The sequence below is a fragment of the Triticum urartu genome, chromosome 2A, assembly GCF_056163025.1.
Source record: "Triticum urartu cultivar PI428250 chromosome 2A, HENAU_Tu73, whole genome shotgun sequence".
Classification (NCBI taxonomy): Eukaryota; Viridiplantae; Streptophyta; class Magnoliopsida; order Poales; family Poaceae; genus Triticum; species Triticum urartu.
The window spans coordinates 42870106-43001514 of NC_141874.1; the positions used below are offsets into that span (position 1 = coordinate 42870106).

The window sequence follows — 131409 nt, forward strand, 5'->3', positions numbered from 1 at the left end:
ATAGCCGGTTTTTTCCAGCGCACGGCTTATCTAGCGCGTCTGTTGAAGATGCTCATGCCTATATGCAATTATATCATATATGAATATGTCATAAACACTGCAATTAGATCATACGCAACAGTAGTTTGTTCACCACACTATGTTTTTTGGAGAGATGACTAATTTAGTTATGGATCTTGACCTTTATTCCTCAAATCATAACCTTTGTTCTTTTCCTATTCTTTTTTCTTTGTTTTTCCACTGGTTTTCTTTATTTCTTTCTCGTTTTTACTAGTTTTCTTCTTAAAAAATTTCTTAATTTTCCTTATGTTTTCTCTACTTTTCTGTTTTGTTTCTTTGTCGGTCTTCATTGGTTTTTTTCCTAACACAAGTCTACTTTTCCAGTACACAATCTACAATTTTTTATACACGTGAAACTTTTTTTATACAGGATTTACATTTTTATTTTAATACATGTTTTGAGCACTCTTTTGAATACATGGTCAAGATTTTTTTTTGAAGTACACAAGTCCATATTTTTCATATACATCATTAACAATTTTTCAAATAGATGATCTAAAAAATCAAATATACCTTTTTATGGCAATTTCCTTTTCCATACACGTTCTACATTTTTTTGTATACATGTAAACATTTCTAAACATATATTTAATTTTTTTAAATAAATGGTTAATAGGTTTTCAAACATATTTTTTTGATGTCAACTGTTTCCATACACATTGTACATTTTTCTTACACATGTGGAACAACTTTTATATACACGGTTAACATTTTCAAATGCATGATTAACACTTTTCTAAATATATATACTTTCGATGTCAACTTGTTTCAATACATCTTGTACATTTTTACACCAGAAGCATTTAATTAAGATTTAATATTTTTGTAATACGTGATTAACATTTTTTCATATGTATTTGGATGTCTACTTTTTTTCCCTAGATGTTGTACCTTTCTCATATACATTGCAGTCATTTTTTAACACGTTTACCACTTTCAAATGAATGATTAATATTTTTTCAAACGCATGTTTTTGAACATTGTTGTTCAAATATTTGTTAAACATTTTTTCCAAATACCTCTTGAAACATTTTTTAAATGCTATCAACAGTTTTTTAATGTTGCACCAACATTTTTTAACGATGCACAAACATTTTTTCAAACTTGAGATTATTCTTCAATGTATGTTTTTTAGTTTTTTTAATATATAAAGATAAGAAGAAAAATCGAGGAGTGAACTAAGTAAGCGAACAAACGAAAACCAAAATGAATGGACGGTGCCACTTGGCCAACCCATTACTACATCGCTTTATGTGAGCGAGGCTATGTCTCACTAGAAGCGAGATATCACTACAACATGACCCCCCGTATAGCAACGCATTTTTCCGTATCTAAAAGTCCATATGCGTTGCTTGTGACTTTACCAACGGTTTGGGATGCGTAGCCTTATCCATTGTTGCTAGCACATAATGCAACGCTTATATCGCCGTTGGTAAAAGGACCGTTGCAAGACTACAACAGATAAAATGGACTTCTACAACACTTATATATGTTGGTGCTCAATGTACTGGACTCAAAATTCCATTGCTTCTACGGAGAATTTCCATTGCTTCTACGGAGAGTTTCCAATGCTTCATGTGTTGGTACATATATAATGTGGATAATATTATTGTATCTATAAATAATTGCCAACAATTAAATTAATGCTCCACATAATGGTAGTAATAATTATGAGAAAAAAAGAATATGCTCAAGACAGGAAGAAATCATATATTAGATAAAACTGTTGGATTACAATAGTGTATATTACAGGAGGAACATCATCCAAATGTGATGCATAATCTAACTATTTTCTTGACACCGAAACTTAAACCGAAAGCATCCATCAACTTCCCTACAACTTTAAGAAGATAACTGAACCTAGGAACAACATCCAGGAGGAACATCATCCCTACTACTTAACTAAAACTGAAAGAATCCATCATCATCATCATCATCATCATCATCATGAACCAGAACATCAACATCCTCACTGCAATATACTTGCCATGCACCCATATACTCATCCATTTATCTTTTGAATCTACAAGCAAGAAAACAAAATGAATTGTTAACACACAATGCATTAACATGATGCAAGTAGTAATAGAGTCAAGGTATGAGTCACGTACAAAGGTTGAAGGCCATGCAATCTTCGTTTTTTCTGCATTACCGAGAGTATTGCAGTTTTTGCGACTCTATACCAAATTTTCAGTTTTCACAAGTGCCATATCGACATGAACTTCCCATAATTCATTTCTAATTTCAGCACCATGAAGTTTAAATTTAGGATCACAACTTACAATTGTAGCAAGATCTACGTTGATGTTATGGTTTTTCAGGCTCTTCAAGAATACTTTAGTTCCTGCCTGATAGAGAAAACCAAAGTAGGGGAATAATTGGCAGAATCATGCTCACCACCAATGAAAAAACAGGGGAACATATGAAATGAATTTGAGCACTCTTAATGTAGTTCACTTGCACCCAACCAACTCAACAAACCACCTTGAGCACTATTATAGGCTGCATTAGCACGTTTTGTTATTTTTTGGGTCTGGACAACACACTGATAGCAAAAAAGAAGTATAAAGAAATCAACAAGCTAGCACTACAGTTTGAACACAAATTTGTATATGATTATGAAAATATGCCAGCTTGTTTGTAGTAGAAGTTTTCTCCCTGACGTGCACTAACATTCTAAGCAAAGTTTCTTTATTCTGAACAACATTTTGATGCCAAGATGACCATTAGATACATAAACATTAGAGCACTATATTTTGAACATTTTGTATATGGTAATGGAAATATACCTTGTGTGTAGCAGAATTTATTTGGAAGGTTCCAAATATGTTTCAACTTCCTCTTCTTACAGTCTTTTGTTTCTGCATTTTCAATTGAATATATAGAACCATGAATTATATATTTTATACGATGATGAATAAGCATATATTGAATCAGAAAGGAATGAGCAACAAACTTATCATCTTCATTTTCATCCGCACTAGGATCATCACAATCTGTGAAGCCTTCTTCACCATTAGTAGTTATTTCTTAGACATCAGATGATTCATTTATAGCCTCCACTGACGTAAGGACCAAAACAAGCCGAAAAATGGGGTCCATTTGATCCAGGACACCTATCTTGTTTCTGACAAAATCCAAGACACCTATCTCTCCCTGCCATGTTAACCATAACAGAGGTAACCGAACAGGTAGACCAACAACCTCCACATGTTGAAAAAATACGAACAACATCCAATATAGAGGTTTGAGTAAAAAACAATGATTTTTATTCCTTGGGGTTCGATTATTTCACAACTCAGGAAGTTGCACACGTTATATTTCTCCTTATTGGTTTTGCCTCCTTTTCACACATTATGTGGCTGCAGTGCAAATTACAGGCAAAGATGTGGCACATACAACATCTCAGGAACCGAAGCATGAGCTTGCCTTCGCAATCAGCGATTCTTGCTTCACGGATCATGCCTACCCGAGCAATCTGGACAGTCCACATGGAACCCAATCCCTAGACATCCACCAACTTTTAAAGATCTCCACATCATTGATTTCGCCGAGGAAGAAATTGCCTAAACAAAATATCGGTCTATTACACCAAGCTGAGAACAGCGACATGGAAAAGCGAGTTATTCTGCTTACCTCCTCTGCTCAGTCAATGAATAATCAATATTGGCTATTATAGTTGCTTCATCATGCTCCATTGTCGCAATCACCTCACCAAAAGTAGAAATAAAATGCCAACAGTTAAGTGTGAGATAACCATCCCCATAACTGAAATAGAATTTACAGAATGTGTATATGTAACAGCGAAGCTGAAGGCAAAATCACTAGGAGTAACATACTACTACTTGTGTTAATCCTGGACTCCGGACCACAAAAGATCCGGAGGTCGCTGCAAACTACAGAATAATTGCCATCCTAAAACATGTAATCAACTCACCGGTCCAACAAGATTGGAATGTCCACAAGCAACATAACTTGAATTGGTATCTCGAGCTAGAGCACAAATTGCAACAAGAAGCTGACAGAATAATGATTATTAGTTTGTTACTATCTGAAAGTGAAAATGTGACTTTCTGTACAGGAAAATGGAGGGCAGCACAGCAGTATTCCTCATACCAGGTTGTCAGCAGCCCTGCATCATAAAGATATATTGAGAACATAAGCAGGGATGATATAATGCAAAATAAATAGGAAAGATGCTTCAAATAGTACTTATAGAGAAAATTTGATAGAAGCGTTGATCTCTTCATTGGATTCATATGTTCGATTTACTCATTGCAAAAGTTACCATTGTTTTATTACTAAGATATCTTGATTCTTATGTCCGTCAGAGATTACCCCTTCCCATGGATCCTATCCAAATTGTTATGTTTGGCGTCTCTCCTGGATTGAATAGTAATTTTCAAATCTCCATGTGCTATATATTGTAGTTTCCAAAACAACCTATATTGTATTTTGCATACTTTATTTACACTTTTGATCCTATTCCTTCCTTCTAATGTCCAAGTGTCGTCTTCCACCATCCTAGAGAGAGCCTGCACCGGTGTTGTCTGTTTGTTCTCGAAAACAAATCGCGAGGAGGTAACTGCGCAAAAAAATCAGAAAAAGAAATCTCTCTGTATATCGATTGGTGGGTGAAAAAACAGATGAGAACCAATACAGAGGGCATGAATTGCAACAATGAGATGAGATAAGGAGCAGCGCACTAACTTCATGAACTCGCAGGATTGTTTGCCACCACGCACCAGACGGATCTGGAGAATCTGGCAGCGATATTTGCCTGGCGAGAGATGTGAACTGATTAAGAGAACAGATCGGTGGAGTAGGGAGCAAGTGAGGATGAATTGTGTGAGAGTGGGTTGGGAACTAACCTTGATCAGCTCGGGGTGATGCCTTGGCCACCGGCCGCCGGGCATGCGATGAGTCCATTAGGAGACGAGGAAGGGAACCGCGCTGATATGGGGGAGGTTTCCGATTTTATTTGCGCAGTTACCTCATCACGATCTGTTTGACTGATGTTAGTCTCGGTCTTGGATTCCTATGACAGGTGGGGCCTTGGTAATGTAGCGCGTGTATTATTATTTTTTTGTTTGCTATTGGCGGGAGAGAATGGAGGGAAAAGTAAAAATTGGTGTGAACCAAAAATAAATAAATTACGAGGGTGTCTAACAATTTGAAGCCAAACAAATTATAAATTTTCTTATCATCTAGCCCGTGATGGGCACTCGTACATATATTTGTGCCAAGTAGAACGTGTTTCTTCTATGTTTGTACAAACCAAGTGCAATATGGGTGAATTAAAAAATGAATACTAATACTCAAACAATCGAAAAAGTTAATCCAAAAACAAAAAATTCCTAGCTTGCATGTTACGACCTACATGTACAATTGTCGTCCAAAATCACTAGTTGCCGTCCATCATATCCAAGATCATTAGTTGTCCCCCATAGGCAACCACGGCGTCCAGATTGGGCGCCGCCTGAGGAGTCCCCTTTACCGGCACATAACCATCGTGTTCGCTAAGGTGAGGGCAGCGAGGTTGGCTGCACAATAACAGTCACACATCGCGGCAATTCCATCAAGGAGGAGTTGCCGCTTGCGAACGCGAAGGCGAGCGGCCACCTCCTCCACTACCTCAGTGGCCGCAACGGCGCCAACTCCTTATCGCGGGCCATCGTGTCGGCTGAGGAGAGGGAGGCGAGGCAGGCAACGCGGTAGGAGTGGTGCAACACGATAAGTCCGTCAAGAAGGAGGTGTCGTCGGCGATTGCGAAGGCGCACGAGCATATCCTCCACTACCTCGGTGGCCATTGCGGGGCCAACTCCTTTTCACGGTCCATCGTGTCTCCTAAGGAGAGGGCGACGAGGCAGGCTGCATGGTAGGAGTGGCACACCGCGACAAGTCCGTCAAGGAGGAGGTGTCGCCGGCGATCGCAAAGGCATGCAGCCATATCCTCCACTAACTCGGTGGCTGCAGCGGGGCTGACTTCTTGTCACGGGCCATCATGTTGGCTGAGGAGAAGGCGTTGAAGTGGGCGCGCGGTAGGAGTGCCGCAACACAGCAAGTCCGCCAAGGAGGAGGTGTCGACGGTGATTGCAAAGGTGTATGATCACCTCCTCCACTACCTCAGTGGTCGCGGCAGCGTCGACTCCTCTTCGCGGTCCATCGTGCTAGCAGAGGAGAGGGAGGTGAGGCAGGCAGCACAGCAGGAGTGGCGCGACGCTGCAATTCCGTCAAGGAGGAGGTGCTGCCGGCAATCGCGAAGGCACACAACCATGTCCTCCACTACCATGGGGTCGAGGCAACGCCGACTCCTCGTCGCGGGGCATCGTGTCGGATGAGGAGAAAGCATCCAAGCAAGAGGCGCGACAACAGTGGTGCAATGCGGCAATTCCTTCAAGGAGGATGCACCACCGGTGATCGCGAAGACGAGCGTTCACCTCCACTACCTCGGTGGCCATGGCGGTGCCGATTCCTCGTCGTGGGCTATCATGTCGGCATAGGAGAGGGCTGAGGCAGGCGGCATGATAGGAGTGGTGCAACGCGGCAAGTCCATCAGGTAGGCATCGTGTCAGCTGAGGAAAGGGCGGCGAGGCACTCGGTAAGGAGTGGTGCATGAGAAGCGGAGCGGCTCCTCCGCGAGCACCAGGCCGCGGCCGGAAAGGGTTGTCGTGCCCGGGCACCCTTCCGCTGCTGGAAGGACTACTCCAACGACAACGGTGTGGCCTGTCTGGGCGGGCATGCATACAAGGACACCTCCGCTATAAGTTAGCCTAGTTTTTTTTAAGTTTTTAGTTAAACGGACAAATGTCATCCGTTTTATGTAAATTATATACATACTTTAGTGAATTCCATCGTGTTTGGTTAAATTCATCCGGTTCATTCTAATTTGTTTTGAATGGATGGAAATACTGTTGGACAGCCGACTACCACATAACTATTTGTGGGCCAATGGAAGAAGATACTCCCTCCGGTCCTTTTTACTCTGCATATAATATTTGTTTGAATTCAAATTTCATAAAGTCTGACCAACTTTATAGAAAAAATAACAACATTCACATTACAAAATTAATACAATTAGATGCGTCATGAATTTAGTCTTCCTATTGTATAACTTTAGTATTATAGATCTTGATATATTTTTTCATATAAAATGGTCAAACTTTATGAAGTTCGACTTGAGACCATTTTTATATGCACTGTAAAAAGGACCGAAGGGGGTATTTACAAAAACTTTGAAATGTACCTGCTCATACTTTATATATAAATATGATTATCGAATTTTTCTCAAATTTTATGATGAGTTCCCAAAACGTAGTAATTTTTAGTTTTCAAAATAAATAAATTGTAAGACAATTGTCTTCAGTTCAAAATTGCAGCATATGTAGGAGGTGAAGAAGAGCAGTAGCAGCGATCTGCAGTATGAGAGCGTGGAGAGGAGCAGCAGAGAGGAAGACTAGGAGCCGAATAGCAGCGGCGGAGGACTTCGCTGGGGATCAAATAGCGCGGCTGTCCTTGTCTGATGGAATTTTTGTATAAAAAGTATGAGCAGGTACATTTCAAAGTTTTTGTAAAGGAGTGATACAATTTGTGCCTTAGTGAAGAAGGGGGCGGAGAATGTGTAGCAAACAGAACAACCAACACCAATTTGGAATCAAGTGTTGACACTTTACGATAGTCACACGTAGAAATCTTCTTATCCGAGTTATTACATGGACATAAAACAAAAGATAGCAAATAACACTAATGAATTCGTCACTTAAACTAGGCTCCACAATTTCAGATCGGTGACTTTTTCATTATCCATCGAACCTGCATGTAGAAGCAATAGAGTAGTAAGTTTCATGTGCGAACTTTATACACCAGATTGTACACCATTTCCTAACAATGGTAAACTTGACATCCAACATCACAGAATGATAGTAAATTTGTGAACACATAGTATAGCTAGGTAAAATCTGTAAACACATAGTACATCACAAGCAGTAAATAGTATAACTAGCTGTCACGTCTTGTACGGCAGTAGCTAGCAAGTTCATATAGTCCAATTCAATTGTTGATCGATTGAATTTTCATCATGATACAACACCGGCAGCAGCTGCCAAAGTTCAGCTAGTCCCAAACACCTAGAACCATATCATACAACCTGAATTCTTTGATCTGACCGTTCATTAAAGCAAAAATATTCTAAACATATGCCATACAAGTATACACAAAAATATTCTTTGATCTGTATACACTCTTGTACATTTGCTTTATAAGAATATAATCTTTGCCTTGTTCTTATTATCGATGTGCTCCATTCCTGGACACAAATCTGTTATTACCTTAGAAGAGTCTTGTACATACATGTTCATATTTATGTTGCAAATTAGCGTCCTTGTTCTGAGTATGCTCACTTGTGTTGTCTTACTCCCATATATACATGGACTCTATACTAAAAATATACTCCAACTTAAATGTTATTAGTTTAGCAGTGGATATGATAATAAGGGATCACATTTAGAAACAGAAGGGAGGAGGAGTACTAGGACTTTGTAGACTTTTTCTTAGGTCAACCAACTTTTTAGTCATCATGATTGACTGAATTACTTACCCTTTTCCTTGTGCAAATCCATGTCACATTTTTAGTGACTTGTAGCCGATAATAAATGTTACAAAAAAATCGCCAACGTTTGTGATTGCAGGTACACAAGGATAGACTCAAGCTGGGGGAGGTCACACCGTTGAGTGAGATACTATTATGTGTTGGTCATGGTGCACTCACATTAAAAAAAATGTTTCTTTGAATATTTACAATCCCAAAACTCTTTAGTATTTCTGAAACTTCAACTATAATATCTAACCTTGCTTACACTATATTCCCTGAATATTTGTATCAAATATTCCCTGTAAAAACTGAATTCAGAGATGAATGTTTACTCAATGCAATGCTTACACTCCATTCCCTGAATATTTCAAGCATTCCCTGTACAAACTGAATTCATTGATGAATGTTTACTTAGTGCAACATTTAAACTGTATTCCTGTACAGATTTTGTTCAATCCCCGACCAACCGAACAACAATGAAGTGGACAGCGATTAGGAGGGATAGGGGATAAATCCCAACAAGAATTAAAGTGACAGACATAGGTTTCACTCAAACCACACGGTGATCAATTCCCTGTGGGGAACAAATCCCAAACAACTAAACACAGCCCAGGTGGCACAGTATATCTCTGAAATTGAAACAAGCCTGAAGCTCCTCTCTCTCATATGATTTGATCGCAAAAACAGGGGAATGGATCCATCTCTCCTATCTGACAGTCCATCCCCTTCATTATCTACCAAATCACATCCCACGGCCATGTCTCGAGGTGGCCACAAATAAGGTCAGTGGATGAGAGGAGACGGGAAGGAGGAAGGGAGGGAGGGTTACCTCGGAGGCCAGTCTCGCCCGTACACGGTGAGGGAGAAGAAGGGCGGCCGGAGGAGCGGCGCGCCGCCGGCGGGCAGGCTGGATGGGCAGCCAGAGGAGCAGGGGACGATAGCAGACGACTTGCAACTTTCCTACCGCGGCCTTGCCGCTTCTAAATTCTTCGCTGCCCACAAAGCCGGCGCTCCCTTGTTCGTCGTCGCCTTCCCGCCGCCCCCCTGTCCGTCCACCTTCCAGCCTTTCCTCTCAGCGGGAGGAGATTGGATGATTGATTTGTGTCGTACAAGACCTAGATCGATCCGGACTTGAAGGCGAATATCAATCTGGATCGGAGAATAAAAGTGGTGGACTTCGCACGATTTGGTTTTGCTTGGACGGTTAAACAGATTTTCGCGCCACATATCCGTAAAAAAAAGTTTTTCGCGCCACACAATGGGTTACAACGTGTCTACTCAATTTCTTTTTGTGCTGAATTATTTTTTTATTTTAAAATTTGTATATTTGTAGTCTTATAATAGATATAATTTGCAACCAATACATAGCAACAAATAAGATCTTTTGCACCACGACAGGGTCATGAGCCGCAAGCCTGCAACGCATATGCTACACCGCTTATATGTGTATCTACTGGTAATTTTGCAACAAATATTTAAAACGATGGAGAATATGTGTTGCTCTATAGGGGGTATCCTTGTAGTGTATAGTCACTTCCGTCGTCTGGCTCGCGGCTACGACAAATGCAGCACCACCTTCCATGCGCAAGGGCATAGGTTCTTTGGCCATCCTCACCGCCTGGTGCCTTTGGAGGCACCGCAACACGGTCATCTTAGAGAAGTTAAACCCCTCCTCTGCTCGTTGCGTCTCTCTGCCGCGCCTCTTAGCGCACGTAGTGTGAGATTCAGCAATTCTTTGTAATTCTCCACCCCCCTATCAATGAAATGATACGCATCCAATGCATATCCATGAAAAAATAGTCACTCCCGAGCCAAAGGACCTATCGGCCTTGAATTATATGCGCCAGATCAATGTCCTGATGGCTAACGCCACCCCATTCCCGTCGTGATATATGCCCCTCACCCCTCTCTCTTTCAAATGATCTATTCACACGACACTTCATTATGCCATACATTATGTCAACTTAACCCATAATCATAAAAATAAGTTTCCTATAGAAGAAGAGCCACATTAATATCAACTAGCGGTTCCACCCGCGCATTTGCGCGGCTAGATATGTAATATTTAATATTTAATATTTATGTATTTTAGACTACCATATGTTGTCATTTGAGTATTTATTTTCCTCATAGTGAAAGCAACATATACGGTATACATTAAAAGTTGATTGGTTGTGAGCCACTAATTTTTTTCCAGCAACAATGGACCTTACTTTATTTGATGGTAATTACAAATGGAAAATTTAATATGATAATTTTGAAAAGAATGACACATTTTCATTGTATTGATGTATGTAGTAAGTGCTACCTTGGCGTAGTTACATTGTTTAAATACATGCACAATTTTCTTCTCTTCTTTGCTCATCTCCAAGCCTCTTTGACCATGAATCTATAATATTCTCCTAGAATGTGATGTTTCACCGATAATCGCCACTATGGAACAACTGTGGTTATAGTCTCATGTCACTTGGTTTCCTTCGGTTTGTCCAATTTTTTTTGCCTTCAATCAGTGCAACAACCCTGATTTTATGATCTTACTTTGTTTGTTTCTCCAAACCCCAACTCTTATGTCACTGAGGTAGGTGTGGGGTGACTATGGTTTTGTTACATTATAGCGAGGAGGAATTTGCTAGTACCCTAGTCTTATTTTTTAAATTTGTTGATTGATATCATACTTTGCGTACCACTACTATGTCCTTTGTTTCAAGAATATATAACTACATGCAAGAGATATTGCTCCGTTATGTGCAAACCAAATGTATTGATTATGTGTGATCTATGCATTTTATTTTGACCGGCCTTTTTCCATCATAAGCACTGCTGGCCTTTTAGCTTTTCTACCCTAGGATTTTGTGTTGACACTTTTTTCCCTATGATTTCATGTTGCTGGTTTTCACAGCATTTTCTAGCTCATATTTGTCTGATGTTATGTATTGCGATAGCACAAGTGGCTCTCACTATGTATGTGGTCTACGATTATGTTGTTTGTAACCTTTGACTCGGCCAAGGGCCGTCGGGTATTCATGCATCATCACCATACTTATACTGGACATCCTTCCCTCTTCAACCCTCAAATCATTTGACCTATTTCTTGCGCGGTGTCCTACCTATATGTCCAATTCTTACAGCCTCTAGCAAAACATATAGATTTACCCAGTTAAAGGTCGCCAAGTAGAAACAATTAAGGGATGGAAAATGTTCTTCTATAATTCAAAAAAAATGATATGCAAGGTGTACATATTCATGCTTGAGGCACATGTAAATTTATATCAACATATTTTTTTTGTACCTGAAAAAATTAAATGCTCCAGAAAACAACCTTGTGATCATAAAAATTAATTTTAAATCATCAAAAATGGTTTTTAAATCATCGCACAAATCTCATCAAATTTTCAATGAAAATATACACATACACAAACGACAAATAATATTCATGACTAAAAAAGCTAAAAGTGTTGAAACAACTTTTTTTACCTGGGAGCTGGTCCACTTGTTTTTTTTCGAGAATGAATGGTCCACTTGTTTGACACTTTTGCACTATAAATACTCAGAAGAGAAGGTTAATCGGGTCTGCGCTGCACATACATGGTTCTTGCGGCAATAGTACTACGGAGTTGCGTCTGAGAGCTTTCCGCCTTCCATCTCAACACGCATGCTCCCACTTGGATGCAACCACTTCAACTGGTACTCACAGTCACGATGCGCGTACGCTACCAGCTGCTCGTCCAGCTCCATCATCCGCCGACGCATCTACAAACCACACCAGTTTCTGTTCGCCGCGGCGGACAGCAGCTGCAGCGGCGCCGCTGCCGGCGGATGGCCCTTCCTTGCCAAGCCGTAGCCTCCTGAGGGAGCACTTATCGGGAAGAGGATGCTTCTCGGACGCGGATGGCGTTGTTGTCTCCAATGGGATGGCGAGCGTGCTTCGCCGAGTTAGGGCCGAGGCATGAACTTTTTACCATCAGCGATGATAACCGTGATGTGATTCAAATTCAAAGTAAAGTCAGGTGCAATACCTTCCGGCCTTGTCGCATGCATGTACGTGTGTACAATGGAAACCTTATGCTCCTTCTATTCTTTCTATTACACATCCCTTGGAAGTAGATTATTCGCAAATAAAAAAAATAGTCCAAAGCTAGTTCAGTTTGAATTGTGTATGGTTGAGTGTCCGCTGAAATTAATCCGTATGCTTTTAAGTTTGTACGTGTGTCTTTGCCTAATGTACAGCGCTGCACGTGCATGCTTGTTTGGCTTGTATATGCGTATTGCCGGAGGAAACCAATCGTACATATATGTCCTTGCCTAATCTTTGTTACTCGTGCAATAGTATAAATTTAGTCCTTGCCTAATCCCCGCAAAGAAAAGTCCTGGCCTAATCTTCACCGTTGATTCATCTTATTTATTAGAGTGCCAAATCACCACCGTTAGTTTTCTATTGTTTTAAGTATATAATAGATAGATAGATAGATAGATAGATAGCATCGGCAGATTGCAGCAAATGTGACATCTCTTGTGGGAAATCCAGAGAGATATCACACCAAGAGAAAGTACCAGAAACACTCCCAACAAAGGAATTTGCAGAATTTTGTTCTTCACCCTGCAACCACCAACACAATGACTGAAAACTTTGATCACCAGCTTCGTCGGAGCGTGCGCCAGAGAGAGGAAGAAACAACCTCCACTGCGCCAATATCCAAGCGAAAGCCATAGCAGCAAAGCTGGATTGTAAGGCTCTGAACAACTGCCGCCGCGAACATCGCTACACTTATTGTTGTGGATTGTCGGCCGAAGCAAATCGCACACCCCTCTTGGACCGCGGCTCTTAAGTCCCGTGACGCCCGGATAATTAAGCTACAGTAATTCTCTGCTAACGATGCCACATCACTTCGATTACTGTTGCTAATCTTGCATTAATTCAAAATCGATTCAAATTCGAATTTAAAATCAAGCAAACAATAAAAGCTTTCAAATATTAAAACTAAAGTGTTCGGAGTGAACCAAATATTGCATAGGTAATTATGGTGGAGAAACCCCACTTTATAAAATGTTTAAATACTCTAAAATAAATAAAACTTAGCAAGAACAATTATTTAAATACTTCTAAAATAATAAACAATTTCAAACTAAATTGTTTTAGGTACCAAATTAATCGTAAATTAATCGTGGCAGTGGAATATTTATTATACTATTTTTGATACAACTTTTGTATTGTATAAATACTAAAGTTTAATAAAACAGAAAGGAAAATAAATAAAAAGAAAGAGAGAAGCAAAACAAAATAAAGAGGAACCCCCCTCCCTCATTGGGCTTCGACCCCGTAGGCCCAGCAAGCCACCGGCCCAACCGCCTCCCACTTCCCATATCCCCCCACCGAACCAAACCCTAGCCCACTCACCACGTCGCTCTCTCTCTCTCGTTCCCTACGGTCCCCCTCTCTCGCTAGATCTGGATCGAGACGCTGCGCCCGCCATCCCCGACGCGCCCCGTCGCTCATCGCCGCTGCACCTCGCCGCCTCGTCACGCCGGAACGTCGCCACGCCGTCCTCCTCCCCAAGTCGCTCCCCGCGCCTCACTGCCCCGTCCCTACTCCCCGCCGTGAGCATCCTCTCTTCCCCTCTATGTCGCCGGGGCCGTTCCCCCGCCGCGCCCAGCGCGTGCGTGGCTGCGCTCCCGCGCGCCCTTGGTCCGCGCCCGGGCTGCCCGCCGCCGTAGACCCGCCCCGCCGTGCGCGCCCGCTGTCCTGCGCCACCCCTGCTCCTGGCTGTGCCAAGCGCGTGCGCCCGCACATCGCTCTGCTGCTGCTTGCTGCTCGCCCGCAGCCTGCCGTGCGCTCCCACAACTCTGGCTCCCGCTCACCCCCGCTGCTCTGCCAGTCCTGACGTCGCCTAGCGCCACAGCTCCGCGCCCGCGGACCCCTTCCCCTGCTTGCCCCAGCTCCGGCGCGGCTCTACCCGCGCCACCACGCCGCGCCCGGCTGCCCCCGCTCGACGCGCACGCTCTTGCTTGCGCGCATAGCCGCGCGCCCGCGGCCACGCCCCTTGCGGCTGCTCCTCTGGCGCCGCTCGCCCGCGAGCATCCCCTGTCGTCCGCTCACGCACGGCACGCGTTGCCCTGCGCACAGCGCCGCCGCGCTCCGCCTCCCCATGCTGGCCGCTCGTCGCGGCCTGCATCGCCGCGCCCGCACCGGTCACTGCCATCCCGGGGCTCCGCCCCGTTTCGCCAGCGCCCGACCCGCTAGGCCCCTGTGCCTATGACAAACGGGAGCCACGCCCCTGAGAACGAAAAAACAAACAAAAACTATAATTTGTATAAAAATGAATAATAATAAAAATTAATTAATTAATTAAAGAATTAATTAACTTAATTAATCTTGATTAATTAAACTAATTAATCATAATTAGATTAACCTAATTAATCTGTTAATTAAACCAATTAATTAAGTTAATTAGTTATCAGTCAATGACATGTGGGCCCCCTGTCCAGTTTGACCAGTCAAACTGTCGACTGCGTTGACCCAGTCTATGATAGGTGGGCCCTGTTTGACCCTGTTGACCAATCAACAGTTGACTGGTCAAATGCTGACTGGACCCCCCCTTGACCCCACCTGCCAGCCACACATACATTCTGTTGGGTACAATTCTATGTACCCATAGCAATTTAAGATTTAATTTTCAAATTAAAACAATTTAGAAGATGATTTAAAACTTCTAAAATTAATATATATAAATGGTAGCTCGGATGAAAAAACTTTGTACATGAAAGTTGCTTAGAACGACGTGACAAATTCGAATGCGCAGCCCGTTCGTCCGCCACGCATCCCTAGCATAGTGAACATGCAACTTTCCCCCTCCGGTTCGTCTGTCCGAAAACGCGAAACACCGGGGATATTTTCCCGGATGTTTCCCCCCTTCACCGGTACCACCTCTTACCGTGTTAGGCACCCCTAGCACCGCTACTTGTCATGTCATGCATCGTTATGCATATGTTTGCTTAATATTTATTGTTTCTTCCCCCTCTTCTCTCGCTAGACACCGAGACCGACGCCGCTGCTACCTAGTACGACTACGGTGTTGACGACCCCTCTCTCTTGCCAAAGCAACCAGGCAAGCCCCCCTGATCACTAGATATCACCTATTCTTCTCTATACTTATTGCATTAGAGTAGTGTAGCATGTTACTGCTTTTGTTAATCCTATCCTAATGCATAGCATGTCATTGTTGCTACAGTTGTTGATACCTTTACCTGCTATCCTAATGTCTAGTATAGGATGTTAGTGTTCCATCAGTGGCCCTACACTCTTGTCCGTCTGCCATGCTATACTACTGGGCCGTGATCACTTTGGGAGGTGATCACGGGTATATACTATATACTTTATATACATGACACAGGTGGTGACTAAAGTCGGGTCAGCTCGTTGAGTACCCGCAAGTGATTCTGATGAGGGGGCTGGAAGGACAGGTGGCTCCATCCCGGTAGAGGTGGGCCTGGGTTCCTGACGACCCCCGACTGTTACTTTGTGGCGGAGCGACAGGGCAGGTTGAGACCACCTAGGAGAGAGGTGGGCCTGGCCCTGGTCGGTGTTCACGGTTATTTCAAGATAACACGTTTAACGAGATCTTGGTATTTGATCTAAGTCTGGCTGTCGGTGTCAAAACCGGCAGATCTCGGGTAGGGGGTCCCGAACTGTGCGTCTAGGCCGGATGGTAACAGGAGGCAAGGGACACGAAGTTTTACCCAGGTTCCGGCCCTCTTGATGGAGGTAAAACCCTACGTCCTGCTTGATTGATATTGATGATATGGGTGTTACAAGAGTAGATCTACCACGAGATCAGAGAGGCTAAACCCTAGAAGCTAGCCTACGGTATGATTGTATGTTGTGATTGTTGTCCTATGGACTAAAACCCTTCGGTTTATATAGACATCGGAGAGGGTTAGGGTTACACAAGGTCGGTTACAAAGGATGAGATATCCATATACGTATTGCCTAGCTTGCCTTCCACGCCAAGTAGAGTCTCATCCGAATACGAGACGAAGCCTTCAATCTTGTATCTTCATAGTCTAACAGTCCGGCCAATGGAGATAGTCCGGCTGTCCGGAGACCCCCTAATCCAGGACTCTCATAGTAGCCCCTGATCCAGGCTTCAATGACGATGAGTCCGGCGCGCAGTTGTCTTCGGCATTGCAAGGCGGGTTCCTTCTCCGAATACATCACAGAAGAATTTGAATACGAGGATAGTGTTCGACCCTGCAAAATAAGTTCCACATTCCTCCGCAGAGAGAATAATTTTTCTGCAGATCTAATTTGCTGGCTTGTTTTGGCAACATGACGTTACGTCATGGCCCGGTGATTATTCGAACCGTTTCTCTTAACCAGCTCCACACATAACGCGAGGCGGTTTCTTGACACGTCTTGCCGAAGCGGAGATCGTGTTCCCCTAATTACGGGATTCTCATTAATGCGGTTCATGGGTAACCCAACCGTGTCTAGGACTCCTAGATTATAGGTAAGTCCTAAACGGCTACGGAGAGGACGCTTAATATTCACCCTCTTTATAAGGGGACAAGGTTTTTGCTTTTTCCCTCCCGTGCTCAATCAAACCCTTCCCCCGCCTAGAGTTCTAACACACAAAGCCCAGGTCAGGTGCTCCGGATCTTCAACCATGTCCGGATCCAGCCTTCAAGGCCGATGGACGCCCTCCTCCGTTACGGAAGAGGACATTAAGAAGTTGAGGGAGGCCAGATATCTGACCGCCGAGGTTTCGCATCGGCTGCCTGCTCGAGGGCAGGTCGTCCCTACTCCCAAACCCAGCGAGAACGTTGTGTTCGTCTCCCACTTCCTCCGAGGTCTAGGCCTTACTCTAGATCCTTTCGCCAGGGGCTTGATGTTCTATTACGGGTTAGATTTCCACGATCTAGCCCCGGACTCCTTTCTCCACATCACGACATTTATTGTCGTATGTGAGGCCTTCCTCCGCGTTACCCCTCACTTTGGCCTGTGGCTCAAGACTTTTGAAGTAAAGCCGAAGATGATCGAGGGGCAACAAGCAGCGTGCGGAGGTGCATCAATAGGCAAGATGGCAGGAGTTCCATGGCCGAGAAGTTCCTTTCCAGAGATGCCCGAATTATGGCAACGGGAGTGGTTTTATGTCACGGCTCCCAGAAGTACCAAGTGAGCGGCTGCCCCCGCTTTCCGCTCGGGCCCCCCACCACAACTGATGTCATGGATTAGCAGGGGTCTGAGCTGGGGTCCAGCCAAGGACGTGCCTATACTGCAAAGCCGCATCCGAGATCTCTTCGAGGGTGATTTCAATTTGGTTGGGGTAATACAAGTTATGCTAGTTCGCCAAGTCCAGCCTTGCAAACGCCGGCCCCTGCGTTTGTGGGAGTTCAACCCAGAGGGACCACGTGTCATTCAAAATTTCCTCGGCCTGACGCACGAGGAGATGTACAAGTCATTCTTCGGACCTCAAGTGGAATGTCCGGATATCACCGAGGACGTGGGCCTGAGCAGTAACCGCGTCGTCGAACAAGTAAGAAATCCTCTAGCCGAACACACTGTCTTTTATTCGAGGTTATTTTTGAGAGTTTGCCTTTTGACCAGGACTGGCTAACGAAGGAGAAGATGATTCGGTGTTTGGCCCCCCTCCCTGAGGGTTTGGAAAATCCGGTATTGGAGAAGATGCTCGAGGTCGCATCTCGCCCGGAGCCCTTGAAGGAAGATACCGAGGGGGATAATACAGGCGAACGCGGGCCCCCATCGCTACCCGCTCCGACCGAGGGAACGAGCATCTCCACGAAGGAGGACGATCGGGGGAGGAAAAGGACTGCTTCCGAGGATTCGAAAGCCGAGGCCTCTAAATGGGAGAAGAAGTCTCCCCTAGAGGGTCCTGCCTCGGGGGGTGCTTTTGCCGCACAAAGTCCGCGAGGGGATCAGCCCTCCAACGAGTCGTAAGTGATCCAAAATATTTTAATAATAAGAGTATGCTATCTTTTTCCTCTAAGAAAACAACCACCACATATATCTTGCAGTTCGGGCCTCAGCCCCTCTCAAATGAGTTCGTCTTCGGGGGATCTTCTTCCGGAGATGATGGAGAGCGAAACGCCTCCCCCGCACTCCTCCACTCCAGAAGCGGGCGACCCCGAAGTGTCGTCGCGGAGGGCCTCTCCGGATCCGGTGAGGCCAGAAGATAGTCCCATAGACCCCAAAAGTCCCCAGTGTCCGTCTCCCGAAGAGAGCATACGAAAGAGTCCGGCACCGCCTGGTGTGCGGTCAGACATTTTGAGGGGGTTGGTGGGGCGAGCGGCCATCTCAGAAGAGCACGGTCTGTTGATGGGTACGGTGATGGAGAGAATCTCGTCCGCTGAAAGCGGATGACATAAAGCCTTTATGAGTCTACTGACAGGCTTTGAGGTATGTGAGATAATGTGTGATAGTACTGCACATGTTAGATGTGCCCTGTGTAGATACTAGCCCCTGAGACTCTGGTTGTCGTCGAGAACGGCGGCGGACAGAGGATCGTATTCCCAGGAAATAACCAGACTGCCTCTATGTGCAGGTGGTGGAAGCTCCGGTGGCTAGCCGGACTAATGAGTTTGCCTAATTAAAACGACAACTGAATGCGGCAGACGCCGACATCGAGCTTGTTAACAAGAGGCTTGACGAGACACAGGGTAAGTGTTATCATCCGATGAACGCCACATAGTAAGAGCAGCATAATGCCAGTATCTTTAATATGTTGTGACTGCAGATGGAGCTGCCACCGTGGAAGCCTTGCGGGCGGAACTTGCCCGAGCCAAGGAACAAGCAAGGATTAGTAATGCGGCTACTTTGAAGGCAGCCAAAGAGTTGAAAGCCGAGAAGGCCGCACATTGCGGGAGCCAGGAGAAGATGGCCAAGATGGCCGTAGAATTAAAGACACTGCCGACCGTTGTCGGGTCCTTGAGGAAGAAAATCGAGCAAAGGCAACGGACCTTGAGAAGGTCGCGGCGGCAGACAAAGACACCCGTTCTGCTATGAGAGCGAAGAAGGAGGAGCTGCGGAAGCCGGAGATACTGTGGCTGGGAAACCCTTCATGTTACAGAGGAAGTTGGGAGATCCATGGTATGCCCCTCTGGATCGGCTGTGGAGCTCGGCAGATGCGTATATGGATTTGGCGGCGAGCGCTGCCGATGCGGCCAAGTACTTCCAAGGTCAGACACATCGTGAAGTGAACAAGCTGTTCTGGACGCAATTCCACGTTCCAGAGCGTCCGCTTTCATTAACTGACCAGCTAGCCGAATGGGCCGAACTGAATAGGTTGTCCGGACTTGCCATGAGATCTGTTGTGGATCAGCTATGGCCGGAAGGGCCTAAGTCGAACAACTATTTCAGCTTAGTGCAGCAGTTCCTTGATGCGGTGCCGCACATTAATGCGATGAAGAGGTCGGCGTGCATAGAAGGCTCGCGGATGGCCCTTGCCTGTGTTAAAGCATACTGGGTGGAGATGGACGCTACCACTGTTGCGGCGCAAGGTTCGGCCATAGGCCGTGTGGCTGCCGAACACTATTTCGAGGAAGTTCTCGAGGGTGCTCGTTTGATAGAGGCCCAGTGCTCGAAAAATATTATGTTTGAGTGATATGTATTCTCATTGTAAACATAATGCTTTTATGAAGTTTTTATAAGGCTATGTTTATACTTTTGCCTGAAAGTAGTATGATGCCTCCTGTGCGGCCGTTTATGTATACATGTGTATAACTTGAAAGATTGCAGCCGTCGGCTTCAACCCCCACGCATATAATGCGGAGGTGCTCGCAAAACACGCGTGTTCACACTTAACCCAACGTCTTGGTCCTGATAAGGAGGTGATAGCGCAGCGAGCGAGGCAACCGGACTATAATGCTTGAACACTTTCACTTAGCCATAGGAGTTTGACAGTGGGGCTACTAGATAGCCCCTGGTGGCTCCGCACTCTCCTGATCGCGGGGTGCGTATATGCCTGGCCGGAAAACGGCCCTTCATTAAGGCGGAGGAATTCTAACATTCCGATAGGTCATCGAGTGGTTGACCAGTCTCACGCTATATCATGACAGTCAGTTTTCGGCTTTCTCTACTGAGGCGCTCGTCCGGATGAACCAGGGCACAATCGCAGTAGTTCTCCTGGTGCTACCTTAGCCGGTAAAGCGGAACGTAAGGCACCAAAACACAGGAGCCGGGCAAACCCAACATTTGACCAAAGACAATGATTCGGAGCTGATGCATATAAGGCTGAACTCGCGACGCCGAACACTCCCGAAGGTATTCGGTCTTTATGGTATAAACCGGGCCGAAATAGTGCCACTTGTAAGAAGCCCCTTGTGTCCAGGTACGTGCATTATTCTGACGTGGCCACATGCCAAGACATCAGCATCCTTCTCAACTGTGCTGAGAATTCGGTGGATATGTATCAACAAGAGACAGTAAAAAAAGGTTTACGAGGGTCTTAATCTAAAAAGAATCCTTGGAGCGGGTCCCTGCTGCACGTCTACGCCTGTGTCTCCATTGTGCCGTATCCTGGACGGGTGTAGCACGATGATTATCTGTAAAAGAGAGGAGCTTAGGTAAAAAAGCTGTCGTGCAAAAAGATAGTTTGTAAATAAACCATGTATAATTCAAGGTGGGTAAGAATTGCCACTTGTCTGCGCACGTTGAGCCCCTTGTATTTGTAATAGGGGTGTGATCATTGATCCGGTATAAATTGCATATAGCTACACCGGACTCGTCTAACCGTGTCCGAGGTCGTGACGACCTGCTAAATGTTTTAGTTGGTGAGGCCGTTTTTAGCACGCTCTTCGGCACGCAGAAATCGGTTAATATTTCCGTTCACTTTAATGATGCCACGTGGACCGGGCATCTTGAGTGTGAGGGAAGCGTAGTGTGGTATTGCATTAAAGCGAGCGAAAGCTTCGCGTCCGAGTAGTGCTTGATAGCCACTTTGGAACGGAGCGATGTGGAAGGTTAGATGTTCGCTACGGAAGTTATCGGGGAAGCCGAATATAACTTTTAGTAGCAGGGAGCCCGTGCAACGAGCCCCTGGGCCTGGCGTTACTCCTTTAAAGGTAATATTGCTATGGCGAATTTTTGTTGGGTCTATCCCCATTTCGCGGATTGTATCCTGGTATATCAGATTTAGACTGCTGCCACCATCCATCAGGACTCGTGCGAAGCGGTATTCGTCAATTATTGGGTCTAATACCAGGGCAACCCATCCTGCACGCCGGATACTTGCTGAGTAATCACGACGGTCGAAAGTGATCTGTTGAGACGACCAGTGGCAGGAATCCGCGGTGATAGGCCTTCGGGCGTATTTTTCTAGGAGTGCCGTTTTGTTTCTTCCATTGATCACGCGCAACACGTTTACTGTTTTGACTTCTGGTGGAAATTTCTTTTGTTCCCCAGCGTCTCCCTCAAGAGGCTCATCCTCATCTTTGTTTGGTGTATCCTCCCCCTTGTGCATGGCGTTGAGCTTGCCGGACTGCTTGAAGACCCAACATTCTCTGTGGGTATGATTAGCTAGTTTGCCAGGGGTGCTGTGGACCTGACATATTTGGTCCAGAATTTTATTTAGGCTGGACAGTTCGTCTCTAGCGCCTTTAGAGGGCGGCTTCTGACCTGGCCGAGAGCTTTTGAATCCGGCGTTTACTGCCGTGTTCTTCGTGCCGTCTCCTTTGTTCTGGCGTTTGTTATTGTTGTTGCGTCATGATTTCCTGTTTCCATCTCTAACTTCGGATGTACTGGGGTCGCTGGTGTTGCATCTAGCTAGCCAGCTGTCCTCACCCGCGCAAAAGCGGGTCATGAGGCTTGTTAATGCTACCATCGTTCTCAGCTTTTCTTGGCCGAGGTGTCGGGCAAGCCATTCATCACGGACGCTGTGCTTAAAAGCTGTCAAGGCTTCGGCGTCCGGACAGTCGACAATTTGGTTCTTTTTAGTAAGAAACATGTTCGAAAGCTTTCGGGCTGTCTCTCCATGCTGTTGAGTTATATGACTCAAATCATCCGCGTCCGGAAGTCGGACATAAGTCCCTTGAAAGTTTGCCCGAAAAGCGTCTTCGAGCTCTGCCCAACTTCCAATGGAGTTTTCGGGGAGGCCTTTGAGCCAGTGACGGGCTGGCCCATTGAGTTTGAGTGGTAAGTACTTGATGGCGTGGAGATCATCTCCTCGAGCCATATGGATGTGGAGGATATAGTCCTCGATCCAGACCCTAGGGTCTGTTGTTCCGTCGTATGCCTCTATGTTTACAGGCTTGAATCCCTCTGGAAATTCATGATCCAGCACCTCATCGGTGAAACATAGGGGGTGTGCGGCACCCCTGTATCTGGGTGTACCACGTTGTTTGGATGTTATATCGTATGCTGGGGCGTGCTTGTGTGGTCCATGGATGGATCTGGTTGCGCTATCCTTTTGGTGCAAGCCCCCGCGTGAATCGCGTATTGTCTTGTGAGTGGCATTGTTTGCCGCTCTATGTTGGCCGTGAGGTCGTCTATCCGGCCAGGTGGCTGTTTTGATATTTGGTTGTGAGGGGTCTGAGGCCTCCTCATCGAATTCAGGTAGCAACTTCCGCTTTGGGTAGCTCTTGGTGGGGCGATTGTCGCCGTACTTCGCTGCTGTGTTGAGTACTTTACTCCATCTGATTTAGAGTGTGTCCTGCGCAGCCTTGAGCCTTTGCTTCTGCTTTTTTAGACTCCTCGCGGTGGCAACAAGCCTTTGACGGGCATTCTGCTGCTCCGGGTGCCTGTTCGGCGTTGTGTCATCCGGACTATTATCTTTGACAGAATTGGTTTGTTCGGTTTGATTCTCCGTATTGCCGTGGTCCGGCAGTGGTTCACCCTGATCCAACGCTGGGTCTGTGTGGTCGTTATTTCTGGCGAGGCGGGATTTGGGGCGGCACTTGCACCGCCGCTTTGACTGCTTCTCGAGGGAACAAGCCTTTGGTGCGTCCTTCCGTTCCTCGTTGTCGTCTTCTTTTGTTGTGTCCACCATGTATACGTCATATGATGAAGTGGACATCCAGCGCCCTATGGGCGGTGGTTCACCTTCGCCTCCTGCATTGTTGTCCATACCGTCGATGTCTGCGGAGTCGAAGTCGAGCATGTCGGTTAAATCATCGATAGTGGCTACAAAGTGGGTGGTGGGTGGGCGTCGAATTTCTTCGTCGTCCGCATCCCAATCCTGTTGGCCATAATCCGGCCAGGGCTCTCCTGACAAAGAGAGAGAGACCTTAGTGAATTCAGAACGTCGCCGAAGGGCGAGTGCTGAAAGATATCCACGGCGGTGAATTCCATGATCGGCGCCCACTCGGATTCGATTGGCAGGGGCGCGGATGGTTCGTGGTCCGGAAGAGAGTCCGGCACCTTGGAGTCATGGGCTGTGCGGAGATTTATGCTGGTATTCGGCTCGATCGCCGTTGAGACTGCAACCCCTGAGGCAGTGTCTAACCACACGTCCTCGATTGGCGCAGTTGGCTTCGAACTAAGGGTCGGAGCTGATGCGGGCACGGCTTCTGGGGTACTATTCGGTGGCAGAGCTAGGTCATACCTATCACGACAGTGCGGCGCGCCCGGCTGTGGCTCGAATCCGTCGAAGATCAAGTCCCCACGAATGTTGGCCGTGTAATTCAAACTTCCAAATCTGACCTGATGGCCAGGGGTATAGTTTTCAATCTGCTCCAGATGGCCAAGCGAATTAGCCCGCAGTGCAAAGCCGCCGAATATGAAGATCTGTCCGGGGAGAAAATTCTCACCCTGGACCGCATCGCTATCGATGAAAGTAGGAGCCATCAAGCCTAACGGCGATGACACAGAGGAACTCTCAATGAAAGCACCAATGTCGGTGTCAAAACCGGCGGATCTCGGGTAGGGAGTCCCGAACTGTGCGTCTAGGCCGGATGGTAACAGGAGGCAAGGGACACGAAGTTTTACCCAGGTTCAGGCCCTCTTGATGGAGGTAAAACCCTACGTCCTGCTTGATTGATATTGATGATATGGGTGTTAAAAGAGTAGATCTACCACGAGATCAGAGATTCTAAACCCTAGAAGCTAGCCTACGGTATGATTGTATGTTGTGATTGTTGTCCTACGGACTAAAATCCTTCGGTTTATATAGACACCAGAGAGGGTTAGAGTTACACAAGGTCGGTTACAAAGGAGGAGATATCCATATACGTATTGCCTTGCTTGCCTTCCACGCCAAGTAGAGTCTCATCCGGACACGAGACGAAGTCTTCAATCTTGTATCTTCATAGTCTAACAGTTCGGCCAATGGAGATAGTCCGGCTGTTCGGAGACCCCCTAATCCAGGACTCTCACACTGGCCCCTAGCCTATACGCACTAACCATCTACGGGGGGGCGATTATGGGCACTCGACGTCATGGTATCAGCCGAAGCCTTTGTGACGTCAGCGACTGAGCGGCGCGCGCCGGATTGGACTGGAACGCCTGCTAGGCTAGGTCTGCTTACGGTCGCCCTCGCAATGTGCAAGTGTGCAATGGGCGATGGGTGTCGTGGTTCTAACCCTGACAGTGGTGTAGGGGGGTGAGTATGGAGAGGCGAGATCCTAGCTATTGGGAAGTTGTTACACGCGAGGTTTATGAGTTCAGGCCCTTCTCGGAGGAAGTAATAGCCCTACGTCTCGGAGCCCGGAGGCGGTCGACTGGATTATGCGTGTATAGATTACAGGGGTGCGAACCCTTCCTACTGAGGAGGGGGGTGGCTTATATAGAGTTCGCCGGCCCCCTCCTGCCCTCAGTAATGCAGGGTTTAAAGTACATTTAAGATTGGGCGTTACTGGTAACGCCTCTAATAAAGTGCTATAATGACCATGAAGACTACTTAACGGCTGACCGTTTGCCTATAGAGCGACTGCTGATCTCCTGGCGGTCGAGTGATAGCTTCTTGGTCGAGTGTCTTGAGCCCGTCGAGTGGGACGCCTTCAAGTCGATTGAAAGGTGATTTCTCCCAGGGGTGTCCTAGAGTAGGACTCTTGGGTCAGGCCCGTGTCCCTACCCTAGGTACATGTCTTCATCATTAGCCCCCGAATGGATCGAGGTTAGAGTGGGGAAAGAGTTGGAGATCTTTCCGACTGGTTCTTCGGGCTACGTGAGCGCCTCATTTCGGGACAATCGTCACGGATGACGTTGCCAACCTTTTTCAGTCGCCTTGATCCATTCCAGGCCTTCCGTCAAGTGAATTTCTTTGTTTGTGCCATACCGAGTGCCGGCGCGATCGGGGTCTTCTGTTTTTTAGCAAGTTGTTCTGCGGCCCGCGGATGTCGCGGGATTTGGATTTTGGGAAGCGCGCGGGACGGGAGCGGCCACAGTAATCGGAAGCGATAAAGCGGAAGTTCCTCGATCTCCGCGTCGCCTTTTTCGCAACGTACTGCGCGCGCGTCTGTTGCGGGATTTGACTGGATGGCCTGGGCCTACCGGCCAGCCACTCGGGAGCGGCCCCTTATAAGTTGCCGGCTCGGGGTTTCTAAGCCGTGCGCTCTCTTCTGCTTCCTTCTTTCTTTCTTCCTCTCTTCCTTCGTCAGCCCTTCTGCGACCCTCGGCCGTACCCTAGCGCCGCGAGCCCGTGCGAGATCTCCCCAGCGACAATGGTGAAGGGCAAGACCACTGCTTTGGAGCGCGCGAAGAAGGCGGCGGCGGCGGGGAAGGGGAAGAAGTCTTCGCGAGGTGGATCTTCGTCCCGGACCACCCTGCCCAAGGGTTGGATTCAGGGTGATTGGATGCCATCGGTGCTCCGTCAGGAAGACCTCGACGACATGGTCGAGGGAGGAGCCATTCCCCACGAGGCCGCGCGTCTCCTGGGGAGGGAGATCGAGCCGCAACCCCGCGACGGTGAGTGCGTGCTCCTCGCCACCCACATCGACCGAGGGTTTTCTCTGCCTCCCCATCCGTTCTTCCGGAGTTTCTTGAATTTCTTCGGGGCGCAGCTCCATCACTTTACCCCCAATTCCATAGTCTACCTTGCCGCGTTCATTTCCATGTGCGAGGCTTTCCTGGGTTGCCGTCCGCATTGGGGGCTTTTCAAGCATATTTCACTTGCCGCTCTCAGTCGGTGAAGAAGGCCAAGTCGAGTGACGAGAAGACGCAAGTTATCCAGTTGTGCGGTGGTCTGGCGATCCAGACGAGGGGGAAGAGCTGTTTCCCCTCTATCACCTTCCCAGAGTCGGTCCGCGGCTGGCAGTCGACCTGGTTCTACTGCCAGGACCAGGCGACCCCAGGGCAGTCGACCGGTCTTCCTCCTTTTTCACTCGACCGAGCCGGTCTTCCCCCAAGGGCCGACCGAGGAAGGCGAGGGGAGCGAAGGCGAGAGCGGGGACGACCAGGTCGAGTGGGAGTCCGACGGTGAGGGAGAGGAGGGCGACGACATCTTCTCCAGTGAAGAGGAGGAGGAAGCTGAACCCTCCCGCCCGGAGGGACGATCCAAGCTCGCCCACGATCCAGCGCAGGAACGTGGCAAGGCGACCGCTCCTGTCGGGCAGTCGTCGAAACGCCCTCGGACTTTTTCTCCTCCGCCGACCGGGAAGACTCCCAAGCACCCACGAACGGCGCCATCTAAGCCGCCCAAGGCGTTGCCCAAGATGAAGATAGCTGTTCCCACCATTTCGGGGTAACGACAACACTTGCTTTCCTTTGTCGACTGTGGACGGATCCTTGGTCGATTCCCTGGGCCAACTGACTAATCTTTTCTGATTTGTAGTGGAGCAACTTCTGAGGTCTCTGCCAGGAACGACGACCAAGAGATGGAGGACGCTGTCACCTCCAACCCTGGTACGATCACTGCCGTCCTGCTTACGAGTCGACTGAAGTGTTGGTCGATTGAATGTTGTCCTTGCAGCTCCTCCTCATGTTATCGACCTCCCGGACGACGACGACGACGCACCATTGAGGGTGAAGAGGAAGAAGAAGGTGTTGGCTGGCAAGACTCCGTAAACCACTCCCGCGCCTGAGGCTGCAGTTCGGGATGATGGCGAACCCACTCGGGCTTCCGTGACCTTCGCTGTTCCTTTGACGAGTGTGCAGCCTTCAGCGTCGACTGCAGATCCGTCTTCGCTTTTTGCTGCGTACCCCGTCCCTGAGGACCAAGCGGCTGCTGCGAAGGAGGCTGTACGCCAGGCTGGAGTCATGATGGAACAGGTAAAAGTGGCTCGGGAGGCTTGCCAGGCGGCTTACGACGCAAGCTCGGCTCTTCAGAGCAATGTCCAGGTCAGTCGACTTCAACACTTGGTCTGTTTTGGTATGTCCTTTGAAGATTCTCTTTCCCGAAGGTCTTTAAGTTTGTACACCCACTGGGTGTGTGTGTGTGTGTGTTTTGACGAGTGGGGGCACGCTAAGTGCACCCACTGGGTGTAGTCCCCGAGACTACGGTCGGCTGCTGGCAGTCGGCTGTAGTCTTTAAATTGAGTCATAGTTGAATTTCTTCGCTCTGTCTGATCGGGCTATGTCGAATGGAACGGTATCCCGTCGACTGCGGGCAGTCGACGGCTTTCTCTCTCTTCTTTTTTTACTGGGTGACTTCGGGGGTCGGTCGGGTGGCCTTCGACTCGACTTCGGGGGTCGGTCGGGTGGGATAGGAACCGGTGGGGGCACGCTAAGTGCACCCACTGGGTGTAGTCCCCGAGACTATGGTGGACTGCTGGCAGTCGACCGTAGTCTTAGTGTTTACTGCCTTTGTTGCTTTTTCCTTTTTACTGAAATTGTAACTCCTCCTGTCTGGCTTCAGAAATCTTGTGACCTTGGAACCCACTTGGCTGACTTGGAGAAGCAGCAAATTCAAATGAAACTTGATCTGGAGCTGGCCAGGACAGAACTGCAGACAGTCAGAGATGGCGCCGCAGGTAAGACGCTTTTGTCAACTGGTTAGTATTTCTTCGCTTTCTCCGACTCAATCATCGTTTTTGCAGAAACACTGAAAGAAGCTCTGGCGAAGAAGGATCAGGACTTGGCTGCTGCCCGCAAGGAGGCTGAAGACAAGACCGCTCTGGCCGCACAGAAGCTATCTTCGGTCGACCACTTAGAACAAGAAAATACCAAGCTCAAGACTGCTCTGAATGAAGCCAACAGGGAGTGTTCACGTTGGAAGAGGGAGAACCTCACTCTGAGCGAGAAGCTGGAAGGCCTCGCTCGCGGGAGAAACGACTTGGAGAGCTACTTGGGGGACCTCGCGAAGAAGTTGTACCTTAAGCTTGAAGGTGCGCATTCAGTTCCGACTGGTTTTTGGGTCGACTCATTCTGTGAAAATTGTCTTATCCTTGAATCTTGTATGCAGAGTTTTGCCAGAATTTTGAAGAGGAGACCAGTCGAGTGGAGCCGAGCTTGGACCCTGTTAACTCTCTCGTGAAGGACGAGGCCGCAATGAACGTGCTCCGTCTGGAGTCTCGTGTTGACAGCGTCGTGGATTACTTGGCTAGACTGAAGGTTGCCATGACGCGGATCGACCCGACGCTTTGGCCAGAATCTACGCTCCAGAATGATCTCGAGTCTCTGATGACTCGACTCAATGGAATCTCTGACCGAGTGCAGGAGTGGAAGAAGTCTTCAGCTCGGTGTGGCGCTCACGTGGCTCTGTCCCTGGTCCGCGTCCACTTTAAGGAGGTGCGGGAGGAGAAGTTGGCCACCATCCAAGTCGCCAACACGAGGAAGCACAGTTTCCAGGACTTCATGGAGACATTCATTGCTGCTGCTACCCGCATCGCGGATGGGATTGACTTGGATGAATTTGTCGCTCCTGCCAGTCCTCCTCCTCCTGAGGAATGAAAAAACTTGCCTCGGGATGCCGAGTGTATTTTGTAATCCATCAAACTGCCTTAAATTCGCCTCGGAATGCCGAGTGGAAGTGTAACAGTTTAAACTCTGCCGAGCTGTGGGCTCGAGTACTTTGATCTGAGGTCTCTCGGATCTTTTAGGCTTTATTTGAACTTGATTTGTCGTTGAATCTCTTTGTGGATGACCCGTCGAGTGGGAGGTTTGCTCTCCACTTGGTAGGATTTTTAAACTTAGGCGAGTGCTGACCGCAGCTAAGTCTCTTCGTAGGAGAGCTTAGGCGAGTGCTGGACTGCAGCTAAGCCTCCGAGTGGGAGGTTTGCTCTCCACTCGGTAGGATTTTTTAAACTTAGGCGAGTGCTGACCGCAGCTAAGTCTCTTCGTAGGAGAGCTTAGGCGAGTGCTGGACTGCAGCTAAGCCTCCGAGTGGGAGGTTTGCTCTCCACTCGGTAGGATTTTTTAAACTTAGGCGAGTGCTGACCGCAGCTAAGTCTCTGCGTAGGGGAACTTAGGCGAGTGCTGAACTGCAGCTAAGCCCCCGAGTGGGAGGTTTGCTCTCCACTCGGTAGGATTTTTTAAACTTAGGCGAGTGCTGACCGCAGCTAAGTCTCTTCGTAGGAGAGCTTAGGCGAGTGCTGAACTGCAGCTAAGCCCCCGAGTGGGAGGTTTGCTCTCCACTCGGTAGGATTTTTTAAACTTAGGCGAGTGCTGACCACAGCTAAGTCTCTTCGTAAGAGAGCTTAGGCGAGTGCTGAACTGCAGCTAAGCCCCCGAGTGGGAGGTTTGCTCTCCACTCGGTAGGATTTTTTAAACTTAGGCGAGTGCTGACCGCGGCTAAGTCTTTGCGTAGGAGAACTTAGGCGAGTGCTGACCGCGGCTAAGTTTTTGCGTAGGAGAACTTAGGCGAGTGCTGAACTGCAGCTAAGCCCCCGAGTGGGAGGTTTTCTCTCCACTCGGTAGGATTTTTTAAACTTAGGCGAGTGCTGACCGCAGCTAAGTCTCTTCATAGGAGAGCTTAGGCGAGTGCTGGACTGCAGCTAAGCCCCCGAGTGGGAGGTTTGCTCTCCACTCGGTAGGATTTTTTAAACTTAGGCGAGTGCTGACCGCAGCTAAGTCTCTTCGTAGGAGAGCTTAGGCGAGTGCTGGACTGCAGCTAAGCCTCCGAGTGGGAGGTTTGCTCTCCACTCGGTAGGATTTTTTAAACTTAGGCGAGTGCTGACCGCAGCTAAGTCTCTTCGTAGGAGAGCTTAGGCGAGTGCTGGACTGCAGCTAAGCCTCCGAGTGGGAGGTTTGCTCTCCACTCGGTAGGATTTTTAAAACTTAGGCAAGTGCTGACCGCAGCTAAGTCTCTTTGTAGGAGAGCTTAGGCGAGTGCTGGACTGCAGCTAAGCCCCCGAGTGGGAGGTTTGCTCTCCACTCGGTAGGATTTTTTAAACTTAGGCGAAACGGGTTCGCGGCTAAGTCGCCCACTGGGGGTTCTCGTATGTAAACAGGAACACTCTTGACTTTGATAAAAAGGAACTGCGGGAGTTTCTCTTATTACATCTTTATGGGAAGGAACTTAAGTGTAAAAGGGGCGGAGTAGTTCCGCATTCCAAGCTCGCGGCTCGTCGATCTGGCGATCAACATTGTAGAGATGATACGCTCCGTTGTGGAGGACTCTGGTGATGATGAAGGGGCCTTCCCAAGTAGGAGCAAGCTTGTGTGGTTTCTGTTGATCCACTTGGAGGACCAAATCTCCTTCTTGGAAAGCTCGACCCTTCACATGCCGGGCGTGGAATCGACGCAAGTCTTGCTGATAAATGGTCGATCTGATCATGGACATCTCCCTCTCTTCTTCGAGGAGGTCGACTGCGTCTTGCCGGGCCTGTTCTGCTTCGCCTTCGGTGTAAAGCTCGACTCGGGGCGCGTTGTGAAGAAGATCACTTGGCAGAACCGCTTCGGCTCCATAAACCAGAAAGAATGGAGTTCTTCCAGTCGACCGGTTGGGGGTGGTCCTCAATCCCACAGGACTGACGGAAGCTCGTCGACCCAAGCACCTGCCGCGTGCTTGAGATCACGCATCAGCCGAGGTTTCAGTCCTTTAAGAATCAGACCATTTGCTCTCTCAGCTTGCCCATTCGACTGAGGATGCGTGACCGACGCATAGTCGACTCGTGTGCCTTGAGCGGCGCAAAAAGCTCTGAACTGGTCCGAATCGAAGTTTGACCCATTGTCGGTGATGATGCTATGAAGGACTCCATATCTGAATGTTAGTCCTTTGACGAAACTGATAGCAGTGCCAGCATCGAGGTTCTTGATAGGCTTGGCTTCGATCCATTTGGTGAACTTGTCGACTGCCACAAGCACATGCGTGAACCCACTCCTGCCTGTTCTCAGTGGACCGACCATGTCCAGTCCCCAGACAGCGAATGGCCAGACGAGAGGAATGGTCTTCAGGGCCGATGCAGGCTTGTGTGACATGTTGGAGTAGAACTGGCATCCTCCGCACTTGTCGACTATCTCTTTTGCCATCTCATTTGCTCTAGGCCAGAAGAATCCCGCTCGGTATGCTTTAGCCACAATGGTCCGAGAGGACGCATGGTGGCCGCAGGTTCCCGAGTGGACATCATCAAGGATTATCCGACCTTCTTCTGGTGTAATGCACTTCTGACCGATTCCAGTCGCGCTTTCTCTATACAACTGCCCCTTTATGACCGTGAAGGCCTTAGATCGGCGGACGATCTGTCGAGCCTCTCCCTCGTCTTCTGGGAGTTCTTTCCTTAGGATATATGCGATGTATGGTATCGTCCAGTCGGGAGTGACGGCCAAGACTTCCATGATCAGGTCGACCACAGCAGGAACTTCGACTTCAGTCGGATCTGTGGCACTTTTCGGTTGTGGGGCTTCTTCTGTGAAAGGATCTTCCTGGACTGATGGCGAGCGGATGTGCTCCAAAAACACATTGCTGGGAATGGCTTCTCGCTTGGAGCCTATCTTTGCCAGGTCATCAGCTGCTTGGTTTTTCAGTCGGGGGATGTGATGAAGCTCTAACCCCTCGAATTTCTTTTCTAGCTTTCTCACTGCATTGCAATAACCAGTCATAGCTGGACTTCTGACGTCCCACTCCTTCATCACCTGATTAACCACCAAATCTGAGTCGCCATAGACCATGAGGCGATGGACGCCGAGTGAAATGGCCATGCGCAACCCATACAAAAGTGCTTCATACTCTGCTTCATTGTTGGAGGAATCGAAGTGAATCTGGAGAACATATCTGAGCTTATCTCCTCGGGGGGAGACTAGAACTACCCCAGCACCAGAACCATTCAACATCTTAGATCCGTCGAAAAACATGGTCCAATGCTCCGAGTGAACTTGAGTCGGAAGTTGCTGTTCAATCCACTCGGCGATGAAATCTGCGATTGCTTGGGACTTGATAGCCTTCTTTGCTTCAAACTTGATATCTAGGGGAAGGAGTTCAATCACCCACTTGGCCACTCGACCAGTTGCATCTCTGTTATGCAGAATCTCTGATAGTGGGGCGTCGCTGACGGCTGTAATGGAATGGTCAGAGAAGTAGTGTGCAACCTTCTTCGTGGTCATGTAAATCCCATATACAAGCTTCTGATAGTGAGGGTATCTTTGTTTTGAAGGGGTCAAAACTTCAGACAGATAATAGACTGGGCGCTGAACTCTGAAGGTCTTTCCTTCTTCTTCCCGCTCGACCGTGAGTACTGTACTAACAACTTGTCCTGTGGCCGCAATGTACAGCAGCAGAGGCTCTTTGCTGATTGGGGCAGCAAGCACCGGCTGGGTGGAGAGCAGAGCTTTGAGTTCTGCAAACGCTGCGTCAGCTTCTGGAGTCCACTCGAACTTGTCAGACTTCTTCATCAGTCGGTAGAGAGGCAATGCCTTCTCACCGAGACGAGAAATGAATCGACTTAAAGCGGCCAGGCAGCCTGTAAGCTTTTGGACATCGTGCACGCGTACAGGACGCTTCATCCGGAGTATGGTGCCAATCTTCTCAGGATTGGCGTCGATCCCTCGTTCGGAAATGAGAAAACCGAGTAACTTTCCGCCTGGAACTCCAAATGTGCATTTTGATGGATTGAGCTTGATATCATACCTCCTGAGGTTGGCAAAAGTTTCGGCAAGGTCAGCTCGCAGGTCGGAACCTTTCCGTGACTTGACCACAATATCATCCATGTATGCCTCCACATTCCGACTGATTTGAGTGAGTAAACACTTCTGGATCATTCTCATGAACGTGGCTCCGGCGTTCTTGAGGCCGAACGGCATGGTGACATAACAGAAGCATCCGAATGGGGTGATGAAAGCTGTTTTGATTTCGTCGGGTCCATACAGACGGATCTGATGGTACCCGGAATAAGCTGACGCTGAAGATGGTCCTCCTCGCCAATGGCTTGCTTCTTCTGGACGGCGGACCGCCGAAGATGTTCCTTCACAGGCTTGAATTTTGGGTCGACCCGTAGACGGTGCTCAGCCAGCCCCCTAGAAACTCCAGGCATGTCGGAGGGTTTCCATGCGAAGATGTCCCAGTTCTCACGGAGGAGCTGGATGAGCGCTTCCTCCTATTTGGAGTCAAGCGTCGTTGAGATGTGAGTCGGGGCAGCATCGGGGTCGGTCGGGTGAACGTCGATTGTTTTCGTTTCACCGGACGACTGAAAAGTTGATTCTGAAGCAGGCTTCTTGGCTCGTAGCAACTCGCTTGGGTCGGCAGTCTTTTGGTACTCTTGCAACTCGACCACTGCCATCTGAGCATCTGCAATCTTTGAGCCCTTCTGAAAGCACTCTTCCGCCTTTTTCCGATTGCCCGTGACAGTGATCACACCTTTGGGGCCAGGCATCTTCAGTTTGAGGTACACGTAACATGGCCGGGCCATGAAGCGTGCGTAAGCTGGCCTGCCCAAAATGGCGTGATAAGCACTTCGGAAGTCCATGACCTCGAATGTCAACTTTTCCTTGCGGTAATTCTTTGAATCACCAAAAACCACATCAAGAGCGATCTGGCCGAGTGATTGGGCTTTCTTCCCCGGAATGACTCCATGGAAACTCATGTTACTGGTGCTGAGTCTGGACATCGGAATGCCCATTCCTTTCAATGTTTCAGCATATAGTATGTTCAGGCCACTGCCTCCATCCATCAGGACTTTAGTCAGTCGGGTGCCTTCAACAATTGGGTCGACCACCAAAGCTTGCCTCCCAGGGGTGGCAATGTGCGTTGGGTGATCAGACTGGTCGAATGTGATGGCAGTCTGGGACCACTTCAGGTAACTGGGTGTTGCCGGGGCAACCATGTTCACCTCTCGGTTAATGACTTTCAGTCGACTTTTGCTTTCGACATCGGCAAAAATCATCAGGGTGGAATTGACTTGGGGGTATCCATCGTCACTGTCTTCCTTATCCTCGATTCTGTCCGACTCTTTTTCCTTGTCCTTGGACTGTTTTCCTTGGAACTGCTGGATCAGGAGCCGGCACTGTCGAGTGGTATGCTTTGGGTAAATGAAATTGCCCTCTTCATCCTTCTTGGTGTGGATGTGACATGGCAGATCCAAAACATCGTTTCCATCTTGATCCTTGACTTTTTTGGGCTTCCAGGTGCCCTTGGGTTTTCCCTTGAAGTTTCCCTGGGCTACGGCCAGGGCCTCCCCAGGAGCGGCTGGCTCGGCCTTCCGCTTCTGCTTCCGACTGGAATTGCCTCCAGTTTCCTGGGCGACTGCTTTCTGCTTGCCACTCCGGAGTCGATCTTCGTCTTCTCCGTTAGCATACTTGGTGGCAATCTCCATCATCCGATTCAGAGACATCTCTCCAGTTCGACCGAACTTCAGATTCAACTCTCTGTATTTAACACCTTCCTTGAAGGCACAAACCGCTTGATGGTCCGGCACGTTCTCAACCGAGTGATGCAGTGTGATCCACCTCTGGATGTATTCCCTCAGAGTTTCATTCGGCTTCTGCACGCAAGACCGCAGCTCGGTTAGGCCTGCAGGTCGCTTGCATGTTCCTTCAAAGGTTGTGACAAACACTCGGGAGAGGTCCTCCCAAGTGTAAATGCTGCTGGGTGCCAACTGATTTAGCCATGCTCTGGCCGAGCCCTCTAACATGAGAGGCAAATGCTTCATGGCCACCTCGTCATTGCCGCCACCAATCTGTACAGCCACTCGGTAATCTTCGAGCCAGGTGTCAGGCTTAGATTCCCCGGTGAACTTGCTGATTCCAGTTTCCAACCTGAAATTGGGAGGTATCACTGCGGCTCTGATGGCTCGACTGAAACACTCTGGCCCTGAAGCACGTACTCTGCTGCTGGCAGGCGCATCTCTGTTGTGGCCTTCTCGATGAGCTCTGTTCCTGTCAACCAAACCTTGAACGAGGATGGATCTCGCATCAAAGCCTGGGTCTCTGGGGTCGACTGGAATCCTCTGTCCAACACTATGAGGGCGTCTATAATCTTGCCGTCGAGGCGCATACGACCCACTCCTCGGGGGAGGGGTTGGCACTCGACGTCGATCATCGCGGTCGAATCGGTGATCATACTGCTCATTCCTCCTGTACTGATCATGTTGGCCACTACGTCCCTCACGCCTCGGGGGCGATCTCGGGCTGTGAGCTGACTCGACTGTATCTGTTGCGACAGACCGACCGTGGATCCTATTCCGCGACTGAGAGACAGCGGAATTCTGGTCTCCCGCCGCCCGGAGCAATGCTCTGATCTGTAACAAGCCCCTGCCAGCCTCCGACTGGGAGGGCTGAATCGATTCTGCTATACGGGCCACGGCGGCCAGATTCTGAACTGGGGTTCGATATACCTGCGTCGGTGGGAAGAGCTGGCGTCGACTAGACTCGGGAGCCCGCTGACGCGCTCGCTCGTCGAGTGCTCGCTGGAGATTCTCCAGTCGAGTGCGCTCGGCCAAGTTGGCCAAACGCGCCTCCTCCAAGGCCCGGGCCTCGGGGGTCTCTCCGACGATAGGAGCGCGGAGCGCGTCCATGTTCCGGCGGCGAGGCTCCTCTCGCTGCAATGACGTGAGAGGTTCGGGGAGATATTCGTCGTGGGGATGCGACGGATCGCCACCACCCGCGCCTCCGTCAGTGCGAGGGAAACCAGGGGGACTGTGTGTCCCATCGACCGCCAGAACCTCAGCCGCTGGATCGCCGTTGTCGCACTCGGATGCGGTCTCCACGGAGCCAGTCGACAGATCGAACAGGCCGTAGAGGGATTCGACGGGCTCGATGGCCGCGACTTGCGAGGCTGCCGATTGGCGGGCCACGGCGTGCCTCACCCACCGCTGAAGTCTTGACCGACCGGAGCGCTTGTGCTGGTGGGAGACAGGGCGGGGAGACGATACGGGGGCCGACCCATATTGGGTCGACGGTTGCCGCAGGAGGACGCCGCGAACGCATGCGCGGAAATGCGTCGCACCGCGGGCGGGGAGCGCGTCGATGTCGAGCGGTGCCTCCTGAAGCCAGGCGGAGTCGTCGACGATGAAGGTAAGCGTGCCGAGACGGATCTCGGAGCTCCCCACCAAAACTCCGCAAGAAACCATGATCAAAGGGATCGGAAAAGATCGCAACTTCTCCAACTAAGCGCTAAGATTCTGGCCCCACGGTGGGCGCCAACTGTCGTGGTTCTAACCCTGACAGTGATGTAGGGGGGTGAGTATGGAGAGGCGAGATCCTAGCTATTGGGAAGTTGTTACACGCGAGGTTTACGAGTTCAGGCCCTTCTCGGAGGAAGTAATAGCCCTACGTCTCGGAGCCCGGAGGCGGTCGACTGGATTATGCGTGTATAGATTACAGGGGTGCGAACCCTTCCTACTGAGGAGGGGGGTGGCTTATATAGAGTTCGCCGGCCCCCTCCTGCCCTCACTAATGCAGGGTTTAAAGTACATTTATGATTGGGCGTTACTGGTAACGCCTCTAATAAAGTGCTATAATGACCATGAAGACTACTTAACGGCTGACCGTTTGCCTATAGAGCGACTGCTGATCTCCTGGCGGTCGAGTGATAGCTTCTTGGTCGAGTGTCTTGAGCCCGTCGAGTGGGACGCCTTCAAGTCGATTGAAAGGTGATTTCTCCCAGGGGTGTCCTAGAGTAGGACTCTTGGGTCAGGCCCGTGTCCCTACCCTAGGTACATGTCTTCATCAATGGGCCCAGACCCCTGCGCCATAGGATTTAGACCGGCGTGCTGACCTCTCGGTTGTGTCTAGGTAGGGTTGCGACGTGTTGATCTTCCGAGGCCGGGCATGACCCAGGAAAGTGTGTCCGGACAAAGGGGATCGAGCGTGTTGGGAAATGTGGTGCACCCCTGCAGGGAAGTTAATCTATTCGAATAGCTGTGATCTTCGGTAACAGGACGACTTGGAGTTGTACCTTGACCTTATGACAACCAGAACCGGATACTTAATAAAACACACCCTTCCAAGTGCCAGATACAACCGGTGATCGCTCTCTCACAGGGCGACAAAGGGATGATCATCGGTTAGGATTATGCTATGCGATGCTACTTGGTGAACTTACCATCTACTCTCTTCTCCTGCTGCAAGATGGAGGTTACCAAAAGCGTAGTCTTCGATAGGACTAGCTATCCCCCTCTTATTCCGACATTCTGCAGTTCAGTCCACATAAGATACCCTTATTCCATTTGATACCAATGCATACATATGTAGTGTAGCTCCTTGCTTGCGAGTACTTTGGATGAGTACTCACGGTTGCTTTGTTCCTTCTTTTCCTCCTTTCTATACCTGATTGCTACGACCAGGCGTTGGAGCCCAGGAGCCGGACGCCACCGTCGATGACGACTACTACTACTCGAGAGGTGCCTACTACTACGTGCAGCCCGTTGATGACGACTAGGAGTAGTTTAGGAGGATCCCAGGCAGGAGGCCTGCGCCTCTTTTGATCTGTATCCCAGTTTGTGCTAGCCATCTTATGGCAACTTGTTTAACTTATGTTTGTACTCAGATATTGTTGCTTTCGCTGACTTGTCTATGATCGAGCTCTTGTATTCGAGCCCTCGAGGCCCCTGGCTTGTAATATGATGCTTGTATGACTTATTTTATTTGTAGAGTTGTGTTGTGATATCTTCCCGTGAATCCCTGATCTTGATCGTACACGTTTGCGTGTATGATTAGTGTACGATTGAATCGGGGGCGTCACAAGTCCTTAGCAATAGCACCGCCGAGAGGCTCCAAAAGTATCAACCATTTCTCGGTTGATACCGGTGCCGCAACGCCAGCTACTTCCAACACAAAAACTTCCGGCTCCACAATGGTGATGGAGGAAGAACCACCCACATGACGTGGACATAGCTGAAGAAACAAGACTCCCGGCAAGACCTTCACTGTCGGCTTGAAGACCTCACCTGTACACAAATCTGTAGATCCTCGACGCCGACTCACCCGGCAGAGTAATGACCTAGACAATGGAGAGAAGGAACCGGGGCTACCCCACCCTGCCCCATGGTAAAGAACAGAACTGAACACCGTCAAACTTGCATATCCTGGCCTGATCTTCTCAAGCAAAACGTCCATGGCGTTCAACCCTACTACCCTAGCCGTTAGTTAGGCCAACTCCACCGCGCGACCTATCCTGTCCGGCCCCGTCCGTTTGGGGTAAAACGGACAAACGAGGCGGCTCAACACGCGGGAGCAAACAGACTTTTGTCCGTTTTGTGTCCGCTTTCAAACCATCCGCGGCCCAAGTTTGCGCCACTTTTGGGTGAAACGGACACCACGCGGACGCGCGGGTCGTCTGCGCGTGTCCTCCCCTGGCCCGCCCGTCGGTGGCACAGGGTGGGCATTTTTCTATCCGCCTCCTCCCTCCCTCCGGCCGCACCCCGTCCACTCTTCCCCACTCTTCCCCATGCTGCCGTCGTCGCCGCTGATGCCATTGCAGCCGTGCAGTTCAGACGCGAGCTCGTCCATCCCCTTCCCCTCGGCGCCGCCGAGCTACCCAACCACGGCCACCTGGTGTGCGCACCCGCCGGACGGATTTGGGGCAGATCCGGTCGGTCTTGAGCTTGGCCGGGCCGCGCCATGGACTGGCTGGGCACCTCGCTGGAAGTCCCTGGCAGGGCCGCAAGGCCACATCCAGGCAGTGGCTCCTCCTCTAGCCACTCGGATCTGCACCGTCGGTGGTCCGCCGGCAGATACACGAATGGCGGTCGGCCGGGCTCGGTGCTTGCCCAAAAGCTCGCCGGCGCACCGTTGCCACTCATTAAGTGCGACCACTGCCCAAGGATGGTCGTGCGCCGTGTGTCTACAACGCCGTAACATCCCAGATGGGTGTTCATCAAGTGCTTAAACGACGGTGTATGTGCTTTTTTTAGCTTCGGTCTGTGCTGTAGTGTCAGGACCCCGATTCCAAGCCACATCAATCTAGCCGGTAACACCTCATATCACTTTGCGGCCTCACGCACGGTATCCCACGGGTGTCGCCTTACCGTGGCCCGGGACCGTTTGCGCCTTTTGGCTCATGTATATGATAGTGTCGCTAGCATCCATATGACAGAGAACCCGGGCCGACATGGCTAGTCGTGAACCCAAAGTGGCACAGACCTATGGAGACAGGCATACATGAATCACATCGAGCATGTCGGTCATCAGCGAGTGATTCCGGGCTGTAGCACTGGGCTAACAGGACTCCGGGGAACCCGGGCTGTAGCAGGCTAGGCAGGACTCCGGATGTCACCGCGTGACATTTCCCTAAAGGGACAGACATAGGAACGACGTGAAACACATGCCGGCCAGTCAAGTGTCCTGAGCAGTAGTGCTGGGCTAGCAGGACTCCGGTGAACCGGGCTGTAGCGGACTACTATGGCTCGAGGAACACTAGACTACATTTCCCCATAAGAAAGGCTGCCAAGGATAAACAACTAGATTGTCGGATCCCACTCATACCAAGCATTTCAATCATACACACAATATGCCCGATATGAGTACATACAACATGGCATCACAACAAAACTCTACAACTCAAGTACTTTATTTAAAGGCTCCAGAGAGCCATACATAACAAGTTCATACAGATAGGGGTCACAAGACCCGACACTCAAGTCATACAATCATACAAGCACATGCGGAAGCAACTAGTCTGAGTACAGACACTAGAAAGAAAGAAGGCTTGTCGAAGCCTGTCTATCTACATAGGGCCCTCCATGGCCAGGATCACCACCTGGGTGGCTAGTCACTCGTCGACGTCAAGGTCTACGTAGAACCCATCGGAGGGGGCGGTGTTGTCGTCTGAAAACAGTAATTAAGCAAACATGAGTACAAAGGTACTCAGCAAGTCTTACATCAGAACCTAATATACATGCTCATTCTCAAGAAGGTGGTGGGTTTATTGCAGCAAGCCAGCTTTGACTCTTGGCTAAGCTATCCTACGCTACTCCACTAGTAAAATAGTTTTCGCACACGAGTCCACTACTCACCAACACAATACTCCACCGGGGATCCTCTCTCGTCATCCTACGAGAGGGCCATCCTCGGTACTCACACTTATCTTGAGTCTTTTAGTAGTATCCATTAACTTGTCTATGAACTGTATAGGCAACCAAGTAGTCCTTTACCGCGGACGGGGCTATTCGAATAGATGATGTTAACCCTGTAGGGGTACACTTCTTCATACACGCTTTCACCACTTACCGCCGTTTACACGACATGTACTCGGCAACCTTCAAGCGGAAGCCCAGCGAGGGTGTCGGCCACGGCCTACCTAAACACTTAAGTCTCTGGTCCAGGTGTATCGCCTATCCAGGTTCCATCCGCAAGGAGTCCGGCCGAGGTTTCCACATACGGCCCCGAACGATGTGAACAGGGTTCCCGAGACACCAAACGGGTGACTCGGTACACCGTGCCACGGTGTATCTACCGCAACATAGCCCACCCCTAGGGTCAACGCTACACATGGCCGCCAACACATAACCTACAAACACCAGAAACTATTTGCAACTCCTGGACAGAGTACTAAGGTATTTAAGAAGCCGAGAGGGTCCATTGGTTTCGGGCCCAATGTACGGTAGTAACTGCATCTTAAATCACACATACAGATCTCAATTCTTATGGACGGTCTCAATGAAACAACCCACCATGTACTCCTACATGGCCTCTCATCGATACCTTTACCAAAACATGTTCAACACATCCCTCATATTACCGACATAATCATATCACTCTAGCCCATCACCCAGATGAACCAGACCTGACACAACTCTAAGCATAGCAGGCATAGCAAGGTAGGAATCACATACATGGCTCAATCAACTCCTACACATGCTAGTGGGTTTCATCTAGTTACTGTGGCAATGACAGGTCATGCAGAGGATAAGGGTTCAACTACCATAGCACACAGCAGTTTGAATCGCGTTGTCTTAATGCAGTAAACAAGAGCAGAAGCGGGAACATGGGTTTGTATCGGAATGATCAATGGTTTGATTGCCTGTTGTAGTGGTAGTAGGGTACTGCCCTTCAGACGGATACTCGGGGTTATCCTCGGAGGCAGAACCTACCACGAAAGACACACCGAAGCATAATCAACACATGGCAATATGCAACAATAAGATGCATGCTATGACATGGCAAGATGAAAGTGTCTTGGCCTAATGCAAGCTAAAACAGAAGGGGATGAAGTCATTTGAATCAAAGATTCAAATATTAGCTCATTAAACATGGCCTTATTAGAGCATCACCTTATTCTGCTTAAACAACAATGTTAACTTGTTTTGTCATGCATGAAACCATTACAGGTGGATAGATTGAATTTTTCTGATCATTTTTCATATATAAATCTTTGCATTTGGAGCTATGGTTGATTTTCTATGATTTTTAGAAGTTTTGACTATTTTCTAGAATTTCCTATTAAAGAATAAATCCAGTAATTGAATTAATGCGCCAGCATGACATAGATGTGACATCAGCGGGTCAACTGCGTCGGCCAGGTTAAACCTGACTGGTGGGCCCTCTCTGTCAGTGTCACAACTAGTTAACAGAATTAGATTAACACTAATTAGCTGTCAGTGGGGCCTGGGCCCACATGTCAGTGACTGAACTAATTAAACTTAGTTAAAACTAATCCTAAACTAATTAGCAGACCGGCCCCACCTGTCATAGACTCAGGGGGGGTCTACCTGGGCCCACACAGGGGTCAACCTAAGTCAAACTCGCCGGCGTTTAGCCACCGGCGAGGCCAGACGCGGCGAAGGGCTGCGGGTTTCGTGCTCCGGCAACCAAAATGACGGCGGAGAGCATCTACGCATAGCTGGGAGCAAACCGCATCGAGTGGTGGCAGTGGGTGGAGCTAGGGTGGCCGGAAACATCGCCGGCGACGACCTTGGCCGCCGCCGGAGTTCGGGCGAGGCCGAAACCAAGGCTGCGGGGCACGGCGAGGCGCCTGGAATGGTGCTACGGGCTCCTGGGAGCGCGTGGAAGATGAAGGCGTGCTCGGATTCGAGCTTACGCGCCTGTGGCCATGGCGGCGACATGGCCGGCGGAGCCGAGCTCTCGGCCTCGATGGCAGAGGGGGTTGGAGGACACGGACGAGCGCGGGGAGAGGGGCGGAAGAAAGATGGGCTCACAGCGGTTGCAGAACGCGTCTCAGCGGGCTCGCGGGAGGTCAGACATCGTCGGGGCGTTGCCGGCAATCTCGGCGGACCGAGGAAGAAGAAGGCGTCGGGGAGGTGCTTGGAGGCGTCCGGCGTCGCATGAGTCGACGAGGAGGTCGAGGACGGCAGCGCGGAGCTAATGGGCTTGTCGGAGAGGTGAGGGGGTGGCTCTGGTGATGACTACGGCGAACGGTGGCGAGGATCGCGCTCAGCCATCGCGGGAGAGGGTGAGGGAGACGAGGGGGAGAGTGAGGAAGGGAGAGAGGGGGGCGTGGGGGTCAGCGTGGCACCCCTAGACGCCTCCAGGGCGTCGGCAGAAGCAGGAGGTGGCCGGCGTGTGGCCGCGGGCGCCGGCCACGCGCTCCTCGTCCTCCTGGCGGGAGGAGGAGGACGACTGGCAAGGCCAGTCGGCTGGGCCGAGCCAGGTGGGCTGGGCCAGCACAGGTGAGGCCCAGGTGGGTTTCCCTCTCTCTTTTTCTTATTTGTTTCTGATTTCTATTTTTTTCTGCAACTGTTGGGCTTTATTAAAAATACTAAAACGTTTCCAAAAATCCTGAAAATAATTGTGGGCTCTGTTTAGAATATTTCCAACAGCGAACATTTATTTCCAGAATTATTTGAGCATTTAAATTATTTTATAGCATTTAAATGCCCAAAATCAAATACTTATGATTTAATTCAATGACCTTCTGTTGACCTAGAAAATTGTGCACCAATTTTGCCAGAGGTTCCAACCCAAGACAAAGAGAGTGAACTTTTTAGAAGGGCATTTCATGTTCATTGAAAATAATTTTAGTAAACCCTAGTTGTTTCCAGGGGGGTGTTGGGGGTCCTGTCATCCCCATTTCAAACTTAAAAGGAAATTAAACATGATGCACACTCTAATGCTTGAACTAGCTAGGGTGTGACAACTCACCCCCCACTCAAAAGAATCTCGTCCCGAGATTTAGGATCCTCCGGAAAGAAGGTGGGGTACTCGAGTCGAAGACGATCCTCCCTTTCCCAAGTGGCCCCTTTCTCGGAATGGTGTGACCATTGAACCTTGCAAAACTTGATATTACGACGTCGAGTGTACGCTCGGCTTGATCAAGGATACGAACGGGATATTCCCGATATGAGAGGTTATCTTGTAGATCAAGCGTTTCGTGGTCCACTCCACGGATAGGATCCGCGAAGCAACGCCTGAGTTGAGAAACGTGGAAGACATCGTGAACTCTGGAAAGATGCGAAGGTAGTTCCAATTGGTAGGCAACTTCTCCCCGTTTGGCAAGAATGCGAAAGGGTCCAATGTAACAAGGAGCCAATTTGCCTTTGATACCGAAACGATGGGTTCCCTTTAACGGAGTAACCCGAAGGTAAGCCTTCTCGCCGACTTCATAAGTCATAGGCTTATGTTTGTGATCATATTGACTCTTTTGACGAGATTGGGCTATTTTCAATTTCTCACGAATAACGCGAACCTGTTCTTCTGCTTCCTGAATCATATCCGGGCCAAAGAGTTGTATTTCCCCGGTGTCTGACCAGTTAAGAGGCGTTCGACATTTTCGTCCATAGAGAACTTAGAAAGGAGCCTTGCCCAAGCTGGCTTGATAACTATTGTTATAAGCAAACTCCGCGAATGGAATGCAATTCTCCCAACCCATTCCGAACGAGATGACAGAGGCTCGGAGCATCTCTTCCAGAATTTGATTGACTCGTTCTACTTGACCACTTGACTGAGGATGGAAGGCGGTGCTAAAGGAGAGATGAGTCCCCATAGCATTTTGGAAACTTTCCCAAAATCGAGAGGTGAAGAGACTCCCACGGTCTGAGTTAATTTCCAATGGAACACCATGAAGAGACACTATTCGGGAGATGTATAAATCGGCTAGCTGGCTAGCGGTGATACTCTCATGAACAGGTAGAAAGTGGGCTACTTTGGAAAGACGGTCGATCACGACGAAGATGGCATTATTCCCTCTCTTGGTCCTGGGAAACCCAGTGATGAAATCCATACTGATTTTGTCCCATTTCCACTCAGGAATAGCCAAAGGTTGAAGGGTGCCAGCAGGCTGTTGATGCTCTGTTTTAACACGACGACAAACGTCGCAATTAGCAATGTATTGAGTGATTTCTCTCTTCATCCTAGTCCACCAAAACCTCTGGCGTAGGTCTTGATGCATTTTAGTACTACCGGGGTGAATGGTGAGAGGGGATTCATGAGCTTCCTTAAGTATCAGTCGCCTCAGGTTTCGTGCCTTTGGAACCACTAGGCGATTTCCAAAGTATACGACACCTTGATCATCAATGGAGAAACAATTCGCGACTCCTTTCTTAATGTTTCTCTTAATACGGGAGATTCCCGGATCTACCTTCTGTGCCTTGATGATCTGATCCGTAAGGGTAGGTTTCGCCACCAGGGTGGATAGGAATCCTCGAGGAACAATGTGAAGATTTAGCTTACGAAATTCCTCATGGAGAAGTGGTTGACTTTGTTGTAACATCAGGTTGTTACAATAGGATTTATGACTTAGTGCATCAGCCATGACATTGGCTTTGCCCGGGGTGTAAGTTATTCCTAAGTCGTAATCCGAGATCAACTCGACCCAATGTCTTTGCCTGAGATTCAAATCTGGTTGGGTGAAAATATATTTCAAAATTTGGTGATCGGTGAAGATCTCGCAACGATTACCGAGGGGTAATGTCGCCAGGTTTTGAGTGCATGGACTACAGCTGCAAGCTCTAGATCATGTGTGGGATAATTTTCCTCATGTGGGTGTAATTGCCATGAAGCATAGGCAATTACCTGACGATCTTGCATGAGTATGCAACCTAGTCCTTGTCGCGAGGCGTCGCAATAGATAATAAAGTCCTTGGAGAAATCTGGTGGTACCAGTACGGGAGCAGATGTCAGGCGTCTTTTCAGTTCCTGAAAACTGAACTCGCACTGTAGAGTCCACTCGAACTTTTTATCTTTCTTGAGGAGTTCAGTTAGAGGTTTAGCAACCTTGGAGAAATTCTCGACGAAGCGGCGGCAATAGCTCGCTAAGCCAAGGAAGCTCCGAACTTGCTTGACCGTCTCAGGTGGAGTCCAATCAAGGATGGCTTGAACTCGCTCGGGATTGACAGCAATACCCTTACCAGAGATTACATGGCCTAGATAGGTCACTTCTGGCAACCAAAATTCACACTTGGAGAATGTGGCATAAAGGCGATGCTCTCGAAGTTTCATCAATACCAGCTTTAGATGTTTGGCATGTTCCTCTTCATTCTTGGAGTAGATGAGTATGTCATCGAGGTATACTACGACAAATTTATCCAAATACTCCATGAAGACCAAGTTCATTAACCGGGAGAAGGTATTTGGGGCATTGGTTAAACCGAAGGACATAACGGTGTACTCGTATTGGCCATAACAAGTAACAAAGGCCGTTTTGGGAATGTCCACGTTTCTGATTTTGATTTGATGGTAGCCCAACCTCAAATCCATCTTGGAAAAGACTGAGGATCCAGCGAGTTGATCATACAGATCGTTGATCCTGGGAAGCGGATACTTGTTCTTGATGGTGACCAGGTTGACAGGTCGGTAATCTACAACCATTCGATCCGTTCCATCCTTCTTCTTGACGAAGAGGACGGGGCAAGCCCAAGGAGAGGAACTAGGACGGATGAAACCCTTTTTCAAGGACTCATCGAGTTAGTTCTTAAGCTCGGCTAGTTCTAAGGGTGCCATCTTGTAGGGTCTTCTAGAAATTGGAACGGTTCTTGGAACAAGGTCTATCACAAACTCAACATCCCTGTCAGGTGGAACACCTGGCAGTTCTTCTGGAAAGACATCTGGAAAGTCTCGGACTACCGGAACATCCTCAAGGTCTGGAAGGGGGTTGGCATTTAGGGAGTAAAGCTGGCTCTTGGCCACTCGAGTTAAGACATTGACTGTCTTGCCCGATGGGTGAGTAAGTTGAACGGTTCTAGTGGCACAATCAATCTTAGCATAATGAGCTGACATCCAGTCCATACCCAAAATGATGTTTATGTCCGAGGACTTGAGAGCTATTAAGGAAGCAAGGAAGACAAGTCTATCGACAAGAATTTCGGTCCCATGGCTTACTCTAGAAGTTTGCCATTTGGAACCCGGAGTTTGAATTACCATGGAAGTGGGCATGTCACAGAATGTCGTGTTATGCAATCGAGCATAGTTCTCGGATATGAATGAATGAGATGCTCCAGTATCGAAAAGAACAGATACCGGATGGCAGTTAACAAGGAGCGTACCAAGGACGACGTTAGGATCCTCATGAGCCTCCTCGGCTGAAACATAGTTGACATGGCCACGGGCAGTGGTGGCCGGCTTGGCGTAGAATGTCTTTCCCGCGGGCTTACCACGGCCAACGGACTTTCCAGTTTGATTAGGGTTGTTCTGGGGACACTCTCGACTATAGTGACCCGGCTCTCCACACTTGAAGCATGTCACCACATTGGGGCGTGGAGCAGCATTAGCAGCGGGGCCACCATAGGGCTTGGGCGGTGCAAATTGCTGGTTGGGACGAGGTGCCTCAAAGGATGGCCTCGGGATGAACCTGGGTGGCAGTGCCGTGCTTGGGATCCACACCCGGCGCTTCTGAGCTCCAGAGCCGGATGAAGAGCCAAAATCATGGGAGTGCTTGCGTGAAGCATCATAATCAGTCTGGCCTGTCTCAGCACTGATGGCTTTGTTGACCAACTTCTGAAAGGAGGTGCACTCGTGCAGACGAAGATCGCGGCGAAGCTCAGGGCTAAGTCCCTTGCGGAACCTTGCCTGCTTCTTAGCGTCAGTAGATACCTCTTCAGGGGCATAACGTGCCAGATTCCCAAATTCACGACTATATGCATCCACAGTCAGTCTTCCTTGGGTGAAATTGCAGAACTCCTCCCTCTTGCGATCCATGAGACCTTCCGGAATGTGATGTTCACGGAAAGCTTCACTGAATTCAGCCCAAGTAGTAATTTGGCCGACCGGGCGCATAGCTTCGAAGTTTTCCCACCAGAGGCTAGCAGGGCCTTCGAGGTGATAGGCAGCATAAGTAACATTGTCGGCTTCGGCTACGTTAGCAGAACGTAGCTTGTGGGTAATGTTGCGAAGCCAGTCATCCGCGTCGAGGGGCTCGACGGAATGGTTAAACTTTGGTGGGTACAGCTTGATAAAGTCATTGATTGACACCAAGTCATTTCGCTGATGGCGTGCAGTGTTCTGCTCAATCCGCCCTAGCAGGCGGTTAGTCCCACGCTTGTTTCTTTCCGCCTCCAGCATCACTTCGGCCAGAGAAGGCGGGTGAGGCAGATTTTCACCCCTAGCTGCACTGGCTTCCCCCTGCTCCGAGGCAGCAGGGTTGCTACGGGTGTTGACCATCCTAGGAGATAACAAGACAACGGTTTAGATAAGGATGGCTCAAACTTAGCAAGGAAGTGCAGAATGTAATGGATAACATGTAATGTAGAGATGTCCATCCGTATGTCATGGTAATATAAAACTGCCATATATATACCAACGGTCATACACATCATACATAGTTTAGTACAAGCCCAGGCTACAGTACAACTATGATGAAAGACGTTACATCTCATCGGAGGCATTCCAAGCTCCTATACATTATTTGTCTACACCTCCGGAATTGATTACACACAAAGTCACATTCCACAAGTCACGCAGGACAGTGGAGATACAACTACTACAATACTAGTGATACTACTACTAACTCAGACAGCTCCGTAGTAGTCCTCATAGAAGTCACCTCCATAGCCTGGAAGTTCAACGTGATCATCCAGGAACAGACGGTCCTGAGGAGCCTGTGGACCATAGGGGCTAGGATGAGGTCTTGGACCAACAAACGGTGGCCTGCGGGGACCACGGGGTGGGGTGATGCCTCCCACATCACGCCAATCCACCATGTCTGGCAGAGCAGATCTCACAGGATACAGATCCCTTGTATCCATACATCCAGGTTGCACCGCAGGTGCAAACCGAGTCAATGTGGCCCAATGATCAGCACGGGTATTGAAAAGCTCCAGCCTCAAGGCCCGATTCTCTCGGTCCTTATCTTCGAGCATCTCGGCAGTGGTACGAGTTAATGAGTCCTCCTGAGTGGAGTCAGCATAGATAGCCTGAAGATACCCTTGCGCTCCCGGAAGTGAAGCTGGCATGTAACTGAAGTCGGTGTTCCGAAGCAAGCCAGTCCGGACTCGCATGATGGTCATCATGGAATAGGCAGCATCCTGGACAGCCATCTCAACAGTAACCTCAAGTCCATAGGAACAGTGAAGGGGCTCGGTAGATCCAGGATAAGAAGGAAATATCCTGACAGTGCAGAAATATTGGCTTTGATTAAAGTCTCGGAATTGCTCTTCGACGGTGTATTCGGGATACCAACGGTAACCCGTCTCGATCATTACCCGGACTAACATAGCAGTATGACCGGGCACGTCGAGGCACCGGGTCAGGCGAACCACTTGGTTTTGAGCATGGTTGGCCATCTGAAAGCACAACCACAATGCAAAGTCATTAGAATTTCTAGGGAAAATTGGACAGCATAACAGCTGTAAATGCTCAAAAAAAGATTTGAGACATCCACAACAGTTTGCAATACCACTCAACAACATCATATCAAGGTTCTGATCGAATTAGCAACATACTAAAAATAGTAGAAACTGAACTAGGACTTGTAACAACAATCCTATAAGCTACTACGGACTAGTAACACGTGAACCTGATAGAAGAAGAGAGCCTAGTCCTTAACCCACGTTGAATGAGAAGAGAATGACTCAGAGCAGAGGGCATAAGGTAAAGGAGTAAAAGAGCCTTATGTTCCCTCCCACAATCAATTCCCCTACATATAACTAAAGCATTTCTAGACTCGACATCGACCAGTTTGGCTCAACGAACCAACAGGCAGTCCGGCTCTGATGCCAATGCTTTCAGGACCCCGATTCCAAGCCACATCGATCTAGCCGGTAACACCTCATATCACTTTGCGGCCTCACGCACAGTATCCCACGGGTGTCGCCTTACCGTGGCCCGGGACCGTTTGCGCCTTTTGGCTCACGTATATGATAGTGTCGCTAGCATCCATATGACAGAGAACCCGGGCCGACATGGCTAGTCATGAACCCAAAGCGGCACAGACCTATGGAGACAGGCATACATGAATCACATCGAGCATGTCGGTCATCAGCGAGTGATTCCGGGCTGTAGCACTGGGCTAACAGGACTCCGGGGAACCCGGGCTGTAGCAGGCTAGGCGGGACTCCGGATGTCACCACGTGACATTTCCCTGAAGGGACAGACATAGGAACGACGTGAAACACATGTCGGCCAGTCAAGTGTCCTGAGCAGTAGTGCTGGGCTAGCAGGACTCCGGTGAACCGGGCTGTAGCGGACTACTATGGCTCGAGGAACACTAGACTACATTTCCCCATAAGAAAGGCTGCCAAGGATAAACAACTAGATTGTCGGATCCCACTCATACCAAGCATTTCAATCATACACACAATATGCCCGATATGAGTACATACAACATGGCATCACAACAAAACTCTACAACTCAAGTACTTTATTTAAAGGCTCCAGAGAGCCATACATAACAAGTTCATACAGATAGGGGTCACAAGACCCGACACTCAAGTCATACAATCATACAAGCACATGCAGAAGCAACTAGTCTGAGTACAGACACTAGAAAGAAAGAAGGCTTCTCGAAGCCTGTCTATCTACATAGGGCCCTCCATGGCCAGGATCACCACCTGGGTGGCTAGTCACTCGTCGACGTCAAGGTCTACGTAGAACCCATCGGAGGGGGCGGTGTTGTCGTCTGAAAACAGTAATTAAGCAAACATGAGTACAAAGGTACTCAGCAAGTCTTACATCAGAACCTAATATACATGCTCATTCTCAAGAAGGTGGTGGGGTTATTGCAGCAAGCCAGCTTTGACTCTTGGCTAAGCTATCCTACGCTACTCCACTAGTAAAATAGTTTTCGCACACGAGTCCACTACTCACCAACACAATACTCCACCGGGGATCCTCTCTCGTCATCCTACGAGAGGGCCATCCTCGGTACTCACACTTATCTTGAGTCTTTTAGTAGTATACATTAACTTGTCTATGAACTGTATAGGCAACCAAGTAGTCCTTTACCGCGGACGCGGCTATTCGAATAGATGATGTTAACCCTGTAGGGGTACACTTCTTCATACACGCTTTCACCACTTACCGCCGTTTACACGACATGTACTCGGCAACCTTCAAGCGGAAGCCCAGCGAGGGTGTCGGCCACGGCCTACCTAAACACTTAAGTCTCTGGTCCAGGTGTATCGCCTATCCAGGTTCCATCCGCAGGGAGTCCGGCCGAGGTTTCCACATACGGCCCCGAACGATGTGAACAGGGTTCCCGAGACACCAAACGGATGACTCGGTACACCATGCCACGGTGAATCTACCGCAACATAGCCCACCCCTAGGGTCAACGCTACGCATGGCCGCCAACACATAACCTACAAACACCAGAAACTATTTGCAACTCCTGGACAGAGTACTAAGGTATTTAAGAAGTCGAGAGGGTCCATTGGTTTCGGGCCCAATGTACGATAGTAACTGCATCTTAAATCACACATACAGATCTCAGTTCTTATGGACGGTCTCAATGAAACAACCCACCATGTACTCCTACATGGCCTCTCATCGATACCTTTACCAAAACATGTTCAACACATCGCTCATATTACCGACATAATCATATCACTCTAGCCCATCACCCAGATGAACCAGACCTGACACAACTCTAAGCATAGCAGGCATAGCAAGGTAGGAATCACATACATGGCTCAATCAACTCCTACACATGCTAGTGGGTTTCATCTAGTTACTGTGGCAATGACAGGTCATGCAGAGGATAAGGGTTCAACTACCGTAGCACACAGCAGTTTGAATCGCGTTGTCTTAATGCAGTAAACAAGAGCAGAAGCGGGAACATGGGTTTGTATCGGAATGATCAATGGGTTGCTTGCCTGTTGTAGTGGTAGTAGGGTACTGCCCTTCAGACGGATACTCGGGGTTATCCTCGGAGGCAGAACCTACCACGAAAGACACACCGAAGCATAATCAACACATGGCAATATGCAACAATAAGATGCATGCTATGACATGGCAAGATGAAAGTGTCTTGGCCTAATGCAAGCTAAAACAGAAGGGGATGAAGTCATTTGAATCAAAGATTCAAATATTAGCTCATTAAACATGGCCTTATTAGAGCATCACCTTATTCTGCTTAAACAGCAAGGTTAACTTGTTTTATCATGCATGAAACCATTACAGATGGATAGATTGAATTTTTCTGATCATTTTTCATATATAAATCTTTGCAATTGGAGCTATGGTTGATTTTCTATGATTTTTAGAAGTTTTGACTATTTTCTGGAATTTCCTCTTAAAGAATAAATCCAGTAATTGAATTAATGCGTCAGCATGACATAGATGTGACGTTAGCGGGTCAACTGGGTCGGCCAGGTCAAACCTGACTGGTGGGCCCTCTCTGTCAGTGTCACAACTAGTTAACAGAATTAGATTAACACTAATTAGCTGTCAGTGGGGCCTGGGCCCACATGTCAGTGACTGAACTAATTAAACTTAGTTAAAACTAATCCTAAACTAATTAGCAGACCGGCCCCACCTGTCATAGACTCCGGGGGGTCTACCTGGGCCTACACAGGGGTCAAACTGAGTCAAACTCGCCGGCGTTTAGCCGCCGGCGAGGCCAGACGCGGCGGAGGGCTGCGGGTTTCGTGCTCTGGCAACCAAAACGACGGCGGAGAGCATCTATGCATAGCTGGGAGCAAACCGCATCGAGTGGTGGCAGTGGGTGGAGCTAGGGTGGCCGGAAACATCGCCGGCGACGACCTTGGCGGTCGCCGGAGTTCGGGCGAGGCCGAAACCAAGGCTACGGGGCACGGCGAGGCGCGTGGAATGGTGCTACGGGCTCCTGGGAGCGCGTGGAAGATGAAGGCGTGCTCGGATTCGAGCTTACGCGCCTGTGGCCACGGCGGCGACATGGTCGGCGGAGCCGAGCTCTCGGCCTCGATGGCAGAGGGGGTTGGAGGACACGGACAAGCGCGGGGAGAGGGGCAGAAGAAAGATGGGCTCACAGCGGTTGCAGAACGCGTCTCAGCGGGCTCGGGGGAGATCGGACATCGTCGGGGCGTTGCCGACGATCTCGGCGGACCGAGGAAGAAGAAGGCGTCGGGGAGGTGCTTGGAGGCGTCCGGCGTCGCGTGAGTCGGCGAGGAGGTCGAGGACGGCAGCGCGGAGCTAATGGGCTTGTCGGAGAGGCGAGGGGGTAGCTCTGGTGACGACTACGGCGAACGACGGCGAGGATCGCGCTCGACCATCGCGGGAGAGGGTGAGGGAGACGAGGGGGAGAGTGAGGAAGGGAGAGAGGGGGACGTGGGGGTCGGCGTGGCACCCCTAGACGCCTCCAGGGCGTCGGCAGAAGCAGGAGGTGGCCGGCGTGTGGCCGCGGGCGCCGGCCACGCGCTCCTCGTCCTCCTGGCAGGAGGAGGAGAACGACTGGCAAGGCCAGTCGGCTGGGCCGAGCCAGGTGGGCTGGGCCAGCACAGGTGAGGCTCAGGTGGGTTTCCCTCTCTCTTTTTCTTATTTGTTTCTGATTTCTATTTTTTTCTGCAACTGTTGGGCTTTATTAAAAATACTAAAACGTTTCCAAAAATCCTGAAAATAATTGTGGGCTCTGTTTAGAATATTTCCAACAGCGAACATTTATTTCCAGAATTATTTGAGCATTTAAATTATTTTATAGCATTTAAATGCCCAAAATCAAATACTTATGATTTAATTCAATGACCTTCTGTTGACCTAGAAAATTGTGCACCAATTTTGCCAGAGGTTCCAACCCAAGACAAAGAGAGTGAACTTTTTAGAAGGGCATTTCAGGTTCATTGAAAATAATTTTAGTAAACCCTAGTTGTTTCCAGGGGGGTGTTGGGGGTTCTGTCATCCCCATTTCAAACTTAAAAGGAAATTAAACATGATGCACACTCTAATGCTTGAACTAACTAGGGTGTGACATCTAGATTTGATTAGTTGTGCTAACTTCAAATTTTGTTGTGTAGAAGGGATGCAAGTTTTGGTATTGGGAAGAAAAGTACATCGATATATTGATAGAGCAAAATTTAATACATGTTCGTGCACTTTTAGCTAGCATAGAGGCCGTAAATGAGACAAGTGCACTTGTTGCTAGATTAAAGGCTAGACACGAGACTAGGTGTGAGGAAGCAACATCTACATCTGGCTTGAAGAAGAAAGGAGGATGCCAAATCGAGCCTCCTCCACAGATCAACAATGAGTGCATCGAGAAGGCCCTAACCCAACTCAAGGAGGCAGTTATGGAAGTTGGCTATCTTCTAAAATATATTCTTGTTGTTCTTATTTTCTTTGACCTTACTTTACTAGTCAAAATATGATGATGTATTATCATGTATCAAAAATGAATGATAAAAAAAACTTAAGGACTTGCAAAGAAAAATACGCGGACAAGATACAGCCAGAGATGCGTCCGCGCGCTGGGCGCACAGCCATCGTATCACAGAACACGGCCGAACACGACCCCAAATCTTTACCCAAATAGATAGAATCCGGACAAAATAGACACCCATTTAAGGTGGCGCGGTGGAGTTGGCCTTAACATTCAGGCTGTCTGTGGATAAGCGTGCGCCGGTGGGTGGAGACAAAGCCTGGTGGAACTCTCTGGACACATCAACCACCTTCATCAGAGCATGCATGCACGCACTGTAGCATGTGTTTGTTGATTAGGACATCATTTCATTTTCTTCTGTTGATTAGGGCACCATTAACAGGCCACGTCTCTTAATCAATCCCAGAAGCAATCATTAGCACACACTCCACTCCAAGCCACCAGAAGGCGCGCATGATTAAAGACGTCGCGCACGCAGACGCAGGATAGATAAACATGATTGCATGACAGACAAAGGCAAGCCATATACGACTGACAAATATAGACAGGCCATAATATACACTGACAAGGATAGCCAGCAGGATAAGCTAGCAGCACTCCAGCAAACACGCATGCATCACACCATAAATAAATAAATTAACGTTCCAAATTGCAGCAATTCTCCCTCACAGCGGTTTTACATTACAGGTTCATCATCCATCCAACACCAACACTAATAACAGTAGTAACTAATGTAATTCGACAACAGTAACGGTGACAAGGAGTAATAATTGAAGAGTGAAAACATGGTGGTCTTTCTCTCACTCACATGCATGCGCAGAGAGGACACTGGAACGAGAAGGCCGGATGGACACGAGGAGCAGTACTGCCAACACGCTAGCTAGCGCGGTGGGTGACCGTTGCATTAAATTATTGGCCGGCCGGGCGGGCGGCTCAGTTGCTCCGGCTGCTCCGGAAGGAGCCGAGCGCCTTGATGGCCGCCGCCCGGAGGATGTACTGGTGGTACGCCGCCGCCGCCAGCGCTCCCACGAACGGGCCGACCCAGAAGATCCACTGCATGTCATGTCATGCATATACGAGGTTAGCTTCTTGCTTGCAAGAGGAAGAGGTAGAAGAAGAAAACAGATGGAGAGAGAGAGAGAGAGAGAGAGAGGAAGAAGCTTAATTACGTGGTTGTCCCATGCGGCCTTCTTGTTGTAGATGACGGCGGCGCCGAGGCTCCTGGCGGGGTTGATGCCGGTGCCGGTGATGGGGATGGTGGCGAGGTGCACCATGAAGACGGCGAAGCCGATGGGGAGCGGGGCGAGCACGGGGACGTGGGAGTCGCGGGCGCTGCGCTTGGGGTCGGTGGCGGAGAAGACGGTGTAGACGAGCACGAAGGTGCCGACGATCTCCGCCCCGAGGGCCGTGCCGCGGGAGAACCCTGAGGCGACCATGTTGGCGCCGCCGCCGTTGGCCTGGTACGCGTCCCTCATGATGCCCTTGACGATGCCGGCGCCCACGATGCCGCCCGCGCACTGCGCCACGATGTACATCACGGCGCGCAGCAGCGACACCTTGCGCGCCAGCAGCAGCCCGAACGTCACCGCGGGGTTGATGTGGCCCCCCGAGATGCCGGCGGTGCAGTAGACGAGGACGAAGATCATGCCGCCGAAGGCCCAGGCGATGCCGAGCACGCCGACGCCGCCGCACGGGTCGGCCGCGGACTGCACCTTGTAGCCGATGACGGTGGCGACGGTGATGTAGAGGAAGAGCAGCGTGGCGACGAACTCGGCGATGAGCGCCCGGTAGAAGGACCACATCCGGAGCTCCCCCATGTCGAAGAGCGGCGCCGGCGGCGGGTCGGAGTAGTCCTTGTGCGCCGGCGCGGCGTGCTCCGGCTCCTCGCTCACCTCCTTGGCCATGGCTGCTGCGGAGTGCGGACGCTCTCCTCTCTCTCTCTCTTCTCTGATGGATGGATGGATGGGGGTGGTGGAGTGTGATGAGTGAGTGTGAGGACAGGACAGGACAGGGCCGGTTTTATTGAGCGAGCTGCGGTGCGGCGCTGTCTTCAATGGCAAAAGGCCACTGTAATAAAAGTGCAAGAAAAATGTAATGTGGTGCTGGTTGTTGTGCATCGGTGTGGAGACAGCCGTGCTTGCTTCCGGTTCGAGCTGTCCCGTTTCTGTTGCTTAACTTGTCCACTATAGAATGAGTAGATGGATGGATAATGGGAGTCATGGATAAGCTAGTTTTATTGCGAACTGACTTAGTGATTGCAACACAAATTAAGTGTTCGAGAATATGCTTTGGTCAGGGACATGAGATGAGATGACATGAGAAGATGGCGCTGGCTTTGCGGTTGTGGGAGGGTGGATGAATGAATCATTAGGGTTTTAGTTGGGGTCGGGCATATCATTGGGGTTTCCAGCCTTACAATCGAAGTATAGCAGTTGTCATTATCACCAAATGCTTACACTTTAATATCCCGCCTCTCACTCTATCAATCAAGGGTCACAAACAAGTCCCGATGAAATTATAAATATTTATTGTTAACAATATGTTTTACGAGTAACTTACGTAGAACAGAATTATGACGTCGCATGGACATTTTCATGAATGAAATTATTGCACGCCCATCTCGGCCACCTTTCTTCCCAAGGGTGCAGCGTAACGCAAGCAATGATTCTGCTGCCACTCCCACCTCACCTCACTCACCTCCCTATGGCTATCCCGGCTAGGATCACGGATGAGATTCCTTCTTCCGGTAGGTAGGTACCGGTAACATCATCACACACAGGAGCGACACACCGTGGACCAGGCGTACAGCCAGGCCATGTGAGCCAGCCAGCCGGCCAACGACGGGAGTCGGAGTCGGAGCCGCAGCGGGCGGATACGAGGCCAACTCCATCGCGCGACCCTATTCTGTCCGCCCCTGTCTGTTTGGAATAAAAGAGATAAATGAGACGAACCAGCGCACGGGCGCAAACGGACAAATATTCGGATTCCGTCCGCTTTCGACTCATCTCCGGCTCAAACTTGTACTCGGTTTGGGGTGAAACGGACGCGCGCGGACGGCCTCGACGCACGCCCTTGTCCCTCCCGTGGCCCGCCTGTCGGGGACACTAGCAGTCCCTCCGTTCCCAACGCTTCACCCTCTCTCCCCGCCCCGCCCCGCCGCCGGCGCCGCCGCTATTCTCCGGCCGCATCCTCACCGCGCAGCCCCCCCGCCGTCCATACCAAACCATGTCTCGACATGGCCGCCACCACGCCCGCGCTTCCACCGTAGTTTTGGTCGTTGATCGGAAGAGGTTTGGCCGTCGTCGTCCTTGCCGGTGGCAAAGGGGACACGACTGCCGGCGACGTACCACGGCGGCCGAGGCAGATTCCGACGAGAGCTCCAGAGCGGCCTGTAGCCAGCCGGCAACCACCCCGCTGCATCGAGGTGATCATCGCGGCCTCTTCGCCGCCACGACCGCAAGGTGTTCGACCTTTTGCCAACAAAGGTATGGACAGTGGAGACGAGTTTTTCTTCCATCACTTCCTTTATTCATCAGACGATTCGTCGTCGGATGATGACGATCTTGTGGTGGCTGCACTGGTCGTTCACGACCATATTCAACGGCAGCTTCCTCGGTACAGGGGGTCACTCCCTGGCCGTGCTCCCAACCTGAACCGCAACAGGGAGAGAGGCCACGCCCTGCTCTATGCAGATTACTTTGCCAACACCCCGCTCTTCAGGACGGATAAATTTCGTCGCCGTTTTCGTATGGCAAGGCATGTGTTCAATCGTATCCGAGAGGGAGTGGTTGCTCATGACCCATACTTCGAGTGCAAGACGGATGCCCTTGGCAAGCTTGGATTCTCCTCCTACCAGAAATGCACCGCGGCCATCCCATGCTTGCATATGGAATTTCAGGCGATTTGGTGGATGAGTATGTGCGTACGAGTGAGACAACATGTCTGATGTCAATGTACAAGTTTTGTCAGGCTGTGATCGAGGTCTTTGGCCCAGAGTACTTGAGGCAGCCAACTGCCGCTGATACAGAGAGATTGTTGGCGACCAACGCAGCTAGAGGCTTTTCAGGTATGCTTGGCAGCATAGATTGTATGCACTGAGAGTGGAAGAACTGTCCATTTGCTTGGCAGGGCCAGTACAAGGGGCATGTTAACGGGTGCACTGTCATATTAGAAGCGGTGGCATCACAAGATCTTTGGATATGGCATTCTTTCTTCGGCATGGCAGGTTCTCACAATGATATCAACATGCTGCAGCGTTCTCCAGTCTTCGCGAGGCTTGCAGAAGGCCACTCCCCACCTGTCAACTTTGAGATCAACGGCCACCATTACAACAAGGGATACTATCTAGTAGATGGTATATATCCTCAGTGGTCAACTTTTGTGAAGACAATCTCGAAACCCCAAGGTGAGAAGAGAAAGAGATTTGCCCAAATGCAAAAGAGTGTTAGAAAGGATGTGGAACATGCTTTTGGTGTGCTTCAATCCCGGTGGGGTATCGTTCGAAACCCTACACTGTCATGGGATGAAGGGAAGCTTTGGGAGGTGATGACTGCTTGTGTGATCATGCACAACATGATCGTCGAGGACGAGCGTGATGAGAGTATCTTCGACCAAGGATTTGATTATCAAGGTGAAAATATTGAGCCCCTGCACCAAGACCCGGTCACATTTGAACAGTTTGCCCAATTCCACCGTGAGATGCGTGATTGGCACACTCATGTGAATCTTCAAAATGACTTGGTTGAGCACGTGTGGGATCACATTGGCAACCAATAGATTTATTTGTCCATTTTATATTCAGTCAAGACAATTTTGATTTGGTTGTAACACTATTTTATTAAAGACAATTTTAATTGGGTTGTAAAACTATTTTAATTTGCAGACAAAAATTTAGGTTTGAAATTAGTTTTAATGTAAATTTGGACATTTCTTGGCCCTGACGGACAGGATGGGGCAAAAGGATGCGGCAGCGTGCTAGGCGCACAGCCACCGCATCTCAGGACAGGCCCAGATACAATCCCAAATTCCTATCCAAAAAGATAAAAATAAGACAAAACGGACCTCCATTTAAGGTCGCACGATGAGTTGGCCTGATCGCCGCTGGGCTGGACCCTCCCACGCCCGCGCCCGCGCCTGCTGCATGCAGCACGGCGGTACGAACGGCAGCGCATGTGGCCCGCTGCCGTGGACCGTGGTCCGGTGGCGCACGCAAGTAAAAAGCGTGTGTAAAGCACGCCGGAGCTCGGTCAGATCCAAGGCCGCTGCTCCCCGGTGAAAACTTTTGTCCAACTTTGGCGCGCAGGTTCCTGCGTAAACGCTGGGAGGAAGGGGAGGCGTGCACGGCGGAGGTCGGATAAGTACAGGCTGCCAGGGAGAGGGAGGTGCGGCCGGGATCGGGATCCAGATGGGCGGGCCGGGCCGGACCGGCGGCGGCAGACATGGCGGGTGAGTCGGGCTGGCGCGCTCGTCCTTTCTGCCGCCTTTGCAACCGCCGCGGTGGGCCCAGCGGCGGGAGCAACGGCTACTGCTGGAGGCCGGAGCGTGATCCGTCGTCCGGCGCGCATCCAAGGCCGGCCGTTTTGGATCGTTGCGGAGGGAGATGGCGGAGGATGGGCCCTCCGTCCGTCCCGCCCAGGCTGTTCGAGAAATTTCGCCGCCAGCTGCTGGGCCGCCGAGGCTTTCTTTGGCGGGAGGGAAGCATGAACGGCGGCAGCAGACGGAGCGTACAGATTTCGTCGTCGTCGTGCAACTGCAACTTCCCGTTGGGGTTGCAGGCCCTGCCTGCCTGACAGCCGAGCCGGGCCCGGTGGACAGTGTCCTGTACTACTACTTGTCCCGTGCTGCTTCGAGTTGTATGAAGGCTCCACCACACCTGCCACGCGGCCTGGCTGGCTGGCTACGTGTGCGTACACCGGGCCCGGCGGACAGTGTCCTATATGTGTTTTTTTTCGATTGAAAAGAAATGCAGCAATCCTCAAACGAAATAAAATAAAAAATCCAGCGGCCAGAAGGCCCGCGTATACGCGGCGGATGTACATGGGCTGACTGTGGCGCACATTCCCTAAAAAGAAACTGTGGCGCACATGCATCAGGCGCCAATTTTCATTTTACTGCTATATATTTTACTACCCACTATACACTTTAGTTTTACTCAAGAACACTAGTACAATTTAGTTAATGCATGCACTTGACGCTCACGTCATGTGCATCAACCACACAGAAAAACGACATCTTGTAGCATCGCTCCAATTTCTCCAAATGTTCCACGCGGAAAACCAAACACTCCGTGTGCAAAACAAACGTCTAAAAATCAAACGAATTTGTCAGCATACAAGAGGATAAACATAAATTGTCCTTTTTTTTGCGGGTCAACATAAATTGTTGTTGAAAGCGAGATAATCAAACGAATTTGTCAGCAGACAAGAGGATAAACATAAATTGTTCTTGAAAGCGAGATAATCATGGGTGCAATGAGTGTTCATCATGTCCATTATTGGGCCATGGACAGTCTGAGTGCTCTCGAAGGAACTTGTCCACCATGTCCATCTATCTAGCCGGGCGAGAGGAGAGCGAAAACAAATCAGGCCATGATCCGCGGTGTCACCTCGATTGCACGGACAGCGGAACAAGTCCCCATCAGTTCTTTGCGCTGGAAAAACCGCGGGCGGTTCCCTGAAGGCCGCTGGCCTTTCTTTTTCTGGAGGAAACTTCGAGAGCTGAGTGGATGTCGAGGTCATCTGCAATTCTGCATCGCAGACCCAAAACCCAAGATTAAGATACTCGGCCCACCAAACAAGATGATAGAGGCAGTCGCTCGCTAGCGTTTCCAGCTTTGCGCGTCACGTAAGCAGTCCTATTTATTTTCTGAGGAATGCCACGTAAGTAATTTAAGTTCGTTATATGCGGAGGTCGGGAGTACTCGTATTCGTTTGATGCTATGTTGAAATTCTTTTTATATCGAAATAATCGATGGAGATAGATGAGATTGTATGCTGTTTTCCAAGGATCTGTGGTTCCGAGAGAAATCGACGGCAGAAGAGCACCATAGGGCGGGCATAACTGAAATCAACATCACAACGCAAGTCTAAACCTCGTCTGCAAGATGGCCAGCAAGACTAGCTTGTAGTTTCATCTATCAGGGTACTCCACATGAAGTTACAACATGAAGTTAACTCAACCACTGTACATATAAGTGAAACATTACACTTGCATCTCTGCCGGTCACTCACTGCATGTGAAGTTTTAGTCCAGCTAGGCGCTGGACCGGCCGGTAGGTCTTGGACTACCTAAGTCTGGACAGGCTAGCAACGGGACCCAATCGTGAGGTGTCAGATTGGAACATGGGATAAGCCAAACAAACAGCGACGCAGCTCAGCATCTCGACCGGCATCTTAATTTCATTTCGTTCGCTTCATGCTTATCTCGAGTGTTCTTCAATGTCACGTCAACAAACACTAAGCCCACATGAATCATGGGTCCAGAAGTGTACAAGTGCGCGTGCACAGGTTCAGAAATGTAGTATACACTACGAGTTTTGAGATCCCTCAAGCCATATAGCTCGCAGAATGGCATTTGTAGGGCATGGTATACAAGAATTTCAGCCTATGTACTACCATCACAAAGTGAATGCGTCCATCACAAACTGAAAACAAACTAATGCAGAGGCTGGGGATGACCCATCTTTGTGTGTGTGAGAGAGAGAGAGTAAGTGCAGTCATGCAGAAATTCGGATGAAGTAACAAATATCACACTAATTGCTCCGGATGCTGAAGCGTCAAAACCTAATTTAAGAACGTAGTTTTTTTGGTTCGCAAAAGGAATGATGCACACAATCATTTTATTAAAGTTGATGCAAGACAATGAGGCCAAAGTCACCAACAAACGAAGAACATAACAAAACAAACTACACAGAACCATTACAATAACGCCTTTAGAAAGGGATGAATGTTCTGACGCCATCGTCGTCGTGAAGACACCGTCTTCAACAAGATAGTGATGCAAGTTTGCCGTTGCTGAGCCCGACCGGCAAAGGCCAGAACAAGTGTTTTCACCCAAACATGAAGTGTGTTCTAAATGTCATCTTTGTAGCGGATCTTCCGACCGTCACGCCTGCCAGTTCTGCAAGCTAGGCCAGAGTGGCGCTAGCAAAGTCTTATGTCTGTGATAGCTTCACATGATCTAGTGCCCTCTTCCCGTCTAGTTTCTTTGACAAATAAAGTCTTGAATACTCTTCCACTTTTGTTATCTTGTATAGCACCTTCTCATCTGTAACTCCCAAAAGTGGTGAAACTATTCTATCATACTTTGGGACATGAAACGCTGATATCGATAAGCGTTCATTATGGGCATTTATTGTGACCCTATGCTCAATGCTCTTGTACTTCCCGTTTGTAATAATCTATAAAAAATGACTTGATTAAATTACAACAGCATGTTCATATAAAGGTGGAAAGAGCTAATGAAGTACACATTTTGATGTCATAATTGCAGAATCGTTACAATTTTGTTGGAGAGCACTTCTCTTGACCTGAGCACGAATAAGAATTGTAGAAATGTTCGTTTTCCTATTTTATACTCCCTCCATTCCCAAATATTTGTCTTTCTAGAGATTTGAACAAGTGACTATATACGGAGCAAAATGAGTAAATCTACACTCTAAAATATATCTACATGCATCTATATGTGGTAGTCCATTTGAAATCTTTAAAAAGACAAGTATTTAGGAACGAAGGGAGTACAACTTAGGCTTGAGATGCTATATGTTCAAACTTGACTTAAAAAAGATCTTACCTCAAGAAGGTCACCCGCATTCACCAACAATGCATAGGGACGTGGATTCACCGGGATCCATACACCATGTCTCCTAATTTGTAGGCCTTGAACAGAATTGACCTCTAGTAGGATGGTTAGGAAAGACCCATGAGAATGTGGTGAGAAGCCTAAAACCTTTTCGGGTGTCAACGTGCATGGAGGGTAGTAGTTCATCCCAACAAATTGGACCACACTTTTGTCCGCCAGCAATTCAGGATCAACATCTAGTGTTTTTGCTATGAAGTTGGCAACCGAATGAGCGAGTTTCATCAATTTAGAAGAGTATTCTTCAATGGAACTCCTGGGATCAAAGAAGAAATAATGTTCTTGTTAACGTTAGATGCAGTTACACATACTATCTACCTTTAAAAAACCAATTGCTGAAATGCTTATTGTAGATATATTATGATGATGTTTTTCTTTTCTCTGTTTTGATGAATTTGAATAATTTTCTCAATATAGGGTTGATCTGCAAACTTCAGTGAATTAAGCCAAAAAAAAGACTAGCTCTATTAAATCATAAATAGAAAAGTCAATGAACCATGTGTATGTTGATGACAATATCTACTTTGTTTTTTCGAGTTGGGCATCTTTTCTGTACCACTTATAGACATAAATCAGAAAATTTGGTAGTTGTTTATTGGAGTACAACAATGGGTATGGAAACAGCAACCATGTGCCATAGTTCTCTTGAATGGCGCGGTTGGCTGATTGAAAAGAATAGTTTCGGAACCACGTGGTAAAACTAATGTTTTAAATAGCGGGCTATGAAAAATAGCGGCGGGCCTTTAAATTTGCTATAGCGGAGCTATAACGGGCTATAGCAGGCTGTAGCGGGATATTTGTAAATGTGACCATTTAGCGGCACTGTTGAAAAGGCTATTTTTTTTTAAGAAAAGGAGGATAACCCGGGCCTCTGCATCTGGGCGATGCATACGGTCACTTTATTAATTATTCTCACAAGACTTTACAAAGTAATACAATAGTAAGAGGCTGCTTGGATCCAAGGGACTTATTTTAGTCTGACTAAAAATAGTCTCTTTAAGAGGCTAAAGTTCCAAGCACCTCTGACTAAAGATGGACTAAAACTAGTCTTGAAACTAAAATGTTTTAGTCAGGGTACACCTACCAAAATATGAATTAGTCCCCTCTCTCCTCATTTAACTCCTCTCTTTAACACATGCAAGTTCTGGATTGGAAGGTTTGGAGGATAATAAATGCTTATTAACTTGATTTTAGTCTCTTTAGTATTTGGATCCAAGCATGGGTGAGGCTAGCAAGTTTTAGTCTCACTACTTTTAGTCATGAGACTAAAACGTATTCAAGCACCCTTTAAGACTAAAGCCGCCGTCTAAGCAACAAACTGTCTACACCTATCCAGTTGATGAAGGGGCGCAGATAGCCTGGGCCTAATACCAAACAGACATCGTAGCCAAACCTAACATCTAAGACCTGAGGTTCCATCCACTTATAGACATAAATCAGAAAATTTGGTAGTTGTTTATTGGAGTACAACAATGGGTATGGAAACAGCAACCATGTGCATAGTTCTCTTGAATGGCCCGCCGCGTGGTTGGCTGATTGAAAAGAATAGTTTTAGAACCACGTGGTAAAACTAATGTTTTAAATAACGGGCTATGAAAAATAGCGGGGGGCCTTCAAATTCGCTATAGCGGAGCTATAGCGGGATATTTGTGAATGCGATCATTTAACGGCACTGTTGAAAAGGCTATTAGCCAGCTATTTAAAACTATGGGTAAAACAACATACAACATCTGGCGAGTTCAGTGACACTAGCTGAAAGAAACCCCAGTCCCCGCAGGCAAATCTAAGCTTCGGACTTTGTGAGCTTGCCGAGGTCGGGCGATCACGGAAACATCGTCGGATTGCATCGGCATCAATGTCCGGCTAAAGTTGTACCGTACTACCGTTCGAGCATGTCAGCCGTCAGATCGCCGGCAGCGGACACCGCGGAGTTTAGACCACCTGCTGTCGCTCGGGCTGCCATTCAGCGCCTCCACCTCCATTCAGCCAGTCAGCTCACTACGTGATTGATCAGGCGATTCACAGGCTAGCTACTATGCAGTTAATTAGGGTTGCTGCTTGCTAATCTTTTTCTGATGGGCTCGATCCAACAGAACTGGAATGTTAGATAAATTGCGATTTTAGAAAAAGATGCGACTAATGGCTCGGCCGGCTTGGCCAGAAGGTCCTCTGATCCTTGCATTTGGACGTACCGGTGCTAAACAATGCCCGTCGGCTCCCCAGCTTCTCCCCTTTTTCTTTTTCTCCCTTTTTTCTCTGAATTCTTAGCAGATGGGCCCTTTCCCTCTGAATTCTTAGCGGATAGACTACACAATATTGGAATTTCAGCCCGGCAACTTTGTTTAACATTTCTCTTTTTTATAGAATCAAATGTTATTCAAAATATTCATATCTTTCGAACTCTAACTCTAAATCTAACATGTTATATACAGAAATCACTCAGAAAATTCTGTAGATTATATATATGCTATTATCTTTCATGTAAATCATTGCTAAAATTATGTTTCGGCTGCAACCTTAACTGATACCTTCTTTATATGGGGTATTTTGGAAATGCCTATTATACATGTTTCTTACACCATTTAAATTGAGTAGATATGATAGTTTGATGCTCTCACAGAAGATATTATTCGGACCACATGGGATGTTGATTTCTACCAGGTACCATATGCTAAAGATTACAATATGTACACAATCATCCTCTCTAGTTCGTGCAGTGCACAACAACCAATTCATATACGATGAATTGCACTAAACTGCTGATACAAGCTTTATGTAAACAAGTAGCTTAATGTTGAATTCCATATTGTTTGAAATTATGCCCATAAAGCGTTTTGGAAACACTTTGAGTACACAAAAAAAAGCATCCCACCTTTACGTTTTTATACAACACCACTTGTCATGTTGTCTGTTGTGTGGCATAGTAGAATTGATTTGTTGATGCTATCGAGTGTGTGCATGAGGGGTGATTCTTTTTACTCCCGTGCAATGCACGAACATGTTTCCTAGTGTAAAGACAAAGCATGTAACTCTTAAACAAACACGAACATCACAGATGGGTGTTCAGCCAATCTTGTCATTTCAAGTTCTTAGCCTTTAATCTATGGCACAAAAGTATCAAGTCTTGTTTAAGTAAGTATCTCCAGGTTACGACACTTGGAACTTCATTTGTAACAATTTTTCCATTTCGAACAGTCCAAATATCCCAACATCCTAGAACATTTATATCCATGAAACCTTCTTGGGGCGTTCTCATCAAAGGCTGGAATTCCTCTTCTTTTGCTCGGCATCAGTGTCATCTAACAATCTTGAGAAAATTTGCAGTCCCAAAAAATATGCATTGGTGTTTCTTCAACTTGATCATTGCGGAAATGTTTAGAATGTTTTATACTACGGGCAGACAATAGAAGTGCGCCGGACAGGTCAAAGCCTATCAAATCTACATGATCCTAGTGTGAACATAATGAGATGGCAGTAGTCTCAGTTAGACAAAATAAGTACCAACAATTGGTTGGGTGGCTAATAGGACGGTTGTATTCTCAGTCTATTATTCTCTTCTTCCCCTTGGTGCCACCCTTCTTGCTTGGATGGCTTGGAACAATGGTTTGCGATAAACCTATTTCTGTCTTTCAAATACCACACAACTATAGCAGTAGAAGAATTTCAGCATATATATACAAAAGTAAATGCATATATTCAAATGAAGTGACAAACATCTTGTTGATTGGTCCTGATGAGAAATAAATATCTATTACAATGACACATCAAATAGTAGTTTAAGAGTTTTATGTAGAATGACAAAGTTCAGTAGGGTATCCTTATATTCCAGATAACTTAGCATAATCCAGGGCTTTCTTTCCTTCTATTTTATTTGCGAAATAAAGTCTTGCATACTCTTCTACTCCCACTGCCTTGTATAACATCTTCTCTTCTATAGTTCCCAAAATTGGTGAAATTATTCCACCATAGGTTGGGACGTGAAATGCTGAAATAGATAGTCGCTCCTTGTGGGCATTTATGGTGACCCGATGCTCAATGCTCTTGTACTTCCCGTTCGACAAAATCTATAATAATATAAAAATTAATTTGAACAAATATCAAGCTTCTCATCTATATCCTTGAAAAAATAGTCCATTATTCATATAAAGTAGGAAGTAGTGTGAAAATTACACACAACATTGTACATGAAAAACTTTCGTAGGCACCATTCAACTATTGCTTTCTCAATAATCCAACCCTGATCTCTAGAAAAAGGTGCCTTTGCTTGTAGGGCCTTACTTTTTTCGCTTTATTCGATCAAGATTTCTTGGAAGGAACTGAAAGAACATAATTGGTAAACTGTTGAACATTTCCAATTTTTTTGTTTATTGTAACTTGATCCCGCTGGCAAACAGAGAATAGGAACAATAGTAACCAAGTGGCTTGTCCAAGGAGAAATTGCAATTAGTGTTTTCTTCAACCATGAATGAAGTTTCTTAGCAGAGTTGGCTAGATGCAGGGCGAGGGCTACAAAAGGTAGCTCGACGCCTCACTTGTTTGATTAGGTGGGCCTTCTAGTTTTTTGTCCCTTCAAAGTCTCAAGAATATTTAGAAATAGTGCTAACGCTAACCCGAAGTTATGGTTATTTTTTGAACCACCATACAATGTGGTAAAAATAGTGATGTGATCTTCAATAAATTGAGAAGTACTTTCACCATTTCCGGTAGCAGAAAATTGTAACACATGATGACACATCGGACATAAGCCCTTTCATTTGGTGTTGTGTCTGTGTGTGCGCATGTGCACCCACGTGCGTGCGTCTTGGAGTTTGTAATTAAGTGGGAAGAGCAAAGTTATGGAATTGAGGATTTATCTTCACCCAAGCACAGGTATGGATCGCAAAAAAACATTTTTCCTGTCTTATATGACAATTACTTTTAGAGAAATCCATGCACCAGATCTTCTATTTGTAAGCCTTGAATTGATTATTAGTTGACTAACTTAACATGTCTTATGAAGCATACCTCAAGAAGGTCACCCACATTCACCAGTAGTGCATCAGGACGTGGCTTCACAGGAATCCATGCACCAGATCTTCTAATTTGTAAGCCTTGAACTGAATTAATTTCAAGCAGAATAGTCATAAAAGATCCATCAGAATGCGGTGAGAAACCTAGAACCTTTTCTGGCATTGACGTGCATGGAGGGTAGTAGCTCATCCTAAGAAATTGTGCCACATGTTTGTCTGCCAGTAGTTCAGGAGCAACATCTAGTGTTTTGGCAATGAAGACACTAATGGTTTGAGCGAGTTTCATCAGCTCCATTGAGTAATCTTCAATAGAATTCCTGGGATCATAACCATAAGAGTGTTTGTATGTTAATGCTAGGTATTGGTACATACTGAAATACCAGGACCTTTGTATGACCGGACCTAGCTTGTGTTAGTATCAAATACAAATAACAAGCCCAATTTTTTTGTTGCTTGTATGATCCCTGGTCTAGCCCTTTGTTGGGCAGTACCTTGAACCATATAAAAACTTAGCTGCTAGATATTTATGATGAAAATATTACCCTGTAAAATGTAAAATCAATTTATTTTGTCAAAAAACTCAATGTCCATTAGTTCCCTTTGTTTGTTTTCTGGATTTTAGTAAATTTTCAATATATAAGCTTTGTAAAGAACATTTTGTTGAATTCACCAAATTGACCAGGGCTTGGTAGAACTCAGCAATAAAGGTAACAAATTATTAGGGTCTCGGGTGAGGTTGGTGTCATTATATACACATGTGTAAACATAAAAGGATCATAGTAGTTTACTTTGAGTCCCTAGCCTAGTTAGGAGTAAAACAATTTGCGTATGAATAATAAAGGGTGCCTTGAATCAAATAAATAAAATCTTAATCACCACTAAGTTTAGTTTGTATTGGTGTTGAATAATCAAAGGGTAGCATAACATTAAAAACGAATAATACAATAAGGCCAACATAAATGTTTGATACCCCTCCTCGTTTACCTAAGAGTATATATTATTAGCTAATAAACATTTTTGCGTGAAACAAACACACAGAGTAGTTCATATGCATAAGGAAATCCAGAATTGTCAAAATCATGCTTCAAATGTCACACACCAAAACATGGCACACTATAGCAGTGAAAAAGAATGCCCTTAGTTCAAAATTCCGTCCATTTTAACAAAAGATTATGTGTAACCAAGATAATCCTATAAGTTTTTTTAATCTAATATGGATTCAACTTGAGTTTCGGCCAAATTAACATTTTTTCTTAATATGATGCTTTGAACAGAAGGAACATTTTCCTGCCATTTCTTATCCATCTACAAATTTCAAGCATGCACACAGTCTGACCTGAAAGTATGGGGCTGACTTGGCCAATAACTCATATCACGGCCTTGGGTTGGTTGGGCGAAGAGGGCAAGCAGGTCAGACCAGTCTAGCTTTTGATCATCAGAGACAACAAACGCTTGGCCATAACCTTGAAGATCCCCTGGGCGCTGAGCATAGGCATTCTTAACTTCTAACGGGAGTTGAAAGAACTTCTGAATATCATGCTTGATACCTGTGATGACCTCATCTGGTATTCCATGATTTACAACCTACAAATTTCAAATGTTGCACAAATGGTCATGCTTAATCAAACATACTTTTGAGCGATGGAATGATCGAATCTAGTAATTATTAGAGTTTTTTATAATCTCTAGGCCAATTCAAAATTTTGTCCTTGAATTCCAGTATGAGATATCCCAGGCCTTAAACTTTTTAAACCTGGCTAATCTAGTCCCTAACAATGATCAAAGCAATATGAGAAATGAAGTTGTGATGATTTCCCCATGTGGAGCCGAGTTGTAAATAAGTGGGAAAAATATGAAAAATCAATAATAAAAATACTAAGAAAAAATTCAAGGGAAAAAAGTCATATAATTGTAAATATGAATAAATCTATAAGTTTTAGAACTAAAGTAAGTTACAAATATTTTAAAGTGGAAATATTCTAGAAAAGTTACTGAGAATATTAAAAATATTAAGTCAAAAATAATAAAATATAGAAAAATAAAAATAATTAATTTGTAAAAATACCAAATCAATTTGAGAAATCTCATGACTATTTTATGAAGAATATTGAAGTATCTACATTCTTCCGAGTTTCCATTATTGTTACCACACTATTTTTGAGTTTCCTAGGAATTCTATTACTTGGGGAATACATATGAGTTACTGTTTTTAAAACTTATGAATTATTGTTTTTGTAAATATTTCCATGGTTTTCTATTTTTTGACATAACTTTATTTTTTGTGCTAATTTGAAATTAGTGTTCAAGATATATGTTTTTCTTTGTCTTGGAGAATATTTTTTATTTACTTATACTTTTGGTAAAAGTTTTTGATTCTTTCATGTTCATTCAACTATGTGTATTATTATTAGTCATACGGCTCTATATTGTGGTTAGGAACAGAGTTTTTTTTGTATTTAAGGAACATAAGGTCCATAATCTCAAGTAATAGAGGCTAACAGATCAAGTCAACCAACGGCTGAGCAAAACAAATTTTGTTTGTTTTTCGTAGTATATTATGGACCCATGAAATAAGATTTGCCTCTCCGATTTATTAAGAAGAGAATAACATTTACATGTCTGTGTCACAACACACCCATGAGTATAAAAGTTGTTACTCTCGTGTCATAATTGCATCCAACTTCTTTGCGCCCGCTACCACCCAAAGTGGGCGCCCTTTTGGGACTCCCCTTGAATGAATGATAGCAAACTAAAGGACACAGCGCCCCTCATTTATGAGGCGTCTGCAAGGAAAATGTGGAAAGTTCAGGGGGCCTTGAAGGATGAGGCGTGGGTTGCCAAGATCCAAATTTCATCAAGCTTCTCTGTTGACCACTTTTCAGAAATTTGTTGTGCTTGGGGCCACTTTGTGACTTCATTCTTCTTGAGGAGGTCGAGGATGATAGTACTTGGATGCACACTACAACGGAGTCTACTCGGTGGAATCCGCTTACAATGCTCAATTCCTTGGCACCGTCCGTTCCCCCATGGAGCATGTTGTCTTGGAAGTTTGGGCCCCGCCTAAAATCAAGTTTTTTGCTTGGTTGGCCGCCCAAAATTGGATTTGGACCACGGATAGGCTGGCCAAGCGTGACCGGACAATTTGTGGCCTTTGCCCTCCATGTAAGCAAACTCAAGAATTGGCGGACCACCTCTTCTTCATGTGTGGCCACTTCACACTCAGGCTTTGGGGCATGATGAAAAGATGGCCATAATTGGAATATATCGATACTTTGAACCGGCACTTGTTGCAATCCACCAAGGAGTGGTGGGTTGGCTTATCTAACGAGACCGGAAGGCAATGGCCTCTCTAACCATGCTCATCTTTTGGGCAATTTGATCCGAAAGAAATGTACGAGTCTTCCGGAACAAAAGTCTTTTGTAGTATTTGTTGTGCTTGTGTTGGTGCTTCAACAACAACATGTTTAACATGCAATTAGACGATATTTTTGCCTAGAAAGTGAAGACATAAAGAACTGGTTGGCCAATATGGCCTAAAGTTGCGTACGTGCCGGTTTTTTTGCATGGAAATGATAAGCAATTTAAAGTAGTGACGCACCTGAAAGAAGCCCCACTCGGCGCAGGCAAACCTGAGCTTCGCGACCTCTGCCTCGACGGACTCGGGGCTCAAGAGGTTGCTGAGATCGATCACCGGAACCTCGCCGGAGTGCTCGGGGAGAACGGCGTGCGCGTTGATGTCCGGCTGGACATACCGTTCGATCTGGTCGGCCGTCAGCTCGCCGGCGGACGCCACCAGAGCCTGGACGTTCGCGACGGGAAGCGACGTTCCCAGCTTCGACCACCGGATCTCGCCGGCGCTGCCACTCGCTGCCTCCACCTCCATCGTAGCTAGCTAATTGTTCACTAAGAGTGTTTCTCGCTAGTAAAGTTGCAGGGATCCAGCCATCGATCAGGCTATTATATACTGCGATGTTTTTTTCATGATGACATCTAAGCTGTGCTGTGATGTTTGTTACTACATGAAACGAGTCAGAAAATGCGAATGATTCCTCGCCTGGCTCGCCCGGAAGGCCGTCCGATCCATGTGTTTGGACTTACCCATCGATGCTAAAAATATGGCCGGCGGCCAAGGGCCGAATTTAACTCGGATAAGAGCATCTGTTAGCCGCATATAGCTAATCCTCCCTCTCATGTCCGCGGGCAGTGATCGCTCACACCTCAAAGTTGTACCTCATTTATCAAACTGCAAATCCATACGACCACATGCATAGTAAACCATCTCTACGATTCCATACAGACCGTCCGGCAACTAAATCAATACATGCCATTGGACTACCAACAATTGGCATTTGTACATACATAGTAAGCTATGGATAAAAATCATCGACGGCTGCCCTTGCCCTTGCCCCCGTCCTTGGCGTCTTTGTCATGGAAATGGAACTCGAAGACGCAAAATGGATCAAGTCGGATATGCTCATCTTCGGAGTTGTCCGACCCGTCACGGTCCTCCTTCTCCTCTTTGGGGTGTAGTCCGGCCATGGCACGGATCATCCAGTTTTGCTCTCGGCTGAGGGCTCACGTGTTCCTCCTTAGCCGCTTCTGGAGGATGTGGCCACATACGGTTTCCTCTCGTCCAAGGCATTGCGCAACGCCGCATTCGGTAGTGTGGAGGGCTTCGGCCTCCTACGCCCCCCTGCTTTGCACGGCGGGCGCATAGGTCCCTTAACACTCATACGACTCTGCACAGGAGATCGGGCTATAGATGGAAGTCGAGCCTCTAGATTTGGTGACCGAGCACCACTTTGTCAACGCAAAAGATTCTCGTCGGATCGAGGGTGACCCCGGTCGAACGCACTCCTCTCAGGAGCGGCGGAGAGCCATGCAGACGGCCATAGCCTCCTCCTTCCGGCGTGGCACGATGCCCCGGTCAACGAAACGGGAGTGGTCGTCGGAGTTGAATCCGCTGTCCGTCGTGCCGGAGAAGGCCGGAAATCGCTGGAAGGGAGCTTAGGGGCGGAGTGGAGTGGCTAGGCTTTGGTCTGGGATCTGGATGTACATGAATATATGTGGGGTCAGGATGGGGCAGCGCGTCTGGATCCGACGTGATAGACGCACATGGGCCCCATATTCACCCAACATTTGGAATGGATATGGGTGCCAGTTAGCCTGAGCATATGGGGTGATATGAAGAGCCCGTCCGAGTCAGAATTTTGTAACCGGTTAGTGATCGGACTGTTCACCCAGGCATATACCAGGAGTTTTGGAAGACCGGCTATAGATGCTCTAAGTGCACCGACACACTTGCAAATTTATTGTGGCTAGGCTAAAACAATCCTTTGTAGTTTGTACATGCAGTTGTGAACTTTTTTTGAAATGAAACCGGGAGACGACCTTTATTTTTCAGAGGTTAGAAATCACAAGACGACAAAACCCATGGCTGTTTTTTTAATTAAAATGCATGTCTCTTACAACAGGTAACCACATGTATAAAGTATCTTCTACTCCCTCTGTCCCATAATATAAGAACGTTTTTAACACTATTATAGTGCCAAAAACGTTCTTATATTATGGGACGGAGGGAGTAACAAATAGTGGCTGAATATTGTAAAAAAAAACTCATAGACAAGTACAATATGAATTAATCTATAAACGAAATATGATGGACGGTATCCACATGTCAATGATTATGCGAGAACTATATCTCGCTTATAGCGAGCGGTATCTGACGTCATGCGGAAGCTATTTTCTACATGCTACAGTAATGAGCCGGCCCATTCACTCGCTCGCACGGTGCGCTCACTATGTTTGATGCATTTGGTTCACTAGTACACTTTGTTTTTAGTTTTTTTTCTTTATATTTTTTCTATTTTTTTCATGTTTTTCTTCCGGCTTTTTGTATTTCTTAGTTTTATTGTTTATCACCAGTTTTCTTAATTTGTCTATTGGTTTTCACTGGGGTTTTTCCTTTTCTTTGTTTTTCTACTATTTTCTTTGTTTCTTCTTCTTTTTTTCTTCATGTTTTTTTACTCGTTGTTCTTTAGTTTTCTTTGTTTTCTTTTCTTTTTCTTTTCTACACTCATTTTTCTTTGGTTTTTTGTTTTCTTTTTTTCTTTGGTTTTCTTTTGTTACTTTCCTCAGTATTTGTTGTTTTCTTCATTAACTTTGTTTTCCTCTTTTTTTCTAGTTTTCTTTCCTTTATTTATGTTTCTTAGTTGCTTTCCACATTTTTTATTTTGTTTTCAAACACATATCTAAGTTTTTCAAGTGCACCATGTACATGTTTTATGTACACATGAAACATTTTCTTTATACACATTCTACATTTCTCAAATACATGATGTACATTTTTATTACAAAAAATGTTTTGAACAACTTTAAAATATACACGTTCTACATTTCTTGAATACCCACTGAAATTTTTTATTGTAATAAATATATTTTTAAAGAGCACAAACTATTTTTAAATACATGATTAACATTTTTTCGAACATATCCTTTTGATCTATACTTTGTCCATATATATGTTTACATATTTCGTATACACTAGGATTATTTATAATATACATGCTTAACATTTTCTATATTCTTTATTAACATTTTTTACAGCTTTTATTTTTTATGTATGTTTCTTTATACACTATGAATTTTTGTATTCACCACGGACACTTTTTATATACATGTTTAACATTTTTTTAAACACGACTAACATTTTCTAAAACACATTTTTTCATGTCTATTTTTTACAAACACATTCTACATTTTTTGTATATATCCAGAACATATTTAATATACATGTTTATTAGTGTCCAAATACATGATTAAATTTTTTAGAAACATATCTTTGATGTCTACTCATTTCTAGACACATGGTACATATTATATATTTTATAAATGCATGATTAACATTTTTCAACTTTTGTATATAATAAAGTGAATTTTATAATATATATATATATATATATTCTGAATATTTTGAAATACAAGCAAATGTTAAAAAATGAAACAAAAAAGGAATGCAAAAATGTGAATATAAACGGAAGGAAAAAGAAAGCACTAAAGGTCATTTCGCGCTGGGCGGCGCAATCAGGCGGTGCCTTCAGCGAGACGTCCTATTGTCTCGTTGATTATGGGAGTGGCTCGAATGAGTTGAGCCACTTTTTGGGCTTAACTCAAACCGAGCCCAACAACTCGCTATTTATTTTTGGTTGTTTCAAATATTTTCATCCAAAGCGTGCTTCTTGGGTAAAAGATACTTCGAAGGTTCTAGTAAAGATTGGAGAAGGATTATTGCCTATAAATTCCATGGAAGGTGCTTTGTGACAATGCTCAATCAGTGTTCCTCCTAAAATGCCTGGCTCTGCTGAACCACCGGTGTGGAGAGCTGTTGAGGACCGCGTGGACTGATCCTTCCCCGGGATGCGTGATGAAGAGGGATGCCAGACCCTGATGTCCAACACTTATTTCCAGCGTGCCTAAGTGCTTGGCTGTTGTTATTCCTAAGTTGTTGATTCTTTTCATTTGTGTTCTGGGTGTAATGTTTTAGGGAAAGTTTTCCAAAACTATCGAAACTTTCCAATGGTTGGGAAGCATTATCCGATAGTTCCCAGAATACTCAGAAGGACCTATATTGAATTGCTCAAAGTTTTATTTTTTAAATATGATCCACATTAGGATTTAAAAAATCAAAGTTTTCAAAGTTACAGTGAGGCGACTAGGCTTGGGGATTGCCTCTACATCGCTTAAGGCGCAAATTGGTGGATCAGTGCTCATGCGCATGCTCGGTTAGGCCGCCCATTAGCACCCTCGACCAGTCGTTCACTCGCCTGCTAGCTACTTGTTTAGGGGGGAAACTAACACATCTGTTTTATGGATTAAAAAAATCATACTTAAAAAATGTTCGTGGATTGAAAAAAATATGGATTTGAAAAGAAAATCATGAATTTGAAAAAATATATCACAAAATTAAAAGTATTGATGAATTTGAGAAAAATGTTCATGAATTTGAAGAAACTTTGCAAAAGAAGGGAATAAAAAGTAAACCCGCTTCAACATGCAAACATGCACGAGAATTTCCCCTCTACATGCTATTTATGTTTAATAAATATTTCAAAACTATAAAATAATCAAACACTATAAATTATATGTATTTTAAGTTTTAGCTCTCATATTATTACATCAAATATTCATGTCCGTACAATTAAATATCACTGAAATATATTGCAAAGTACTCCCACAACAAGTGCAGGCCGACAGGCCTGAATTTCTAATCTTTTCATCAAGATGAAAACACACACAAGCAGTAATAAAACATTCAGTACACCTTGTTCACTGAATGATACAATACTTGGCTGTAACATTGAAGGGCAATTCGCTCCATGAATGATTCAACATTCAGGGGAACAGTATATGCCAATGGGGTGCCATACCCACCAAAGTATTAATTTAATTCAAACCAAAACATGATTTTTTTTATTCTGCACGCAAAATACACCAAGAACTTAAGATAACAGGAACCCCGCAATTATTTCATATTGTTCATGCACCAATATTGGAAAGGATCATCGAGGCAGTTGACAAGTGGCCGTATGCAGGATGCTGCAGCCCAGACTTACGCAATAATGGTGTTCTGCTTGAGAAGACCAGGTTAATCCTGAGAAGAAGAATTTGTTAATACTTTCATATTGACTAATCATAAAAATAAATGTAGGACCATCGGAATTTTTCTCTGCATATTCCATGGGAAGGATTTACATATACTCCCTCCGTCCCAAAATAAGTGTCGCTGATTCAGTACAAAGTTGTACTAAATCAACGGCACTTATTTTGGTACAGAGGAAGTACATTGGAAAATTTCTCTTAAGTTTATCACACATCTGTTGCAGAGAAGTTTCAGTATCGCTAAATTTTTTCTATTGAACGGGAACCATGGACATACTGAGCAAAGGTTCTAGTGAAGTTTCAATTAATGATGTTTGGCGGTATTTCCGTTACCCTGAAGGAAGCAATTTTTTGTGTGGATATTCTCTACCTTAGATCCTAAGCTACTTGATTTATTTATTACTCCCTCTGTTTAAAAATGCAAGACGTTTTTTTGGTTTAGATCGAGACTAAAAAACATCTTACATTTTGTTACAGAGACAGTACAAGATTTGCTGTTATAACAAAATGTGCTGTAAAAAACTGTAGATACTAACTAGTTGGTGAGTGACTTACATTTCCTTGTCACAGGCTGATCTTCTATAGAATCCCACACCGGGATCTCCTTAATCCCAGAATATTCATTAAGCAACACAAGGAACTCTTCAGTGATATGGAGAAAACTTAAGACTTTGGAGGGATGTAAGAAACTCAAGGCCAGCTGGAACACCCTTCAATTTTCTCAGGTTCACTAGCTGCAAAATATGGAGGCTTTCCATGGCACCTTTCTTTATCTTTAGCTTACTTAGAGAAGGCAAGTCACGCAGTTTCAGAGACTTCAAATTGGGGAACCATCCCTTGTTGAATGTTAATATTTTCCCGACGAATGCTTCTGTAAGATGCAGCTCTGTCAGGTTATCCAATCCCGAGATGGATGGGAGGGGATCTTCTGGCAGACACGACCAAACAAGATATAGTCCACATAGCTTCTTCCCTCCTTTCTGGAAAAGAGGAGACTGAAATGTCACTTCTGCCAATCTCCCTCTCAGAATGAGTTTCTGAAGGTTGAGGGGTGGGGTTTTCAGCTCATTCAACTGAAGAATTTGATCCTTGTCACTCATGGTAATATGTAATTGATTCAAGAGTTGCATCTTCAAGATGGACCTGCAAAAAAGCGCACAGTGGGTTTCCTTCTGGTTACTTATCCTCAAGCTCCTTAGTTGCTTTAGCTCCCCCAGCTCTTTAATAGAATCTTCTCGTGCTTCAATTGTATTCAGTGTCTGCAAACTTGTCAATTTTAATAGACCCTTCTGGATGCGCATACCATGGCGACATATAAAAGATCGATGTGACCGATCTACAATTCTCTCAACAAGTAAGTGCCTCAAGTTCTTCAGCTTGACAATCCCATGAGGCAATTCTTGTATCACACTGTTGAAAATATCCAATGTCAACAAGTTGGAGAGCTTCTCAATAGACTTCGGGAGGATCTTCACCTTTGAATCGCGCAGATTAAAAAGATCTCCAACAGCACTTGGCACTTCCTCGATGGTCAAGCCACATAGTTCTAGGACTACGATGTACTTAGAGTTAACTGCTACAGAATCAAGTATTCTGGATGATGGCATGGCCTTATGAAATATGATGCAAGATCTAAGACGAGGTAGCTGTAAATGTGGCAAAATATCATTGCTGCATTTAGATACAACCAAGCGACGAGTGTTTGTGTCCAGAATACCATGATTCCCATACTCATATGCAAGACCAAAACTTTCTTTCTGGGATAAATCAATTGCCAACTCACGAACAATGTCATGCATTTTGCAGGATCTTATTCTGCCAAATGAGTTGCATTCCGCAGGCTGCAGCATATTTCTGTGGACAAGCTCGTTCAAATAGCCTTCTGCCACTTCTTCCAGTGTACTACTATGACCCCTTTCCTCAATGAACCCCTCTGCAATCCATAGTCTGATGAGTGACTTCCTGTGAAGAATGTAGTCCTCCGGAAACAAGGAACAGTACAGAAAACAACTCTTCAGGTATGTAGGAAGGTATATGAAGCTCAAATACAAAGTATTCCTCACATCATCAAGCCCCGGGTTATGCGCCAGCTCCCAACCTAGCTGGTCATGGATTCGTTTCCATTCTGTTGGATTCTTCTCGCGCACAAACAAGAGACTTCCAACTGACACAATAGCAAGAGGCAAGCCTTTACACACTTGGCCACTATCTGCTCTGAGTGGCCCTTCAGCTCCGTAGGGCATTCATAATCTTCCTCCCTCCGAAAAGCTTTCCTACGGAAGAGTAACCATGCCTTGTCATCTGGCAAGCATTCACTTTTTAGTGCACGTCCTTTGGACGCCAGCCGAGCTATATCGTCATTGCGCGTCGTAATGACTATTCTGCTTCCTTTAGTATTTGGGGCAAGTATTTGGGGCAAGTTCTCCTAACAATCAGGTATCTCTTTTGCTCTAGAAACTTGCTGAGTTTGCCTTTTATATTGATCAAGTCCATTGTAGTGATCTCGGTGGGAGCAGTTTCCCCATCACGATGAAGTTCCTTAAATAGTTTCCTCAAGAGCTCTATTGGCGAATATGTTTGTGAGACAGATACCCATGCATGGCAGTCATACTTTTCTCTCTTCTCATTATACACATTTGCAGCTAACCAAAAATCTCCTCGCTTTTTCTTCATTGCTTCGATGATCTAGTTTACAATGTGGGATTACATAGGTATAAATAGCAGCTAAACTACCAATATCTAGTTCAAGTATACACATTTGAAGCTAACCAAAAATCTCCGATCTGTTTTTTCCCATCGCAAGTTATGCGAGTCGCCACGGGACGTTCTGCCAAGTTGAAGCTAGCCTCTAGTTCAAGTATACATATGGCAAGACACGCATGTACTGTGGCTAGGCACGAAATCAATCAAGCTAGCTTTGCATGTATATGTGCTGCATCTGGGTGAATCGAGCTAGCGTTCTAAAGCCAACAAGGACCGGATCAGATGTGGAACTGCAAGAACTGGATGGAAAGAGAAACTAAAATCATGATTATGATTTACAGTTAAGAGTCACACACTTGAATTTTGTACTTGTGTTTTTTACAGGAGTGTTATTCTCTCAATTAGGGTAGTGTGTATTTGTTTATTTGGGTTAGATATGAGAGACGAGTAAAATTATATTTGTTTATTTATGTCTCTTAAAAGGCTGCTAGTCCCACATGTAGGTAGAAGTACATTTTGTTTATTTGGTATGTGAACTCATTATCAACTCAAACATTTATAAGTACGAAAGATATCTTACAAAAATATCCACCTTAATAGAGTGAGTGTGGCCTATACTGCACATTCCAGTACTTTAGCAATTTAGTTCATGGTAAGTTGCTCATGCACAACGAATTATATCAGTTCTATTATCAGTGTGTTTTACAGTTGTTAAGAGTGAGGAAATATGCAACTTGTATTTTCAATAGGCCATAGTCATAGCATAAATACGTACATGTGTGTTAAATGTGCAGAAAACTCCTTATACAACAAGGATAATTGAAGGCGCATCTAACTCTTCGGGCGATTGAATGTTCATCCATTCCCCAAGGTAAATTTTGGTGACTAATTTCAACATATCTCAAGAAACTAATGCCTGCTACAAGATTATTTCGGGAAAGTTTTCAACGAAGGAAATGGAAGGTGACCCCCACAAATCAACATGATCACAAGTATTAGTCAAGCTCAAGAATTGCCATTGTCATTTGAGTGATCCAAGATCACATCGAGTTCTCTTAGGCATGCCGATACTATCAAAAGGAGATGAGGAAGCTATAATGAGTTTTTCTCGAGTGATTGAAGATCAAACTCCATAAGTCATCAAAAGTCTTCATTTTTCCTCCACTATGTGATGTAGGGTGGAACCCTAATGGTGTCGATCTTTCACGATTGGAGAGGATCCCACGAAGAACACGAGAGGGGGAAACAAGAGGAAACACTCAAATAGACAAGACAGAATCACACATGTGCTAAATCCACATACACACGGAGAGATTCACAATCCAAAGTCAATAAGGGAGGATACACACGGTAGCTAGTTCATCCCAATCCGTGAGGAGGTGGGGTCTCGAATCCGTAGAGGATCTTCCCTAGAAGGGGTCTTGAATCCGCTTGGGGGATCTTCTCCTAGGAGGTCTTGAACTCCAAGGAGTAGGGGTAAGTGGATGAGCAAAGCTCAATCTCTAATGAGCTAATCCTTTGCTAACCCTAGATGGAGGAGGGGGAGGTCTATATATAGTGCTAGTACAAGTTGAGGCGAGTTGGAGGGATACATGGGCCAGAGGCCCGTTACACTGTGTGCAGACATGGACCGGATGTCCGGGGCAGCTGTGGGTTTTGGTAATGTAGTCTTCGGCCGGATTTCCGGGCAGGGGCTGGATGTCCCGGGTCGTCGGGCGGATGTCCGGGGTTGGGCCAGATGTCCGGTGCCTGTAGGTACTTGGCGTCTAGGTTGCTGCTGTGGTTGAAATCTTCAGGGGTCGGATGTCTGGGTCCTGTAACCTTTCTCCGGTTCCTCTAGTCGTGCTCCTTCGTCCATGTGCTTGGGGACTTTTCCTTCATCACGAGCATCTCCGAGAGGGTCTTCTCCATACCTAATCACACATAGCATTCCGGCTTTAGGTAGTAGCCATGTCTCACGTGGGTCATACGGAATATCACAAAGGAGAGATGTCACCTCGGTCTCGAGGGCTCTTGCACGTGCTCGTGTCATCGGTCCACTTGGCACTTGGGGAAACATAGGTAGGTCCATGGGGATGACCGTAGGATTACCGCACAATCATCGCAACAGTTTCAAATACTGTTGCATCTGCGTGCGCACAGAATTGTTTGTTGGAGGTCTAGGGCCCATCTTAAATAAGGGCCCAATATATCGGTCTACATACTTAAATAAAATACAAAAAATGATTTGCAGAACAAAAAACCAACATGGACAGGGCGCACATGCCCCCCTCCTCGGTGCACTTTAGCATGTTGTATTTATTCAATAGTTATTTATAGTTGAGTACATTATAATCATTATTTATCGTATAATCACATAGAGATGGTGTCTTCTGACTTTATTTGCTAGCTAAAATTATGTTTTTGTGTTAATGCCTTTATATTTTCCATGATGTATGATATATATTGTTGAAAGTATATATGTTAATATGTTAATGTTCATTGTGCCTCAATCGCACTAGGGCCTCCATGATGTTAAGGCCGGCCCAGACTAAGTGTATGTTCCGGTGACATAACACATACTCCCATGCAAAATTTAATTCTCACAAACATCCATGCATCCAGGCAGAAACATCAGTTCACAAAAAGATTTCAGCTTTACTAGGAAGCACTATCTCTTCTGCAAGTCCTTTGCAACAGCAATAGCAGCAGCGAGATACTCCGTGGAAATCCTCTTCCCAGCCCAACTACCACTCTCATCTCTCAAAATCTCTTACAGCAACAGCGAGCGGCACGTACGCCTGCAACTAGCACATGCCGCTGCAGCTAGCATTGCTCTGGGTACAGCAAGACCAGCAGGCGGCGCCTTGCGAGTCCGACGAGCACTGGGACGACGACGGCGGGCAGCGACCACCACCGGCATCCCGCCTCCATCTGCCACAGGTTTTTTCAGGTTAGGATATGACCCCCCCCTTCTGTCCCCCCAATTTGCATCTGGTGCTTTTTTTGAGGGGTGGATCTCTGGTGCTGATTAGCGGAGACACGGTTAATACCGACTATATATGGCTTCGACGATATTGTTCATGTTAAGCCAGTTCATGTTTGTTTAGTTTCATGTTCAAGCTAGCTAGTTCTTGTTGTCTTGTTGGGTAGTACTGTATGTAATAGTTGTGCCAACTTTCATGTCTAGGGCCAGACAAACATGGAACGAGCAGAGGGACACAGACTCGTATGAGTATTAAATGTGAATCTCACGCCAGGGCGCCAGTCTGTGTTGGTTCTCTCGCATGGGTTTGGTTGTGACAAGTCTGTTTTGGACAATACAATTGCCCGTGTACGAAGAGATGTACGGTTCAAGGAGAGCAGCGTCCTTTCGTACGATCTCGCCTTCTCGGGTCAAGGCGACAAAGAGTACTATAATGCCAACAGGCATAGGTACGAAACGCTCGATGGGTACGTCGAGGACCTCATTGTTTCCCTTCAACATTATGGCATCTCGCAATGCGTTTTTGTTGGACGTTCTACGTCTGGCTTAGTTGGTATTCTAGCCTCAATTCGCTGTAGAGATCTCTTTAGCCACCTCGTTCTCATTGGCACTTCCCCCCGGTGAGTAATCAATACAAACGTTTTTCCCCAGTAAGTCTCGGGTCTCATGAGTGGGAGGGAAGGGGATGGGATGGAGCGGCGGTGGGAGACAATGGAGCCTCAACAAGCTCTCACCTGATTGCCGTCAGGTTTGTGGAGGGGAAGGGATGAGAAGGGGCGGCGGCCGTGGTTGATGAGGTCGCCAGCTGTGGGGGGAGAGGGGAGGGAGGGGAGTGGGTGAGATCCAGTGAGTGGAGTGGATGAGGTCGCCGGATGGGTTGGGTGCTTTTCTTTTTTTGAGTAAATTTTTTTTTTGTAATACTGCTGGGTTGGGTGCTTGTTGGGCCGTGCTGTATAGCCAATTTGGGCCTTTGATCGACAATGTTTTCTCTCCGAAGAAAAAAAATACACTAAAGTATATACATGGATCATATGAATAAATGTTTTAACCTTCAAAAACAAATACGAATAAATGTTGTTTTCTCAAAAAAATGAATAATTTTTTTATACTTACTACATATATTCAAAGTAACACAAAAAAGTAAAATTGTAGGGAAAAAACCCGAATATACTTGGTTTATGTTGGATTGCTTGCATGTTTTTATCTTTTGTTGGACAATTTTCCTTAGCCTGCATAAAAAATTAAACTCTTCTACTAAAAAATATAAATAGTTTAAAATGATTTAAGAAATTTCAGATGATATATTATTTATATATGCACATTATAGTTGGTTGTTTCCTCCGAAATAAATGCAACATCTTTGACTAATAATATGAAAAACAGTTTTTCGTTTTTACAAAATAAAACAGTTGTGTTTGTTTCACTCTTACTTTTATTATATATTGTATATGTTTATATCATGTAGTAGAAAATATCATTTATATTTCATCGTAGATAAAGAGTGATGGGTTCCGACATACACACTGATGTAACCAGGCTGGATGCAACGATGACAGACCAGACTGAAACACCACGAGAAGAGGTATATAGCTAATTATTCTTTGTCTGTGTCTTATATATGATAATACAAAATGTTTATATTTTACATATTATTATTTTTCAGAATATATGAGACATAGATATGGATTTTGGAGATGCACAAAAAGAATACATCGATAAGGGTTCTGAAGCGGCGACGCTGAAAGGGGCCGAAAACTCACTGAGTTTTTTAAAACAAAATGATGTGAGGGCGGTGATATCTCATAAAAAATCAAAAAAGAATGCCAATGTAAATGTTATTGCACAAGGTATTATTTTCAATGTTATTATCGATCTTTCCTTCGACATATTGTTTTATGTATTCAACCAATTTGTCTAATTTTTTATACTAATTTGGCTCGTTTTTGTATCATGTCGATAGACTATATTTGTACTCCTAGAGATATTACAGTCATTGAATCAATCATGTCTGCCCCCAAGAAAACCATGTTCGTGGACATTGAAGATGCCTTCTTATCAAACGACAATTTGGAGTGCCTTATGAAGGATGATATATTCTTACACGATGATGCAAGACCAATTTGCATAAAATTTGTAATTAATAATATAAAGAACATATAATATCGTAAGATATGATCTAAACGTGGACTTACAGGTGATAAATGCTTACATATATTGCATGATGGCTCACGACCATCTACGAGACAGGGTGGGTAAAAAGGTCTATATTATTAGCACGTTTGTTTCTGGCCAGATGAAAGAAGACGGAGACACGGACATTGACCCATCAAAATATCATCACATTGTACAACATGTTAATACTTATCTACAACAAGATATGGTTGGTATCGCCTCATTATCCATGTATATGACGATGTTTTTTTACTCAGTCCATGATGCGGGATTCAACACGAGGTCAAAATTTCTGCGATAAGGAAACTATTCAGAAGTTGGCAAATTTGTTTGATAGCTGGCCTGGGATAGACAACATCTCATCGTGCAACATGGTAAGTAAGGTCTTTTGTCCATTGTTTGTCGTGGTTTATTATTGTCTGTAATATCTACGACTTGTAGATTTATCTTCCATATGAATCCATCGGCCGATACATCTTGTATGTCATCGACAAAGAGGCACGTTGTGTATTTATTTTGGACCCTATTCATACAACACAATTGTTGGAGATGAAAATTCTGAGGCACTTAGTGAAATTAAAAAGTTTTGCACGGAAATTCAAAGAAGCATTGGAAATAAAGCAACCAGGATGGCATTCTGATATATCAAAATGGCAATGTTTATCTCCTGATGGTATTCCAACGAGCGTAGACGGGTAATAAATTTAGAATATAAACATTTATTTTTTTATCACCATATTTAATACAATAACAATTTAGGAAATTGCAAGGATTTGTTAGGCTGTTTTGTCTTTTATTTTATGCTTTTGTGGGACGGTAAAAACCTGGCGAAGCCGGTTTGTGCGGTGAGTAATGTGCATTACACATGTTCTTAAACCTTCCACGTGAAGTATTCATGCTAACTACGTATATTGCTTGTGCAGGATGGGTATGAATTGAGAAAGCAATTTTTATTATGCTTGCTCAAACATCGTGTGAATGAACCTAAAGACAACTTGCCTGATATTGTGAGAGAATTTCTTAAGCGCATCAAGTAGATCTCAATACTTTGCAATAAATTTTTAATTGGATCATCACTTATACGTATACATTGTTAATTTGCTACTTTGTTATCACTTTTGATTCCAAATGAAGTGGACTTCAATTATTATGCAATTTTGATTGTGTTATATTGTCTCTATCTATGACTATTTCACAAGCCCGTGGCAACGCACGGGCATTCTACTAGTTAGAGATAGATATCTACTACTGCGTGTTAATCTTATTCACAAGTATACAATTAATGCAGCATGGTGGGAAAAAAAGACTACATGATAAGATACTCTAGCAGGGCCGGCCCTAGGCCATGGCAAAAGGTGCGGCGGCCTAGGGCCCATCTTAAATAAGGGCATGATATATCTTATACATAAATTACAAAAAATATATTTGCAGAACAAAAAAATCAACATGGACAGCGGGCATATTGTTGGGGAACGTAGTAATTTCAAAATTTTCCTACACACACGCAAGATCATGGTGATGCACATCAACGAGAGGGGAGAGTGTTGCCCACGTACCCTTGTAGACCGAAAGAGGAAGCGTTAGCACAACGCGGTTGATGTAGTCGTACGTCTTCACGATCTGACCAATCAAGTACCGAATGCACGACACCTCCGAGTTCTGCACACATTCAACTTGATGACGTCCCTCGAACTCCGATCCAGCCGAGTGTTGAGGGAGAGTTTCGTCAGCACGACGGTGTGGTGACGATGATGATGTTCTACCGACGCAGGGCTTCGCCTAAGCACCGCTACGATATGATCGAGGTGGATTATGGTGGAGGGGGGCACCACACACGGCTAAGAGATCAAGAGATCAATTGTTGTGTCTCTGGGGTGCCCCCTACCCCCGTATATAAAGGAGTGGAGGAGGGGGAGGGCCGGCCCTCTCTATGGCGCGCTCTAGGGGAGTCCTACTCCCACCAGGAGTAGGATTCCCCTTTTCCTAGTAGAACTAGGAGCCCTTCCATGTAGTAGGAGTAGGAGGGAAGGAAAGGAAAGGGAAAAGGAGAAGGAAGGAAGGGGGCGCCCCCCTCCCTAGTCCAATTCGGACCAGCCCATGGGGAGGGGTGCGGCCACCCTTTGGGGCCTTTCTCTCCTTTCCCGTATGGCCCATTAAGGCCCAATACGAATTCCCGTAACTCTCCGGTACTCCCGAAAATAGCCGAATCACTCGGAACCTTTCCGATGTCCGAATATAGTCGTCCAATATATTGATCTTTACGTCTCGACCATTTCGAGACTCCTCGTCATGTCCCCGATCTCATCCGGGACTCCGAACTCCTTCGGTACATCAAAACTCATAATATAACGGTCATCGAACTTTAAGCGTGCGGACCCTACGGGTTCGAGAACTATGTAGACATGACCGAGACACGTCTCCTGTCAATAACCAATAGCGGAACCTGGATGCTCATATTGGCTCCTACATATTCTACGAAGATCTTTATCAGTCAAACCGCATAACAACATACGTTGTTCCCTTTGTCATCGGTATGTTACTTGCCCGAGATTCGATAGATCGGTATCTCAATACCTAGTTCAATCTCGTTACCGGCAAGTCTCTTTACTCGTTCCGTAACACATCATCCCGCAACTAACTCATTAGTTGCAATGCTTGCAAGGCTTATAGTGATGTGCATTACCGAGTGGGCCCAGAGATACCTCTTCGACAATCGGAGTGACAAATCTAATCTCGAAATACGCCAAACCAACAAATACCTTCGGAGACACCTATAGAGCACCTTTATAATCACCCAGTTACGTTGTGATGTTTGGTGGCACACAAAGTGTTCCTCCGGTAAACGGGAGTTGCATAATCTCATAGTCATAGGAATATGTATAAGTCATGAAGAAAGCAATAGCAACAAACTAAATGATCAAGTGCTAAGCTAACGGAATGGGTCAAGTCAATCACATCATTCTCCTAATGATGTGATCCCGTTAATCAAATGACAACTCATGTCTATGGTTAGGAAACATAACCATCTTTGATCAACGAGCTAGTCAAGTAGAGGCATACTAGTGACACTCTGTTTGTCTATGTATTCACACATGTATTATGTTTCCGGTTAATACAATTCTAGCATGAATAATAAACATTTATCATGATATAAGGAAATAAATAATAACTTTATTATTGCCTCTAGGGCATATTTCCTTCAGTCTCCCATTTGCACTAGAGTCAATAATCTAGTTCACATTGACATGTGATTTAATACCAATAGTTCACATCACCATGTGATTAACACCCATAGTTCACATCGACACGTGACCAACACCCAAAGGGTTTACTAGAGTCAATAATCTAGTTCACATCGCTGTGTGATTAACACCCAAAGAGTACTAAGGTGTGATCATGTTTTGCTTGTGAGAGAAGTTTAGTCAACGGGTCTGCCACATTCAGATCCGTAAGTATTTTGCAAATTTCTATGTCAACAATGCTCTGCACGGAGCTACTCTAGCTAATTGATCCCACTTTCAATATGTATCCAGATTGAGATTTAGAGTCATTTGGATCAGTGTCAAAATTTGCATCGACGTAACCCTTTACGATGAACCTTTTTGTCACCTCCATAATTGATAAACATATCCTTATTCCACTAAGGATAATTTTGACCGTTGTCCAGTGATCTACTCCTAGATCACTATTGTACCCCTTGCCAAAAGCAGTGTAGGGTATATAATAGATCTGGTACACAGCATGGCATATTTTACAGAACATATGGCCAAGGCATAGGGAATGACTTTCATTCTCTTTCTATCTTCTACCGTGGTCGGGCTTTGAGTCTTACTCAGTTTAACACCTTGTAACATAGGCAAGAACTCTTTCTTTGACTGTTCCATTTTGAACTACTTCAAAATATTGTCAAGGTATGTACTCATTGAAAAACTTACCAAGCGTCTTGATCTATCTCTATAGATCTTGATACTCAATATGTAAGCAGCTTCACCGATGTCTTTCTTTGAAAAACTCCTTTCAAACACTCCTTTATGCTTTGCAGAATAATTCTACATTATCTCTGATCAACAATATGTCATTCACATATACTTATCAGAAATGCTGTAGTGCTCCCACTCACTTTCTTGCAAATACAGGCTTCACCGCAAGTCTGTATAAAACCATATGCTTTGATCAACTTATCAAAGCGTATATTCCAACTCCGAGATGCTTGCACCAGTCCATAGATGGATCGCTGGAGCTTGCATATTTTGTTAGCACCTTTAGGATTGACAAAACTTTCTTGTTGCATCATATACAACTCTTCTTTAATAAATCCATTAAGGAATGTAGTTTTGTTTATCCATTTGCCAGATTTCATAAAATATGGCAATTGCTAACATGATTCGGATAGACTTAAGCGTAGATACGAGTGATAAACTCTCATCGTAGTCAACACCTTGAACTTGTCGAAAACCTTTTGCGACAATTCTAGCTTTGTAGATAGTAACACTACTATCAGCGTCCGTCTTCCTCTTGAAGATCCATTTAATCTCAATGGCTCGCCGATCTTTGGGCAAGTCAATCAAAGTCCATACTTTGTTCTTATAATGGATCTCATCTCAGATTTCATGGCCTCAAGCCATTTCGCGGAATCTGGTCTCATCATCGCTTCCTCATAGTTCGTAGGTTCGTCATGGTCAAGTAACATGACCTCCAGAACAGTATTACCATACCACTCTGGTGCGGATATCACTTTTGTTTACCTACGAGGTTCGGTATTTGAAGTTACATGATCATCATCATTAGCTTCCTCACTAATTGGTGTAGTAGTCACTGGAACAGATTTCTATGATGAACTACTTTCCAATAAGGGAGCAGGTACAGTTATCTCATCAAGTTCTACTTTCCTCCCACTCACTTCTTTCGAGAGAAACTCCTTCTCTAGAAAGGATCAATTCTCAGCAATGAATATCTTGCCTTCGGATTCGTGATAGAAGGTGTACCCAACATTTTCTTTTTGAGTATCCTATGAAGACGCACTTCTCCGATTTGGGTTTGAGCTTATCAGGTTGAAACTTTTTCACATAAGCATTGCAACCTCAAACTTTAAGAAATGACAGCTTAGGTTTCTTGCCAAACCATATTTCATACGGTGTCGTCTCAACGGATTTAGATGGTGCCCTATTTAACGTGAATGTAGCTGTCTCTAATGCATAACCCCAAAACGATAGTGGTAATTTGGTAAGAGACATCATAGATCGCACCATATCTAATAAAGTACGGTTACGACGTTCGGACACACCATTACACTGTGGTGTTCTAGGTGGCGTGAGTAGTGAAACTATTTCACATTGTTTTAACTGAAGGCCAAACTCGTAACTCAAATATTTTACTTCTGCGATCATATCGTAGAAACTTTTATTTTTGTTACGATGATTCTCCACTTCACTCTGAAATTCTTTGAACTTTTCAAATGTTTCAGACTTGTGTTTCATCAAGTAGATATACTCATATCTGCTCATATCATCTGTGAAGATCAGAAAATAATGATACCTACCGCGAGCCTCAATATTCATCAGACTGCATACATCGGTATGTATTATTTCCAATAAGTCAGTTGCTCGCTCCATTGTTCCGGAGAACTGAGTCTTAGTCATCTTGCCCATGAGGCATGGTTTGCAAGCATCAAAATGATTCATAATCAAGTGATTCTAAAAGCCCATCAGCATGGAGTTTCTTCATGCGCTTTACACCAATATGACCTAAACGGCAGTGCCACAAATAAGTTGCACTATCATTATTAACTTTGCATATTTTGGCTTCAATATTATGAATATGTGTATCACTACGATCGAGATCCAACGAACCATTTTCATTGGGTGTATGACCATAGAAGGTTTTATTCATGTAAACAGAACAATAATTATTCTCTAACTTAAATGAATAACCGTTTTGCAATAAACATGATCAAATCATATTCATGCTCAACGCAAACACCAAATAACATTTATTTAGGTTTAACACTAATCCCGAAAGTATAGGGAGTGTGCGATGATGATCACATCAATCTTGGAACCACTTCCAACACACATCGTCACTTCACCCTTAACTAGTCTCTGTTCATTCTGCAACTCTCGTTTCGAGTTACTACTCTGAGCAACTGAAGCAGTATCAAATACCGAGGGGTTGCTATAAACACTAGTAAAGTACACATCAATGACATGTGTATCAAATATAGCATTGTTCACTTTGCCATCCTTCTTATCTGCCAAATACTTCGGGCAGTTCCGCTTCCAGTGACCAGTCCCTTTGCAGTAGAAGCACTTAGTCTCAGGCTTAGGTCCAGACTTGGGCTTCTTCACTTGAGCAGCAAATTGCTTGCCGTTCTTCTTGAAGTTCCCCTTTCTTCCCTTTGTCCCTTTACTTGAAACTAGTGGTCTTGTTAATCATCAACACTTGATGCTCTTTCTTGATCTCTACCTTCTTCAATTTCATCATCATGAAAAGCTCGGGAATCATTTACGTCATCCCTTGCATACTATAGTTCATCACGAAGTTCTACTAACTTGGTGATGGTGACTAGAGAATTCTGTCAATCACTACTTTATCTAGAAGATTAACTCCCACTTGATTCAAGCGATTGTAGTACCCAGACAATCTGAGCACATGCTCACTGCTTGAGCTATTCTCCTCCATCTTTTAGCTATAGAACTTGTTGGAGACTTCATATCTCTCAACTCGGGTATTTGCTTGAAATATTAACTTCAACTCCTGGAACATCTCATATGGTCCATGACGTTCAAAACGTCTTTGAAATCCCGATTCTAAGCTGTTAAGCATGGTGCACTAAACTATCAAGTAGTCATCATATTGAGCTAGCCAAACGTTCATGAAGTCTGTATCTGCTCCTGTAATAGGCCTGTCACCTAGCGGTACATCAAGGACATAATTCTTCTGTGCAGCAATGAGGATAATCCTCAGATCACGGATCCAATCCGCATCATTGCTACTAACATTTTTCAACTTAGTTTTCTCTAGGAACATATAAAAATTAAACGAGGAGCAACATCGCGAGCTATTGATCTACAACATAGATATGCTAATACTACCAGGACTAAGTTCATGATAAATTAAAGTTCAATTAATCATATTACTTAAGAACTCCCACTTAGATAGACATCCCTCTAATCATCTAAGTGATCACGTACGTGATCCAAATCAACTAAACCATAACCGATCATCACGTGAAATGGAGTAGCTTCCAATGGTGAACATCATTATGTTGATCATATCTACTATATGATTCACGCTCGACCTTTCGGTCTCAGTGTTCCGAGGCCATATCTGCATATGCTAGGCTCGTCAAGTTTAACCTTAGTATTCTGTGTGTGCAAAACTGGCTTGCACCCATTGTAGATGGACGTAGAGCTTATCACACCCGATCATGACATGGTGTCTGGGCACGACGAACTTCAGCAACGGTGCATACTCAGGGAGAACACTTTTATCTTGAAATTTAGTGAGAGATCATTTTATAATGCTACCGCCGAACTAAGCAAAATAAGATATATAAAAGATAAACATCACATGCAATCAAAATATGTGACATGATATGGCCATCATCATCTTGTGCCTTTGATCTCCATCTCCAAAGCATCGTCATGATTTCCATCGTCACCGGCATGACACCATGATCTCCATCATCTTGATCTATATCAATGTGTCGTCACATGGTCATCTCGCCAACTACTGCTCTTGCAACTATTGCTATCGCATAGCGATAAGGTAAAGAAATTATTTGGCTCTTGCATCTTATGCAATAAAGAAACAATAAGGCTTCTGCCAGTTGCCAATAACTTCAACAAAACATGATCATCTTATACAACAACTTATATCTCATCACGTCTTGACCATATCACATCACAACATGCCCTACAAAAACAAGTTAGACGTCCTCTACTTTGTTGTTGCAAGTTTTACGTTACCCCTACCAAAATATGAATTAGTCCCCTCTCTCCTCATTTAACTCCTCTCTTTAACACATGCGAGTTCTGGATTGGAAGGTTTGGAGGATAATAAATGCTTATTAACTTGATTTTAGTCTCTTTAGTATTTGGATCCAAGCATGGGTGAGGCTAGCAAGTTTTAGTCTCACTACTTTTAGTCATGAGACTAAAACGTATTCAAGCACCCTTTAAGACTAAAGCCGCCGTCTAAGCAACAAACTGTCTACACCTATCCAGTTGATGAAGGGGCGCAGATAGCCTGGGCCTAATACCAAACAGACATCGTAGCCAAACCTAACATCTAAGACCTGAGGTTCCATCCACTTATAGACATAAATCAGAAAATTTGGTAGTTGTTTATTGGAGTACAACAATGGGTATGGAAACAGCAACCATGTGCATAGTTCTCTTGAATGGCCCGCCGCGTGGTTGGCTGATTGAAAAGAATAGTTTTAGAACCACGTGGTAAAACTAATGTTTTAAATAACGGGCTATGAAAAATAGCGGGGGGCCTTCAAATTCGCTATAGCGGAGCTATAGCGGGATATTTGTGAATGCGATCATTTAACGGCACTGTTGAAAAGGCTATTAGCCAGCTATTTAAAACTATGGGTAAAACAACATACAACATCTGGCGAGTTCAGTGACACTAGCTGAAAGAAACCCCAGTCCCCGCAGGCAAATCTAAGCTTCGGACTTTGTGAGCTTGCCGAGGTCGGGCGATCACGGAAACATCGTCGGATTGCATCGGCATCAATGTCCGGCTAAAGTTGTACCGTACTACCGTTCGAGCATGTCAGCCGTCAGATCGCCGGCAGCGGACACCGCGGAGTTTAGACCACCTGCTGTCGCTCGGGCTGCCATTCAGCGCCTCCACCTCCATTCAGCCAGTCAGCTCACTACGTGATTGATCAGGCGATTCACAGGCTAGCTACTATGCAGTTAATTAGGGTTGCTGCTTGCTAATCTTTTTCTGATGGGCTCGATCCAACAGAACTGGAATGTTAGATAAATTGCGATTTTAGAAAAAGATGCGACTAATGGCTCGGCCGGCTTGGCCAGAAGGTCCTCTGATCCTTGCATTTGGACGTACCGGTGCTAAACAATGCCCGTCGGCTCCCCAGCTTCTCCCCTTTTTCTTTTTCTCCCTTTTTTCTCTGAATTCTTAGCAGATGGGCCCTTTCCCTCTGAATTCTTAGCGGATAGACTACACAATATTGGAATTTCAGCCCGGCAACTTTGTTTAACATTTCTCTTTTTTATAGAATCAAATGTTATTCAAAATATTCATATCTTTCGAACTCTAACTCTAAATCTAACATGTTATATACAGAAATCACTCAGAAAATTCTGTAGATTATATATATGCTATTATCTTTCATGTAAATCATTGCTAAAATTATGTTTCGGCTGCAACCTTAACTGATACCTTCTTTATATGGGGTATTTTGGAAATGCCTATTATACATGTTTCTTACACCATTTAAATTGAGTAGATATGATAGTTTGATGCTCTCACAGAAGATATTATTCGGACCACATGGGATGTTGATTTCTACCAGGTACCATATGCTAAAGATTACAATATGTACACAATCATCCTCTCTAGTTCGTGCAGTGCACAACAACCAATTCATATACGATGAATTGCACTAAACTGCTGATACAAGCTTTATGTAAACAAGTAGCTTAATGTTGAATTCCATATTGTTTGAAATTATGCCCATAAAGCGTTTTGGAAACACTTTGAGTACACACAAAAAAGCATCCCACCTTTACGTTTTTATACAACACCACTTGTCATGTTGTCTGTTGTGTGGCATAGTAGAATTGATTTGTTGATGCTATCGAGTGTGTGCATGAGGGGTGATTCTTTTTACTCCCGTGCAATGCACGAACATGTTTCCTAGTGTAAAGACAAAGCATGTAACTCTTAAACAAACACGAACATCACAGATGGGTGTTCAGCCAATCTTGTCATTTCAAGTTCTTAGCCTTTAATCTATGGCACAAAAGTATCAAGTCTTGTTTAAGTAAGTATCTCCAGGTTACGACACTTGGAACTTCATTTGTAACAATTTTTCCATTTCGAACAGTCCAAATATCCCAACATCCTAGAACATTTATATCCATGAAACCTTCTTGGGGCGTTCTCATCAAAGGCTGGAATTCCTCTTCTTTTGCTCGGCATCAGTGTCATCTAACAATCTTGAGAAAATTTGCAGTCCCAAAAAATATGCATTGGTGTTTCTTCAACTTGATCATTGCGGAAATGTTTAGAATGTTTTATACTACGGGCAGACAATAGAAGTGCGCCGGACAGGTCAAAGCCTATCAAATCTACATGATCCTAGTGTGAACATAATGAGATGGCAGTAGTCTCAGTTAGACAAAATAAGTACCAACAATTGGTTGGGTGGCTAATAGGACGGTTGTATTCTCAGTCTATTATTCTCTTCTTCCCCTTGGTGCCACCCTTCTTGCTTGGATGGCTTGGAACAATGGTTTGCGATAAACCTATTTCTGTCTTTCAAATACCACACAACTATAGCAGTAGAAGAATTTCAGCATATATATACAAAAGTAAATGCATATATTCAAATGAAGTGACAAACATCTTGTTGATTGGTCCTGATGAGAAATAAATATCTATTACAATGACACATCAAATAGTAGTTTAAGAGTTTTATGTAGAATGACAAAGTTCAGTAGGGTATCCTTATATTCCAGATAACTTAGCATAATCCAGGGCTTTCTTTCCTTCTATTTTATTTGCGAAATAAAGTCTTGCATACTCTTCTACTCCCACTGCCTTGTATAACATCTTCTCTTCTATAGTTCCCAAAATTGGTGAAATTATTCCACCATAGGTTGGGACGTGAAATGCTGAAATAGATAGTCGCTCCTTGTGGGCATTTATGGTGACCCGATGCTCAATGCTCTTGTACTTCCCGTTCGACAAAATCTATAATAATATAAAAATTAATTTAAACAAATATCAAGCTTCTCATCTATATCCTTGAAAAAATAGTCCATTATTCATATAAAGTAGGAAGTAGTGTGAAAATTACACACAACATTGTACATGAAAAACTTTCGTAGACACCATTCAACTATTGCTTTCTCAATAATCCAACCCTGATCTCTAGAAAAAGGTGCCTTTGCTTGTAGGGCCTTACTTTTTTCGCTTTATTCGATCAAGATTTCTTGGAAGGAACTGAAAGAACATAATTGGTAAACTGTTGAACATTTCCAATTTTTTTGTTTATTGTAACTTGATCCCGCTGGCAAACAGAGAATAGGAACAATAGTAACCAAGTGGCTTGTCCAAGGAGAAATTGCAATTAGTGTTTTCTTCAACCATGAATGAAGTTTCTTAGCAGAGTTGGCTAGATGCAGGGCGAGGGCTACAAAAGGTAGCTCGACGCCTCACTTGTTTGATTAGGTGGGCCTTCTAGTTTTTTGTCCCTTCAAAGTCTCAAGAATATTTAGAAATAGTGCTAACGCTAACCCGAAGTTATGGTTATTTTTTGAACCACCATACAATGTGGTAAAAATAGTGATGTGATCTTCAATAAATTGAGAAGTACTTTCACCATTTCCGGTAGCAGAAAATTGTAACACATGATGACACATCGGACATAAGCCCTTTCATTTGGTGTTGTGTCTGTGTGTGCGCATGTGCACCCACGTGCGTGCGTCTTGGAGTTTGTAATTAAGTGGGAAGAGCAAAGTTATGGAATTGAGGATTTATCTTCACCCAAGCACAGGTATGGATCGCAAAAAAACATTTTTCCTGTCTTATATGACAATTACTTTTAGAGAAATCCATGCACCAGATCTTCTATTTGTAAGCCTTGAATTGATTATTAGTTGACTAACTTAACATGTCTTATGAAGCATACCTCAAGAAGGTCACCCACATTCACCAGTAGTGCATCAGGACGTGGCTTCACAGGAATCCATGCACCAGATCTTCTAATTTGTAAGCCTTGAACTGAATTAATTTCAAGCAGAATAGTCATAAAAGATCCATCAGAATGCGGTGAGAAACCTAGAACCTTTTCTGGCATTGACGTGCATGGAGGGTAGTAGCTCATCCTAAGAAATTGTGCCACATGTTTGTCTGCCAGTAGTTCAGGAGCAACATCTAGTGTTTTGGCAATGAAGACACTAATGGTTTGAGCGAGTTTCATCAGCTCCATTGAGTAATCTTCAATAGAATTCCTGGGATCATAACCATAAGAGTGTTTGTATGTTAATGCTAGGTATTGGTACATACTGAAATACCAGGACCTTTGTATGACCGGACCTAGCTTGTGTTAGTATCAAATACAAATAACAAGCCCAATTTTTTTGTTGCTTGTATGATCCCTGGTCTAGCCCTTTGTTGGGCAGTACCTTGAACCATATAAAAACTTAGCTGCTAGATATTTATGATGAAAATATTACCCTGTAAAATGTAAAATCAATTTATTTTGTCAAAAAACTCAATGTCCATTAGTTCCCTTTGTTTGTTTTCTGGATTTTAGTAAATTTTCAATATATAAGCTTTGTAAAGAACATTTTGTTGAATTCACCAAATTGACCAGGGCTTGGTAGAACTCAGCAATAAAGGTAACAAATTATTAGGGTCTCGGGTGAGGTTGGTGTCATTATATACACATGTGTAAACATAAAAGGATCATAGTAGTTTACTTTGAGTCCCTAGCCTAGTTAGGAGTAAAACAATTTGCGTATGAATAATAAAGGGTGCCTTGAATCAAATAAATAAAATCTTAATCACCACTAAGTTTAGTTTGTATTGGTGTTGAATAATCAAAGGGTAGCATAACATTAAAAACGAATAATACAATAAGGCCAACATAAATGTTTGATACCCCTCCTCGTTTACCTAAGAGTATATATTATTAGCTAATAAACATTTTTGCGTGAAACAAACACACAGAGTAGTTCATATGCATAAGGAAATCCAGAATTGTCAAAATCATGCTTCAAATGTCACACACCAAAACATGGCACACTATAGCAGTGAAAAAGAATGCCCTTAGTTCAAAATTCCGTCCATTTTAACAAAAGATTATGTGTAACCAAGATAATCCTATAAGTTTTTTTAATCTAATATGGATTCAACTTGAGTTTCGGCCAAATTAACATTTTTTCTTAATATGATGCTTTGAACAGAAGGAACATTTTCCTGCCATTTCTTATCCATCTACAAATTTCAAGCATGCACACAGTCTGACCTGAAAGTATGGGGCTGACTTGGCCAATAACTCATATCACGGCCTTGGGTTGGTTGGGCGAAGAGGGCAAGCAGGTCAGACCAGTCTAGCTTTTGATCATCAGAGACAACAAACGCTTGGCCATAACCTTGAAGATCCCCTGGGCGCTGAGCATAGGCATTCTTAACTTCTAACGGGAGTTGAAAGAACTTCTGAATATCATGCTTGATACCTGTGATGACCTCATCTGGTATTCCATGATTTACAACCTACAAATTTCAAATGTTGCACAAATGGTCATGCTTAATCAAACATACTTTTGAGCGATGGAATGATCGAATCTAGTAATTATTAGAGTTTTTTATAATCTCTAGGCCAATTCAAAATTTTGTCCTTGAATTCCAGTATGAGATATCCCAGGCCTTAAACTTTTTAAACCTGGCTAATCTAGTCCCTAACAATGATCAAAGCAATATGAGAAATGAAGTTGTGATGATTTCCCCATGTGGAGCCGAGTTGTAAATAAGTGGGAAAAATATGAAAAATCAATAATAAAAATACTAAGAAAAAATTCAAGGGAAAAAAGTCATATAATTGTAAATATGAATAAATCTATAAGTTTTAGAACTAAAGTAAGTTACAAATATTTTAAAGTGGAAATATTCTAGAAAAGTTACTGAGAATATTAAAAATATTAAGTCAAAAATAATAAAATATAGAAAAATAAAAATAATTAATTTGTAAAAATACCAAATCAATTTGAGAAATCTCATGACTATTTTATGAAGAATATTGAAGTATCTACATTCTTCCGAGTTTCCATTATTGTTACCACACTATTTTTGAGTTTCCTAGGAATTCTATTACTTGGGGAATACATATGAGTTACTGTTTTTAAAACTTATGAATTATTGTTTTTGTAAATATTTCCATGGTTTTCTATTTTTTGACATAACTTTATTTTTTGTGCTAATTTGAAATTAGTGTTCAAGATATATGTTTTTCTTTGTCTTGGAGAATATTTTTTATTTACTTATACTTTTGGTAAAAGTTTTTGATTCTTTCATGTTCATTCAACTATGTGTATTATTATTAGTCATACGGCTCTATATTGTGGTTAGGAACAGAGTTTTTTTTGTATTTAAGGAACATAAGGTCCATAATCTCAAGTAATAGAGGCTAACAGATCAAGTCAACCAACGGCTGAGCAAAACAAATTTTGTTTGTTTTTCGTAGTATATTATGGACCCATGAAATAAGATTTGCCTCTCCGATTTATTAAGAAGAGAATAACATTTACATGTCTGTGTCACAACACACCCATGAGTATAAAAGTTGTTACTCTCGTGTCATAATTGCATCCAACTTCTTTGCGCCCGCTACCACCCAAAGTGGGCGCCCTTTTGGGACTCCCCTTGAATGAATGATAGCAAACTAAAGGACACAGCGCCCCTCATTTATGAGGCGTCTGCAAGGAAAATGTGGAAAGTTCAGGGGGCCTTGAAGGATGAGGCGTGGGTTGCCAAGATCCAAATTTCATCAAGCTTCTCTGTTGACCACTTTTCAGAAATTTGTTGTGCTTGGGGCCACTTTGTGACTTCATTCTTCTTGAGGAGGTCGAGGATGATAGTACTTGGATGCACACTACAACGGAGTCTACTCGGTGGAATCCGCTTACAATGCTCAATTCCTTGGCACCGTCCGTTCCCCCATGGAGCATGTTGTCTTGGAAGTTTGGGCCCCGCCTAAAATCAAGTTTTTTGCTTGGTTGGCCGCCCAAAATTGGATTTGGACCACGGATAGGCTGGCCAAGCGTGACCGGACAATTTGTGGCCTTTGCCCTCCATGTAAGCAAACTCAAGAATTGGCGGACCACCTCTTCTTCATGTGTGGCCACTTCACACTCAGGCTTTGGGGCATGATGAAAAGATGGCCATAATTGGAATATATCGATACTTTGAACCGGCACTTGTTGCAATCCACCAAGGAGTGGTGGGTTGGCTTATCTAACGAGACCGGAAGGCAATGGCCTCTCTAACCATGCTCATCTTTTGGGCAATTTGATCCGAAAGAAATGTACGAGTCTTCCGGAACAAAAGTCTTTTGTAGTATTTGTTGTGCTTGTGTTGGTGCTTCAACAACAACATGTTTAACATGCAATTAGACGATATTTTTGCCTAGAAAGTGAAGACATAAAGAACTGGTTGGCCAATATGGCCTAAAGTTGCGTACGTGCCGGTTTTTTTGCATGGAAATGATAAGCAATTTAAAGTAGTGACGCACCTGAAAGAAGCCCCACTCGGCGCAGGCAAACCTGAGCTTCGCGACCTCTGCCTCGACGGACTCGGGGCTCAAGAGGTTGCTGAGATCGATCACCGGAACCTCGCCGGAGTGCTCGGGGAGAACGGCGTGCGCGTTGATGTCCGGCTGGACATACCGTTCGATCTGGTCGGCCGTCAGCTCGCCGGCGGACGCCACCAGAGCCTGGACGTTCGCGACGGGAAGCGACGTTCCCAGCTTCGACCACCGGATCTCGCCGGCGCTGCCACTCGCTGCCTCCACCTCCATCGTAGCTAGCTAATTGTTCACTAAGAGTGTTTCTCGCTAGTAAAGTTGCAGGGATCCAGCCATCGATCAGGCTATTATATACTGCGATGTTTTTTTCATGATGACATCTAAGCTGTGCTGTGATGTTTGTTACTACATGAAACGAGTCAGAAAATGCGAATGATTCCTCGCCTGGCTCGCCCGGAAGGCCGTCCGATCCATGTGTTTGGACTTACCCATCGATGCTAAAAATATGGCCGGCGGCCAAGGGCCGAATTTAACTCGGATAAGAGCATCTGTTAGCCGCATATAGCTAATCCTCCCTCTCATGTCCGCGGGCAGTGATCGCTCACACCTCAAAGTTGTACCTCATTTATCAAACTGCAAATCCATACGACCACATGCATAGTAAACCATCTCTACGATTCCATACAGACCGTCCGGCAACTAAATCAATACATGCCATTGGACTACCAACAATTGGCATTTGTACATACATAGTAAGCTATGGATAAAAATCATCGACGGCTGCCCTTGCCCTTGCCCCCGTCCTTGGCGTCTTTGTCATGGAAATGGAACTCGAAGACGCAAAATGGATCAAGTCGGATATGCTCATCTTCGGAGTTGTCCGACCCGTCACGGTCCTCCTTCTCCTCTTTGGGGTGTAGTCCGGCCATGGCACGGATCATCCAGTTTTGCTCTCGGCTGAGGGCTCACGTGTTCCTCCTTAGCCGCTTCTGGAGGATGTGGCCACATACGGTTTCCTCTCGTCCAAGGCATTGCGCAACGCCGCATTCGGTAGTGTGGAGGGCTTCGGCCTCCTACGCCCCCCTGCTTTGCACGGCGGGCGCATAGGTCCCTTAACACTCATACGACTCTGCACAGGAGATCGGGCTATAGATGGAAGTCGAGCCTCTAGATTTGGTGACCGAGCACCACTTTGTCAACGCAAAAGATTCTCGTCGGATCGAGGGTGACCCCGGTCGAACGCACTCCTCTCAGGAGCGGCGGAGAGCCATGCAGACGGCCATAGCCTCCTCCTTCCGGCGTGGCACGATGCCCCGGTCAACGAAACGGGAGTGGTCGTCGGAGTTGAATCCGCTGTCCGTCGTGCCGGAGAAGGCCGGAAATCGCTGGAAGGGAGCTTAGGGGCGGAGTGGAGTGGCTAGGCTTTGGTCTGGGATCTGGATGTACATGAATATATGTGGGGTCAGGATGGGGCAGCGCGTCTGGATCCGACGTGATAGACGCACATGGGCCCCATATTCACCCAACATTTGGAATGGATATGGGTGCCAGTTAGCCTGAGCATATGGGGTGATATGAAGAGCCCGTCCGAGTCAGAATTTTGTAACCGGTTAGTGATCGGACTGTTCACCCAGGCATATACCAGGAGTTTTGGAAGACCGGCTATAGATGCTCTAAGTGCACCGACACACTTGCAAATTTATTGTGGCTAGGCTAAAACAATCCTTTGTAGTTTGTACATGCAGTTGTGAACTTTTTTTGAAATGAAACCGGGAGACGACCTTTATTTTTCAGAGGTTAGAAATCACAAGACGACAAAACCCATGGCTGTTTTTTTAATTAAAATGCATGTCTCTTACAACAGGTAACCACATGTATAAAGTATCTTCTACTCCCTCTGTCCCATAATATAAGAACGTTTTTAACACTATTATAGTGCCAAAAACGTTCTTATATTATGGGACGGAGGGAGTAACAAATAGTGGCTGAATATTGTAAAAAAAAACTCATAGACAAGTACAATATGAATTAATCTATAAACGAAATATGATGGACGGTATCCACATGTCAATGATTATGCGAGAACTATATCTCGCTTATAGCGAGCGGTATCTGACGTCATGCGGAAGCTATTTTCTACATGCTACAGTAATGAGCCGGCCCATTCACTCGCTCGCACGGTGCGCTCACTATGTTTGATGCATTTGGTTCACTAGTACACTTTGTTTTTAGTTTTTTTTCTTTATATTTTTTCTATTTTTTTCATGTTTTTCTTCCGGCTTTTTGTATTTCTTAGTTTTATTGTTTATCACCAGTTTTCTTAATTTGTCTATTGGTTTTCACTGGGGTTTTTCCTTTTCTTTGTTTTTCTACTATTTTCTTTGTTTCTTCTTCTTTTTTTCTTCATGTTTTTTTACTCGTTGTTCTTTAGTTTTCTTTGTTTTCTTTTCTTTTTCTTTTCTACACTCATTTTTCTTTGGTTTTTTGTTTTCTTTTTTTCTTTGGTTTTCTTTTGTTACTTTCCTCAGTATTTGTTGTTTTCTTCATTAACTTTGTTTTCCTCTTTTTTTCTAGTTTTCTTTCCTTTATTTATGTTTCTTAGTTGCTTTCCACATTTTTTATTTTGTTTTCAAACACATATCTAAGTTTTTCAAGTGCACCATGTACATGTTTTATGTACACATGAAACATTTTCTTTATACACATTCTACATTTCTCAAATACATGATGTACATTTTTATTACAAAAAATGTTTTGAACAACTTTAAAATATACACGTTCTACATTTCTTGAATACCCACTGAAATTTTTTATTGTAATAAATATATTTTTAAAGAGCACAAACTATTTTTAAATACATGATTAACATTTTTTCGAACATATCCTTTTGATCTATACTTTGTCCATATATATGTTTACATATTTCGTATACACTAGGATTATTTATAATATACATGCTTAACATTTTCTATATTCTTTATTAACATTTTTTACAGCTTTTATTTTTTATGTATGTTTCTTTATACACTATGAATTTTTGTATTCACCACGGACACTTTTTATATACATGTTTAACATTTTTTTAAACACGACTAACATTTTCTAAAACACATTTTTTCATGTCTATTTTTTACAAACACATTCTACATTTTTTGTATATATCCAGAACATATTTAATATACATGTTTATTAGTGTCCAAATACATGATTAAATTTTTTAGAAACATATCTTTGATGTCTACTCATTTCTAGACACATGGTACATATTATATATTTTATAAATGCATGATTAACATTTTTCAACTTTTGTATATAATAAAGTGAATTTTATAATATATATATATATATATATTCTGAATATTTTGAAATACAAGCAAATGTTAAAAAATGAAACAAAAAAGGAATGCAAAAATGTGAATATAAACGGAAGGAAAAAGAAAGCACTAAAGGTCATTTCGCGCTGGGCGGCGCAATCAGGCGGTGCCTTCAGCGAGACGTCCTATTGTCTCGTTGATTATGGGAGTGGCTCGAATGAGTTGAGCCACTTTTTGGGCTTAACTCAAACCGAGCCCAACAACTCGCTATTTATTTTTGGTTGTTTCAAATATTTTCATCCAAAGCGTGCTTCTTGGGTAAAAGATACTTCGAAGGTTCTAGTAAAGATTGGAGAAGGATTATTGCCTATAAATTCCATGGAAGGTGCTTTGTGACAATGCTCAATCAGTGTTCCTCCTAAAATGCCTGGCTCTGCTGAACCACCGGTGTGGAGAGCTGTTGAGGACCGCGTGGACTGATCCTTCCCCGGGATGCGTGATGAAGAGGGATGCCAGACCCTGATGTCCAACACTTATTTCCAGCGTGCCTAAGTGCTTGGCTGTTGTTATTCCTAAGTTGTTGATTCTTTTCATTTGTGTTCTGGGTGTAATGTTTTAGGGAAAGTTTTCCAAAACTATCGAAACTTTCCAATGGTTGGGAAGCATTATCCGATAGTTCCCAGAATACTCAGAAGGACCTATATTGAATTGCTCAAAGTTTTATTTTTTAAATATGATCCACATTAGGATTTAAAAAATCAAAGTTTTCAAAGTTACAGTGAGGCGACTAGGCTTGGGGATTGCCTCTACATCGCTTAAGGCGCAAATTGGTGGATCAGTGCTCATGCGCATGCTCGGTTAGGCCGCCCATTAGCACCCTCGACCAGTCGTTCACTCGCCTGCTAGCTACTTGTTTAGGGGGGAAACTAACACATCTGTTTTATGGATTAAAAAAATCATACTTAAAAAATGTTCGTGGATTGAAAAAAATATGGATTTGAAAAGAAAATCATGAATTTGAAAAAATATATCACAAAATTAAAAGTATTGATGAATTTGAGAAAAATGTTCATGAATTTGAAGAAACTTTGCAAAAGAAGGGAATAAAAAGTAAACCCGCTTCAACATGCAAACATGCACGAGAATTTCCCCTCTACATGCTATTTATGTTTAATAAATATTTCAAAACTATAAAATAATCAAACACTATAAATTATATGTATTTTAAGTTTTAGCTCTCATATTATTACATCAAATATTCATGTCCGTACAATTAAATATCACTGAAATATATTGCAAAGTACTCCCACAACAAGTGCAGGCCGACAGGCCTGAATTTCTAATCTTTTCATCAAGATGAAAACACACACAAGCAGTAATAAAACATTCAGTACACCTTGTTCACTGAATGATACAATACTTGGCTGTAACATTGAAGGGCAATTCGCTCCATGAATGATTCAACATTCAGGGGAACAGTATATGCCAATGGGGTGCCATACCCACCAAAGTATTAATTTAATTCAAACCAAAACATGATTTTTTTTATTCTGCACGCAAAATACACCAAGAACTTAAGATAACAGGAACCCCGCAATTATTTCATATTGTTCATGCACCAATATTGGAAAGGATCATCGAGGCAGTTGACAAGTGGCCGTATGCAGGATGCTGCAGCCCAGACTTACGCAATAATGGTGTTCTGCTTGAGAAGACCAGGTTAATCCTGAGAAGAAGAATTTGTTAATACTTTCATATTGACTAATCATAAAAATAAATGTAGGACCATCGGAATTTTTCTCTGCATATTCCATGGGAAGGATTTACATATACTCCCTCCGTCCCAAAATAAGTGTCGCTGATTCAGTACAAAGTTGTACTAAATCAACGGCACTTATTTTGGTACAGAGGAAGTACATTGGAAAATTTCTCTTAAGTTTATCACACATCTGTTGCAGAGAAGTTTCAGTATCGCTAAATTTTTTCTATTGAACGGGAACCATGGACATACTGAGCAAAGGTTCTAGTGAAGTTTCAATTAATGATGTTTGGCGGTATTTCCGTTACCCTGAAGGAAGCAATTTTTTGTGTGGATATTCTCTACCTTAGATCCTAAGCTACTTGATTTATTTATTACTCCCTCTGTTTAAAAATGCAAGACGTTTTTTTGGTTTAGATCGAGACTAAAAAACATCTTACATTTTGTTACAGAGACAGTACAAGATTTGCTGTTATAACAAAATGTGCTGTAAAAAACTGTAGATACTAACTAGTTGGTGAGTGACTTACATTTCCTTGTCACAGGCTGATCTTCTATAGAATCCCACACCGGGATCTCCTTAATCCCAGAATATTCATTAAGCAACACAAGGAACTCTTCAGTGATATGGAGAAAACTTAAGACTTTGGAGGGATGTAAGAAACTCAAGGCCAGCTGGAACACCCTTCAATTTTCTCAGGTTCACTAGCTGCAAAATATGGAGGCTTTCCATGGCACCTTTCTTTATCTTTAGCTTACTTAGAGAAGGCAAGTCACGCAGTTTCAGAGACTTCAAATTGGGGAACCATCCCTTGTTGAATGTTAATATTTTCCCGACGAATGCTTCTGTAAGATGCAGCTCTGTCAGGTTATCCAATCCCGAGATGGATGGGAGGGGATCTTCTGGCAGACACGACCAAACAAGATATAGTCCACATAGCTTCTTCCCTCCTTTCTGGAAAAGAGGAGACTGAAATGTCACTTCTGCCAATCTCCCTCTCAGAATGAGTTTCTGAAGGTTGAGGGGTGGGGTTTTCAGCTCATTCAACTGAAGAATTTGATCCTTGTCACTCATGGTAATATGTAATTGATTCAAGAGTTGCATCTTCAAGATGGACCTGCAAAAAAGCGCACAGTGGGTTTCCTTCTGGTTACTTATCCTCAAGCTCCTTAGTTGCTTTAGCTCCCCCAGCTCTTTAATAGAATCTTCTCGTGCTTCAATTGTATTCAGTGTCTGCAAACTTGTCAATTTTAATAGACCCTTCTGGATGCGCATACCATGGCGACATATAAAAGATCGATGTGACCGATCTACAATTCTCTCAACAAGTAAGTGCCTCAAGTTCTTCAGCTTGACAATCCCATGAGGCAATTCTTGTATCACACTGTTGAAAATATCCAATGTCAACAAGTTGGAGAGCTTCTCAATAGACTTCGGGAGGATCTTCACCTTTGAATCGCGCAGATTAAAAAGATCTCCAACAGCACTTGGCACTTCCTCGATGGTCAAGCCACATAGTTCTAGGACTACGATGTACTTAGAGTTAACTGCTACAGAATCAAGTATTCTGGATGATGGCATGGCCTTATGAAATATGATGCAAGATCTAAGACGAGGTAGCTGTAAATGTGGCAAAATATCATTGCTGCATTTAGATACAACCAAGCGACGAGTGTTTGTGTCCAGAATACCATGATTCCCATACTCATATGCAAGACCAAAACTTTCTTTCTGGGATAAATCAATTGCCAACTCACGAACAATGTCATGCATTTTGCAGGATCTTATTCTGCCAAATGAGTTGCATTCCGCAGGCTGCAGCATATTTCTGTGGACAAGCTCGTTCAAATAGCCTTCTGCCACTTCTTCCAGTGTACTACTATGACCCCTTTCCTCAATGAACCCCTCTGCAATCCATAGTCTGATGAGTGACTTCCTGTGAAGAATGTAGTCCTCCGGAAACAAGGAACAGTACAGAAAACAACTCTTCAGGTATGTAGGAAGGTATATGAAGCTCAAATACAAAGTATTCCTCACATCATCAAGCCCCGGGTTATGCGCCAGCTCCCAACCTAGCTGGTCATGGATTCGTTTCCATTCTGTTGGATTCTTCTCGCGCACAAACAAGAGACTTCCAACTGACACAATAGCAAGAGGCAAGCCTTTACACACTTGGCCACTATCTGCTCTGAGTGGCCCTTCAGCTCCGTAGGGCATTCATAATCTTCCTCCCTCCGAAAAGCTTTCCTACGGAAGAGTAACCATGCCTTGTCATCTGGCAAGCATTCACTTTTTAGTGCACGTCCTTTGGACGCCAGCCGAGCTATATCGTCATTGCGCGTCGTAATGACTATTCTGCTTCCTTTAGTATTTGGGGCAAGTATTTGGGGCAAGTTCTCCTAACAATCAGGTATCTCTTTTGCTCTAGAAACTTGCTGAGTTTGCCTTTTATATTGATCAAGTCCATTGTAGTGATCTCGGTGGGAGCAGTTTCCCCATCACGATGAAGTTCCTTAAATAGTTTCCTCAAGAGCTCTATTGGCGAATATGTTTGTGAGACAGATACCCATGCATGGCAGTCATACTTTTCTCTCTTCTCATTATACACATTTGCAGCTAACCAAAAATCTCCTCGCTTTTTCTTCATTGCTTCGATGATCTAGTTTACAATGTGGGATTACATAGGTATAAATAGCAGCTAAACTACCAATATCTAGTTCAAGTATACACATTTGAAGCTAACCAAAAATCTCCGATCTGTTTTTTCCCATCGCAAGTTATGCGAGTCGCCACGGGACGTTCTGCCAAGTTGAAGCTAGCCTCTAGTTCAAGTATACATATGGCAAGACACGCATGTACTGTGGCTAGGCACGAAATCAATCAAGCTAGCTTTGCATGTATATGTGCTGCATCTGGGTGAATCGAGCTAGCGTTCTAAAGCCAACAAGGACCGGATCAGATGTGGAACTGCAAGAACTGGATGGAAAGAGAAACTAAAATCATGATTATGATTTACAGTTAAGAGTCACACACTTGAATTTTGTACTTGTGTTTTTTACAGGAGTGTTATTCTCTCAATTAGGGTAGTGTGTATTTGTTTATTTGGGTTAGATATGAGAGACGAGTAAAATTATATTTGTTTATTTATGTCTCTTAAAAGGCTGCTAGTCCCACATGTAGGTAGAAGTACATTTTGTTTATTTGGTATGTGAACTCATTATCAACTCAAACATTTATAAGTACGAAAGATATCTTACAAAAATATCCACCTTAATAGAGTGAGTGTGGCCTATACTGCACATTCCAGTACTTTAGCAATTTAGTTCATGGTAAGTTGCTCATGCACAACGAATTATATCAGTTCTATTATCAGTGTGTTTTACAGTTGTTAAGAGTGAGGAAATATGCAACTTGTATTTTCAATAGGCCATAGTCATAGCATAAATACGTACATGTGTGTTAAATGTGCAGAAAACTCCTTATACAACAAGGATAATTGAAGGCGCATCTAACTCTTCGGGCGATTGAATGTTCATCCATTCCCCAAGGTAAATTTTGGTGACTAATTTCAACATATCTCAAGAAACTAATGCCTGCTACAAGATTATTTCGGGAAAGTTTTCAACGAAGGAAATGGAAGGTGACCCCCACAAATCAACATGATCACAAGTATTAGTCAAGCTCAAGAATTGCCATTGTCATTTGAGTGATCCAAGATCACATCGAGTTCTCTTAGGCATGCCGATACTATCAAAAGGAGATGAGGAAGCTATAATGAGTTTTTCTCGAGTGATTGAAGATCAAACTCCATAAGTCATCAAAAGTCTTCATTTTTCCTCCACTATGTGATGTAGGGTGGAACCCTAATGGTGTCGATCTTTCACGATTGGAGAGGATCCCACGAAGAACACGAGAGGGGGAAACAAGAGGAAACACTCAAATAGACAAGACAGAATCACACATGTGCTAAATCCACATACACACGGAGAGATTCACAATCCAAAGTCAATAAGGGAGGATACACACGGTAGCTAGTTCATCCCAATCCGTGAGGAGGTGGGGTCTCGAATCCGTAGAGGATCTTCCCTAGAAGGGGTCTTGAATCCGCTTGGGGGATCTTCTCCTAGGAGGTCTTGAACTCCAAGGAGTAGGGGTAAGTGGATGAGCAAAGCTCAATCTCTAATGAGCTAATCCTTTGCTAACCCTAGATGGAGGAGGGGGAGGTCTATATATAGTGCTAGTACAAGTTGAGGCGAGTTGGAGGGATACATGGGCCAGAGGCCCGTTACACTGTGTGCAGACATGGACCGGATGTCCGGGGCAGCTGTGGGTTTTGGTAATGTAGTCTTCGGCCGGATTTCCGGGCAGGGGCTGGATGTCCCGGGTCGTCGGGCGGATGTCCGGGGTTGGGCCAGATGTCCGGTGCCTGTAGGTACTTGGCGTCTAGGTTGCTGCTGTGGTTGAAATCTTCAGGGGTCGGATGTCTGGGTCCTGTAACCTTTCTCCGGTTCCTCTAGTCGTGCTCCTTCGTCCATGTGCTTGGGGACTTTTCCTTCATCACGAGCATCTCCGAGAGGGTCTTCTCCATACCTAATCACACATAGCATTCCGGCTTTAGGTAGTAGCCATGTCTCACGTGGGTCATACGGAATATCACAAAGGAGAGATGTCACCTCGGTCTCGAGGGCTCTTGCACGTGCTCGTGTCATCGGTCCACTTGGCACTTGGGGAAACATAGGTAGGTCCATGGGGATGACCGTAGGATTACCGCACAATCATCGCAACAGTTTCAAATACTGTTGCATCTGCGTGCGCACAGAATTGTTTGTTGGAGGTCTAGGGCCCATCTTAAATAAGGGCCCAATATATCGGTCTACATACTTAAATAAAATACAAAAAATGATTTGCAGAACAAAAAACCAACATGGACAGGGCGCACATGCCCCCCTCCTCGGTGCACTTTAGCATGTTGTATTTATTCAATAGTTATTTATAGTTGAGTACATTATAATCATTATTTATCGTATAATCACATAGAGATGGTGTCTTCTGACTTTATTTGCTAGCTAAAATTATGTTTTTGTGTTAATGCCTTTATATTTTCCATGATGTATGATATATATTGTTGAAAGTATATATGTTAATATGTTAATGTTCATTGTGCCTCAATCGCACTAGGGCCTCCATGATGTTAAGGCCGGCCCAGACTAAGTGTATGTTCCGGTGACATAACACATACTCCCATGCAAAATTTAATTCTCACAAACATCCATGCATCCAGGCAGAAACATCAGTTCACAAAAAGATTTCAGCTTTACTAGGAAGCACTATCTCTTCTGCAAGTCCTTTGCAACAGCAATAGCAGCAGCGAGATACTCCGTGGAAATCCTCTTCCCAGCCCAACTACCACTCTCATCTCTCAAAATCTCTTACAGCAACAGCGAGCGGCACGTACGCCTGCAACTAGCACATGCCGCTGCAGCTAGCATTGCTCTGGGTACAGCAAGACCAGCAGGCGGCGCCTTGCGAGTCCGACGAGCACTGGGACGACGACGGCGGGCAGCGACCACCACCGGCATCCCGCCTCCATCTGCCACAGGTTTTTTCAGGTTAGGATATGACCCCCCCCTTCTGTCCCCCCAATTTGCATCTGGTGCTTTTTTTGAGGGGTGGATCTCTGGTGCTGATTAGCGGAGACACGGTTAATACCGACTATATATGGCTTCGACGATATTGTTCATGTTAAGCCAGTTCATGTTTGTTTAGTTTCATGTTCAAGCTAGCTAGTTCTTGTTGTCTTGTTGGGTAGTACTGTATGTAATAGTTGTGCCAACTTTCATGTCTAGGGCCAGACAAACATGGAACGAGCAGAGGGACACAGACTCGTATGAGTATTAAATGTGAATCTCACGCCAGGGCGCCAGTCTGTGTTGGTTCTCTCGCATGGGTTTGGTTGTGACAAGTCTGTTTTGGACAATACAATTGCCCGTGTACGAAGAGATGTACGGTTCAAGGAGAGCAGCGTCCTTTCGTACGATCTCGCCTTCTCGGGTCAAGGCGACAAAGAGTACTATAATGCCAACAGGCATAGGTACGAAACGCTCGATGGGTACGTCGAGGACCTCATTGTTTCCCTTCAACATTATGGCATCTCGCAATGCGTTTTTGTTGGACGTTCTACGTCTGGCTTAGTTGGTATTCTAGCCTCAATTCGCTGTAGAGATCTCTTTAGCCACCTCGTTCTCATTGGCACTTCCCCCCGGTGAGTAATCAATACAAACGTTTTTCCCCAGTAAGTCTCGGGTCTCATGAGTGGGAGGGAAGGGGATGGGATGGAGCGGCGGTGGGAGACAATGGAGCCTCAACAAGCTCTCACCTGATTGCCGTCAGGTTTGTGGAGGGGAAGGGATGAGAAGGGGCGGCGGCCGTGGTTGATGAGGTCGCCAGCTGTGGGGGGAGAGGGGAGGGAGGGGAGTGGGTGAGATCCAGTGAGTGGAGTGGATGAGGTCGCCGGATGGGTTGGGTGCTTTTCTTTTTTTGAGTAAATTTTTTTTTTGTAATACTGCTGGGTTGGGTGCTTGTTGGGCCGTGCTGTATAGCCAATTTGGGCCTTTGATCGACAATGTTTTCTCTCCGAAGAAAAAAAATACACTAAAGTATATACATGGATCATATGAATAAATGTTTTAACCTTCAAAAACAAATACGAATAAATGTTGTTTTCTCAAAAAAATGAATAATTTTTTTATACTTACTACATATATTCAAAGTAACACAAAAAAGTAAAATTGTAGGGAAAAAACCCGAATATACTTGGTTTATGTTGGATTGCTTGCATGTTTTTATCTTTTGTTGGACAATTTTCCTTAGCCTGCATAAAAAATTAAACTCTTCTACTAAAAAATATAAATAGTTTAAAATGATTTAAGAAATTTCAGATGATATATTATTTATATATGCACATTATAGTTGGTTGTTTCCTCCGAAATAAATGCAACATCTTTGACTAATAATATGAAAAACAGTTTTTCGTTTTTACAAAATAAAACAGTTGTGTTTGTTTCACTCTTACTTTTATTATATATTGTATATGTTTATATCATGTAGTAGAAAATATCATTTATATTTCATCGTAGATAAAGAGTGATGGGTTCCGACATACACACTGATGTAACCAGGCTGGATGCAACGATGACAGACCAGACTGAAACACCACGAGAAGAGGTATATAGCTAATTATTCTTTGTCTGTGTCTTATATATGATAATACAAAATGTTTATATTTTACATATTATTATTTTTCAGAATATATGAGACATAGATATGGATTTTGGAGATGCACAAAAAGAATACATCGATAAGGGTTCTGAAGCGGCGACGCTGAAAGGGGCCGAAAACTCACTGAGTTTTTTAAAACAAAATGATGTGAGGGCGGTGATATCTCATAAAAAATCAAAAAAGAATGCCAATGTAAATGTTATTGCACAAGGTATTATTTTCAATGTTATTATCGATCTTTCCTTCGACATATTGTTTTATGTATTCAACCAATTTGTCTAATTTTTTATACTAATTTGGCTCGTTTTTGTATCATGTCGATAGACTATATTTGTACTCCTAGAGATATTACAGTCATTGAATCAATCATGTCTGCCCCCAAGAAAACCATGTTCGTGGACATTGAAGATGCCTTCTTATCAAACGACAATTTGGAGTGCCTTATGAAGGATGATATATTCTTACACGATGATGCAAGACCAATTTGCATAAAATTTGTAATTAATAATATAAAGAACATATAATATCGTAAGATATGATCTAAACGTGGACTTACAGGTGATAAATGCTTACATATATTGCATGATGGCTCACGACCATCTACGAGACAGGGTGGGTAAAAAGGTCTATATTATTAGCACGTTTGTTTCTGGCCAGATGAAAGAAGACGGAGACACGGACATTGACCCATCAAAATATCATCACATTGTACAACATGTTAATACTTATCTACAACAAGATATGGTTGGTATCGCCTCATTATCCATGTATATGACGATGTTTTTTTACTCAGTCCATGATGCGGGATTCAACACGAGGTCAAAATTTCTGCGATAAGGAAACTATTCAGAAGTTGGCAAATTTGTTTGATAGCTGGCCTGGGATAGACAACATCTCATCGTGCAACATGGTAAGTAAGGTCTTTTGTCCATTGTTTGTCGTGGTTTATTATTGTCTGTAATATCTACGACTTGTAGATTTATCTTCCATATGAATCCATCGGCCGATACATCTTGTATGTCATCGACAAAGAGGCACGTTGTGTATTTATTTTGGACCCTATTCATACAACACAATTGTTGGAGATGAAAATTCTGAGGCACTTAGTGAAATTAAAAAGTTTTGCACGGAAATTCAAAGAAGCATTGGAAATAAAGCAACCAGGATGGCATTCTGATATATCAAAATGGCAATGTTTATCTCCTGATGGTATTCCAACGAGCGTAGACGGGTAATAAATTTAGAATATAAACATTTATTTTTTTATCACCATATTTAATACAATAACAATTTAGGAAATTGCAAGGATTTGTTAGGCTGTTTTGTCTTTTATTTTATGCTTTTGTGGGACGGTAAAAACCTGGCGAAGCCGGTTTGTGCGGTGAGTAATGTGCATTACACATGTTCTTAAACCTTCCACGTGAAGTATTCATGCTAACTACGTATATTGCTTGTGCAGGATGGGTATGAATTGAGAAAGCAATTTTTATTATGCTTGCTCAAACATCGTGTGAATGAACCTAAAGACAACTTGCCTGATATTGTGAGAGAATTTCTTAAGCGCATCAAGTAGATCTCAATACTTTGCAATAAATTTTTAATTGGATCATCACTTATACGTATACATTGTTAATTTGCTACTTTGTTATCACTTTTGATTCCAAATGAAGTGGACTTCAATTATTATGCAATTTTGATTGTGTTATATTGTCTCTATCTATGACTATTTCACAAGCCCGTGGCAACGCACGGGCATTCTACTAGTTAGAGATAGATATCTACTACTGCGTGTTAATCTTATTCACAAGTATACAATTAATGCAGCATGGTGGGAAAAAAAGACTACATGATAAGATACTCTAGCAGGGCCGGCCCTAGGCCATGGCAAAAGGTGCGGCGGCCTAGGGCCCATCTTAAATAAGGGCATGATATATCTTATACATAAATTACAAAAAATATATTTGCAGAACAAAAAAATCAACATGGACAGCGGGCATATTGTTGGGGAACGTAGTAATTTCAAAATTTTCCTACACACACGCAAGATCATGGTGATGCACATCAACGAGAGGGGAGAGTGTTGCCCACGTACCCTTGTAGACCGAAAGAGGAAGCGTTAGCACAACGCGGTTGATGTAGTCGTACGTCTTCACGATCTGACCAATCAAGTACCGAATGCACGACACCTCCGAGTTCTGCACACATTCAACTTGATGACGTCCCTCGAACTCCGATCCAGCCGAGTGTTGAGGGAGAGTTTCGTCAGCACGACGGTGTGGTGACGATGATGATGTTCTACCGACGCAGGGCTTCGCCTAAGCACCGCTACGATATGATCGAGGTGGATTATGGTGGAGGGGGGCACCACACACGGCTAAGAGATCAAGAGATCAATTGTTGTGTCTCTGGGGTGCCCCCTACCCCCGTATATAAAGGAGTGGAGGAGGGGGAGGGCCGGCCCTCTCTATGGCGCGCTCTAGGGGAGTCCTACTCCCACCAGGAGTAGGATTCCCCTTTTCCTAGTAGAACTAGGAGCCCTTCCATGTAGTAGGAGTAGGAGGGAAGGAAAGGAAAGGGAAAAGGAGAAGGAAGGAAGGGGGCGCCCCCCTCCCTAGTCCAATTCGGACCAGCCCATGGGGAGGGGTGCGGCCACCCTTTGGGGCCTTTCTCTCCTTTCCCGTATGGCCCATTAAGGCCCAATACGAATTCCCGTAACTCTCCGGTACTCCCGAAAATAGCCGAATCACTCGGAACCTTTCCGATGTCCGAATATAGTCGTCCAATATATTGATCTTTACGTCTCGACCATTTCGAGACTCCTCGTCATGTCCCCGATCTCATCCGGGACTCCGAACTCCTTCGGTACATCAAAACTCATAATATAACGGTCATCGAACTTTAAGCGTGCGGACCCTACGGGTTCGAGAACTATGTAGACATGACCGAGACACGTCTCCTGTCAATAACCAATAGCGGAACCTGGATGCTCATATTGGCTCCTACATATTCTACGAAGATCTTTATCAGTCAAACCGCATAACAACATACGTTGTTCCCTTTGTCATCGGTATGTTACTTGCCCGAGATTCGATAGATCGGTATCTCAATACCTAGTTCAATCTCGTTACCGGCAAGTCTCTTTACTCGTTCCGTAACACATCATCCCGCAACTAACTCATTAGTTGCAATGCTTGCAAGGCTTATAGTGATGTGCATTACCGAGTGGGCCCAGAGATACCTCTTCGACAATCGGAGTGACAAATCTAATCTCGAAATACGCCAAACCAACAAATACCTTCGGAGACACCTATAGAGCACCTTTATAATCACCCAGTTACGTTGTGATGTTTGGTGGCACACAAAGTGTTCCTCCGGTAAACGGGAGTTGCATAATCTCATAGTCATAGGAATATGTATAAGTCATGAAGAAAGCAATAGCAACAAACTAAATGATCAAGTGCTAAGCTAACGGAATGGGTCAAGTCAATCACATCATTCTCCTAATGATGTGATCCCGTTAATCAAATGACAACTCATGTCTATGGTTAGGAAACATAACCATCTTTGATCAACGAGCTAGTCAAGTAGAGGCATACTAGTGACACTCTGTTTGTCTATGTATTCACACATGTATTATGTTTCCGGTTAATACAATTCTAGCATGAATAATAAACATTTATCATGATATAAGGAAATAAATAATAACTTTATTATTGCCTCTAGGGCATATTTCCTTCAGTCTCCCATTTGCACTAGAGTCAATAATCTAGTTCACATTGACATGTGATTTAATACCAATAGTTCACATCACCATGTGATTAACACCCATAGTTCACATCGACACGTGACCAACACCCAAAGGGTTTACTAGAGTCAATAATCTAGTTCACATCGCTGTGTGATTAACACCCAAAGAGTACTAAGGTGTGATCATGTTTTGCTTGTGAGAGAAGTTTAGTCAACGGGTCTGCCACATTCAGATCCGTAAGTATTTTGCAAATTTCTATGTCAACAATGCTCTGCACGGAGCTACTCTAGCTAATTGATCCCACTTTCAATATGTATCCAGATTGAGATTTAGAGTCATTTGGATCAGTGTCAAAATTTGCATCGACGTAACCCTTTACGATGAACCTTTTTGTCACCTCCATAATTGATAAACATATCCTTATTCCACTAAGGATAATTTTGACCGTTGTCCAGTGATCTACTCCTAGATCACTATTGTACCCCTTGCCAAAAGCAGTGTAGGGTATATAATAGATCTGGTACACAGCATGGCATATTTTACAGAACATATGGCCAAGGCATAGGGAATGACTTTCATTCTCTTTCTATCTTCTACCGTGGTCGGGCTTTGAGTCTTACTCAGTTTAACACCTTGTAACATAGGCAAGAACTCTTTCTTTGACTGTTCCATTTTGAACTACTTCAAAATATTGTCAAGGTATGTACTCATTGAAAAACTTACCAAGCGTCTTGATCTATCTCTATAGATCTTGATACTCAATATGTAAGCAGCTTCACCGATGTCTTTCTTTGAAAAACTCCTTTCAAACACTCCTTTATGCTTTGCAGAATAATTCTACATTATCTCTGATCAACAATATGTCATTCACATATACTTATCAGAAATGCTGTAGTGCTCCCACTCACTTTCTTGCAAATACAGGCTTCACCGCAAGTCTGTATAAAACCATATGCTTTGATCAACTTATCAAAGCGTATATTCCAACTCCGAGATGCTTGCACCAGTCCATAGATGGATCGCTGGAGCTTGCATATTTTGTTAGCACCTTTAGGATTGACAAAACTTTCTTGTTGCATCATATACAACTCTTCTTTAATAAATCCATTAAGGAATGTAGTTTTGTTTATCCATTTGCCAGATTTCATAAAATATGGCAATTGCTAACATGATTCGGATAGACTTAAGCGTAGATACGAGTGATAAACTCTCATCGTAGTCAACACCTTGAACTTGTCGAAAACCTTTTGCGACAATTCTAGCTTTGTAGATAGTAACACTACTATCAGCGTCCGTCTTCCTCTTGAAGATCCATTTAATCTCAATGGCTCGCCGATCTTTGGGCAAGTCAATCAAAGTCCATACTTTGTTCTTATAATGGATCTCATCTCAGATTTCATGGCCTCAAGCCATTTCGCGGAATCTGGTCTCATCATCGCTTCCTCATAGTTCGTAGGTTCGTCATGGTCAAGTAACATGACCTCCAGAACAGTATTACCATACCACTCTGGTGCGGATATCACTTTTGTTTACCTACGAGGTTCGGTATTTGAAGTTACATGATCATCATCATTAGCTTCCTCACTAATTGGTGTAGTAGTCACTGGAACAGATTTCTATGATGAACTACTTTCCAATAAGGGAGCAGGTACAGTTATCTCATCAAGTTCTACTTTCCTCCCACTCACTTCTTTCGAGAGAAACTCCTTCTCTAGAAAGGATCAATTCTCAGCAATGAATATCTTGCCTTCGGATTCGTGATAGAAGGTGTACCCAACATTTTCTTTTTGAGTATCCTATGAAGACGCACTTCTCCGATTTGGGTTTGAGCTTATCAGGTTGAAACTTTTTCACATAAGCATTGCAACCTCAAACTTTAAGAAATGACAGCTTAGGTTTCTTGCCAAACCATATTTCATACGGTGTCGTCTCAACGGATTTAGATGGTGCCCTATTTAACGTGAATGTAGCTGTCTCTAATGCATAACCCCAAAACGATAGTGGTAATTTGGTAAGAGACATCATAGATCGCACCATATCTAATAAAGTACGGTTACGACGTTCGGACACACCATTACACTGTGGTGTTCTAGGTGGCGTGAGTAGTGAAACTATTTCACATTGTTTTAACTGAAGGCCAAACTCGTAACTCAAATATTTTACTTCTGCGATCATATCGTAGAAACTTTTATTTTTGTTACGATGATTCTCCACTTCACTCTGAAATTCTTTGAACTTTTCAAATGTTTCAGACTTGTGTTTCATCAAGTAGATATACTCATATCTGCTCATATCATCTGTGAAGATCAGAAAATAATGATACCTACCGCGAGCCTCAATATTCATCAGACTGCATACATCGGTATGTATTATTTCCAATAAGTCAGTTGCTCGCTCCATTGTTCCGGAGAACTGAGTCTTAGTCATCTTGCCCATGAGGCATGGTTTGCAAGCATCAAAATGATTCATAATCAAGTGATTCTAAAAGCCCATCAGCATGGAGTTTCTTCATGCGCTTTACACCAATATGACCTAAACGGCAGTGCCACAAATAAGTTGCACTATCATTATTAACTTTGCATATTTTGGCTTCAATATTATGAATATGTGTATCACTACGATCGAGATCCAACGAACCATTTTCATTGGGTGTATGACCATAGAAGGTTTTATTCATGTAAACAGAACAATAATTATTCTCTAACTTAAATGAATAACCGTTTTGCAATAAACATGATCAAATCATATTCATGCTCAACGCAAACACCAAATAACATTTATTTAGGTTTAACACTAATCCCGAAAGTATAGGGAGTGTGCGATGATGATCACATCAATCTTGGAACCACTTCCAACACACATCGTCACTTCACCCTTAACTAGTCTCTGTTCATTCTGCAACTCTCGTTTCGAGTTACTACTCTGAGCAACTGAAGCAGTATCAAATACCGAGGGGTTGCTATAAACACTAGTAAAGTACACATCAATGACATGTGTATCAAATATAGCATTGTTCACTTTGCCATCCTTCTTATCTGCCAAATACTTCGGGCAGTTCCGCTTCCAGTGACCAGTCCCTTTGCAGTAGAAGCACTTAGTCTCAGGCTTAGGTCCAGACTTGGGCTTCTTCACTTGAGCAGCAAATTGCTTGCCGTTCTTCTTGAAGTTCCCCTTTCTTCCCTTTGTCCCTTTACTTGAAACTAGTGGTCTTGTTAATCATCAACACTTGATGCTCTTTCTTGATCTCTACCTTCTTCAATTTCATCATCATGAAAAGCTCGGGAATCATTTACGTCATCCCTTGCATACTATAGTTCATCACGAAGTTCTACTAACTTGGTGATGGTGACTAGAGAATTCTGTCAATCACTACTTTATCTAGAAGATTAACTCCCACTTGATTCAAGCGATTGTAGTACCCAGACAATCTGAGCACATGCTCACTGCTTGAGCTATTCTCCTCCATCTTTTAGCTATAGAACTTGTTGGAGACTTCATATCTCTCAACTCGGGTATTTGCTTGAAATATTAACTTCAACTCCTGGAACATCTCATATGGTCCATGACGTTCAAAACGTCTTTGAAATCCCGATTCTAAGCTGTTAAGCATGGTGCACTAAACTATCAAGTAGTCATCATATTGAGCTAGCCAAACGTTCATGAAGTCTGTATCTGCTCCTGTAATAGGCCTGTCACCTAGCGGTACATCAAGGACATAATTCTTCTGTGCAGCAATGAGGATAATCCTCAGATCACGGATCCAATCCGCATCATTGCTACTAACATTTTTCAACTTAGTTTTCTCTAGGAACATATAAAAATTAAACGAGGAGCAACATCGCGAGCTATTGATCTACAACATAGATATGCTAATACTACCAGGACTAAGTTCATGATAAATTAAAGTTCAATTAATCATATTACTTAAGAACTCCCACTTAGATAGACATCCCTCTAATCATCTAAGTGATCACGTACGTGATCCAAATCAACTAAACCATAACCGATCATCACGTGAAATGGAGTAGCTTCCAATGGTGAACATCATTATGTTGATCATATCTACTATATGATTCACGCTCGACCTTTCGGTCTCAGTGTTCCGAGGCCATATCTGCATATGCTAGGCTCGTCAAGTTTAACCTTAGTATTCTGTGTGTGCAAAACTGGCTTGCACCCATTGTAGATGGACGTAGAGCTTATCACACCCGATCATGACATGGTGTCTGGGCACGACGAACTTCAGCAACGGTGCATACTCAGGGAGAACACTTTTATCTTGAAATTTAGTGAGAGATCATTTTATAATGCTACCGCCGAACTAAGCAAAATAAGATATATAAAAGATAAACATCACATGCAATCAAAATATGTGACATGATATGGCCATCATCATCTTGTGCCTTTGATCTCCATCTCCAAAGCATCGTCATGATTTCCATCGTCACCGGCATGACACCATGATCTCCATCATCTTGATCTATATCAATGTGTCGTCACATGGTCATCTCGCCAACTACTGCTCTTGCAACTATTGCTATCGCATAGCGATAAGGTAAAGAAATTATTTGGCTCTTGCATCTTATGCAATAAAGAAACAATAAGGCTTCTGCCAGTTGCCAATAACTTCAACAAAACATGATCATCTTATACAACAACTTATATCTCATCACGTCTTGACCATATCACATCACAACATGCCCTACAAAAACAAGTTAGACGTCCTCTACTTTGTTGTTGCAAGTTTTACGTTACCCCTACCAAAATATGAATTAGTCCCCTCTCTCCTCATTTAACTCCTCTCTTTAACACATGCGAGTTCTGGATTGGAAGGTTTGGAGGATAATAAATGCTTATTAACTTGATTTTAGTCTCTTTAGTATTTGGATCCAAGCATGGGTGAGGCTAGCAAGTTTTAGTCTCACTACTTTTAGTCATGAGACTAAAACGTATTCAAGCACCCTTTAAGACTAAAGCCGCCGTCTAAGCAACAAACTGTCTACACCTATCCAGTTGATGAAGGGGCGCAGATAGCCTGGGCCTAATACCAAACAGACATCGTAGCCAAACCTAACATCTAAGACCTGAGGTTCCATCCACTTATAGACATAAATCAGAAAATTTGGTAGTTGTTTATTGGAGTACAACAATGGGTATGGAAACAGCAACCATGTGCATAGTTCTCTTGAATGGCCCGCCGCGTGGTTGGCTGATTGAAAAGAATAGTTTTAGAACCACGTGGTAAAACTAATGTTTTAAATAACGGGCTATGAAAAATAGCGGGGGGCCTTCAAATTCGCTATAGCGGAGCTATAGCGGGATATTTGTGAATGCGATCATTTAACGGCACTGTTGAAAAGGCTATTAGCCAGCTATTTAAAACTATGGGTAAAACAACATACAACATCTGGCGAGTTCAGTGACACTAGCTGAAAGAAACCCCAGTCCCCGCAGGCAAATCTAAGCTTCGGACTTTGTGAGCTTGCCGAGGTCGGGCGATCACGGAAACATCGTCGGATTGCATCGGCATCAATGTCCGGCTAAAGTTGTACCGTACTACCGTTCGAGCATGTCAGCCGTCAGATCGCCGGCAGCGGACACCGCGGAGTTTAGACCACCTGCTGTCGCTCGGGCTGCCATTCAGCGCCTCCACCTCCATTCAGCCAGTCAGCTCACTACGTGATTGATCAGGCGATTCACAGGCTAGCTACTATGCAGTTAATTAGGGTTGCTGCTTGCTAATCTTTTTCTGATGGGCTCGATCCAACAGAACTGGAATGTTAGATAAATTGCGATTTTAGAAAAAGATGCGACTAATGGCTCGGCCGGCTTGGCCAGAAGGTCCTCTGATCCTTGCATTTGGACGTACCGGTGCTAAACAATGCCCGTCGGCTCCCCAGCTTCTCCCCTTTTTCTTTTTCTCCCTTTTTTCTCTGAATTCTTAGCAGATGGGCCCTTTCCCTCTGAATTCTTAGCGGATAGACTACACAATATTGGAATTTCAGCCCGGCAACTTTGTTTAACATTTCTCTTTTTTATAGAATCAAATGTTATTCAAAATATTCATATCTTTCGAACTCTAACTCTAAATCTAACATGTTATATACAGAAATCACTCAGAAAATTCTGTAGATTATATATATGCTATTATCTTTCATGTAAATCATTGCTAAAATTATGTTTCGGCTGCAACCTTAACTGATACCTTCTTTATATGGGGTATTTTGGAAATGCCTATTATACATGTTTCTTACACCATTTAAATTGAGTAGATATGATAGTTTGATGCTCTCACAGAAGATATTATTCGGACCACATGGGATGTTGATTTCTACCAGGTACCATATGCTAAAGATTACAATATGTACACAATCATCCTCTCTAGTTCGTGCAGTGCACAACAACCAATTCATATACGATGAATTGCACTAAACTGCTGATACAAGCTTTATGTAAACAAGTAGCTTAATGTTGAATTCCATATTGTTTGAAATTATGCCCATAAAGCGTTTTGGAAACACTTTGAGTACACACAAAAAAGCATCCCACCTTTACGTTTTTATACAACACCACTTGTCATGTTGTCTGTTGTGTGGCATAGTAGAATTGATTTGTTGATGCTATCGAGTGTGTGCATGAGGGGTGATTCTTTTTACTCCCGTGCAATGCACGAACATGTTTCCTAGTGTAAAGACAAAGCATGTAACTCTTAAACAAACACGAACATCACAGATGGGTGTTCAGCCAATCTTGTCATTTCAAGTTCTTAGCCTTTAATCTATGGCACAAAAGTATCAAGTCTTGTTTAAGTAAGTATCTCCAGGTTACGACACTTGGAACTTCATTTGTAACAATTTTTCCATTTCGAACAGTCCAAATATCCCAACATCCTAGAACATTTATATCCATGAAACCTTCTTGGGGCGTTCTCATCAAAGGCTGGAATTCCTCTTCTTTTGCTCGGCATCAGTGTCATCTAACAATCTTGAGAAAATTTGCAGTCCCAAAAAATATGCATTGGTGTTTCTTCAACTTGATCATTGCGGAAATGTTTAGAATGTTTTATACTACGGGCAGACAATAGAAGTGCGCCGGACAGGTCAAAGCCTATCAAATCTACATGATCCTAGTGTGAACATAATGAGATGGCAGTAGTCTCAGTTAGACAAAATAAGTACCAACAATTGGTTGGGTGGCTAATAGGACGGTTGTATTCTCAGTCTATTATTCTCTTCTTCCCCTTGGTGCCACCCTTCTTGCTTGGATGGCTTGGAACAATGGTTTGCGATAAACCTATTTCTGTCTTTCAAATACCACACAACTATAGCAGTAGAAGAATTTCAGCATATATATACAAAAGTAAATGCATATATTCAAATGAAGTGACAAACATCTTGTTGATTGGTCCTGATGAGAAATAAATATCTATTACAATGACACATCAAATAGTAGTTTAAGAGTTTTATGTAGAATGACAAAGTTCAGTAGGGTATCCTTATATTCCAGATAACTTAGCATAATCCAGGGCTTTCTTTCCTTCTATTTTATTTGCGAAATAAAGTCTTGCATACTCTTCTACTCCCACTGCCTTGTATAACATCTTCTCTTCTATAGTTCCCAAAATTGGTGAAATTATTCCACCATAGGTTGGGACGTGAAATGCTGAAATAGATAGTCGCTCCTTGTGGGCATTTATGGTGACCCGATGCTCAATGCTCTTGTACTTCCCGTTCGACAAAATCTATAATAATATAAAAATTAATTTAAACAAATATCAAGCTTCTCATCTATATCCTTGAAAAAATAGTCCATTATTCATATAAAGTAGGAAGTAGTGTGAAAATTACACACAACATTGTACATGAAAAACTTTCGTAGACACCATTCAACTATTGCTTTCTCAATAATCCAACCCTGATCTCTAGAAAAAGGTGCCTTTGCTTGTAGGGCCTTACTTTTTTCGCTTTATTCGATCAAGATTTCTTGGAAGGAACTGAAAGAACATAATTGGTAAACTGTTGAACATTTCCAATTTTTTTGTTTATTGTAACTTGATCCCGCTGGCAAACAGAGAATAGGAACAATAGTAACCAAGTGGCTTGTCCAAGGAGAAATTGCAATTAGTGTTTTCTTCAACCATGAATGAAGTTTCTTAGCAGAGTTGGCTAGATGCAGGGCGAGGGCTACAAAAGGTAGCTCGACGCCTCACTTGTTTGATTAGGTGGGCCTTCTAGTTTTTTGTCCCTTCAAAGTCTCAAGAATATTTAGAAATAGTGCTAACGCTAACCCGAAGTTATGGTTATTTTTTGAACCACCATACAATGTGGTAAAAATAGTGATGTGATCTTCAATAAATTGAGAAGTACTTTCACCATTTCCGGTAGCAGAAAATTGTAACACATGATGACACATCGGACATAAGCCCTTTCATTTGGTGTTGTGTCTGTGTGTGCGCATGTGCACCCACGTGCGTGCGTCTTGGAGTTTGTAATTAAGTGGGAAGAGCAAAGTTATGGAATTGAGGATTTATCTTCACCCAAGCACAGGTATGGATCGCAAAAAAACATTTTTCCTGTCTTATATGACAATTACTTTTAGAGAAATCCATGCACCAGATCTTCTATTTGTAAGCCTTGAATTGATTATTAGTTGACTAACTTAACATGTCTTATGAAGCATACCTCAAGAAGGTCACCCACATTCACCAGTAGTGCATCAGGACGTGGCTTCACAGGAATCCATGCACCAGATCTTCTAATTTGTAAGCCTTGAACTGAATTAATTTCAAGCAGAATAGTCATAAAAGATCCATCAGAATGCGGTGAGAAACCTAGAACCTTTTCTGGCATTGACGTGCATGGAGGGTAGTAGCTCATCCTAAGAAATTGTGCCACATGTTTGTCTGCCAGTAGTTCAGGAGCAACATCTAGTGTTTTGGCAATGAAGACACTAATGGTTTGAGCGAGTTTCATCAGCTCCATTGAGTAATCTTCAATAGAATTCCTGGGATCATAACCATAAGAGTGTTTGTATGTTAATGCTAGGTATTGGTACATACTGAAATACCAGGACCTTTGTATGACCGGACCTAGCTTGTGTTAGTATCAAATACAAATAACAAGCCCAATTTTTTTGTTGCTTGTATGATCCCTGGTCTAGCCCTTTGTTGGGCAGTACCTTGAACCATATAAAAACTTAGCTGCTAGATATTTATGATGAAAATATTACCCTGTAAAATGTAAAATCAATTTATTTTGTCAAAAAACTCAATGTCCATTAGTTCCCTTTGTTTGTTTTCTGGATTTTAGTAAATTTTCAATATATAAGCTTTGTAAAGAACATTTTGTTGAATTCACCAAATTGACCAGGGCTTGGTAGAACTCAGCAATAAAGGTAACAAATTATTAGGGTCTCGGGTGAGGTTGGTGTCATTATATACACATGTGTAAACATAAAAGGATCATAGTAGTTTACTTTGAGTCCCTAGCCTAGTTAGGAGTAAAACAATTTGCGTATGAATAATAAAGGGTGCCTTGAATCAAATAAATAAAATCTTAATCACCACTAAGTTTAGTTTGTATTGGTGTTGAATAATCAAAGGGTAGCATAACATTAAAAACGAATAATACAATAAGGCCAACATAAATGTTTGATACCCCTCCTCGTTTACCTAAGAGTATATATTATTAGCTAATAAACATTTTTGCGTGAAACAAACACACAGAGTAGTTCATATGCATAAGGAAATCCAGAATTGTCAAAATCATGCTTCAAATGTCACACACCAAAACATGGCACACTATAGCAGTGAAAAAGAATGCCCTTAGTTCAAAATTCCGTCCATTTTAACAAAAGATTATGTGTAACCAAGATAATCCTATAAGTTTTTTTAATCTAATATGGATTCAACTTGAGTTTCGGCCAAATTAACATTTTTTCTTAATATGATGCTTTGAACAGAAGGAACATTTTCCTGCCATTTCTTATCCATCTACAAATTTCAAGCATGCACACAGTCTGACCTGAAAGTATGGGGCTGACTTGGCCAATAACTCATATCACGGCCTTGGGTTGGTTGGGCGAAGAGGGCAAGCAGGTCAGACCAGTCTAGCTTTTGATCATCAGAGACAACAAACGCTTGGCCATAACCTTGAAGATCCCCTGGGCGCTGAGCATAGGCATTCTTAACTTCTAACGGGAGTTGAAAGAACTTCTGAATATCATGCTTGATACCTGTGATGACCTCATCTGGTATTCCATGATTTACAACCTACAAATTTCAAATGTTGCACAAATGGTCATGCTTAATCAAACATACTTTTGAGCGATGGAATGATCGAATCTAGTAATTATTAGAGTTTTTTATAATCTCTAGGCCAATTCAAAATTTTGTCCTTGAATTCCAGTATGAGATATCCCAGGCCTTAAACTTTTTAAACCTGGCTAATCTAGTCCCTAACAATGATCAAAGCAATATGAGAAATGAAGTTGTGATGATTTCCCCATGTGGAGCCGAGTTGTAAATAAGTGGGAAAAATATGAAAAATCAATAATAAAAATACTAAGAAAAAATTCAAGGGAAAAAAGTCATATAATTGTAAATATGAATAAATCTATAAGTTTTAGAACTAAAGTAAGTTACAAATATTTTAAAGTGGAAATATTCTAGAAAAGTTACTGAGAATATTAAAAATATTAAGTCAAAAATAATAAAATATAGAAAAATAAAAATAATTAATTTGTAAAAATACCAAATCAATTTGAGAAATCTCATGACTATTTTATGAAGAATATTGAAGTATCTACATTCTTCCGAGTTTCCATTATTGTTACCACACTATTTTTGAGTTTCCTAGGAATTCTATTACTTGGGGAATACATATGAGTTACTGTTTTTAAAACTTATGAATTATTGTTTTTGTAAATATTTCCATGGTTTTCTATTTTTTGACATAACTTTATTTTTTGTGCTAATTTGAAATTAGTGTTCAAGATATATGTTTTTCTTTGTCTTGGAGAATATTTTTTATTTACTTATACTTTTGGTAAAAGTTTTTGATTCTTTCATGTTCATTCAACTATGTGTATTATTATTAGTCATACGGCTCTATATTGTGGTTAGGAACAGAGTTTTTTTTGTATTTAAGGAACATAAGGTCCATAATCTCAAGTAATAGAGGCTAACAGATCAAGTCAACCAACGGCTGAGCAAAACAAATTTTGTTTGTTTTTCGTAGTATATTATGGACCCATGAAATAAGATTTGCCTCTCCGATTTATTAAGAAGAGAATAACATTTACATGTCTGTGTCACAACACACCCATGAGTATAAAAGTTGTTACTCTCGTGTCATAATTGCATCCAACTTCTTTGCGCCCGCTACCACCCAAAGTGGGCGCCCTTTTGGGACTCCCCTTGAATGAATGATAGCAAACTAAAGGACACAGCGCCCCTCATTTATGAGGCGTCTGCAAGGAAAATGTGGAAAGTTCAGGGGGCCTTGAAGGATGAGGCGTGGGTTGCCAAGATCCAAATTTCATCAAGCTTCTCTGTTGACCACTTTTCAGAAATTTGTTGTGCTTGGGGCCACTTTGTGACTTCATTCTTCTTGAGGAGGTCGAGGATGATAGTACTTGGATGCACACTACAACGGAGTCTACTCGGTGGAATCCGCTTACAATGCTCAATTCCTTGGCACCGTCCGTTCCCCCATGGAGCATGTTGTCTTGGAAGTTTGGGCCCCGCCTAAAATCAAGTTTTTTGCTTGGTTGGCCGCCCAAAATTGGATTTGGACCACGGATAGGCTGGCCAAGCGTGACCGGACAATTTGTGGCCTTTGCCCTCCATGTAAGCAAACTCAAGAATTGGCGGACCACCTCTTCTTCATGTGTGGCCACTTCACACTCAGGCTTTGGGGCATGATGAAAAGATGGCCATAATTGGAATATATCGATACTTTGAACCGGCACTTGTTGCAATCCACCAAGGAGTGGTGGGTTGGCTTATCTAACGAGACCGGAAGGCAATGGCCTCTCTAACCATGCTCATCTTTTGGGCAATTTGATCCGAAAGAAATGTACGAGTCTTCCGGAACAAAAGTCTTTTGTAGTATTTGTTGTGCTTGTGTTGGTGCTTCAACAACAACATGTTTAACATGCAATTAGACGATATTTTTGCCTAGAAAGTGAAGACATAAAGAACTGGTTGGCCAATATGGCCTAAAGTTGCGTACGTGCCGGTTTTTTTGCATGGAAATGATAAGCAATTTAAAGTAGTGACGCACCTGAAAGAAGCCCCACTCGGCGCAGGCAAACCTGAGCTTCGCGACCTCTGCCTCGACGGACTCGGGGCTCAAGAGGTTGCTGAGATCGATCACCGGAACCTCGCCGGAGTGCTCGGGGAGAACGGCGTGCGCGTTGATGTCCGGCTGGACATACCGTTCGATCTGGTCGGCCGTCAGCTCGCCGGCGGACGCCACCAGAGCCTGGACGTTCGCGACGGGAAGCGACGTTCCCAGCTTCGACCACCGGATCTCGCCGGCGCTGCCACTCGCTGCCTCCACCTCCATCGTAGCTAGCTAATTGTTCACTAAGAGTGTTTCTCGCTAGTAAAGTTGCAGGGATCCAGCCATCGATCAGGCTATTATATACTGCGATGTTTTTTTCATGATGACATCTAAGCTGTGCTGTGATGTTTGTTACTACATGAAACGAGTCAGAAAATGCGAATGATTCCTCGCCTGGCTCGCCCGGAAGGCCGTCCGATCCATGTGTTTGGACTTACCCATCGATGCTAAAAATATGGCCGGCGGCCAAGGGCCGAATTTAACTCGGATAAGAGCATCTGTTAGCCGCATATAGCTAATCCTCCCTCTCATGTCCGCGGGCAGTGATCGCTCACACCTCAAAGTTGTACCTCATTTATCAAACTGCAAATCCATACGACCACATGCATAGTAAACCATCTCTACGATTCCATACAGACCGTCCGGCAACTAAATCAATACATGCCATTGGACTACCAACAATTGGCATTTGTACATACATAGTAAGCTATGGATAAAAATCATCGACGGCTGCCCTTGCCCTTGCCCCCGTCCTTGGCGTCTTTGTCATGGAAATGGAACTCGAAGACGCAAAATGGATCAAGTCGGATATGCTCATCTTCGGAGTTGTCCGACCCGTCACGGTCCTCCTTCTCCTCTTTGGGGTGTAGTCCGGCCATGGCACGGATCATCCAGTTTTGCTCTCGGCTGAGGGCTCACGTGTTCCTCCTTAGCCGCTTCTGGAGGATGTGGCCACATACGGTTTCCTCTCGTCCAAGGCATTGCGCAACGCCGCATTCGGTAGTGTGGAGGGCTTCGGCCTCCTACGCCCCCCTGCTTTGCACGGCGGGCGCATAGGTCCCTTAACACTCATACGACTCTGCACAGGAGATCGGGCTATAGATGGAAGTCGAGCCTCTAGATTTGGTGACCGAGCACCACTTTGTCAACGCAAAAGATTCTCGTCGGATCGAGGGTGACCCCGGTCGAACGCACTCCTCTCAGGAGCGGCGGAGAGCCATGCAGACGGCCATAGCCTCCTCCTTCCGGCGTGGCACGATGCCCCGGTCAACGAAACGGGAGTGGTCGTCGGAGTTGAATCTGCTGTCCGTCGTGCCGGAGAAGGCCGGAAATCGCTGGAAGGGAGCTTAGGGGCGGAGTGGAGTGGCTAGGCTTTGGTCTGGGATCTGGATGTACATGAATATATGTGGGGTCAGGATGGGGCAGCGCGTCTGGATCCGACGTGATAGACGCACATGGGCCCCATATTCACCCAACATTTGGAATGGATATGGGTGCCAGTTAGCCTGAGCATATGGGGTGATATGAAGAGCCCGTCCGAGTCAGAATTTTGTAACCGGTTAGTGATCGGACTGTTCACCCAGGCATATACCAGGAGTTTTGGAAGACCGGCTATAGATGCTCTAAGTGCACCGACACACTTGCAAATTTATTGTGGCTAGGCTAAAACAATCCTTTGTAGTTTGTACATGCAGTTGTGAACTTTTTTTGAAATGAAACCGGGAGACGACCTTTATTTTTCAGAGGTTAGAAATCACAAGACGACAAAACCCATGGCTGTTTTTTTAATTAAAATGCATGTCTCTTACAACAGGTAACCACATGTATAAAGTATCTTCTACTCCCTCTGTCCCATAATATAAGAACGTTTTTAACACTATTATAGTGCCAAAAACGTTCTTATATTATGGGACGGAGGGAGTAACAAATAGTGGCTGAATATTGTAAAAAAAAACTCATAGACAAGTACAATATGAATTAATCTATAAACGAAATATGATGGACGGTATCCACATGTCAATGATTATGCGAGAACTATATCTCGCTTATAGCGAGCGGTATCTGACGTCATGCGGAAGCTATTTTCTACATGCTACAGTAATGAGCCGGCCCATTCACTCGCTCGCACGGTGCGCTCACTATGTTTGATGCATTTGGTTCACTAGTACACTTTGTTTTTAGTTTTTTTTCTTTATATTTTTTCTATTTTTTTCATGTTTTTCTTCCGGCTTTTTGTATTTCTTAGTTTTATTGTTTATCACCAGTTTTCTTAATTTGTCTATTGGTTTTCACTGGGGTTTTTCCTTTTCTTTGTTTTTCTACTATTTTCTTTGTTTCTTCTTCTTTTTTTCTTCATGTTTTTTTACTCGTTGTTCTTTAGTTTTCTTTGTTTTCTTTTCTTTTTCTTTTCTACACTCATTTTTCTTTGGTTTTTTGTTTTCTTTTTTTCTTTGGTTTTCTTTTGTTACTTTCCTCAGTATTTGTTGTTTTCTTCATTAACTTTGTTTTCCTCTTTTTTTCTAGTTTTCTTTCCTTTATTTATGTTTCTTAGTTGCTTTCCACATTTTTT

At 44.4% G+C, this 131409-nt stretch overlaps 6 protein-coding genes, 1 long non-coding RNA gene and 3 pseudogenes across 7 annotated transcripts; 3 read left to right on the forward strand and 7 right to left on the reverse strand.

Moving 5' to 3' along the window:
* Positions 1–14053: 14053 nt before the first annotated feature.
* Positions 14054–38510, forward strand: LOC147983449 (uncharacterized). Its single transcript, XR_015614970.1, has 3 exons — positions 14054–14245; positions 15679–15753; positions 38189–38510. It is a non-coding gene; the product is annotated as an uncharacterized LOC147983449 (long non-coding RNA).
* On the forward strand, positions 28108–29541 carry LOC147983450 (uncharacterized). The gene is made up of 4 exons (XM_087545651.1): positions 28108–28122; positions 28390–28504; positions 28571–28858; positions 28936–29541. The coding sequence occupies exons 1-4, from the start codon at positions 28108–28110 to the stop codon at positions 29421–29423; spliced, it is 906 nt and encodes a 301-aa protein (XP_087401777.1). The 3' UTR covers positions 29424–29541.
* A 16640-nt stretch (positions 38511–55150) lies between the features above and the next one.
* Positions 55151–56534, reverse strand: LOC125535363 (putative aquaporin PIP2-6). The gene is made up of 2 exons (XM_048698417.2): positions 55692–56534; positions 55151–55575 (listed from the first exon to the last, which is right to left on the reverse strand). Exons 1-2 carry the CDS (start codon positions 56424–56426, stop codon positions 55456–55458), a joined length of 855 nt encoding a protein of 284 aa, XP_048554374.1. The 5' UTR covers positions 56427–56534; the 3' UTR covers positions 55151–55455.
* Positions 56535–58009: 1475 nt separating this feature from the next.
* LOC147983451 (uncharacterized) lies at positions 58010–58620 on the forward strand. The gene is made up of 2 exons (XM_087540735.1): positions 58010–58420; positions 58492–58620. The coding sequence occupies exons 1-2, from the start codon at positions 58010–58012 to the stop codon at positions 58618–58620; spliced, it is 540 nt and encodes a 179-aa protein (XP_087396861.1).
* A 4054-nt stretch (positions 58621–62674) lies between these two features.
* LOC147983452 (oxoglutarate-dependent flavonoid 7-O-demethylase 1 pseudogene) lies at positions 62675–65360 on the reverse strand (annotated as a pseudogene).
* Positions 65361–67196: 1836 nt separating this feature from the next.
* Positions 67197–72446, reverse strand: LOC147983453 (2-oxoglutarate-dependent dioxygenase 11-like). Its single transcript, XM_087539507.1, has 4 exons — positions 71986–72446; positions 69724–69971; positions 68383–68704; positions 67197–67442 (listed from the first exon to the last, which is right to left on the reverse strand). The coding sequence occupies exons 1-4, from the start codon at positions 72268–72270 to the stop codon at positions 67197–67199; spliced, it is 1101 nt and encodes a 366-aa protein (XP_087395633.1). The 5' UTR covers positions 72271–72446.
* Positions 72447–77580: 5134 nt separating this feature from the next.
* Positions 77581–79718, reverse strand: LOC125554866 (disease resistance protein RPM1-like; annotated as a pseudogene).
* A 15874-nt stretch (positions 79719–95592) lies between these two features.
* LOC147983454 (2-oxoglutarate-dependent dioxygenase 11-like) lies at positions 95593–100842 on the reverse strand. The gene is made up of 4 exons (XM_087539508.1): positions 100382–100842; positions 98120–98367; positions 96779–97100; positions 95593–95838 (listed from the first exon to the last, which is right to left on the reverse strand). Exons 1-4 carry the CDS (start codon positions 100664–100666, stop codon positions 95593–95595), a joined length of 1101 nt encoding a protein of 366 aa, XP_087395634.1. The 5' UTR covers positions 100667–100842.
* Positions 100843–105976: 5134 nt separating this feature from the next.
* Positions 105977–108114, reverse strand: LOC147983455 (disease resistance protein RPM1-like; annotated as a pseudogene).
* A 15874-nt stretch (positions 108115–123988) lies between these two features.
* Positions 123989–129238, reverse strand: LOC147983456 (2-oxoglutarate-dependent dioxygenase 11-like). The gene is made up of 4 exons (XM_087539509.1): positions 128778–129238; positions 126516–126763; positions 125175–125496; positions 123989–124234 (listed from the first exon to the last, which is right to left on the reverse strand). Exons 1-4 carry the CDS (start codon positions 129060–129062, stop codon positions 123989–123991), a joined length of 1101 nt encoding a protein of 366 aa, XP_087395635.1. The 5' UTR covers positions 129063–129238.
* Positions 129239–131409: the final 2171 nt, after the last annotated feature.

Coding starts and splice junctions, on each gene's coding strand:
- LOC147983450 (XM_087545651.1), top strand. Junction 28,505..28,570: donor AGTCAGAGATGGCGCCGCAG/GTAAGACGCTTT, acceptor TCGTTTTTGCAG/AAACACTGAAAGAAGCTCTG. Junction 28,859..28,935: donor GTTGTACCTTAAGCTTGAAG/GTGCGCATTCAG, acceptor TCTTGTATGCAG/AGTTTTGCCAGAATTTTGAA.
- LOC125535363 (XM_048698417.2), bottom strand. CDS start 56,426: ATGGCCAAGGAGGTGAGCGAGGAGCCGGAGCACGCCGCGCCGGCGCAC. Junction 55,576..55,691: donor AGGCCGCATGGGACAACCAC/GTAATTAAGCTT, acceptor CATGACATGCAG/TGGATCTTCTGGGTCGGCCC.
- LOC147983451 (XM_087540735.1), top strand. CDS start 58,010: ATGGACAGTGGAGACGAGTTTTTCTTCCATCACTTCCTTTATTCATCA. Junction 58,421..58,491: donor GCTTGCATATGGAATTTCAG/GCGATTTGGTGG, acceptor AAGTTTTGTCAG/GCTGTGATCGAGGTCTTTGG.
- LOC147983453 (XM_087539507.1), bottom strand. CDS start 72,270: ATGGAGGTGGAGGCAGCGAGTGGCAGCGCCGGCGAGATCCGGTGGTCG. Junction 69,972..71,985: donor CCGAGTGGGGCTTCTTTCAG/GTGCGTCACTAC, acceptor TGAAATTTGTAG/GTTGTAAATCATGGAATACC. Junction 68,705..69,723: donor AGTCAGCCCCATACTTTCAG/GTCAGACTGTGT, acceptor TTATGATCCCAG/GAATTCTATTGAAGATTACT.
- LOC147983454 (XM_087539508.1), bottom strand. CDS start 100,666: ATGGAGGTGGAGGCAGCGAGTGGCAGCGCCGGCGAGATCCGGTGGTCG. Junction 97,101..98,119: donor AGTCAGCCCCATACTTTCAG/GTCAGACTGTGT, acceptor TTATGATCCCAG/GAATTCTATTGAAGATTACT. Junction 95,839..96,778: donor ATGTGGGTGACCTTCTTGAG/GTATGCTTCATA, acceptor ATATTATTATAG/ATTTTGTCGAACGGGAAGTA.
- LOC147983456 (XM_087539509.1), bottom strand. CDS start 129,062: ATGGAGGTGGAGGCAGCGAGTGGCAGCGCCGGCGAGATCCGGTGGTCG. Junction 126,764..128,777: donor CCGAGTGGGGCTTCTTTCAG/GTGCGTCACTAC, acceptor TGAAATTTGTAG/GTTGTAAATCATGGAATACC. Junction 125,497..126,515: donor AGTCAGCCCCATACTTTCAG/GTCAGACTGTGT, acceptor TTATGATCCCAG/GAATTCTATTGAAGATTACT.